The sequence below is a fragment of the Chelonoidis abingdonii genome, chromosome 2 (assembly GCF_003597395.2).
Source record: "Chelonoidis abingdonii isolate Lonesome George chromosome 2, CheloAbing_2.0, whole genome shotgun sequence".
NCBI lineage: Eukaryota > Metazoa > Chordata > Testudines > Testudinidae > Chelonoidis > Chelonoidis abingdonii.
Genome location: NC_133770.1, coordinates 156,570,918 through 156,684,549, shown reverse-complemented (window position 1 = coordinate 156,684,549; position 113,632 = coordinate 156,570,918). Strand labels below are relative to the sequence as shown.

The 113,632-nt window shown below is 44.9% G+C and overlaps 3 protein-coding genes across 4 annotated transcripts; 1 reads left to right on the top strand and 2 right to left on the bottom strand.

Moving 5' to 3' along the window:
• Nucleotides 1–31,862: 31,862 nt before the first annotated feature.
• On the bottom strand, nucleotides 31,863–39,163 carry TMEM230 (transmembrane protein 230). Of its 2 annotated transcripts, XM_032786734.2 has the most exons (5): nucleotides 39,019–39,162; nucleotides 36,969–37,054; nucleotides 35,673–35,800; nucleotides 34,733–34,855; nucleotides 31,863–33,262 (listed from the first exon to the last, which is right to left on the bottom strand). In XM_032786734.2, exons 3-5 carry the CDS (start codon nucleotides 35,769–35,771, stop codon nucleotides 33,122–33,124), a joined length of 363 nt encoding a protein of 120 aa, XP_032642625.1. In that variant the 5' UTR covers nucleotides 35,772–35,800; nucleotides 36,969–37,054; nucleotides 39,019–39,162; the 3' UTR covers nucleotides 31,863–33,121. The 2 variants fall into 2 exon arrangements, with proteins under 2 accessions (XP_032642625.1, XP_032642615.1); XM_032786724.2 differs by lacking the exon at nucleotides 36,969–37,054 and having other exon boundaries at nucleotides 39,019–39,163.
• Nucleotides 39,164–42,190: 3,027 nt separating this feature from the next.
• Nucleotides 42,191–47,465, bottom strand: PCNA (proliferating cell nuclear antigen). The gene is made up of 6 exons (XM_032786711.2): nucleotides 47,127–47,465; nucleotides 46,612–46,709; nucleotides 46,139–46,206; nucleotides 45,620–45,814; nucleotides 45,019–45,142; nucleotides 42,191–44,872 (listed from the first exon to the last, which is right to left on the bottom strand). The coding sequence occupies exons 1-6, from the start codon at nucleotides 47,345–47,347 to the stop codon at nucleotides 44,790–44,792; spliced, it is 789 nt and encodes a 262-aa protein (XP_032642602.1). The 5' UTR covers nucleotides 47,348–47,465; the 3' UTR covers nucleotides 42,191–44,789.
• A 2,671-nt stretch (nucleotides 47,466–50,136) lies between these two features.
• On the top strand, nucleotides 50,137–97,860 carry CDS2 (CDP-diacylglycerol synthase 2). The gene is made up of 13 exons (XM_032786680.2): nucleotides 50,137–50,325; nucleotides 77,955–78,097; nucleotides 80,047–80,143; nucleotides 81,305–81,402; nucleotides 82,368–82,507; nucleotides 84,457–84,515; nucleotides 85,306–85,388; nucleotides 86,308–86,395; nucleotides 88,082–88,150; nucleotides 89,528–89,680; nucleotides 90,634–90,753; nucleotides 91,337–91,440; nucleotides 92,047–97,860. Exons 1-13 carry the CDS (start codon nucleotides 50,263–50,265, stop codon nucleotides 92,174–92,176), a joined length of 1,347 nt encoding a protein of 448 aa, XP_032642571.1. The 5' UTR covers nucleotides 50,137–50,262; the 3' UTR covers nucleotides 92,177–97,860.
• Nucleotides 97,861–113,632: the final 15,772 nt, after the last annotated feature.

Below are 113,632 nucleotides of genomic sequence, written 5' to 3'. Positions count from 1 at the left end.
GTCCTTTGGGGCCATCTGCCTGTCCCAAGTCAGGATAAAGGAGGAGGGTTGGGCGTGGGGCTAGCAACTCCACCCCGTAAAAAATCAACTTGCTACAGAAACGCCAACAATAGAGACAACAGAGACTTTTACCCTGGAAAAAGAAGGGTCTTCAACTCAATACCTCAAGGAGGCAGCAACTTTTGGACACATCCTTTAACTCAGGTTGTTTTTTAAATAGACCTGAATTGAGTTTTCCTCTCCTTAAACAACTAAAACCAATATATTTTCCAGCCTAGTTCTTTTTCTCTTTATTTGACATTTCAAAGGATGTCACAATAGCCATTTCAAAGGCTCTGGCACAAACTAGAGAAGGGACAAGATTGAACACAGCAGATCCCAATGTGAGAGGACCCTCCAGGGTGAAGAGAAATTGCCTCAAACAATCTACTTGGATCTCTTAGTAAGCTTAGTATAAACTACCGCATTTTTTGTGCATCAGCATTTGCTTTTATTTTTTATGCTTGCACTACTCTAAGAAATATTTACTTCCCTTTGCTCAAACATTTTATTCACAGATACTGGTGTCAAACAAGGTTCCATTGCTTATCTCCTGTTTACTGTTGCCACTGACTTCATTACGAGCAAGCGTAGATGGAGTCAACACAGGCATCCATGGCTTAACAAAAGTACATAAAAACACCTAAGTTTTGCTGGTAAGCTTATAAGCATGTGATTGCTTGAAAGAGCTGTGGAGTAGCTTGTAGCTAAGGGTAATAACAATAGCCTCCGAAGGGAAAGCAAAGTGCAGAGTAGGCCTGGCTTGCTGGGGAAACTCAGTGTAGACAAGGAACTGTGCAGCCTGGAAAAACCCAAGTCAGGAAGGTCTATGTGCAAGAGAGGTGACAGTTAGGGATCTGGAAACCTACAGTGGCTGCCCTTCCTAAACCATGGAAGGGGTATACAGGCACAATTGCCTTCAACTGTGACATCTACTACCAGGAATTACAGGTAAAGACCAGGAACTGAAAAAATTCCAAGGAGGAAGCAATTCAGAAAGGTTTAACAGCCATCAGCAGTACTGAGGATAATAAAAGTTTCTATTTCAAAAGAGCTTAGATTTTAAGAGCGTATGGAAAGTCCAGTGAAATTAGTGGCATAAATTTTATTTCACTAATGCTATCCATTCAACACTCACTATTCTGTCTGCAAGGATGAGCATGCATTACAGAAGGCACCTGCCAGCAATCTACCAGAACAAACTGATATACTGGGCCTCTGACACAGAGCCGAGGCAAGTCTCACAGCTGCCCACAGGAACAATGAAGGTCTCAGACAGTTCTACCAGAATGCGTACTAACACCTGAAATGCCACATCTTTACTGACAACCTGTGACATATTAGGGATTAATTCATGTTTATTAAGGGCTTTGAAAATGGAAACCCTTTTTTCCAAGAGGTGGTGATACCAACCATAAATTGCACTGCCACGTTCTTCCAAATGATCACATAGGCCTGTTTTAAAAACGACGTCCAAGTGGAAACGAAGTTTGCCCTCCAGCACTGAACTATGGCTTTCAAAGAACCTAACAAACTGTTAGTCTGTTTGTGCATTTTACTCCAGTGATAGTTCTTATATGGAGTTTCTGAAAGCAAGATGAGAATCTGAAAGCAAATTAACATGCTAATTTCAAACTGCCTCAATTGCAGAAAAAGGAGGATGGTTATGTCAGAAGATGACTTTTTAATGCAAATGTTTGCAATAAATACATTGATAAATCTCTTTCCACAGGTTCACCACAGAAAAGCAGCTTGTGTTAGACAACAACAAGGAAAGTCTCCAGAAAACATTAAAAACAGAACAAGAAACAGGATTTATCCGAGTTATGTTAGTTTTACTATTGGTGACTAATCATGAGGACAAATCCAGTGCTTTACGGTCACTAACTGGACATGGAGTATCTTAACTAATTTTTTAGGGGCTAGATCATCAAAGCAGACTTAGATTGAGCATTTTAACACCTAACTTTTAAGGTGCCCTACTGCCTAGTGAGATTTACAACCCTAATTTAAGTGCCCAGGCTTCCTATACAATGCATAGGAGAAGTTAAGCATCTATGAATGGAGCCACAATAACCACTGAGCTGAGAAGCAAGTTTCCTGACGTATCCAGTAGGAAATGCCCTAAGACCTGCCCCTCAAAAGGTCATAGATGTCTAAGTTTGGGAGTCAGAGCCATGAACTCTCTCCTGAAGTTACATATCTAAGCCCTTTCTCACAAAAAAAGAGTTGGTAGTATCTTTACAACCTTTAGCCCAGTGTTTAGGGTACTCAACCAGGATGTGGAAGACCCATGTTCAGTTTCATTCTCTGCCTGATTGTGGAGCAAAGATGAACTTGGATCTCCGCACTCTCAAGAGAATGCTGTAACCACTGAGCTATGGGTGCATGCTGGGCAGATCGCTCAAGCTCTCCTGTTGAAATTGTTCCTCTGTGTATAAATAATTAAATATGCATTGGAGCACTTGGATCTCTCTTCTCCTAGGTGAGCGTGCTAACCACTGGACTAAAGGTTACTGGGAGTTGGGGGAATGCAACACCATTTTTTCCTTGTGTTGTTTTGTGCAGCACCCGTTCTGGTAGGCAGTTTCTGACACCACCTACTAGATGGTGGTGAGCCCCGCAGGTGAGATAGGCAAGGCAATGTCTTGTTTGAGGATCTTAGCTGTGAGCTAGGCACCTAGACAGAGGCAGCTGTGTGCATGCCCAGCTAGAGATTTATTTAAGCACTAAGGAGTTTAGGCACCTACAGAGATAGATGGCAGCTGACTGGGCGATTAAGGTGACTAAAATGGTAGTTAGGCATCTAAATCCCTTTATGGGTCTAGCCCCAGACAGTTTCTCACCCCAGAGCAAAACATTAACGCCTATCATTAATTCTTTTAAAATTATCTGAGCACTCCTCACTCTCTTGCCCATACAGTAAAAGATTTATGTAATATTGCACTTTATCTCCACATATTATGACAACTATCAAATAGTTTATCACTTTCACAACGGAACAAGTTTGAAAAGATTGTTTACACAGACTGGCATGTGTTCAACCAGTTCTGCTCATTATTCCCCTTGCTAGAGTTTGAGATATGTTTAGATAAAAGATATTATTCAATCATTCGGCTTCACCTCCTCACCATTCTCTGTTTGTGAAGCCAGTTTGCTGTTTTGGAAATTAATGCAACGTTATAAATTTAGCATTGCTACTTCACTGGAGAAACAAATATGAAAAGGAGATGGGCAGTAACAAGACCTTGCTTAAACACAACTGATTGTCTATGCAGCAATGTAAAATGATTAACATGGGTACAGCAAAGTGTGCTTTACCAAATAATAATAAAAATTAACCCACAATGGGTTTGAAATTTTTCCTCAGTATAGAAGTCTTTAAGTAAGAAAAGATTTAGAACACATTTAAGTCCAACATGGACTGAGAACTTATAAAGAATTTTTTTTTACCAATTAGCCAACCAATGTAAATGAGAAGATAATAGAAATGAAACATTTCCATTTCTATGTTGGTCTTCAAGGAATGTCACAAAGGAGAATTACAATAGGTCGACACTGGTTCAAACAGCTACAAAGACATTTTTACCATCTTGAGTAAAACCTTAAAACAAAGTTTATTCTTACAACAAGACTATCCTTTATAATCACCTTATTTCAAGCCATGTATTTAAATTGGTTAAATGAACAAATTTTCTGTCTTTTGTAACCTTTTGACAGGCTAACAATTTATTCTTTTACCATGTATTAAAGTTTTAAAAGGCTTTTATGATGTTTCTGTACATAATTTGGTTTGGCACATTTTAGTAACTCAAATTATATGCATAACACAATGAAGTGTTAACCTCACTTAATTGGCATTACTTAATGTCCATATGCCTTGAACCTTTTCTTAATAACAGGGAAAGAGTTACTGCATTTTACTATTTGGAGTAAAACCCCTTTCTTATATATTTTCCCTTCAACAAACAACTTCCTATTTGAATAATTAAGGCAAGACGAAATCAGTGTAGATATCCTCTTTTTCAAGATACCCACACACTGTGATGTCTCCACAACCAATCTATTACCTGCCATTCAACAAGGCACTGGTTGTCACAACAGCTTACAGAATAAAAATGGTAATTATCCTTTTATACTTAATATACCCGATGCATTGTTCTAAGGACAAAGACTGAGCATATTCAGAAAGTACTGAATGGACTATGAAAGCATTTGTTAAATGGTGTGCAGAAGCTGAGCCAACATATGTCCAAAAGATTAAAATAAAATAAAAAAAATCTTGCTAAAAATAGCGGAAGTCCAAGAGTTCAGACAATTGTATGGTCTTAGGCTCATTTAATGCTAGGAAACAAACCCACTGCTGACAATCATCAATAAGTTCCTCTGAAATTATGTTTAATATTGTTTAATTGCTCGTATTGCTTGGTTTAACTGAGTCCCAGGCCTGGTCAACACTTAAAATTTATACTGGCATTGCTACATCTGAGCTAATGGCTGGAAGCTGAAGCTAGACAAATTGACTGGAAATAAGGTGTCCATTTTGAACAGAGAGGGTAATTAACCATTGGAACAATTTACCAAGGTTGTGGTGGATTCTCCATCTCTGGCAATTTTTAAATCAAGATTGGATGTTTTTCTAAGAGATATACTCTAGGAATTATTTTGGGGAAATTCTCTCACCTGTGTTATGCTAGGTCAGACTACATGATCACAATGGTAGGCTCTGGCCTTGGAATCTAGGAATGTGGTTTGGAGAAGTGGTATTACTGTAACAGCAGAACTACTCCTTCTATCTGCCTATGTGGCATCTACATGAGGGGGCTACGCCAGTGTAGCTAGGCTGACAGAACCACACTGACATGGGCTTTGTAATGTAGATATGGCCTTAACGACGCTTTTGGTAATGGTGCTGAAAATTGTTTTGTCCTCCCATGCTTTGTCCTTTCCAACTAAACCATTGTCAGAATAGATTCAGAGGATATGACTACTCTGCAATTAAAAACCCACGGCTGGCCTGGGCCAGCAGATTCGGATTCACGGGGCTTAGGCCAAGGGACTGTTTAATTGTGGTGTAGATGTTTCGGCTGCAGCTGCAGTCTGGGCTCTAGGACCCTGCAAGGTGGGATGGTCCTAGAGCCCAGGCCCCAGCCCAAGCTCAAAGGTCTACACAGCAATTAAACAGTACCGTAGTCCGAGCCACCAACAGGAGTCTAATTCAATGCAGACATACCCAGAGGGATCCACTGCTGAAATCTGTTGCTAGTGAGTGTAGTGTTTCCTAGAGTAGAAGAGGACTCAGAGAAATATTCTCTGTCAAGAGTAGTATCAGCTACCAGCTATCATGCTGACTCTCCCCCATCTTCTCCTTTAGTGACCTATACAATCAAAACTGGGATGGATTTTACAAAAAAGATAATGGAAATATGCCAGTATGTTGGAAATACCATGACCCAGGTTTTGCAGAGGGAGACTAGTTTGTTGCTTCTATACTGCCTTTCATCCAACGATTTTCAAACATCCAAGTCAGCTGACACAGCTGTGAGAAGATTATTATTGAGCATCTAGGAGCTCTAATCATGAACTAGCACCCCATTTTGCTAGGTACTGGGCTATACCAAGTTAAGTTCTTCATTACTCTACAAGTTTTCCAGCTCTTGGTTTTAAAAAAATGCAAATTGAGCCACCTAGATTAAATAGTCAAATTACATTTGTGACTGGCTCTACAATAAAACACAAATCCCAAAATACCTGGAAAAAACAGAAGATGTCCCTCTAACTGCATCTGTTAAGTGTTTTAAATGTATAAAATTCCAAGAGTAAATTGGAGTAAGTAAACTAATAATATGAACATATTCAGAGTAAATATCGTGTTAGTAAAACCACAGTCTGGTAGCCTGAAATTTATAATACTACCAGCATGATCATATAGTACTTTATAAACAATTAATTATCTTCACACTAACACTATGCATTAGATAAACATTGTCCCCGTTTAAACATGTGGAAAGGGGGACAGAAGCTGTGACTAACTCACTGCCACACATCTTAAGAGTTTGATCCAACTGCCACTGAAGCTAATAGGAGTCTTTCAATGACTGTAGTGAGAGCTAGACCAAGCTGCTAGTCCACGCCACTAGCTGCTCATGGTTGATCCCACGTCTTTAAAAAAGGAACAATCCTGTCCAAACTCAGGGCAAAGCGGTGCTCTACATCACATCAGTTAAAACACTTCAAAAGATGATGCCTTTACCTAGTATGCACATGGCTTCAGAGATAGTATTAAGATTCATGAGCTCCCAGTCTTGCATTTACCCTACTAGATCATAATGTCTCTCTGGTTAAACTGTTGACCCGTACTTAATTCTGCATGTATTTCAACTGTCCAGAACATCTAACCTAAGTGAGAATGAAAAGTGACCTCCTGCTTCAGTTTCCTTGTAAATGTCACCAATGGAGTATTTGCCAGCCTGCGTCCTTATGAATTCCTCCTTCAGTTCCCCTTCATGCACTTCTCACAAAGAAACCTGCCTTTTCAGCCTCTCATCTGAAGTACTGGTTGCTTAAAGAATGACTAATCAGCTGGTCCTTGAATGAAGGACATGCAACTTGCCTACCAAAAATAACTCATTCTGGCTTCAGAATTTTTTGTTGCCACAACCCTATTGTCTCATTAAATAACTAGGACTCTCTTGGTCTAAAAGACATTACAAGAGACTAGTCATCAAATGGTCTGGGAACTGCAGACAGAGCTTGGGTACAGTATCAGAAAGTCTTTGTCCCATCCCATCATCTGAAATGGTCTGCACAGACAAGCATGTTGCCTTTGTTAAGCAGGACAGAAGCAGATACTGGAATCTCCATACGAAGGACCAGTTTCTCAATTTCGGCCTCATTTATCCTTTGTATAATAACACAGTAGGGATTCCAAGACTCAGATAACACAAAGCAGGCATCCCTTCCCACAAGAAAGGTAAAAGCCACAGCATGTTCAAATCGTATCACAATGCAGTCAGCTCTTAACTGCTATTTGACTTCATGGCATTTTAATTTTATGTAACATTTGCCAGAGAAACAAGAGAGAGTTGCTATTTTTGTAATGCAGCCTTTTTATTCCCAATTACAAGCTAGTAATAACTTCATAGAATGACAAGTGACAAAGCCATGACAAGCTATCAAGGTTGTAGGTTTGGGGCTTTTTTTGGAAAGCATTTATATGCTCAGGAATATTGTAAGATTATTTTTTAAAGCTTAAATTCAATCAGCACCACAAAACAGAAAAACTTTGAAATGTTTACTTAAAGGCACAGTATAATATTCTAACTGATAATGCTGAACTAGTGACACCAAAAAGACCACCAAAAATAATGATACTACAGTAGCCAAATAAGAGCCATGATCACAGATGAGTCTCAAAAGTGGGTTCAGTTTACATCTATAGTACTCTCCAAGTGTAACTTCAGGCTATACTTACTTGACCAAAAGCTGCTATTATTATTATTATTATTATATGGAGATATACCTATCTCATAGAACTGGAAGGAACCTTGAACGGTCATTGAATCTAGTCCCCTGCTTTTACAGCAGGACCAAGTACTGTCCCTGACAGATTTTTGCCCCAGATCCCTAAATGGCCCTCTCAAGGATTGAACTCACAACCCCAATGCTCAAACCACCGAGTTATCCCTCCCCTCTTCCAAAGATTTCTCATCATGGCTAATACCAGTTCAGCTCCACTGGCGTTAGCACCTTGATAGCCGTGGCGTAGACAGGCCACCAGCATATTAACGGCCGCATCATCTAACTCCGCTCTAGTGGCCATAGTGCTTCAAATACCAGCAGCAGCCTGTTTACGCTAGTGTGCACAAAGCCTGAAGTTCTGTCTCCCCACTCCAACCTACTTTTAAATTTTATAGCTGATCACAGCAACAAGCACCCCGATAAGAGTTGAACCCACACTGAAGACAATTACATGGGGGGAATGGGGAGGGGAGGGGAAATTGCCAACAAGTCTAATGAGATATCAGGGGATGACAAGCAAACCAGAGTAGCCACAACGAAAATGTTCTAGTGCATTTTAAAGTACTAATGAGGCTCAGACTTACTAAATGCATGTAGGCCTAATAATCTATTACATGTACTTAAGAATGCAAGTATACAGAATCAGAAATTAGATATGGAAGAGACCTGTTAAGTCAACTTGCTCATTCACCAGACACTACAGAATTGCTCTCTACTATACATTCTCAAAATGTTGTATCCAGTCCACTTAAAATGACTCACACATTAGGGAGCTGACTAACAAATACATACAGCTATTAAATTTCAGGGATGCCCAGAACATTCCAAAACCAGCCCTATGTGCAGTGTTAGATTTAAAACACCATCCAGGAAAAAAAAAAAAAAAAAAATCAACTAACTTTTTCTTCAGTATTTACACCCATCTGACTCTGTATACTTTGAGCCATTCTAATCTAAAAACAAACATATTGTTAATGTTAGCAGGAGGTTACTGAAATCAGACCTCAATCCCCTTAAGCACAAGGCAGATAACAAGCAAACATTCCTTAACATCTAAAATATTAGTAATTGCGCTCAAGAAACCCTATTTCAGCCATTATTTTTAACCAACACAGAGCCTAGAAGTCTAATACAAGAATACAATTAAATGTCATATTGCTGCTTAGACCATTTCAAAAGTAGTTCTAACAGAACTTCTCTTCCTGCACGCCCTTTTAAAAACCCTGGAATCATTCAGAGAGCTCATTTTCTCCAGCACTTGGACGTCACAAGCATTGGATCAAAACACCACTTGTATAGAACAGGAAGGATCCAATGTCCTCTACCACACAAAAGATCAGATGCAGATCATTATGGTTGTACCTAACATCACCTATATACTGAAGGGCATATAGTGCATGTCCCCAACACTAACAGAATTGCTTTGTGTTTAAAATGTCTCAAACTTAATACTAACATGATTTTGAGACTGGATATCCATGTGCCTTACTGCCTGAAGCAGGGATGTTAAGAACCTCTGGAATCTCCCCATTATTAAAGGGCTGGTTTGGACTTCACTCCCTACTGAGTCGATTAGCACAGCTTTCTTAGACACATGGATAGGAAGGCCCTGAAGTATGGCAGTAAAAGCACTTCAGTGGAGCCCAAGACACAGGAAAGGGTAGCTAGTTTAGCAGAGAAACAAGAAGCTGGGAGGATCTAGGGAGAAGCCTGAAGAGAAGTTGTGTTAAGCACAAACTGCAAGAAAGCAGCACAACGGGGCTTGGAGATATGAAGTAGCAAAGGAAAATAGCGGCCTGTCTAAAGGAGCAGACCTAGCTACTTTATACAGGGTCCCCAGGCACAGCAGAGAGTGGGCCTGGGTTCCCCTACCAGCCGCTGAGGCATGCAAGCCCAATGGAAGGAATATTGAGCCAAAAGGCAGGTTCAGGAATAGCCCAAGATGGGAGCAAAAGGCTCTCTTGTATTGGGGTGTTTTGTGAACTTTCAGTTGGACCCTTCTGCTACCACACCAGGGGACTGAACTTGGTAACTTGGCTGAAGGGCTGAGCCACAGAAGACCCATTGAGAGATGGACTGCCTGCAAAAGATGCCAGAGAGAAGGACCAACCACAGCATTGCACCCTGTTACGGTGCAATTATAGTACAAACCTAGAAGTTGGAGAAAAAGAGAAATTTCAAAAACCTGATCCTTTTTCCAAGGTGTGCTTTTTTTTTTTTTTTTTTTTAATTTTGTTTAAACTAAAGAAACATAGCTGAGAGTTGTCATTTGGATTCACTTCTTCACAGTAACCGGTGAATTTGTTTTTATATATTTGTTTTATATCTAGAGGTCAAGATAGGTGCTTAATAAATTAAAGTATTTGAAACAGTTGGTACGTAGAAGAAAACTTAAAAGTCTAAACTTCATTTTTTGCCTCCTATAATCTGAAAATAGCTGACCACTGCCAGACTTTTTTCCACCTTCCAGACCATCAGTACACTACTAATCACAAGAAAATACGGTTTCTAATGGAAACATGCTCCACAATAATGATAGCAGTATTACGGATTACAGGAGAAACGGATAAGTGAAAGATTACAAGCAAAACATTTTAATGCAACACAGCACAGCAAACAGATTTTGTTTTCAATTATTTAATTTATTCCTACCTTCCACTACAGCATGATGCACATCCCCTTACATAACCCGACTGTCAGTCTTCTCTTCCTGCAGATTCTAAGCAAAAATAAAACATTTTAATTATTGACATAGTGTTTCATAAGTGTTCGCTCTTGGTAAATATAGTTAGGTGAGTAGCGGATGGTTTTAACTGTTTCAGACATGTATGGAAATAAAACAGGGAAATTCTCCCAGCTAAGTACCAAAATTTCCCCAATCAGTTCCAACATATTTCTCAGTCAGATCACATTCTGGTTTGTGCTATACCCTCAATTTAATTTACGTGACAGGCCCTAGAATACCTAAGAATGTCTTGAACATTCTTCTCCATAGTGCCTCAAGCTTGAAAATGAAATGCATGAGAAAAATGTGTTTGAAAGAAAAATCATCCTTAAAAAATGGCTTCCCAGTCATAGTATCTCTTAAGGCCTTGGCTACAGAAAAGAGTAAGAAGAATCTTGTCTACATGAGAGAAATTGACCAGAATAGCTATTGCAGAATAAACTATTCCATAATATCTCCTTGAACAGACACTCCTGGAATAAAAGTCCAGAATAATAAAGTGACTTTTATTCTAAAACAGCATGTCCACACAGGGAGCTACTCTGGAACAGTAATTCAAGTCAATTTCCCCTGGGCAGATAAGGCCTAAAAAAAGTTAATACTGTCTGAAATTAGATCATTATGGCAGGTTATGCACCATTTGTCAAAGAATCTATACTACTGCAGAAAAAAAAATAAAAACCTTACCAATTTATTTAACCCCTTCCCAAGTGACAACTAAACCAAAGAAAGCTATTCTTAATACAGAGTAAGAGCCTCCACATGGAGGTTTCTACACTATGTCAATTATGGGGGGGGGGGGGGGCGGCAAAACCTTCCCATGTAGGCAAAGCCAAGAGAGAAAGTGAGGAGCTGACTTGTTCTAATTTATAACCCTTTTGACATGGAAAACAAGGCATTAACAAGTTGAAACCCTACAATCGGCAGCATCTCTAGCTATTTTCTTTTCTGCCCTATCTTTTGATCAAAGGGTTGGGATGGGTCCCCACATTTTTAGTAACTCATGAGACGCCTGATGGTCTCGGACACTATCCGGTGGTCTAGGAATTTACATCGAACACATCCGGCCACCGCCAATACCAGGAGTGAGCCGATGTGGCTCCACGCACCCACGGGGGGGAGGGGAAACCCTTACAACCCCCCTACCAAACCATATCCCCTGAGTCCTGAACTTACCAATCTGGATCCCACCACGTGAGGGTCACCTGTGTCCCATTACCCGGCCCCTTACTCATACCCATGACTGTGTGTAGCCCACTCTTATGAGCGATGTACCCTCACTGCCCCCCTACTATAACTTGAACCCAACCACCGTACACCCCGCATTGGGACATTACAGGTGTGTACTTATATGCTGAACCGTAACCAGTTGCCAGCGTCCCCCCATGCTCTGTATGTTTCCCCCGATGACCAACGACTGACACATCAAACTCTTTGTATCACCTTTCTTTAATATTTTCTAATAAACATTTAAATCTTTTCTCTTAGGGAAAAAAAATTCAACTGCTGCCACCCTTACTAAGCTACACATGATGAAAACATGTCTCCATCCACACAACACTAATACCAAAACTCTGACCTTTATTCTTCTCTTGGAATTCAATTGTGTGTTAACTTCAAAGCAGGAGTGGGGGTATTTCAGTGTTAATGCTATTAAGGCAGACAATAATAAAAACACTCAACAAGGCATATTTTTAAAATATCTATATCCTCCCACCCCATCTCAGAAAGACTCTTTTCTTGCTGCTCTATCACCATGTCCTACTACTTCCTAAAAAACTGTAGGGGTTGCTATTGCTTGGTATATTTCCTTTTGGCTTCCCAAACTCACCTTTGGACCAAAAGCAAATGCAAGATGAGGACATGGTTCTTTAGTACCAAAAAAAAAAAAAAAAAAAAAAGGCAGCAAGCAGCTGCCCAAGTCACTGCTGGAGAGAATGGTAGTCACAAACCCTGTGCCTTTCCCCTAGGGCTTAAACAATACTCTAGTAACTCCCATAAAAACTCACTAGGGGAAAAAAAAAAAAAGGTGTTCTCTTATCACTATAAGTTAACACATGGTAAAATCCTAATGAACACAGGGCAGTTTGTAGTTTTCCCCACACACCCACACTTCAGGGCTGAGCCTAAGGTTCATCTCACCTGGCTAATTCGTGTTAAGACCATGTGTGGCAAAACTGAAAAGGGAAGAAATGCATCAGATCATTCATTATCTTGTTTTACACTAATCTAGGGACTTCCCCTTTCTGGCAGAACCTGCTTGCAAAGTCTGTGATTCCCCTTCAGGCTATTAACTTCTGGTGCCTGAAGAACCACCCTCAAAAGCAGATCCAAGGCTGTGTTAAGAGTTTATCTTCTCCGACTAGACTACAACAATGGTTGTTTCAAAATGAAAGGATGGGAATAAAAGTGAATCCTTCTTTCTCTGTCTCTGTATTTTATCTTTTATAGAAAAATAATCATACACACATAGAAAGCTATGCTACTTGCACACCTATGCTGGGCATTAACTGCTCTACTTACCTTTCAGAAAGTGGAATGTAACTGCAAGCTAGGACCAAGCTTTGATGGTGGAATTTGATTATATCTGTGTCGTTCATTTCCAGTAAAAATATTTTAAGACAAAGAAAACGTGTACACAAGACACACATGAGAGGGAATGTGAGGAACATGGGGCTCACAGGTAAAAGCCACAGAACAAATGTATCCTTTTAGCTGTTCCAAATAAACCCGAAAGCATATCACGAGAGAGGGATCAGACAAGGGGGAGAGGAGGTGGAACCCAGCCCGCCCCTTCAGAGCCATGTGAGAATTAACCTGAATTCTTCACTGGTTTACAAGCTTACCCCCTGCCACCAACTTGGTTGCAAATAAAGACAGGGATACAAGTGGAGGGGGGGAAAACAAACACACCACATTAAAAAAAACAAACAAAAAAAAAAAACCTTTTTGGCCTTTTTTTCTTTTATTTCCTTTTGCAAGGTAAAGGGATCCTCATCCCATGTACCTAGTGCCATACCCGCACTCTAGACAGCCAGCATGACAGCCCAGACCATGCTATTCCTGACGCAATTAGCTCGCTCTGCCCTCCTGGTACTGGCTAGGGAAGGAAAACTGCAGCTAAATATGCCAAATGGGGACCCCGGCTCCCAGACAGAACATGGAGGAGTGATCACCTAGCAGGAGCATGGAAGAGAGATAACACTGAGCACCAGGAAGAAGAAGGGTGGGGGGGAGGCTTTATATCAGACCTGAGGAGCGGGTCATCTCCCAGACACACACAGCGAAGAGCAAGGCGGTGATGCTGAAAGCAGGGAGAGGGTGGCAATGAGGGGTGGGAGGGCAATGGGGCTCACTGGCTATGGAACGGGAGGATTATCCTCAGGCAGAGGATTAATACAAAGCGGGGGAGAGCGAAGGAGGAAGATGGGTCAATATCACACAAGATGGAGCAGGACGTTAGATGAGGAGGGGGCAGTGCCAGGCGGCACGGAGGAGGGGGGCAGAGCCAGGCAGCCGGAAGGCATTGCTAAGCGGGGGGGGGGCAGTGCCAGGCAGCCCGGGGGGCAGTGCCAGGCAGGCAGAAGATGCGAGCTGCCTAACCAGCCGAAGGGATGGGGATGATGGGGCCGCAGGGGAGCGGGGTTAGAGGCAGGGCTGGATACTGGGGGGTTACCCCCCGGGGGAGTGCTGGAGGGATACACCCACAAGGGGGGGCAAGGCAGGTAAGCCCTGCGGGGGGGGGCAGCCACTGGAGAATAAGGAGGGGGGGCTCGGCTCGTTCCCTCTCACCTGCCATGGCAGCCCCGGGGCGGCTGGAAATGGCGCTGAGGGGCTCCAGCTCCGCGCTCTCGGCGGCGGTGACTGCGGAGGCAGCAACAGCAGCGGCGGCGCCAGCCCTAGCACGCGGGAGGGGAGGGGCGGCCCTGCGCGGCTCCGCCCCCTCGGAAGATGGCGCCCGCCGAGGCTGGGCGCTCCCCACGGCCCGGGCTCTCCGCAAGGGGAGTCGTCGCCCTGTTCCCCTCTCCATTCTCCACGTCCCATGCGTGCGCCGCCCCCTTCACCCCAATCCTCCCCGTGCCCCCCATCGCTCCTCCTCCCGTCCCAGCCTATGAGCCCCTTCCCACCAGTTTGCTCCCCCCAAAGGGCTCTTCCCTCCCTCTCTGCTCCCCCACGCCTCTTCCCCCCCATTCTTCCCCCTTCCTCTTGGCCCCCTTCTGCTGCTCCACTGGCCCCTGCTCCCGCCTACTCTTCTCCATCCCTCATTCCTCTCCTCATCCCTGCTCCCCTTCCCTCTCTGTCCCATTCCTCCACCCTCCCCTGCTGTCCTTCCCCCTCATTCCTCTTCTGCTCCCCAGTCTGTTTCCCGCTACTCCTTCTGTCCCTTCCACTCCTCATTGTTACCCTGCTCCCACCCCTGCTTCCCCAGCCAGCCCTTGCCCCGTGTGTATTATAGCTTGCACTGTCCCTGTCCTGGTTTTGTTTCATCAGTCACATCCCCTGTGCAGAGGTCTGAGTGCTGGGAGAAAGGCACACACCCTTGGCCAGGGTGCTTGGTGAAACATTTCCCTGTATGCAACAAACAGAGTGATGTTTTGTGGGAAGTTCACATACACGCTTTTGGGGACATTGTGTGATGCATGTATGCACCTTTGGGGACATTTTGGAAGATAACATCCCAAAAGGAGTGAGAGTAAGGGTGATACTTGCACCTTTTGAGCCATTTTGTGGGGCACACCTATCCACACCCCTTAGGGAATGTTTTGTCTCATCATATTTTTATAACAGGTTTCTCAGGGTTGGTTTGCATGTACAAGGAACTCAGACCGTTTGCTTTTCCTCTACCTATGATATTTCTATTAAGATGCCTTCTGTCTCCCTGTCACTGGTAGAGTTGAGACCCATGATTCCTACCCTACTGTGGAACATAATCAACCCTTTTCACCCTTGGCATTTCAGCCTCCAGTCATTGTACAATAGCTTCCCTAAGTGCTGAAGAACACCCCACCTTCTAAGCATTCTGCACTGACAAGTACATAAACACTATTTAAAAAAAACCTTGGGCAAAGTATTTACTCAAAACATCAGCAACATTTAAATCCAAACTTCTCTGAGCTTCTGTTTCTCCTCTCACCCTTTGTTTTACTTGTCCATTGTAAGATCTTCAGAACAGGAACTAGCTCTTGCTGTACATATGTCTGGTGCCTAGCACCATAGGGCTCTGATTTCAGGTGAGGCCTGCGGCTACTGTATTGCTGTAATACAAATAGATTTTGTATTTCTAGTCTTTGAACATAAGTTTAAAAGAAAAACTGGTACCTTGATACTGTTGTAACTGGCACTGTATAAATATCTTATGTAGATGGCAGTAATTAGTTACAATACAATAGGCAAGGAGAAACTATCTTGTTAAAGCAGAAAAGAAGGAGTCAGAATCCTGGGTTCTGTTCCCAGCTCTGCCAATGACACTTAATTTGTCTATGCCTTAGTTTCCCCACCTGCAAAATATTACCTACCTTAAAGGGATATTGAGAGAATATATGTTCTTTGAGTCCTATGTTGCTGGCATCATTCACATGTTAAGCGTTTGCTGGATCAGAGACACACATGGTAGAAGGACACACAACTCTCGGTTGTCAATTCCTGTAATTTATTGCAGGCCACATGGTATTTGATGTTTATGATGAAGCCGCAGCTCCACAAGTTAATCACATAATTTTTGTGGGGCCTGAGTTGTCATTTTCAAACCCCTGGGTTGTCGATAGTAGGAGCTGCACTTTGTCAGCCCTACCATGCTTTGCCGATTGCTACATCCAGGTTGATTATATTTAAGTGTCCTAATTACACCTCTACCTATATATAACGCTGTCCTCGGGAGCCAAAAAATCTTATCGCGTTATAGGTGAAACCACATTATATTAAACTTCCTTTGATCCACTGGAGTGCGCAGCCTGCCCCCGCCTCCATGAGCACTGCTGTACCACATTATATCTGAATTCGTGTTATATTGGGTCGTGTTATATCGAGGTAGAGGTGTATTATATCTTTCTGATTAGGTTTGATGCTGTAGATTACTGTAATGATTTACTTTTTGTCCTTTAAAGTATATAGTCCTCATCTCAACTTGCTGAGATGCAGCTAGTTTTTGAAACCCTGGCTTATTCCACTGTCCTTATTGTATTGTGGGAAATCAGTAGCTTGTCCTCTTGCAATCAAACTGCGATGCAGTACAATCTGATAAGTTTACGGTGGGTGATCTACTGTCTCTAGTGATCTTCGACCCTGTCCTGACTGATTCTGGGCTCTCTCTTGAAGCTTCAGTCTTGCTTATTTGATTCAGATGCCTTGTTGCTATTACAGGAATCCAAGTCACTAGGATAGACTCTATGTTCCCTAGGCCAGAGGAACTAACTCCAAATCCATTACATCATTGTGCCCAGACCTGCAATTCTGTGTTGATCTTGCAGCCCTCTGCCTTAACACTTACTGTTGGTACAGAGGTCATACACTGAGCTGTTTACCAGGTCTAACTCCTACTGCCCCACATAAACAGGTTTTCACTGGATCCCATTAAAGCTCTGAGCTGATTTTAAAATCTTTGCTTTGACAAGGCCTCTTGAGGACTAGTGAATCATTTAGTTCCACATTCACTAGGTCACTCCCTTTGTTAAGCTCATGAATGGCTTTCAGTTGTACCAGATGGAGACACTGTATAGTAGGAGAACAGGAGTACTTGTGGCACCTTAGAGACTAACAAATTTATTTCAGCATAAGCTTTTGTGAGCTACAGCTCACTTCTTCGGATGCATAGAATGGAACACATAAGTCATGATGCATCTATGCATGTGTGTGTCCACACACTCATTATGCGCTCTGCTATAGAATGTGACTCTTCATGTCATAGAATGCCCAGCTTTAACTCAAGCCTATGTTACTTCTTTAGAAATGCAGCTTTTAAAAGGCTGAAGGCCTTTGCTTGTTACAGTAGATTAATGTGGAGCCCTGGTATAAGAGGCATTTTAGAAATGCAAGATTGATTGATTGAGAGTGAAGCAGTTTTGCAGGTGGCAGTTGCTTCTAAGGGAAAGATTGATTGTATGTATTTATTGATGCAGATTTTCAAGTTTCCCATATTGACTTCTTGTGCTTGGAAATTGCTGGCAAAGAAAGCACTCTTTTCCTTTAGTATTTGAATTTAGGGTGGGAAGGATAAAGATTTGGATTTATGAATAAAACATGTAGTTTTGCATCCTCACTTATGCAGGAAGGGGGCAGAATTGGATCCAAAGGGTCCTATTGAATTCATAGGTCAGGTTCATATTTGGCAAATAAGGAAAGCCAGGGATTAGGAGGATAGCCCCAAAAGCAAGGGGTTAGAGTGGATGTTTAGTGCTCTAAGCATTAGATGGACATAGCTAGACTCCCTGGAATTATATGTTTAAATCCCACCAGACTCATCTTTGTTCTTCCTAGATAGATTAGCTGCCTTCAAGTTGGTTTATTGTGTTGCAATTTTTTTTAGATAAGACCTTGAAAACTGAGGTCCTGTCTGAATATTAAAGACCCTCCGGCACTATCACAGGAAGTGGAGCCTAGATGGCCCCAATTTCCCTCTCTCACTGCTGTGTAATATAAATGCAAACTAATATGCTATGATTACTGGAAAATAGAAGTCCATATTATAAAACTAGAGCAAATGACAGTGAGCAATTCATGTGAGTGTAGTCAATTTTTGCCAAACTCAATCACCGGACCATAAACAGCTGGGAGGAGTTATAGATCTCCTCTACGTACCCCAATAATAGCAGCACATCTAAAGGCTATAGGTACAATTATTGCAATTAGTCAGCATGCAAACATTTGATATCGAGGGACACAACACCCCTTTGCAATTTTCTTCATGCATGCACATCTAATCTATTTCTCTTTGTGCATGTCCAATACATTCATTAGCATGCTATTTGGGTCAAATAGGCCCAGAGACTCTTAACTGTCATTTCAGTGGAAGTTAGCAACTTACATACCTTTGAAGATCTGGGCCTAGGTCCTTAGACCTCAGCCAAGGATGTAAGCTTGCTTGTAACTCTTCCCCATAGCACCTGAATGAAGAGAGGATGCTGAGCTTTAGGCCTTGTCCACGCTGCGATTGATTAATACCATGCTCCAATACATGTCCTAATCCAACACATGTCCTTATAACCTGGTGTGGTTTCTGCCTGGGTACTACACCAGACCAAGTTCAGGGACAAGGCTGTAACAAAATTACTTTAATATAGTTATAACAATGGATAGGACACTACGTGTTGTAACATCATGGCTTTAGCAGGAACCATGTGGGAATATTGCAGTAGTATGAGAAAAGCTCTTGTTCCTGGAGTCCCACTCTGACCAGCACAGGATACCAGACATCCAGCCTGGAAAATTACACCACAAGCAGCTCCCAGGATGCTGGACCTTCCACAGCTAGGACCTTCCACAGCTAGGAACTGAATCCCAGCATCCTGATTCCCACCTCTTTGTTCTAACCACTCAGTATGCTTCTCATATGCAGTATAAATACTATACGGACATCTAGTAATGATCAGAAAATGCATTTGAGCAATTCATATATATTTTTAGTCAATTTTTGCCAGAATGAATCACTGAATCCTAAACATGTAGGGCCCAGTTGTAATAATTGGGCCTACACATTTACACCCTTTGTAAGCCCAACAGTGGAAAAGTGGATAAGTTTATAAAGTGTCACAATAGCTAATAACAATTAATGTTGATGGGGGGAAAGTGCGAAAGGAATCAATAAGCTGAATTAGTCCAAACAAGAGGGCCTACCAATATAAGTCAAGGACTGTGTTAAAATTATGGCTGGTAAACAAGAGAACCATAGGACAAAAAATGAATGGACCAAAGTAAGAGTCTGCTTTCACTGGCCAAAACTGTACATTTTGCAATACTGCTGTAAGCCTTTGACCAGAAAAAGGCAGCTCAAAGCCATGTCATAAAAGCCCAAAGTTTGCCAGATCACAGAGTGGCTGATAAGACCATATGCTGTGCCTGTGGTTTTCCCAGCAGAGAGGTTGCCAGAGAGTCCACGCCGGAGACAGAAGCTGCACTTTCTATCTACACTATTCTTTGTCATTGCGTTAAAGTCTAACTCTGTTTTCTAGAACGGCAGCTCCAGCCCATCTCAACTAATTTATTTTTTCCGCAAAAAGCACAGCTCTTCGCATCTAAAAGACTGGCAAACAAGGGGATTTTTCCTTATAAAAACTTTGCAGCTAAAGGGGAAGTGGGATATGGTTCAAATGAAAAACCTTACTTAATATTTTACAAGTCAAATGCTTTAACCTGTTTTGTTCTACTTGGTCTCTATCTGTAATAGAAGGTTAAAAAGTTGTTAATTGTGTTTGCCAGAGCAGCAAGCAGGCTGAGGTCTCTGTATACCAAACCCTGAACTGTGTTTAAAAGTGTTTAATGATGGACTTACAGGGTGATGTTAACACCTTTGACTCTTTGGGCCCATGCATTAATTTTGATTGACAACCCCAATGTTGTAGTGAACTCTGTGTGGTCATACCCATACCCATACCCAGCCTGAACAGGTTCTTGAATGTGGTGGCTATAGTATGCACAAGGCCTTAGTCAGCCTGGTTTTGCCCATCTCTAGAACCAAGGAGTGCAATATTGCCATGATATTCTGAACTTAACATTTCGTAGTACATTCCCAGGCAAGTCAGTATATTACTTTGTTTGTTTCTCCATGCCACTTGATAAGGACACTGCTGTGTAAGGTCAGGGTTTTCTTGTGATGCAGCGAGTATCTTACCGGCATAAATTTAAAGGCTGAGATATTTTTGGCAGTCATCTCTATTGTTTATGCAGCATTTCCAGTTTAAACTCAAGTGTCACCTCGTTCTGGACAAACCTGTTTCTCCACATGGAAAAAAAAATAGAAGGAAATAATCCTAACCACACTATTAGAAAACACCCAATTACTGCAGGGCATGAAGGAGGTCAGGAAGAATCCTCAACAAGCAGGTTATTCTCTAAGGTAGGGTTTCTCAAACCTTTCTGTGAAGCGTCCATTTAAAAAAATCTGCATGACCAATTGTGTCATTTATGTGACACAACCATGAAATCTGCTTGGAAGTCACAAAGTCCTGGATAAGCGAGAAGAAACTGGATGCATTGTCCAAGGCCAGATTGTATTCCTGAGCATCTGCTTGGAAGCCAAACTGTTCAGCATGTATGTGTTGTACTTACTTTGGGAATAATCTCTGGTAAACACTGAATTGGGTGGAGAGTCTACAATTCTCTGTTCCTTTAAAATTAGATATAGGCTGAAAGGAAAATACCAGCTCTGCATACTTTCAATGTGTAGATAAGTCTGGATCTGGATTCTACAGAGGTTCAAAGCAAAAACCTCAGTTCCAAAAGTCTTTGGAGAAGTTTGTTCTGGATCCCAATTTTGTAGCTCAGGTTCAACTCGCCATGTTGAGTGATATGTTGTCAGAATAAACTTAAAAACCCAACTTGCACTAAGTAATCTCTGAAACTCACATTCACAAGATATTCCTGCGGCCAAGAGTTCAGCAGGATTAAAAGGATTGGATACATATATGGATAATGAGAACATCTATATTAATAGGTTTCAGAGTGGTAGCCATGTTAGTCTGTATCACCAAAAAGAATGAGGAGTACTTGTGGCACCTTAGAGGCTAAAATACACTTTTTAGTCTCTAAGGTGCCACAAGTACTCCTTGTTCTATATTAATACTAGACAGGGTAAAAAAACCAGCTCCCCGCTGAGAAGGTTACTTGATAACTTACCATCAATGGGTTTTTTGCTCCTTCCTCTAAAGTTTCTTGCACTGACTGCTGGTGAAGACCCAATACTGGACTAGATGGACTTGAGGTGTGATCCAGGAATATGGGAATTACCAGATTAAAGAGATAGATGAGGCCATAAGTGAATTGATTTGTAGCTAAAGAATGCTATATACCACCACCGAGTGGAAAACAGGTAGCATCATCTTTCAAATTCCCTAGCTACCAGAGGACACAGTAAATATATTGTTACCCTTTTGGGGCAAGTGTTAGGCTCTGTCTACACTAGCGAGTTTACAGCAGGGCAGCTGTACCGATGCTTGATAGTTCTCAAACATTTTAAAATGTGTTTGTGATGTTGTGATGTACTTCTTTTTTGGTAAATCAGGACTAAACCCTCAGTTTTCCTCATCTGTACAATGGGGATAATAGGACTCTTTTTTTCAGGGGTGTTGAGGAATAGAATCATAGACTTTAAGGTCAGAAGGGACCATTATGATTAACTAGTCTGACCTCCTGCACAACGCAGGCCACATAATCTCACCTACCCCACTCCTGTATCAAACCTGTATCTGAGCCATTGAAGTCCTCAAATCATGGTTTAAAGACTTCAAGATGCAGAGAATCTTCCAGCAAATGACCCATGCCCCATGCTGCAGAGGAAGGCGAAAAACCCCCAAGGGCCTCTGCAAATTTGCCCTGGAGGAAAATTCCTTCCCAACCCCAAATATGGCGATCAGCTAAACCCTGAGCATGTTGGCAAGACTCACCAGTGAGACACTCAGGAAAGAATTCTCTGTAGTAACTCAGATCCCACCTCGTCTAACATCCCATCACAAGCCATTGGGCATATTTACCACTAATAGTCAAAGACCAATTAATTGCCAAAATTAGTCTCCCTCATTACACCACCCCCTCCATAAACTTATCAAGCTTAGGGCTTGGCTACACTGGAGAGTTGCAGCGCTGGTGGTGGGTTTACAGCACTGCAACTTACTCACCATCCACACTTGCAAGGCACATACGGCGCTGTATCTCCCTGGCTGCAGTGCTGGTTGTACTCCTGCTCTGCCTGGGGTATAACGATTGCAGCGCTGGTGATGCAGCGCTGCTCCGCCAGTGTGGCCACCAAAAGCGCTGTAATTGGCCTCCAGAGGTATTCGCAGGTATCCCAGAATACCTGTTCAGCCGCTCCCAACAGCGCTGCAAATGCTGCAAATGTGGCCACACTGCAGCGCTGGTAGCTGTCAGTGTGGCCACACTGCAGCGCTTTCCCTACACAGCTGTACGAAGACAGCTGTAACTCCCAGCGCTGTACAGCTGTAAGTGTAGCCATGCCCTTAGTCATGAAGCCAGATATGTCTTTTGCCCCCACTACTCCCCTTGGAAGGCTGTTCCAGGACTTCACTCCTCTGATGGTTAGAAACCTTCATATAATTTCAAGTCAATAAAGTTTAAAATGCTACTACTTTTCAAAAATCATATAGAAAAAACTTTAAACATTAATTAATGAGGCTTCAGGTAGCAAGCCTAGATAGATAAGCCAAGTATTGCTGCTACTATTTTATAGAAAGGTAAACAAAGGCTTTTGTTAAATGACACACGCTCAAGGTTACACAGTGGCAGAGAGGTAAAAGAAGCAAATCAGGATTTCTGACTACTAGTCCCCACTGCTCTTGCCATGGTAGAGTTGGAGACTCAGGAGGATGTTGCTTCATCTTCGCATACACTATGTATCCTGCAAATGGAGACCATACTCGGACGCATTCAATGGTATTATTGAAAACGGAATCAGCCTCCCAAATTCCCTCAGTAGCTTTTTGGCCTTTTTATGATAAGGCTGCTCAGAATGCACTGGCAAAGCAATACAGATCCAAATATGGTCAGTAAGGGGGGGGAAGTAACAGCAGTAGAGGACATTTACAGTAACTAATTAGATGAGACAGCTCATTCTTTGGATGAGTAGCTGATTTTCTTGAGGCTGACGTATCATCTCCTGTATTTCAGTGCTGCAATCAGCATTTGGGATGTAGCTAGCTGAACAGGGAATGGGCCCATACTGGGGACCCTTTCTGCAGTTCTTGGGGTTCTTTCCATGGGGCCCTGCCATAACTCCAATGGAGGCTGCAGTCTACAGAAGCAAAGGATTGCTCTTTAAAGCCTTGCTCCTGCTCCCATTAATGTCAATGGAAGAGCTTTCCTGGATTTCACTGGACGAAGGGTCAAGCCCTAACATACTGTATAGATGATACATTCATTTTGAAGTAATTTTTCCATTTCTTTCTAATGCATGGAAAGAAGGAACCTTTTCCCAGTGCCTTCTGTTATGAGCATGGGAGCTCTCAACCTGAAAGTAGATAGTCTGGGTCAGTATTAACTTTAAGCATGGGCTTAAGTCCTACTTAAAGCCAAAGTTGAGCATGTACTTAAGTGCTATGCAGAACTGGGACCTGAATACTCATCAGCCTCAGACCCATAGTAAAATCATGTTTTTCACAGAACTTCCAAGTGGAACAACAACTGGGATGTTAACAGTCTCAGATTTGGATTCTACTCCCATCTAAACAGTTTCACTCTCTCTTAGGGCTGGTCTGCACTGGGGGGAGGGGGTGGGAATCGATCTAAGATACACAACTTCAGCTATGCGAAGTCGAAGTATCTTAGTTCGACTTACCTGGCCGTCCTTATGGCAGCAAGTTGACTGCCGTGGCTCCCCCGTCAACGCTGCTTATTTCTCCTGACGAGGTGGAGTACAGGCAACAATTCGCGGATCTATTTATCGCGTCTTGAGGAGACACAATAAATCAATCCCCGATAGATCGATTACTACCCGCTGATCCGGCAGGTAGTATAGAGGTACCCTTTGTTTGCTATATATGGATTTCACTGTTGTAATAGGAAAAGTATCAGAGACAACTCCATTCTCAAGTGCAGTCTTCACAAAAATAAAAATTCAGCCTTAAATTGCTTGTCTTATACTAGGATTTTTAGAGGCATCCAGTTATTATCAAAGTGAATCAAATATATTCCAACAAAATCTACAGGGAACTGATCTATTTTGACCAAAAGTTGCGGGCGGGGGGAAGAACAACATGAAAGAGGATGGTTTCTGCTCTCATTTACACCAGTAACTGCAATCTGTTGAGTTTCTTCAGCAAAAGGAATCACACTGGAGTAAATCCAGAATGAGCTGAATCTGGCATAGGGTTATCAATAACTCATAAGATCTCAACTCTGATGTCCTTCTGTTGAAAGATGTAAAGAAATCTAAGGCAGATAAAGAATTCATCGTTAAACCTATATATCCTCTGCATGAGAAGTCACGTGGTCTAGCGATTAGGCCAGTGGATTAGGTCTAGGCCTGGGGTCTATTCTTGGATCTGCCACTGACTTAATGAGTGACCTTGATCAAGTCACAGAGGGGAAAAAAATAAATCAAGATCAGGACCTCTAGTCCCCTAGTTTTACCACTAAGGCAACATTCCCTTTGGTAGTTTGTGGGTTCTATGGAATAGGAGTCTGTGCCTCTGTTTCCCCTCCCACCATTTGTCTTGTCTATTTAGACTATAAACTCTTCAGGGCAGAGATTGTCTCATGTATCTGTACAGCACCTAGCACAGAGGGGTCCCAGTCTTAGTTGGGGGCTGTAGGCACAATGGGAATGCAAATAAAATATTCATCTTCTAAAGAGGTCTCACTTTTGAGACAGTTTCCTTACTGCATCATCAATAATCAACAAAGACAAAAATATGGCAATCGGAAAAATGTTTTTTAAAGCTTGCATGTGTTGCTAATAAGATCGTTAAGATCTTTTTAAAAATTCTAGGATAGACTAGTGAGTTGATGGGGCTATTTTTATTTAAACTCAATATTACTTTAAATAAATAAATAAATAAATAATCACAAGCTGCTTGGGAAGCCTTTCACATAGCTATCACAGAACAGATTTTAAAGGGCCTGGGGCAGCAAAGCATTTAAACATGCCTGTGATTTTCTTTAGAACTTTAACATGTGCCTGAAGTTAAGTGCTTCGCAGAACAGGGACAGAGGTTAAGCATGTGGTTAAAAGCTTGGCAGAATCAGAGCCTAAACCCAGAAGAGCCCACTATGATGATAGAGCCTGACCTTGCACCTAGAATTTCACCCAGTGACTCCTACGTTCAACTCAATAATTCAGGTTCCCCGGACTGGTTCTGTCCACCCTGTGATATTACTGCCAAGGAGCAAGATTCCCATTTAGGAGAATGGCTCAGGTTTGAATGGCACTAATATTTGCACACAGGCATCTTTATATCCTTCCCTGGTGACTGATGGGGCTGGCGTCAATTGAAACTAGCAAATATAATAAGTCAGCATGGGAACATTAAAAAAAAAAAAGCAATATCTTGCCCTCCTTTGTATTATTGTATCTCGCCATTTAAAAAAAAAATGCTCAGTAGATGTTATTAGTTTGCTGCCCTCTGAGTGACAATTTAGGAAGACGACAGCAGTGCCGGAGCTGTGAAGCATAAATTGAAATCTAATCAGAAAGGACAGGCTTGTTGTGCCAAATCATCCCTGTGTGTCCTGCAGGTTTTTCTGTCCTTATTTATGCTAAGCTCAACTATGGCTATAAAAATAGCAGTACAGCGCTAAGCCTCTCAATGGTAAATATAGCTGAATTTGGCTAATTGCAGTCGACAGGAACGAAAGCAGAACTCCACCGCAGGGGCTAATCCAGGGGTCGGCAACCTTTCAGAAGTGAGTCTTCATTTATTCACTCTAATTTCAGGTTTAATGTGCCAATAATACATTTCAACATTTTTAAAAGGTCTCTTTCTATAAGTCTATAATATATAACTAAACTATTGTTGTATGTAAAGTAAATAAGGTTTTTTAAAATGTTTAAGAGGCTTCATGTAAAATTAAATTAAAATGCAGAGCCCCTCGGACCGGTGGCCAGGACCCGGCCAGTGTGAATGCCACTGAAAATCAGCTCGCCATAGGTGCCATAGGTTGCCCACCCCTGGGCTAATCTAAGCTTTCTTTCGTGCTAGATGCCAGAAAGATGCTGTAGATTGTACTAGGATTATGAAAATAAAGCCCTGCTAGAGAGTAATTTATATTTATAGGGCAGTCAAAGTGCTCCAGGTGAGTCACAATATTATTTCTCTTTCAATTCTATGGAGGTTTCACACAAGCTAAACTATAGTATTTAGTACAAAGATTAAAGGCAGTTACAAAGCTATAGGACAGCCAAGACCCCTGCCATCAACCCCTGGAGCCTCAGCCCATCCAGCCATATGTTAAGGGCCGTTTTTTCAAACGAGTTCAGCACTCACTTTTCAATCTGACCTTTGACAGGCTAGAACAGCACCCACTTACTGAGTGCCCCCCATCACCAGCCGTACTTCTGCAGGGCCTCCCCTCAGTTTTCTCCTTCATTGGGCACCTTAAACCACTACCACACAATCCAAAGGGAAACTCAGACATCCAGTTTATTCAGTCCTCAGGTACATGACAGCCGCTCCAGGCCCCAACTCAGCTCAGTGTCTCTCTGTCCTTGAGGGTGTTCCCAGAGCTGGATCACACTGTATTGTTTCTACAGAAGCCAGTCCTACTCCCTGCAGCTCCTTCTTCAACCCATCTACACTTCCTAGGTTTCTTTTTACTTGAGCAGCCCCAGATTCCTACCAAGCTTCCTCCCCCATCTCACACACTTTTTCCACCATCCCCTTCCTGGCAACCTGCTGCCTTATATATGGGGAATCACCTGATTCCTCTCAGGTGGGGCTCATCAGAGCTGGTTTAGCCTGGGCGCTCCTACCCATGGGTCAGCCACCCCATCAAAGAGAGTAACAGATTGAGTGTAATCTATTGCTCAAGCACTTTGAGAGTCTCACACAAAAGGGGCCAAGTCATGCAGGGACGGCTCCAGGCCCCAGCACGCCAAGTGCGTGCTTGGGGCGGCAAGCCGCGGGGGGCGCTCTGCCGGTCGCCGCGAGGGTGGCAGGCAGGCTGCCCTCAGTGGCTTGCCTGCGGAGGGTCCACTGGTCCCGTGGCTTTGGCCTGCAAGCCGCCAAAGGCAGGCTGCCTACCGTGCTTGGGGCGGCAAAATGCCTAGAGCCACCCCTGGAGTCATGCACCCATTTAAAGTGAAATCTTTCCTACTTTTGCTACTGATTTCCATGGGACCAAGCTTACGTCCCTACAGCTGGTCCAAAATCCCTCTTGGGGAACTGGTGTGATGCTCCGATAGCTTTGCCGCAAAACTAGAGTGCGTTCAAATACCGCTGAGGGTTTACATCCCTGTAACAGCTCCTGGGAACTTCTGCATCTGGCGCAAAGAGTTACCATTCACATTAGCACCTGCCACCAGTGATGCTGGAGTAGACGCTCAGCAGGGAAGCTGTCAGACAAGAGGATGAGGTAGCCACTCTGGGAAGCACCACAGCATTTACCACAAGGCTGTTCAGGGGGGCGGGAGGGCTAGCAAAGGTCCTGCAAAGAACATGGCATTTAAACTAGTTAAATACAACAATGAGGAAAATTTAGTGCCCATAGTTCCAACCACATTACTCTGGATATCGGGTAATAATTCCTGCTTCCCTCCCAACCTCTCAGTGCCTCCCAGAGGTGAGTTTTTAATGAATAATTCCTTGGAACAGCTCCAGGACCTGAGAGCTGGAACACCAAAACCAGCTCTGAGGAAACATAACCTCATGCTCTAAAGCAAAAGCATTATCCAAGAGTTATTATCAAGGAGATCATCCACACTCTTCTTAGGAGTCTGTTTCCCTTTCCCACTTTTGTATCCACTCTTCCCTCAGCACTAGAAAATGCACTGTCAGGAACATTTGCAGGGGGACAGATTGGACAATCTAGTACAATTTTACTAGATATACATTTCTATAATTGCCCTCAAGGCTCCTGCATAGCATCAACCAAAAAAGGGACACCCTTTGGGAACCCTCTGCACTCCCACTAGATGACAAGAAGGGAATCTGCAGGGTCCAGGGTGAACCAACTCATAAGAACATAAGAACTCTCCCCACGAGATATACCCTCCCATTTGACAGCAAACTATTCATAACTACCCTTTGAGGATGGCCTTCCAACCAGTTATGCATCTACTTTATAATAAATTCATCTAGACTGCATTTCCCTAGTTTGCTTATGAGAACGTCATGTGAGACTGCCAAAAGCCTTCCTTATTCAGCAGAGCATCAGGGCTTTCCTTATTCAATAGAATTGTGCAGTGCTAACTTAACTCTTTGGACACTCTATGGTTCTTTCCTAAAACCCAGGACCTCCTATTTGGCCTTTCCTATAGCTTCTCTCCATTAAACCATCTACTTCTGCCAGATTTTTTCCCTGGGATGCTGCCAAGTGCCTCTTATAAGTACTCCTCCTGACCCCTCTCTCTTTCATTGAGCAAGTTCTCTCTCATATGAAGCATTACTTCCAAACTTTCACATGACCCATCAGTGACTGGACTCCACCCAGCAGCCAGAATCTTGAAACACAGTGTTGGATCATGGGTCTGTTCCAAGACCCAGGCCCTGTGTCACAATCTCCCTCTTTGTTCTGGCCAACCCCACTCAAAGACACACAAAGAAGCTGAGTCAGCAGCCTCTGCCAGCCCAGGGAAACTCCCTGGCAGAGCACAGTTGCCAGGCTGGCTCATTATTTCTAAGCTTAAATGAAAGCATTTGGCTCAGCCCTGCTGTCTGAAAGGACTTCGCTTCTCCCTACCAAGTGTTAAAAGATTGATTTGAATTATCCTTGGCATTTCTGAGCCTGAAGCTGCTGGTGGCCACCTCTCTCTCAGCTGGTGTCAGCTGTGTCCCCGCCAGAAGGAAAAGGCCTTGGTGCAGTCTGGGAAGCAACTTCCTAGGGAGCAGGATACAGTGTCAGGGTAGAAATATGGCCGTTTTTATGGATTGTGGCAGGAGCAGCAGAGAGGGGAGATACCCAGAACCTGGGTCTGGATCTACCATTGACTGGAATCTGGCTGCGTTCAGGCCCTGTAGCTAGTACACGAGGTCAGCACTCCTTCATCAGCACCTGCCCCTACTGTTACCTTGTCCCTGTTCCTTCTGTTGGATTATTCCCATGCTGCACATTGTGTAAAATTAGATCTCCTTTTAATGGGGGAAACAGGCATCCGTATTACTACAGCATTGTATCGACACCAACGTTGCTATCCATGGGCATTCAAAAATTATGAGATTGGCTTAAAAATATTATAAATGTGGGGTATTTTTTCTTTGCCTCTTGATTTCTGAGCCTTCAGAGAGCACTTGGATCACACTGTCATGCAGGAAGGTCAGAAACTCACTTTTTATGTTACATTATACACAAGCCCCTTGTGTATAGTCCTCACTTTCGCTTTAAAGCCTCTTCTTCTCTCTCATCCTCCCTCCTAAAATGTAACTTTCACCTGCCATGTCAGATACGGGCATAACACTGACTCACTGCCTGGCGTCAGCTGTCACTTCCTCTCTGGATTTGGCTCTCACTTGATGGATTTCAGCTGCTCCCAGCTAGTATGTAGCAACTTCTTGGATGTGGCAATGACATCTGACCAGAGAGCGAACAAGGTCAGGAGCATGGGAAGGGTGAAGTGCTGATCCAGCATGACACAGCACAACAGAGAGGCACGTGTATATTTCATTTCCTTCCAAGGCTAGATTAAAGCAGCAGAAAGGGGGAAATGACATCCTGCATTCAATCAATCCATTCCCTTAGCCCTAACACTCTGGGCACATGCAAGTCACTCAATTAAGGACAGTGCAGCAACCCAGGGAACAGAATTTAAACCCTGCAAAAAGCGTGTGTGGGAAAAATCAGGACTTGGAGGTTAGTACAGAACACAAAAGTGTTTTGGGGGAAAAGAGAAAGCGAGGCAGAAAACCAGAAGGAACTTAAAAATGAGCATTGCTCTCTCAACTCAAAATGTTATATGGGAGACATTTGCCTGGAAAAATTCTCACCTGAGCCTCAACACGTGTGTAGTTTGCTCTGGAAGTGCTACTTTGCCTAGGAGGAGCCCCTTTCCTTTGAGACTCTCACATCCACCAAGTCTCAGCTCCCGCCACTGCTGGTTGATAACTACGTGCATTGCCTTCACCATGTTTTGGATCTAGGGAAACAGATTGAAAGGCCACAATCCCCTCTCCGACACATGGAACAACCTTGGGAGTTAGTGGCAGCTGTCTTTGCTTACCCCTCTCTTAAATAATCAGGTCATAAATGACCTGCCCACACCTACACACTGGGCCTGTTTAAGACGAGAACAGCTTCCCTATTGTAGCAACCAGAAGTTGTTCCCTCCTGTATCTTATGTAGGTGCAGTAAAGGCCACTTGGCTATTTGGGATACAATACCAAGTGACCAGAGATTTTTGAGTGCCTTAAATGCTGAGTTCCCAACTTGACACATTAAAGGGGCCCCATTTTCAGAAAGCACGTGGTACCCAAAGATGTAAACAAAAGGAGGGGCAGGGGAAGAGGCACCCAAAAAAAGCACTAGACAGTTTTGAAAATCATGAGCCAGGAACTCCCTCCTCTGTGTCTGTCTCTGTACCGGACCCTGGTCTGGGGACTGTGTTCTACTGGAACACAAACACATATTTGCCTTTGAAAAAAAAAACAAGCAGTACTCCAATTGCCTGGTTTAGAAGAACAGGTTAGACGAACACCCATCAGAGATGGGCTAGGTATACTTTAATCCTACCCTAGGATAGGGCGATGAACTGGATAGTCTCTTGATGTCCCCTCCAGTCCTACATTTCTATGGTTCTACAGTTCAGTCGCTTCCTATTTTATATATATTCAATCTATTGGTTGTCAAGCCATGTACCTTGTGGCAGCTTCAGGTAAAGTGGCTCTCTCTCAGAGCATGATTCGAGGGTATAGTGCTCCGTTCTATAAGGTAGGTAGAGACACGAGTCTCTCAGGAATAATATGTCCTGTTACATTTGGTTAAGCCTATCCTCCAATTACTGATTTTCGTATGTGTTTGATAACTGCTTGTGCAGCCCCTTGATACTAGTTACCATTCATGAGCTGGCATTGAGATGGATGGGAAGGTAGAGACCAACCTATTGATTCCAGCCATTCTACCCAAGACGGCCCACTTGTCCGAAAAGGCTTAGCCTCCACGTTTTACACTTCGATATATTTCCACAATTCATAACTCCTTATGGTAAATAAATCCCAATCCTGCTCCCTCTGGCTTCAGCAAACTCCCCGATTCAGGGTCTAGGCCCTGTCCCCCCCGACCTTGCTCACTATGGGAAGTTCAGGCTGCATTTACAAGCTGTAAACCTATCGTGTGGGAACGAGATGAGAAACAACAGGAGGGACTAGAGCCCCTCCTGACCCGTAAACCATACAAGGGTTGGCTTCTCAGTCTCTCACACAAGGACTCCAGGAACTGCTGCAATACATGGTGTATTAACTCTAGGCTCCCCCTCCTGCCGCCTTGATGATGAGCACTGGGACTCAGTGCACCCCCCGCCATTCAACTCGCTGCATATGAGCCCAGAACAAAGATGAAGCTGCTCAAAACCTTATCCTAGCAAGCTGCTGCCCACTGTCTCTGGCAGATGACAGCATGAATAATGGAAGAGGAGGCAGTAGGCCATGGCAGATCCCATTGAAAGCTCAGTCTAGGTACCAGACAGAGTTACTCCCAGCAAGTTTGGGAACCATTTTTATTGTATGTGAGCGTCTTTGGATTTAAAAGAGCCATGCCTATGAAACATACATGGACTATAGTGGAGTTTATTCATATGAAATGCATATGCTTGAATTTTACATTACAATTTCTTGTTCTATACTTGCTTCTTGGAACACCCAGTTCAATTACACCTAGGAAGCCACTTTGCTCTTATTGACATCAAGCGGGAATCTACCAGTTGTCCTCAGTTTCTTGTGAATCTCCAGAATAATGAACAACGTGCAGCTAATAGAGCAATACAAGCAGATAACATGTGCAGCACTGTCCTAGATTTTCTTTTTATATGTTTAGGGTATTGTGTACAGTACAGGGTTTAGATCTAGGGCCAAGTGACCTCAAATAAACATATAGACAGATGATTCCAGTCTGCAAAGTGGGGATCTGAACTTTCCTAATGTTCACCAATATTCAAAAACAGAATTTTAAGATAGGAAAATTCAGGTCCAGGGCCCAACTTTCAATTCTTCACCCTGCCTCTCACCAATTTGTTTAAAATCCTTCAGTAAGCAAAATCTTAAGCTGTCCTTATGAAAGGATGACCCATAAGCTTTAGCAAAATTAACCGTAGGATGGGAAGTAGCTGGCACTCAAGGAATGTGTTGGTCAGGTAAGTGGACTTATGAGACTGACAGGGGTTCTTGTATGGCAAATACACCGTAAATCACTGCGCGCACATCCAATTTCCTCTCCCATTTGCATCAGACTGGCAAATGGTCAGCATTCCAGATGCAAACCTATGATGATGAATGATGATGCTGGAATTATTTTGATGATTATGCAGCAGTACAAAATGAGATGTACTATATTCGTTTGCCACAAAGATCCTAGCTATAGCTTTGATCTATTTGAAAGACAATACATGTTCTACAATACATTATCCATTAGAAATATCAATCTCTTTAGACTAAAATTATAACTTCTTTTTTTTCCCTTAAATTATATTTGATTCATCTGACCTTTGGGCAACTGCTCAGCTTGGCTTGCCCAAGAACTTCCCATTAGAAACAACAAGAGCTCTTAGAACAGTAAATGCTGTGCTTCATCTAATGTTGCACTTATGTCTCACAAATTGATGTTAACACCAAAAAAAAAAATAAAATAAAATAAAAAAGCTGGCAGTTACCCAATAAAATATTTACAGAACTAGGAAATTGCATCCACTGATAAATCTACTTAGTTTAGGTTCATACATGTTCCATCTTTGATAGCCAGTGTCAAGTTAACTAACGTCCCTTAACACGAAACTCATTACAACTTGAGCCATGCTCCCTGCTTCCAGGGTGCATTTTAGTCATCAAAATCTGGAATGTCATCGTAGGAGTAACCCCTGTAGCCTTTGGAAGCATAGTATGCGATGCGCAAGTGATAAAAACCTGGTAAGAACACCAGGATTCCAATGATCAATACCGGGATAGCTCGGTCTGTTCCCTGGAAGAGAGAAGCAGAGAAACAAAAGAAAAAAATAAATACATACATACATACTCAAAGCAAAGGCTTTGTAACAGGAGCTTGCCTCAGCTGGTGTCACACCCTGATCCTGCCTCACTTTCCCTCCTTGCCCAGACAAGCAAACCACCATAAGCAGGGCTTTGACCAACTCGGCCCTTGTGGAGTCTGGTTTATTAACATACACTAATTCAAACCTAGAATCTCTCGGCCTTCTTCTCCTGGACTTTTAATTCCTTCTTAAGGATTTGCTTCTGCCCCTCACTATAGGTAACTCTAGTCAGACCTACCCCTCCAGATGGTAGGGGCAACTTCCTCCTCCTCCTCTCAACCAGTGTACACTGCCAGGCCCACTCCAGGTTCTGAGACTCTCCAGAGGACTCTCCAGAGGCCTCTCCTAGCTCCTGACCTTCCCCTGTCTGACCAAGCAGGTTACCATCATGTGATGTCTGATCACTGGCCCAAATCTGTCATCCTCTGGGCGGCAGATAACTAGGCCCAGGTGGAGTTGAGCCCAACTGTCCATAAAGGCCAGTTCACTCTGTGTCAGGCTTGATTTTAAATCCCTCTAGACCAGAGAAGCTCCGATTTCATTAATGTTTTACTTGACAAGGCACAGGGAAGGGAAAACTATTGTTAGTTCTCATTAGGTTTATATGGCTCCTTTTCCAGCTTGGAAACATTACAACTTGGTGATGCTTTAAAAACAAAACCAAACTGCCAGGCACAGGACAAGGCCTGCAAACTTAGCTAAGGTAAAACTCTCCTGGGAACTAGCGTTGCACCCGAACAAGGGTCAAATCCTGCAGTCCAATCTATTTAGTGATCAGTTCATCTACATCCAAAATGTAGCCAACTCTGGAGTAGTAAGCAGCAGCCATTATTGAAGCAACATAACATAACAGCTTAGGAATAGAAGGAGAAAAATACTGTATCCAAGTGGAGTGACAGGCACAAATGTAGGCACTAACTACCTTGAGTGCAGCTTAAATGCCTAGATGGGCAGCCAGAAAAGAAAACTTTTAGATAATGTTTTCACCTCGTAGCTACAACTGTATGTACTACAGTTTGGGCAGAACATTCCTACAGAAGGGGCCATGAGATCTTGAGTCATGAGCAGTGATCAGGACCATAAGCTTGATATCTCTGAAAGACAGCAAACCCAGCACTCCCAACACCACAATCGCGTCAGTACTGGTAGCCGGCAGGACATCTTTTTCCTTATGCAAGCACAGACCAGCTCCACTCATGCCTAGCTGGAGAATGCAGATGGGACTACAGCCAAGGGCAGCAGGGCCACAGGCAAACGTTATCCAGGGAGAAAAGCTCTCACTCTGCCTACAGGCCTTGGCAGTGAAGTTCCATATTTAAGACAAACAAAAGTTGGCAGGAGGTGATTTTTTTTGGCACTAAACACAAACCATATTTTAAAAAGATATTCAGCCCACTTACTCCTTTGCTAATGTATCCTGCGAGGAGAAGCGCTCCTATGACAATCAGAAGGGTGCCGATCATGAACAGCACAGTAGCCAGTGCAATGGCCTTGTAGGGGATTTTGGGTGGGCTCCTCTTGAACTGCAGGGAAGGCAGATATTAAATGGCATTAGAACATAGCACATCTTCATGTCTTTGGTGAGCGAGGAGGATGGCGCCATTCAGATGAACCAGAGAAACCGCTACAGGGGGATTGCGAGAGCAGCAACATCTCGGACCTACCAGGTAAGCTCCTCAGTGCCTATCAGCTGACAGGAGTTCTGCCCACATAATGCCCCGTTCTCTCAGGGCAAGGATTCATATGCCCTTGTTCCCAGATCCGGCTGTAGCTCAGATAGATTTTGAAGTGTCAGTGTCTGTTCCCTTCAGAGCTGTCATTCCACAATGAGGTCGTCTCATCCCTCAAAGGAACAGATATAGATCTAACCCTCTTAAAATAACCAGCTTCTTAAAATAACCCAGCTCCAGCCCTGTGTCCCATCCCCGGGGCTTTAAGACACCTTTGTCCCCTCCTGATTCTGGGCTGCACCAGGGGTGAAAGCAGGCCTCACGGCTGTGTGAAGTTATGATAGCCTCCCCAATGCATCCATCACAAGCCTGAATGGTCGTAGCTGTTTGCACTATGACTGCACCCCCTCTGCTGGCACTCGTGTGCACACGTGGAGCATAACACAATGGGACTCATGCACAACCCAGGGGGATTCTTCTTTGACTTGCTGCAGGCTGTTTAGGTCCCTTATACCTAACCAGAGCAGCACACAGGGGCCAGAGAGGAATCTCATCCCACCATATTTATGGAGGTCAACAAGGAACAAAGTTGAGAGCTGTGGGATATTTTTGTCACCCAAGGAAAAAAAGAGAAAAAAAAAAGAAAAGTTTTCCTGTTTTCCCCTTTTACCTGCAGATCAATATAACCATCGTCAGTACTGGAAAGCTTGGAGTACTTTACTTTGCTACTGGGGATCCCAGCAGTTAGATTAGTACGTGATGGCATCATAACAAGGAGGCCGTGTCATCAGCTATAACCTGAAACAGAAAAGGTATTGCTTATAGCAGCCTAAACAAGAGGCAGTGTGGTAAAATGCAACGCTTGAAGTTTATTAAAAGGTTAAATATCATTTCTAAAGAAACAAGTTTCCTGACCTGTGTTCCTAACAACACTTTAACTCATTATTAAAAAAACAAACAAACAAAAAAAAAAAACGCAACAACCACACCCCATACCTAGCATTTATACAGCATGTTTCCATCCACAGGTCTCAAAGTCCTTTACAAATGAGAAGAAGCACCATTATCCTCATTTTACAGAGGAGGAAACTGAGGGTACATCTATACTGCCCGCCGGATAGTGTTCGATAAATCGGGGAATCAATTTATCGCATCTCGTTTGGATGCGATAAAATCCATCCGCTAATCAACGCCCCTACTCCACCTTGGCAGGAGGAGTAAACAGAATCGATGGGGGAGCTGTGGCAGTCAACTTGCTGCCGTGAGGATGGCCAGGTAAGTCAAACTAAGATACTTCGACTTCAGCTACGAACCCCCAGCTAGTGTAGCTCAGGCCTTAGACACAGAATGGGGAAGCGACAATGACAGTGCAGGGAACATAAAGATGAGCTGCTGCCTAGTGAGTTGTATGGTGGGATATGCCAGCTCCCTTAGACATGTAGTTCTTTCCCCCTCATTTATGCTATTTGTCCACTCTTTATACCTCACTCAGCATAGGCTCTATTCAGTTTCACTAGCACAGCATGGCAAAGCCTCGGTAACAAATACTGCAAAGGAATACTGAATTCCATAAAAACCTGGAACTGTTTTCAGTGGAATTTAAACTACCACCTGCATTAGGGTTTTACAAAGTTTTGTTGTTTTAAGAAACAAAGCCTTGGAAGCTGTTGCAAAATGGAGTGGTCTGTTCCTCCAGACCGCTCTATCACAAGACAGGCCAAACACAGACAAGTGGATGGAACAGGACACTAGGGAGGAGGAGGAGGTTTCAGAACAGGAAAAGCAGAAAAACAGAAGTCACAGCTCCCTGTTTATCTACCTAGATTAGATCTGCGAAGGAGGTGATGTTCAATGCTTGAGCTTTATTTAGCCAAGCCACACTTGTACCCTGTAATTTCATCTTGCTGTGAATCCAAGCCCTGTGGTTTTCTTGCCTGCAGTGACACCCAGTCAAGATTGTACTCACCAGGCTGGGGTATCTGGCTTTGTTGTACAGTTGATGGCCTTGCTTTCTTGGAGCTGAAACCTGCGTTTATCCCGCCATTGATGCCTCTGTAGCAATACACAGGAGGCGATGTCTAAGCTGGCCTGTCAGTACCCAGCCCTCAATGCATCCTGCCACCAGTAAATCTCCTGGAAGTCTGAAACCCAGGATAGCTTAGCTGTTCCTTCCACAAGCACTGCTGCTAAGAACTCATATCCAGGTCTCAGGTATCTGTGGCTCCGAAGGAATGACTTCAAATCTGCACTGCAGTCTGCACTCTACAGCCAGTGGGCAGGCCCATATTTAAACAGCATTTATAGGATACCATGATGCTCCAATACCGTTTAGTTGATAGGGGAAGTTCAGTTCACTGCACAAAGGCTTTTACTGCCTCTTTTATTTACTAAAACCAGAAAAACTTGAACATATTTTTTCCCCACTAAGTGCATATCCTGATTCCCAAATTCCTTGGAGGAATTCTGCCCAGCTCTATAACCTATTTAACAATATACTTTTTCAAGCTCTCTCTCCCTCGAATTGAAGGAGGGTTCCCCTTTCTTGAATACAACACAACCCCACCAAACACTGTCAGCAGGCCTCTTCTTCCCTGCAAACTTCAAACCTTGCACAACTGGTAAGTCAGAGGTACTCTCTGCATGTAATGTGCATATGCTTTGATTTAAAACTTAAATCTGGAAACTCTAGCTGTATCCCAAAAGGCAGAAGAAGTGAATGGTTAGTTCGTAGTAGCAAATGGCCAGTAACATCTTAGCCATGGGCTCAGTTCAGTATTTTGGTTCCTTTACGGACAAAGCAGGCAGACAAAACATGTTTCTAATTTCTGCCACTACCGAGGATAAAGATAACTCACTCCTCAGACACTTCACCTTTGGGGCCTATGTCCTCATCTACTCTCAATGTTCAATGACAATTGCCAGGAAGTGCATGGTATTGGCAGATACTGCATAAGAAATACTTTGCGTTGCATTAGAGCCTTTTGAGTATGTCAAAGCACTTTTACATACAATAAGTAAGTCCCACATACATCCATGAGCTAGGTATTATCCCCACTTTACAGGTGAGGAAACTGAGTCACAGAAGTGATTTACACACCAGAAGTCTGGTCCAGACAGCTGGACAAAACCCCAGATTTCCTGACTCACAGTCCTGTGCCACGACTACTTATTTCCACTGAGAGCAAAGTGGACCCGATTCTGTGTTGACTTGCCCCAGTTTTACTTAAGGGCAACTCCACAGTCTTTTTTGTAATCACATCTGATTTACATCAGTATAAATGAGAGAAGAGTGGAGGCCTGTGTGTTAATGTTGATAACTGTCAATAAGTGGAGACTGAGAGCAAGTCATTGAAACTCTCAGAGCTAGAGTCTTATCTGCTCATTTATATCAATGTCAATCTGGAGTATCTCCACTGAAGACAACAGATAAACTCAAGATCTAGAATGGGTAGTGTCTAGCTCACTATCCGCCCTTCTTTATAGCTGAAATCTCTTTGCAATCCAAGTTTTCTATGATGTCTAGCCACCTTCTAAATACCATAAAAGTCAGTTGATTTTACTTCCAGAATAAAGCTCAGGATCTGACAGATCCCACTACCCCCCGCCCCCCCCGGACTGCTTGTACAAAGAGAGTCTATCCTGGCCTTATAAGAGCAACACACTCTTTCTCAATCATAACCCTGCTAAAGGAAGACCGCTTTAGAAGTTTTAAATTCTCACTAATGTCACAAACTCCATGGAGAGATCCAGAAAGCACAGTAACATAAACCTCTAGGAAGTTTATCCACTGCGGCTTTAAACAAACATGGATTAGGTGCTCTAATGAAATTATTCTCTCCGCTAACAGGAAGAATTCAAAAGGGGGCTGTTCATAAGCTTATCTGGAATAGCATGGCTCTGTCACTTGGGGGCAGATCAAATCAGCCAGTTCACTGTGTGTACCCTAGAGATGAAAAATATCAAGATCTTAGCACAAAGAAGCAACATTAAAATTTCACTGCAACAGTATTCTGTACCTGTTGCTCAAGCCCATCTCTCCCAGTATTGCTCTACTGCTTCTCTGCGGCACCTATCGAAAACCAACCCAGGAAGTTTATGCCCCGTGACAGTCATTTCCTTCCAGGTTAAAGCACTAAACCTCATTTTGATTTGACTCCGTTTCTTCTTTAAAAAAAAAAGAACAAAACAGCACTTGATTGGTAGCTGAAAAGTGGAAGCTGATTGGACAGCTTGTGCTGCGTGCCAGCTGCTAGGGCTCTGTGTAATATGTGTCACACGAATGGGACAAGCTGGGGCTTGTCTGCTGAATACAGAGCTGTCCTGTGTGGGTTGGTGGGTGAGGGGGATCTCAGAAGAGCTATTTCCAGACAGCTTTTTTTGTCAAGCATCTTGCTCTTACAATTAAGGATTCTGCAGTGTCTTTTCATGAGGCATTTATAAATATCTCATTTATTTTTTGAATGGAGAGCTTACTCACAATTTATGTCTCAAGATTGTAAAATCCCAGATATGCTGCCTGCAGAAGCTTTCAAAATTGGTCAATAAATTCAATGGGGCACTGTTAGTTATTTACAAAATGTATCAAATAACTTGCATTGATACAGCACTTTTCAACCCAAAGGCTCGTAGGTACATGATACAGATTTGTACAGCACATAGATCGCCACCAAAAAAAACTGAAGTGCTCAAAATCATGAGCTGCTTTTTATAAATAAGAAATGTGGGGACCTTTTTATTTGCCATCTAGCGTTTCAGTTTTTAGGGTTCACGCATTCCAACTTTTATCCCCAGCAAGAACAAGAAGCTTCCTTAAACAAACAGACAAACCAACCACGAGTAGGGCTTCTAGATGCTAGAGATGCAAACAACAATAATAAAAGGGCTAGATCCAGAGATTCTGTCAACCATACCAAATCACAGATATGTTTAGGATGAGGCACAATAGCTGTATAACTACACAGCATGACTTCACACCTTTAACACGGGAACTGCAGTGTCACCAGCACCTGTAACTTTATTGCAAGTTTTGTGTTTTTCTGAAGCATTGGGAGTTGTGCAATTGTGTGTGTGTGTGTGTGTGTGTCGGGGGGAGGGGGCGTTGTTTGTTTTTTTAAGTCAGCTAGCTCTTGGTGGGGAAAAAAGTTGGATTGGGGAGGGAGTAGGGGAGGTTTAGGTTAGATATTAGGAAAAACTTCACTAGGAGGGTGGTGAAGCAGTGGAATGGGTTACCTAGGAAGGTGGTGGAATCTCTTTCCTTAGAGGTTTTTAAGGTCAGGCTTGACAAAGCCCTGGCTGGGATAATTTAGTTGGGGTTGGTCCTGCTTTGAGCAGAGGGTTGGACTAGATCACCTCCTGAGGTCTCTTCTAACCCTGATATTCTTTGATTCTATGAATGCGTAACCCCGAAAAGCTGAAACGCCAGACAGCAAATAAAAAAAAATCCCAACATTTATTATGTATAAAAAGCAGCTCATGATTTTGAGCGCCTCATCATTTTGGGGGTCTGATTCATAACTTTTCAATGCTTAGCGGTGGCCATAAGGGAAGTGAACATACCCGACTGAAACAAGACAAAACATAATGACTCAGGTTGATATTTAGCTAGAATACTAAGGTTAACACTCTTGCTAAAAATAACAGTTGTGCGTGAGACAGAGTCACCTATTTTCTGCTCTATTAAACTACCAGGGGCTTTGACTAAAATGTTCCTATGATGCTCCTTTCATTAACTGGAAAGGGGAAAAATATCATGAAGTTCAACCAGCCTCAGCTGCATGGCTGGGGGTTGCGCCAGAAAGGGAAGCTCAAGGCTACGACCGCTAGCCCTGCTTCACATACACTGGTGAAACATGATTAAAGATTACCACCACGGAAGTGTAGACCCATTCCTGCACTTGACAGTCATCCAAAGCTGATCTCAGCTCCATAGTCCAACATCACATTTCTGAGTCTCCTTGCACCTCTGTACAGTGAGAGCAGCTGATTGGGCATTTAAAATAGACCCGAAAAGGTACTATAACAGGAGAAAAAGAGGGGCACTGACATTGGATTCTTTACTGACTCAGTACATAGAGCAGTTGCAGCTTTTGGCTCTGACAATGACAGGCATTCAGGCAGTACCACTTGACCCAAGGGCTCTAAACCACATCTAACAATCGACTGACAATATAACATGTGGAAGAGACTAGCAACTCTGCAGAGGGATGCCAGAAGCAGCCATGAGTCGCTCATGCAAGGTGGAGACATGCACCTTCAGATTAAAAGACTGCAAAGGGGTGTTTCTCTAGTGCAGTTTTTCAAACATGGCCACCGTGGCTGCACGCAGCCACCAGGGGCTTTTTGTCTGGCCACGACAGCCACTTGGGCGATGATGGGGAAGGGGGGCAAAGCATCAGCACCTTCCCTTCCCTCCCTGTCACTCACAGATGTGCCACCATCCTGCACCAGCTCTGGAGACTCGTGGGGCACAATGTTGCAGGAGCAAGGTGAATTCTTAACCCACCTGAGGGAGGGGAAAGGGGGGATGGGAAGGCTTGAGCGTCAGCCCTGGGGTGGTTGGGTGGCAGGCTCCAGCAGTGGGACTTCAGGAGCCTGGCTGTAGGGCTTCGGGTGCCAACCCCTGGCTCTGGCTGCGCAGTGGCAGGTGCTGAACTCCAGCTCTGGCCATGTGGCTCTGGCTCCCACCTCCAGCCGCTCAGTGGTGGGCACTGTTCCCCAGCTCTGGTCATGGGCTCAAGCAGCAGGAGCCGGCCCTAGATGCTGACGCCTGGCCGTGACAGGTGTTGACCCTAAGCTCCAGACACATGGCTCCAGGCCCCAGGGCTGACCCCCCACTCCCAGCTACATGGCAGTGGGCACTGATCCCTAGAAGTGGAAGCTGGCCCCACGTGCCGACCCCTGGCTCTAGCTGCGGAGCAGTGAGGTTAGCTCTGGCTGCATGGCAGCAGCACTGACCCATGGCCATGCAGCACCAGTCCCCAACTCTGGGCTCTAGCCACACAGTGGCATGTGGTGGGCCCTGGGTGCTGACCCCTGGCTCTGGCTGCATGGGAGTGGGGCTCACCCCCACTATCACCTCAGGTTCCCACTGTCTTCCCCATCCCCCGATCGCCCCTGCTGCCCCCTCATCCAGGCCTTATTTTGTCCTGAGGCTTACTGAGAAAAGTGGTATTAACAAACATGCAAGTATCTCTTTTCACAGCAATACTTGTATTATGGAGTCTGCCAAAAATAACCAAAAAACCCCCAACTAACCAACCAAAAACCCCCTACATAAATTACAATGGTTTGGATGTGTGTATGTGCATATTTCTTTTTCCCAGTTAGTACAGGAAAAAGTGTCAAGAGTTGGTGGTCACACTCTGAGACCACCAAAAAAAATTTCTTGCAAACCCCTCTGGGTGGAAGAATATGCAAGATGGTGACCAACTAGTAAGATTAGAATACCCTGTGTAACATGGAACTGTCATCCATCTCTGCCAGGTGGTTTGGTCGAGCACAGGAAGTAGTCTCAATGCTTGGAGAGGTATTGAATCAATTAAACAAGCAGGTTTACAGGTCTTGAAAAGTCCTCTTATGTTCCTACAGCAATATGGACTGACAGCAGCTCTGCATGGGAATTTCTGCAGAAATATCCTCAAACCAGTTGTACTTTGAGGTAGCAAAGTACAGTAGTGTTGATTTTAGCCTACTGCTGCCACCTTGTGACTCTTTCCTGCTTCATCATTCTTTCAAGAGAGAGCTAGTTCAGTCATTTTGTAACTAACACAACTGAAGATGTTTGGAGGTTTAACACAGCTTCCAGGTAGGTTTGACTACTGTACACAAACATGCTTTGAGCATATCATGGTAGCGGAATTATATTTAGAACAGTGGCTAACTCAGACCAAAATACACCTGTTCTAATGTTCATGAATATATGACCCCTTCCATACCCATTAAAAGGTCTTGCCAAATTTCTCTAGCCGTGGGCCTGGGGGGTAGTTTAACTCACAGTAATACTTAACTCTTTACCATCCTAGCTCCCAAAACAATTTACATTGTAAAGTGCTAACCCAGAGGCCTACGCATGCCAAAGGAGCTGATTTTCAGTGGCACTTGCACTGTCCAGGTTGTGGTGACTCTGCATTTTAAAGTAGGCTTCTTAAACGTTTTAAAAAAACCTTATTTACTTTACATATAATACTTTAGTTATATAGACTTATAGAGACCTTGTAAAAACATTAAAATGTATTACTGGCACAGGAAACCTTAAATTAGAGTGAATAAATTGAAGACTTTGCACACCCCTTCTGAAAGGTTGCTGACACCTGTGCTAACCTAATACTCTCCTGCAGCTGGGAAAACAGTAGATCACAGTAAGGGAATTAATTCCCCAACAGTTCCCTGTCAATGAAGGTTATGTAGCTAGTAATACACAAGACCTACTGAGAATTTAAGTAATACTTTTAATTTAAACAATGTCTGAAATAGGTTGATGCAGTTTATTGTAAATTATTAGAAAACAAAATGCATCACCTTTCTAAGAAGCTGCAAGAGAATGGAAAGTTATGGAATTCTAATGTCTAACTCAAAATGGCATTACTGCAACCATTTTGTTAAGTGACATTTTGAAATCAGTAGTAAAATTCAATTGCTATTTGTTTTGTATACAAGTTTCTACTAAACTACTTTTGAACTTGTCATTGGTCCTAACACCAATATTTCATGAACCTTTAGATAATTTACCAAAGCTGCAACTTGAAAATTTCAAGTTTGGGAACATGGACAAGTCTGGAAATTGGAAGTGCACTGGTTTAAATACACATTTAATTCCTTTACTGCCACTCAAGTAAACTTTAAGGAATCAATCAACATTGATGTAAACCATCTTAAATCAGCTGAGCATAACTATGCAAAGTCCCCTTAATTTACACAAACTGATTCTGCATCTGTGGTTACACTGTAATGTATGTGAATGAGATCATGGTACTCAGACCTCCCTCCTACATGAAGAAGCTGTTGCAAAACAAGTAGAGTTCACATACGCTGTAAGAGTGACATTGATCACACTCACTTATATCACTTGTCTTCCAGTTACAGCCAAAGGAGGACTGTTTAAGTGAAATTAGCCAAACTGTATTTATAGTTTGTGTCAGTCATGTAATTGCCAACAAAAAAGCTCATGGTCATATAAGAAGTTGGAAAGTTGCTGCTGTTTCCTATTTTATTACATGTGTTAGTGCTTCCTGCAGTCTACATTTCTTTGATTTTAAGAAATAGATGTTGGCAGTAGTATTCAGACTGTTAGTCTATTCATAGCTATGCAGGATAAAGAACATTATTCAAAAATTACCATTTTCACATTTCAATTATATTGCAGTTCCCCTTTTGACAAGGGGATTGTCAAAGTTGAATTATGTTTACATTAGTCACTTAGGAAGGCATTAGTAACCTCACTCCACTGAGGTTTCACAGGTAGAGTGCTAGAGAGATCCTTTTATTGTAAGTTACTGTTTCAATATTGCACCCTTTACCACTAGCAATTTCAACAGGAACTACAAGCTTGATCTAAAAAACAGCATCTAAAAAAGAATGTGTAAGTAGACAGTGTAGAATAGCAAAGATACAGATATGTTTTTCAAAGTAGGTACAAAACAAATTAAGTTGAAAAAAATATTTACAGAGAATATCTACAAACATGCATAACAGTATTTTTAACTTCTGACTAGACACTTTCTTCATCCGCAGAAAAGCAGTTTTCATCTCCCAAGACTCTCAGAAGCTCTTCCCTTGGTCCTACTGCATTTTAAGAACCATCCTGCTGATCCTCAATCTTTGGGGCAAGATAATATTTTAAATGTCCCATATCTGCAATCTTGTACTCCACAACTGAGGGAGAAAAAAAGCAAGTCAGTTACTCAGATCACTTCCAATGAACAGTGTCATTTATGCCTGTGTTGAGACTTTACAATGCAGCTTACAAATGGTGTAACTATACAACCTTGTTTTGAAGAACTGAAAGCAGCATTACTTACCTAATGGAACATCTGCAGACATACTAAGTGTAACTGTAGGTGACAGTGGTGTGGCTTTGGTAAAAAAATTCAAGTACCTCAAAGCAAAAGTTAGCTGGACTGGCTCATTCATCTCTATTGTAACCTAAGAGGAAGAAATCAAAAACAATCACGAATTAAGACTACAGTGCTCTTAAAAGCAAGATCAGAGCGCCATTAAGTATTTGCCATTTCTGCACTCGTATTTTCTTGAACAGAGATTTCATGTCCTAATAGCCCATAAATGTAGTACAGCACAAGCAGCAACTTCTGGGCACTTTATTTGTTACAGCCCCAGTGACAGCACTTGTCTACCACAAGAGAGCAGATGCCAGCTGAAACACTAGTAATGTTTCCCCACCCACCTCCCGTTTTCCTGATACCTATGTATTACTCAGTCCTATATTAGAGACAGGAAAGACCCCATATTTTGTAGCCTGTCAGTTTTCTAAGCCCAGTCAGGTAGACTGGACTTTTGAGTCAATATTCCACAAATGTTTCAGCAAGTTGCACCTGCTCCAACACTAGTGAGAGACTCAAGTCCCAATATTTTGGAAAATTTTCAGAGCACCATCAAACTTACAGCTTCTTCCTCCTTATCCACATTACTGGTCTGTGACAGCTTTATGTTCCCATTTCCCAGTTCTCCATTAGCAGAAAATTTTACACCATCTTTTGCACAAGAGATGACAACAGCATCTCCAATATGGCTTAGATCTCTGCAGATCCGTGCAAATTCACCAGAAGGCATTTTCACTACACAGCTGTATTCTTGTTCCTGTGAGGAGACAGCCTTAGGTAATTTAACAGTACCAGAACAAACTTTTGTACTCTGTCACTTACATATATTAGCCCATGTGTATCATACTGCAGATTTAAGCCAAAAATACCACTCACAGAAACAAGTCTAAGGCTTATACAGAAATTTAATGAGAGCTTTGTTGGGAAACAGTCTGCCTCAAAATAAAGTTCACATTTATTACATTTCCTAACAGGAAGCTAGTTACAAAACATTTTTTGACAGCTAAACATTCAAGTTATTGGCTTATTTGTAAAACCCAATAATGTAACTTAGATCAGCAGTGGAGATAAAATTACTTACAGGAATTCCAAGTTGTTCCACATCTAAATCCATTAACTTCATCTCATAATCAGAGACCTTCTCCTGATCTAAAAACAAAGATATTTGACTAGACCTGTTCCAACACATTAAAGCTAGGGCTGCTAAGTTCTGTTTCATAACATTTCCTCAGCATAGTCTTAATTCAATAAAAAAAAATCACAAAAAACTTGTTAGGTTTCTTCTTGGTGTCAACTTTGTGAGTATCCCAATGCCACAGTTATTCTTTAACTAAATATCCACTGAAGTCTACTCAAAGTATAAAGCTTAATGAAGTTAAATAGTGACTGATGGTTCAAAGATATGCACATCTTTTTCTGAACAGCAAAGAAAGCCAACCCACTGATCAGCTGTTCTGAAATGCAGAATTACAACATTTCACTCCCAATTCTGCTTCATAACTGAATTAAATAATTTTGTATCTTATTAAAATAATTTGGAATCAAGATATTTACTTGGTGCCTCAAATACTAGAGCCAATGTATCTGCATTATCCTCTGCTCTGAGAGTGATTATGTCTTCATTGCCAGCACACTTCAGTATTTTGGACATACTAGAAAAAACAAGAGCATTGATTACTAGGTCAGTTATACTGCACCAACATCCGCCCCTGCGACAGTGACTGAAACAATCACAGGGCCGAGGGACAGCTCTGAGTGTTGCTCAACTTGCCTTCCCACCTCCCGGGCCAATACAGAGCGCAACGTAGTGATGGGAGCTGGGCGGACGCCTCCGCTCCAGCGCGCCCTGGCCAGGCCATGGTACTCGGGGCCCATAGGCCCCCCGCCCCACGTGCAGCTTTCCCGCCAGCGCGCCGGGGCATTGTGCGACTGGCGCCGAAATGACGTCAGCTCCACCAGAGACCAGCGCGCGCTCTCCCCCGCCTTCCCAGAGAACTTCGCTCTCGCGCGCCAGCCAGTCACCCCCCCACCGCGGCTGAGGGAACTGAGCCTCCCCCCGGCCCCGCTACCTGGCCAGGTTGACCCCCATGGCGATGTTGCGGTCGCAGCGGTAGGTGTCGAAGCCCTCGGAACGCAGCGTGAGCTGCACCAGCGAGACGTGTGAGGAGTCCATGCTCTGCAGGCTGATGCCGCCCGAGCCCAGATCCCAGCAGGCCTCCGTGATCAAGTCTTTGAGCGCCTCCAGCACCCGCTTCAGCACCGAGCCCTGCACCAGCCGCGCCTCGAACATCCTGTCAGCGGGGGAGAAGCCACAAAACCCAGCGCCGCACTGCTCCGCACACAAAGACCCCCAACTGCCTCCACTGCGCGCCAAACGACGGCTCTTATAACGTCCCTGGCCTGGTCCCGCCCACTCGTCGTGCTATTCCAATCATACACAGGTCGGAGCCGGAAGCTTCGCCTACAAGTCACCAATTAGCGCCCCCGTAATACCGGTAGACCCGCCCCTTTGTCAGCACAGCCGCTAATCGTGGAAGCGTCATAAATCACGCCCACATGACTGTGATCGACCAATCACTAGGTAGATAACATCGTGCCCAGCTTGCCTATCACCTGACGCGTAACAATAGGAGCCACACCCACCAGTTAATGTACGACGACCAATCAACACATGGCTCTCCTTGTCTATACGTAGCTGCAAATCGCTGTTCTCTCCAATTCTGGACACCGCCGTAGTGTCGGCAGCTTTCCTTAGCTTCTCTTCTGCTGACCCATCCCGATCTGGCTTCCTCTGTCTGATAGAGCCATGGGGCCCCAGTGGTCGAGGGGAGTTGAGAAGAGGATGGGGGCTGTTCGATGGAATGCGGAGGCCCCGAAGATTCCGTGGCAGTTGTTTGATGGAATATTGGGGCCCCCAAAAAATTCCTTGGGAGGAGCTAGATGGAATGTTGGGGCCCCATAAAGTTCCATGGGAGGAGCTAGATGGAATGTTGGGGCCCCGTAAGTTACATGGGAGGGGCTAGAAGGAATGTTGGGGTCCCAAATGTTCCACAGCAGTAGCTGCGTGGAATGTGGGGGCCTTGAATTTCTCATGGCATTTGTGGAGTTGCTTCTGGTTGGAACGTTTAGGGGCCTGTAGGCCTTGGAGCTGCTGAGGGAGTGGAGCAGGGGGTGATGCTGGGTGGAACATCAGGACTGTAGGGTCTGCTGCAAATGTGGGGGGCTGCTGAAGGGAATGTTGGGGCCCCGATGGTTCTGGAGCAGTTGTGCACCCATGCACTCCTCTTTGGATAGGGGCTGATAAGTGGAAGCTTGGGCCCCCGGGTGGTTTGGTGGAAATGAATGGGAAAGCAGGGTTTGCAATAGCAGGATGGTATGTTGGAGCTGGAATGCAGAGTGGAATGCTGGAGTCCTGAAGGTTGTGTGGCAGTGCAGAGTTGTGATGGGCTGAAGGCCCCATGGCAGTTCTGGGTTGCTAGATGGGATGGGTTGGTCAAGCTGTTGAGTATGTCAACTTGCATTGATTGTGGTGGTCTTTGTGGTGATGTACTCAATTTGTAGCCTTCCAGGAACTTTCTGGTTTTTATGATGCGTTCTGTGGTCACGCAAAGTATCACAGAGCTCAGAGCCACTTCCTACAAAAGCGTAAGCCCCCCTGAGTTAAACATTATTCCTTTCTTGCAACCAGTTAAAGGCATGTAACATACAGCCTAGCCGCACCAATAGAGATCCTTGATACACAGGTTAGTAACTGCATTACAATGTCAGTATCAGCGACAGCTCCAATGCACCATCACCCGCCACTTGTCTTCGAAATTGCAAAACCTTTTAACATTTTCCAAGTTCTAAAACTTCGAAGTCCTCATTCCCCACCAATCTGTTGTTCATTGGTTGCTGAACAGCTCAGGTTATTTTACTGCTATTTGGCACTGGTGCAACTATTGCTGGAATACTGTGTCCAGTTCTGGTGTCCACAGTTCAAGAAGGGTGTTGAAAAACTGGAAAGCGTTCAGAGAAGAGCCGTGGGAATGATTACAGGATTAGAAAACATGCCTTATAGAGTTTGACTCAAAGAGCTTAATCTATTTAACAGTAAAGGGGTGACTTGATTACAATCTATAGATCCTTACATGAAGAACAAATATTTGATAATGGGCTCTTAGTTCTTGTAGAGAAATGTCTAATAAGATCCAACAGCTGGAAGTTCAAGCTGGACAAATTCAGACTGGAAATAAGGCATACATTTTCAACAGTGAACATAATTAACCATTGGAAACATTTACCAAGGGTAGTGGTGATTCTCCATCACTGACAATTTTTAAATTACAGTTGGAAGTTTTTCTGAAAGATCTGCTTTAGGAATTATTGTGGAGGTTTCTGGCCTGTGCTATACAGGAAGCTAGACTTGATGCTCACACTGGTCCCTTCTGGCCTGGGACTCTGTTTGTCCTCACACCCCAAACACTGGCCTTTGTGTCTCTGTGAAGCCCTGCCTGAGCAAATACAGTCAAGGCCATGTGGTTTATGTAGGCTAGGATGCACCTGTAACCCCAGCCCCCGTGCTTGTTCTGCATGGAATTAGTGACTGTAGGCGGAGGGGGAATTTTTGGGGGGTGATGCCATCCCTTTCCTGGTGAGGGGGCCAAGGATGCAGCACACTGCAGCAGTAGCACTGGAACAATTTTTATATTGGGGAGCATGAGATGCAAATTTTAAACCGTTACATGATGGAAACCACTTCAAGCCAAGGGGGTGCAGCAGCACCCCTATTCCAGCAGCTCTATACCACATCACCGCCTGCCCTCCCCCTGGCCCCCCATGCATCCATTGGTCTCCTCTGGTGTGGGCATCCCATGGGTTATTGCACTAGATACGCCACTGCGTACACCAATCACGGCGGCCTCGGCAGGAGAGCTGCCCACATCTGGGTACACATGGGCGGGGAGCGCGCGAGCGAGGGCTTCCGCATTGAGAATGAGGCTGGCGGAGAAAGACGGTGGCCACGCCCACCTTTCCGCTCCTGCGCCTACTATTGGCTCGGCCCCTTTACCCCCTTTCTCCCCGCCCCATGGAAGCCCCGGGGCGCTTGCGCTTGCGCTTGCGCTGCTGCCGCCTGGTCTCGCGCTGCAGCGTTCGGAGCTGTTGCCTCGGGAGCGTCTGCGGGCGCGGACAGCGGAGCGCCAGGCGCGGCGGCCTCTGGCCAAGATGAGTGAGCTGAGGCAGAGGCTCGGCCGGGAGCCCGGCGGGGCCCAGGAACCCGAGGAGAAGGTAACGGGGCGGGGCCAGAAGTGCACAGAGGCAAGGCACCCAGTGCTTTGGGCTGGTGCTTGCAAAGGGGCCGGGGTGGGGGGTTGCAGCGGCGGTGGAGTGCGGAAGATGGTCAGGGGGAGCTGCAGTTGGGGTGCTCATGGGATGCAAAGGAGACGTTGCTCACGGGTGGGCTGCAGAAGATTGTAATGAGCTGCGCAGGGGTGGGTCGTACAGAGAGGGGTGCAAAGGTTGGGGTGGTATGAGGAATTAGGAGTGCAGTGTAGTGATGTATGCTTCATCGGCTTGAGGGGCCGTGCGAGGCTGGGGTGTAGGATGTGCGTGGGTTGCACTGTTGATGGGATAATCAGCATGAACCAGAGCAAAGATATTTCCAGCCCTTCCTGAGGAATTGGGGTTACAGCGGATGATTGGCCTGATGGCAGTTCCATCCCCTTGCAAGAGCTGTTTTGGTAAACAGAAGCTTTTTGGTTCTGGTCTCCCACCAGAGCTGTAGGCTTATTTGTCACCTTTCTAAAAGGTGCTAGGAGCCATGTGTACCTTGCAGGCAGACAAAATCTCTCAAAACAAGAAGTTGGAGTACACTAGGCTATATGGTGTCTATAATCTGTTACAGCACTTCTCAGTACCAAGAGAACTTGGCATTTATTTGTAACCCAAAGCTGGGCTTTGAGGGCAAGTCCTGAGTAAACAAGACCTATCTGTGGTTGTTTTTTCTATACATTTATAGACATATCTACTGTTCCTGATAGGCATATTGGTCCTTTTTTGGAGTGCAACTGGTTTCTGTTGCAGAAAGTCTGATTATTACAGTAATGTGGATATTATATTCTTTATATACTGCCCCAAGTGTACACAGCATTTTACAGACCTACCCAAAACAACCAAGTCCCTGGGTGGAGGAGCTCACAATGCAGCTATAATATGCCACCCCCCAGGAAAAAAAAGTATGGTCTGTTGGATTACACAGAATTTATAATTTCAGCAACCTAATGAGAACATTTAAAGGGGTAAGAAATGTAATACACTGTTTTTGTTATTTCTCAAACAAGAACACATCTAGATGTTTTAAGGGGGAAAACTCACCATCAAGTTGTCTTGTAAAGTAACTCTGAAAAGGGTTGTGCTGTCAAGATAAAAATCATATTTAAAAATACATCTGTGTCCTTGCATTTAATCATGTTAGGGACATTGAAAATGAGAACTGAAAAACTGTATTTACTCTTTACTTGCTCATTAGGTTAATTTTTGCATCTTGCCCAGCCTGGAGGTCAGTTTTCTTTTGGCTCCTGTTCCTTAGGGCAGTGTTACTGTGCTTGTCCTTCCTACACTGCAGTGGAATGTTTGAACTACTTAAAAGAAAGAAGCTAAAATTATGACATTTCTATGTTTAAGTAATCCTAGAGGAATATGTAAAATCCTATCTTCTTTTGACAGCTTGCATTTCTACAATTGCAGCAATGTTCCTCTAATACCTCACATGAGTTTTAATATATATCTTTGGTTCTAATTACCTATACCATTCTTGCATAATTATAGAGCTGAAACTTAAAGGAGAAAATGACCCTTTATTGAATGGGATTGCTAAAAACTTGCCTTAATTTAGGTCCAAGGTGCTGACTGTCTCGTAGCTTATATGAAGTTGTATCCTCTCAACAATTACTGACTTCCATTTGTTCAGTGCTAATAACATTTTAATTTTTTATATTAAACAAAAGAGGATTAACTCCTCATCAGCTAGGTAATTGCATTTGTATCCGTTGCAATTTATTTTGTGGCAGGGGAATTTATAGAACTCTCATACAAAGGCTTAGAAGGATTAGATTTGTATTGGTAAATGTTGATAAACATCAATTTCAACATGCGCACAAACTGATTTGAAAAATATTGTAATCAATCTTTATCAAAATGTACAGCTAGGCCAAGTAAGAATGCTGCTTGAGAACTTATTACAGTTTGATTTAAGGATATTTGCTGTGTATTTATTGACATGTGATGACTGTTTGTGATTTAACTGTTACAGAGCTTTAATGAATCCAAGTATGTATTCTTGTTAAATAAGTGTCTGATTTCCCCCCAGCTATTGCCTGACTCCCCTACAATTTTCCCAAACTGTGAAAATTTCAATAGGTAAAAATACAAAAGCCTTAAACCCCATAATTTTGCACAACTGTAAAAATGTAAATCAGTAAAAACAGAAAAAAGCTTAAAATAAACTGATTCTCCACTGAAATCATTAAAGAATTCTGCTAAGGTCACTTATCCTGCAATACTTTCGTAGGAGTTGGAATGCTTTCTTGGAAGCTTGGAGACATTCGTATTGCTTAACTGTGATGAAAACATTCGCTGTCAGCCAAACAAGCTGAGCTTGTCTTAGCTATGGGATATGTTCTTCTTTAAGAATGTCAGAGGGCTGTTATAGTGTAATCTCTCTTGTTATCTACAGCTAACAAAGCTGTTTTTTCATACAATGAGTTTTCCAAAAGGGCTTCTCCAGTTATATGTGAGCGGATGCCTTGAGATGCAATCCTCCCAATAGAAGTCTGGGAATTATGAGGCATCGCTCATCCCAAAATAACCCAAACCAGCAAACAAAATGTGAAAGACAAAGAATTACTGCAGCCACCTCTGATGTTAAAGGTGGCAGCTGTGCAACAATACACAGCAATTTAGGGTGGGAAGCAAATAATATTTTGAAACTTAACAGGGAGAGGATGAGGTTGTCAGAATGTGATGACCTAAATTGGGTGCTTGGCAAGATTATCTCTAATGTATTTTCCAAGGCCTTGCTTATGCAATGAGGTCCGTGTGAGCAGACCTGTGCAGCAAGCTGCCTGAAAGACCCCGTGAGGTCTGACCTGGTAAAGCTGATTAAGACCAGGGTTGTCTTCCTCATTGTTTTGGAAAGTGCCTGGTACACTTGACGCATGATAGCAATAGAAATAATAGTAACTGAGTGTAGCTTGTGTGGATGCTGTAATATATGTGCAGGTCTTTTAGTTGAACCCTGCATATCATGTTTGAGCATCGTTATATGGAAGAGACTGTTACCCATTTTCTGTTATATTTGTAGCCTTGCCAAGAATAATAATTCATCAGAGTTTGCTCTGTTTCACAGAAAAAAATTAGCTTTGAAAAGAAGAGAAGCTCTGTATAATTCTTAAATGTTTTCTTTTTGCTAATTTTTTTAAGTTAAAATTGTACATTATTAAAATTTAGCATTTCAGCATTTTTTCCCTGCCTACATGGTGCTTTACACTTCTGTCTGCATTGATAATGGAAACAAGTTAGTTTCACTTTCTGCTCCTGGTTCGCTGGCACAACACTAGCTGTTATGTTTCTCTTTCTGTTGGTACAAGGGAATGTTTAAATGTGGAAGTTTTCTCTGAAATGAAAACACATACACAGGGAAATGTTTTCACAGAATTAGATTTTGTAAGACTTTAGATTCTGGGTCTCAAAGATAGGGGATAGGATCCGTTTGTTTCCCTCCAGATCATAGTGAAATGCAACAATTAGAGAAATGTACACAGATGTTAATTTTTCTGTACCTGCTGTGTGGATAAATAGGAGCTCAGTCCTGTTGACCATCTATTACCAACAAAGGATTTGATTAAAAAATAACTGTCAGTGGGTGTTTGTTATTAGATGAATATGATGAAAGTTCTCAGCCCGTACAATACAGTTCAAGGCTCTTGTTCGCCCTTGCTGTTTATAAACTCATTCTTTTATTTGCTATAAAATTGGATGTGGATGTCTTCTTAGTTGAAGTGAGGAAAGACTTTAAAGTGAGTGAGAGATCAAAGCCTAGTGCCTGTTTTACAAGCATCCTGTTGAATCACATTTTCCTTCAACTGCAATTTTACATAAGTGCACCAAACAAATCTAACATTTTTTTTTCTTTTGTACATGAGATCCAGGGATTTTTCAAGAGTCTCAGGGGCCAGTGATACATACAGCTAGCATGTGTGAGAAGGGAGGAGGGCAAGAGTGTGCTATTTAGAGGCATAGTCTTTAGGGCTGCACATCTTACTGATGCATGATTTACGGCTTTCTTTGTGGTTCACATCCTACATCTTAGTGGAAAATACCATCCCCTTTTAACTATAGTGGCAACTATGGGAGTGAATGGTAGAAGCACATTTCATAGAATAGAATATCAGGGTTGGAAGGGACCTCAGGAGATCATCTAGTCCAACCCTCTGCTCAAAGCAGGATCAATCCCCAGACTGATTTTTTTGCCCCAGATCCCTAAATAGTCCCCTCAAGGATTGAACTTACAACCCTGGGTTTAGCAGGCCAATGCTCAAACCACTGAGCTATCCCTTCCCCCCTTTAGCAGCTCTGCTGCGAGACATACTTGCACAGTGGGCCATACAGATGAAATTTTCCATTGCAGTGTTCAGATACTTCTGCTGAGCATGCACAAACCAATAAACTTTATTTCTAAAAGGGATGGGGGAGGAGGTATTAAAAATTAAATGCAGGAAATAGAGGGAGAAATGCATAGTGGATGGAGGAGCACCAGAACGGGATGGGGCAGGGGGCCATGGTGCCATCACTTTTAAAAGTGGAAGAGCATAGGTCACATTTTACCGGCTGTAAGGGTGAGGGAGTGGGGGGCTCAGGAGGAAGGGGGTGTGGCCTCTGGAAGAAGGGACAGGGCCATGGTTCAGGCACTGGTGTCTCCTCCCACTTTTAGGAAACTTCTGCTGCTCTTGGTCAGGATTCCTGGGTTCTATTCTTGGTGGGAGTGTGGTGACTTTTGGTGTTTAAGTGGGGTTTAAGTGTTGAATTCTTCATCACTGACCTTGTTGTTTAGCTATCTGTATGCTTTATAAAACACCTATCAGAGTAGCATGTAGCTAGCCAACTCTAACTTGACTTTGTGCCTCTAGTATCCAGCTGTATAATGGGTATATATGTGTCTGCCTCACAAGGGTTTTGAGAATCCTCACTAATGAATGTGAAGTGATTTGAAAGTATCAGGAGCTATGTTGGTGCCACATGTTGTAACACTAAAGCAAAAGAAGGATAAAATTCCTGTAGCTCAGCTTTTGCATTGTGCTCTGCTTGGGTGCATATGCACCCCCTCAGTTGGACAGGTGGGGGCATATGGCGAACAGAATAGAGAAGCTGAGACTGGCTGTGAGGGTAAGGGAGGAAAAATGTAACCTGAGACGCACACTCGAACACTTAAGCAATTCTGAACCCCCAGATTGTTCATTGAGGAACCCCTGACTTTTATATAGATCACTAAAGGCTCACAAGTCTGAAGTAGAGAGCTGCAATTGCATCTAAAGGATCTGGTGATACCACAACTCGATACACTGCAAAATTGGTGCTTTTTTTGATACAGTCGAAAGCCCTGAAGGACTAGGGTTACTCCCCCTTATTCGGATTGTCCCTGTGTCTTCCCTTTTAAAATTCTTAAAGAGATTTAGAACTGAGGAAAAGTGCTGGTTTATTTCGTCTCCGTAAGAGACTGACAGGCCCAGTTTACTTTCAAGATAGACGGCAGCAGCCGTGTCTCGGCCCTGACCGGAAAGGTCATTTTGGTCTCTATTGCTCACTTAACACTTGGCTTCTCTGAAACTGCCAACAGAGGTGCCAGTTAGTCTTTTACAAAGGTGCGGTTTATTGTGATGACATTCTGCAACTAGGAATTGGTCTGAGACCACTCTAATATAGTTCATGATGGTTGGCCATCAGATGGTAGCAACTTTTACCACTGCTAATCTGGCCTCGAGCTGGGGAAAGTGTCACTAACTGATCCTGGTTTCCGTCAGTCGCTACGTACCAAGAAGGATTTGTTCTTGCAAGGTGCTGAGTACATCGCAGTCAATGGGAGTTGAGGACATTCAGCACCTTGGCAAGTTGAAAATATATATGAAACTCTCCTCTTCACTGCCTGCTTCTTTCCAGGTTCATATCGATGCTGGAGTGGCTTTGATCACTGGTAACTTAAGGATCTGGTCCTTTCAGTGACAATATTTTGTGTGAGTGAAATGCATAGTGAGGTGCTTGACTTCTGCTAACCCATTAGTTGTTATAGACATAAAACTGCACTGAGCTTTCCCACATAACAAAGGCATGACACAGCAAGAATTCAAATGCCGAATCCACTATTTTCTGTTGGTAGAAAATCTCAGATAGGGACAGTGATGGGGAGACAGACACGCTGGTTTGTTCACAGAATCTTCTTGAAGGGGCTGTTGCCAGTGCTACCTTCATGCTAATAAGTGGCAACTTATTTCTTTCTGTCTGGCTCAGTGTTTCATTTTCTAAGCCTGCAGCACTAGATCAGCTGTATTCTCCAGGCAGATGACTGACCTGCTGAACTCTTGCTGTCTAAAACTCTGCAGAGCTTATGTTTATTCCCTATGTATAATTAGGCCATTCTAGCCCATTGTGATAGAGATTGTGGCAGTTCAGCTTGCCAAGGTACCGAATGCCCTCAACTCTCATTGACTGCAGTGTTCTCAGCCCCTTGCAAGAATAAACCCTTAGTATGATGTCCCTTGTTCTATTTTTCTGAAGCGTATGGTTATGACAAGACAAATGAAGCTGAGGTGGAGGGGAGGTTCTTTCGTGGTAGCAGAAGATTAGCAACCAGAGCTCTGCATTTCTATTTCCTACTCTGCCACCTTCTGTACCCTTCTTAAATCTACATATTAATTACCTGGTCTGTAAACAGCATATACCCACCTCAGGCATATTGTAAGGCTTAACGGACTTGCATAAGGGATGAACTTGGCTTTGGGAAGAGAGTCGAGCTTCTTGGATGAAAGGTGCGAGACACAGTGAGTGCTGGTGATAACAGGAGATCAAGGAAACCAGTCCATGTACATACACTGTGATTTGCCCACCAGTTGCATCTCCTGGTTCAAGGATGCAAGGAAGGGATTGGCTGCTTAATTCTTTAACATGACACAGTTACCAGACTTTTGAGTGGAAACTTCAGTGCTTGTTGTCGTTTGCCCCAAAAATCCAGTCTAGTGTAATAAGTGTCCATCTCACTCTGTCAGCTGCCTCACTTGTAATATTCTCTTCAACTTTTCTTTAGCTGTATTAAAATTTCTCAAGTGTATGAAAGATGGTGAAGATCAATGGATTTTTCTTTAGAGATGAGTTATACATCAGTGACTAGGTCTATAAAGGTAGCCATGACTTCTTGAAACTGACAACACAAGATCAATAGGTTTTGCACAATGTTCTTATTATCAATTTAACTAGATCAGCTAGAACTTTCTTATATTAGGCCTTGAAAAATATTTGCCCCTGGGAAATAAAGGGTGGTGGTTTCTGTATTTTATGATGACAAAAAGAACTTTCCAGACGTGAACAGCGTATAGATTGAGGACCAAAAACAACAACCCATAATTCAACAAAGGGCTCCAGAGCCACCCTGCTGCTTATAACTTCCCCAGTCAGCAACAGATTTAAATGGCTATGCAGAAACTTATAGGAAGCAAGGATGGTGTCAGCATTGCTATTCTACTTTGCTGCTGTTGGAGACTCTGCAGCACTGCAACTGTTGCCTTTGGACTCTGCGGGTAGCTCCTCATACACTCTTTGACATCTGCCTTGAGCTGGTCACCTTAGCTTTTTAGTTAGGAGAGATCTGACTCCTTCCTCCCCCCCTGCACCCCCAGCTGTGCTTACATTCTCCAGTCCTATCTAGCTCTTATGTCTGGAGATTTGAGGCCAAGCTCCACACTTCCTTCTCCTTAATCTCTCGTGAATTGCATGAAAGGAAAGGTGGCAAAGGAGGGCAGGGAGAGAACAAGGCTGTTCCTAATGGAAGACCAAGCTCTAGGCCTGGCAGTGGTGTGAGATGATCTGGAGGGGTACATGGTTGTCTGATGCTAGATGATCCTGGGGAGCAAAGACAAGAAAGAAGACCTAGAATGAGACAGTTGCTTTAAGTGAGAACCACTTCAGTGAAGGGACTGGCATTGTACCATTGGTGGCTCTGATGTGAATTTAACGGCTTGCCCCTTGGTAAGGGCACTGGATGGGAAGATGCCATAGCTTCAGGAGTAGCTTCAGGAGTAGAAGTATCAGGGTTTGTTCCTTGGGTGGCTGCTGGAAGTTATTTGCAATGACCGGTAGAGTTTTGGGTGGGGGGTTAGTTACAAAGCTTTGGACACGCTGGAAACAATAGTCAAAGGTCTTTAAGATAGCAGGTAGCTCAGAGGTTATTGCACACATGTTACTGATAAGATAGTAAGAGCAAGATTTAAAAAAAATCTCCCCTGTAGTTTGGCTTAGCTGGTGTTTGGCTAAATTTAATGTTTCAACTGTATTCCGTCCTGGAAATGACCACTCTTAAGGTTTTTAGGGATCTCTTGAAACAAGAGAATAATTTAATCTTATAACAGGGATTCCTTACATGCAGATGCACATATCATTATTGGCTCGTGGACAAGACTTTTTCCCCATAACACAGCTGATTATATATCATCCTTTAAGATTTGTCCTCTCCTAGAACTCTGCAAAAAGACTCCCCATCCCTTCTGTGATGCTGCACCCCTATATTCTTCATAGTGATATTATTACATAGTATAATTAAGATGTATTTTATGCAAGATGGGTCGTGTAAGGTGTCATTGGAAAAGGTATGATTTGCTGAATATGATTCTTATTTATATGCATGTATCATTTTTGTATCTGAAGTTCTGAATATTGACTGTGTCTATTTCACATGTAGTCACACCTGGGCGACGCCCACTGGGGAAGATGCTGCCAGTCCAAGTAGCTGGCTGGGAGGGACCCATTCATGGTAATGGACCATTAGAAAGAACAATAGGCCTTAGAAGAAACTTATCCCACACTGGATGAACCTTCCTGAGAACACGCCAGACAGCCTATAAGCAATGGCTGCTATGACAATACAAGAACATGTGGTCAGGCCACATGAATCTGGACTCTGTCTTGGGTTGTCAGTATTTTTCCACAAACCAGTCTGAAAGCCAAGTTTTAAAACAAAGGGGTCCCGCCATAGGCTAAAGCTATATAAGGCAGGGAATGACATTGTCTGTTGTATGAAGACCTGAGAAACCCAAGATGTAAAGCTAATGCAGCTTGTACCTTAAGAATCTGGAAGTCTGCCTGTACCATCAGTAAGGGTGAGAATCTGCTAATTCATATCCAATCTATCTAGTATATTATGCTCAGTTTGCATTTTTTGTTTATTTGCTAGGTAATCTGCTTTGATCTGTTTTCTATCCCTTACAATCACTTAAAATCTATGTTTTGTAGTTAATAAACTTGTAGTTTTTGCTTTATCTAAACCGGTGCGTGTGAGTGAAATGGATGGGAAATCGTAGCTGAAGGAGCAAAGGCTGTTGCATATTCCTCTTCGCATTGAGGGGGAGACGAACTGGACAATAAATTCATACTGGTTGGGGTTTGGACCAGGGCAGGACGGTACCCCTCTGGGATTCCAGGCTGGGAAGCTGGTGGTAGTTTTGGCTGTAGCTCCTCTATTGTTAATTCACATGCAGTGGTTGGGCAGAGAGCCTGCATGTAACTGCAGCTGGGCATATCCCTACCTGTGTGTATGCTGGTGAAACTGTAAAACAGGGAGTGTGTCTGCAGCTTGTCACAGCAGCACAGTGTGTGTGGGAGGCCAGGCTGATGGGTCAGTGGTATCCCAGTTCCAGGTGGCACCCTTGGGGGAACCCATCACACCCTTCCCACCACACACCTGAAACTTTACCCAAGAATTCCTAAAGTATATGGGGAGCACAAATCCACCTTTGTGTGACATTTTGTGCTTATAAAATTATGAGCTGAAGTGAGAGAGAGTGGCCATTTTTAAAATCTGAGTTTGTGCATGTACACAGAGATGTGACGGTAGGAGCTGAGATTTAGTACTGAGCAAACTGCACGTGCAGTAAAAATCAGAACAATGTTCAGAATTCATGCATTGTGTAACCACCTGATTCTTGGTCAGACTGTCATAAGTAGATAGGTAAGGTAAGGGTTAAGTTTCTTTTACCTGGAAAGGGTAACCAAACACCTGACCAGAGGACCAGTCAGAGAACTGGATTGTTTAAAGTCAGGGGCGGGAATTTGGATACTCGGGGTCTTTGTTGTTTTCTCGGCTATGGGTAAACAAGGTTTCCTCCTATCTTCCTCTTATCTTAAATATTCTACTAAAAGTCTGTCAGTACAAAGGAAAGCAAAGTAATTCGGCTATGAAGAGCTTTGTGTTGATGTACAGATGTGGATTGCTGTGTCTTGGTTGTTTCCTTGGCTGTGAGGACAAGCTTTCTCCAACTCCATCTTATCTCAAAGTCTCCTAAACATCTGTGAGTACAAAGGAAAGCAACGTAATTCGGCTATGATGAGCTTTGTGTTGTATTGACATGTATGTTGATTTTTGGACTGGTTTAATCGGGCTATCTTTAAATCAGACTGTTTATTCATCTTTTCTTATAAGCAAGAGCCTGTATTGAGTTTCTTAATGCAAGATTGTTGTTTTATATTTTCTCTTTCTTTTTTATAAAGTTTTCTTTTTAAACCTGTGGAAGTTTCTTTCCTAGTGAGGCAGAGGGGGAGAAAAGCCCAAACTCTGTGTCTCACCTTCCTATTGTCCCAGGGCGGGAGAGGCTGCAGGACAAAGGGAGGGGAACTTTGTGTGAGCTGACTAGGTGAATGCCTAGCCTCGGGAGCTAGATTGCCTCTCCGGTTGTATTCAAGGAGTGAAGTTATAGATTGCACCGGCTAACCCAGGAAGGGGGGGAAGCTGGAGAGGAGAGAGAGAGAGACCCAGGGGTCTGGGTCTTGGGGTCCCCAAAAGGAAGGGTTGGGGACACCAGAGAGAGGAAAGGGGGGTCAGGCCCTATAATTCCTGATCTGGTGGCAGCGAGAATATCCAAGCTGGTAGTGAGCTTGGGGGAGTTTCAGGTAAGCACCCAGGTCTTGGACGATAAAGTCCAGATCTGGGACAGGAGGCTATTACCAAACAGACACAGCAGAGTGTCCCAATAAAGCCTTCCTTCACATTTCGTGAAGCTTTTTATACCCACAGCAGTCAAGGTGAAAGAAGAAATCGCCCTCTTGCTCTGTTTATTGACCCTACACGTGAGTGGTTTTCAACCTGTGGTCCACAGATCTGCAGACTAAGATTTCCAAAGGGGTCTGCGCCTCCATTTGAAATTTTTTAGGGGTTTGCAAATGAAAAAAAGTTGAAAACCACTGCTATACGTACAAGCCCCTTCGTTTTCAGTTTAAACCTATTTTTACCAAAAAATGCCAGTTTTACAAAATATTCTTTTTTTTCTGATTTTTCACCCTACTTTTGTATCATTCAAATATATAAAAATAACTTGTTTTATTAGGAAAATACAACATATTGCATACGATATATGTATTACAATAATAGATTAGTCTGTGTATATATGCAAAGAGGCCTGTGGAACTAAGACTATGTGTTAGGCTACAAGATACACACAATAAACAAACAGACACGTATGCAAGCTCTGAAGTGCCTGCGCATCTGAATGTACTGATGAATCTCATGCCCACCATGTGCCCATTCAAGCTGTTAGCAGATAATGGTTTAAAGATTTGACCCACTAAAATGGGAAGAAAACAAAAATCTGTATCCAAATGCATTTCAGAATACAAGAAAGTATTTGAAAATTTTAAGAAACAAGAACAGGAGAAAAGGATGAAGTTGAGTGTATGTGCTGCAAATGGTGTGGCCCAATTATTAAATAGAACTATTACTCTATAAATATTTACAAGTCTACGACAGCAAACTGTTTATTCAGATGAAAAGTTTTATTGGGGGATTAGAGGATGTATTGTTTTCTTAAACTCAGAGGGGCTATTGTGTTTTGAGTTCTGTTTTAGTTCTGCAGCAAATCACATTGATGGATGGAATTCAGAACATTAATCTACTGAATACTCCCCTCCCCCCCCATCTTTCCATCCACCAAAGTAAACCCCCGATATTTACCCAGAAAAAAAATACATATATTTTTTTTGCACTGATTTTCACCTGTTTTTGTTGTTCTGGTAATAAACACTGATAAATTTCTGGGAAAAATTAAAAACAAAAAAAATGGAAAACAAAGGGCCCTATACACGTAGAACCTACTTTACCCAGCTCTTCCTCAGCCTTTTCTATTCTGGGACAGACAAGAGCTCAGTTTAAAGCACGTTAATTTCAAGGGAAATGCATCCAAAAGGGGGACAAAAACAAGTAGCTTCATTTTAAATGTCATATATAGAAGAGCACAATATATACACCTACATTCCACCCACTTACTTCCTTTCATTGGAAAATGGCTTTCTTTACTTTCTGTCCCACGCTGCTGTACAGCGTTGGTGTGTGCTTATAGAGCAGTTAGCACCTAGGCATGGCATTGCCCACTGCTGATATCGGCGAAGCATTGTGGGAATCTTTGGGATGAATGTCACTACAGAAGTGACAGGTATTGTCTCATTACTCAAGAGAGAAAATTTCTCTGCTGTTGAAGGTGCTTCATTCCTGGGCTCAGACGGTTGAATTTCAGCAAGTTGAAGAGAGACCTAGAAGTGATGAACAATTAAAATGCAATGAAAAGAAAGCTACAGGATCTGGCCTGTCAGAGGTTGAGGTAGTCATCACCAATTCTCAAGCTGGCTGGAAGAAAAGCCAGGCATCTGAAGTCACTCAAGAAGCAATTAGATATAGGCCATACAACTAACTGTCTACCCACCCCACAGAGCCAGACTGAGTTGACAGGCAGTTAGTTTCCCCATGCAGGCATCCCCACCAATCTGGTACTTAATGAAGCCTGTAAGGTTCTTTTATTTAAAAATAAAGTAAAATGGGAGAATTGTCAGACATTTATTCACGCAGGCATTTCCCGTGTGTTCCAGTTCAGTAAGCATCTAGGAATTAGGACATGCGTATAAACAGAGAGCAACTGTATATAACATCACAAAAACACATGCTGACTGAAGTATTACTGTCCCCTCGCTACCTTTGTGTCAAACACAATCAAATTTCGCAAGTCAGTAGGATCTGATCAGAGATGTGTGCAGTCTGCATTCAGCCCAGCAACAGCCAGATAAAAACTTGATATTGGTGTCAGCAAGTGTGATTCACTGAGAACAACATATCCTGGTGACTCACTCACTCAGCACAGCATGATGTTTAGCTGTGAGGATAGATGTGCTCCCGTCCTCCCCCCCCACTCAGAAAAAAGTCCTATTTGGAGTTGGTTTATTCCAAGAGGGTAAATGTACTGGGCTCAGAGTCCTTTGCAAAAGCCTTATTGCATTGTGTATTACAACATACAGTGGTTGAAAGATTCTGTCATCTTAGCACTAGCCTAATATTTAGACTTGTTTGAAAAAAACATTTACTAGACCGTATTGTAAAGAGTCCTTTTGGGACCCATTTTTCAGTTTGCTTCTCTTTGCTAGAGCACCATTTAGCACTGACACCTATCTGGCGTGCTTTGTCATTGTTGCATCGATCCATGGAGATACACGTACACAGAGGAAATTGAGTATCCTAAATAGCTATATGCATTAGTGGTGATAGAGGGGTGGGCTTAGTGTATGCGCAGCATTCCTCGGATGGCACGTGACCAGGATTCATCACGGAATTTGTTCCGCTGGTCGGATCATTCGCGTCCCTGACTTGGGCCAGGTACTGATGGGGAATGCGACATGAACGCTGATCCATGCCCCCCGTCAGAGGGGTAATCGCGCTTTATATTCCTAGTACTCAAATATAAATTTTTTATTAAAGCTAATGTTACAATAATTATATAATACATAGGTTGAGAAAAGAGTCTCTGCACATCTGGGTATAGTGCTTAGATTATCCACAAATAGAAAGTTTTTTTTTGTTTTTAAAATCCCGTGATGCATAGAGTACATAATCAGCAATAACCCAAATTGAGGTGAATAGATTTAACAATACAGTTTAGGTATTAGAATCCGAATACTCCGGTACATCACTCATGAAAAGTTGTACAGAGATTTGGTTGTGGAAAGCAATATATTTCAGTGGAGAGTGTCCTTCAGTAATTAAGAACTGGGTAGGTTGTCCATTTAGAAAATACCTTCCTCATGGATTGTATTTCAGTTACTTTCCTGACTGCGCACAGTGATGGGTTCTCCAGGAATATTGATGAGATAGACAGTGCTTCAGAGCACATGCTGATCAACACTGTGGTCAGGATGGAATTCCTCTCCTAGGTCCCAAAGCATGCAGCACTGCACACCTAGTGAGTAGCATTATCGGGTGGCAATTTGACATTCCTGGACCACCTAGTTATTGACTACAGCCAGAGGCAGAAAGCTGGGGTTGATGGAGTAGTATTGATCAAGTCACATTTTCCTGAGGGGCAAATCTCCATCTGAAACCAGAAGGAAATGGGAGCAAGTGTGTAAGGGTTTGTCTACACTACCCGTGGCTGTCCCATGCCAGTTGACTTGGGCTAAGGGGCTATTTAATTACAGAGTAGACATTCAGGCTCAGGCTGGAGCCTGGGCTTGAGGACCAAGTAGGAAATCATAATCATTATCGGACTACCTGAAAGTAATTAGAGCTCTGTTTTTGCAAGCACTTTAGCATCTGGTGTGACATTACCTCAAGAACATGATTGTGGGCTTACATCTGTACTGTTGGTTTTTTTTTTTGTTTGTTTTTTATTTTTTGCTGGAAGTCCAATTTGCTGAAATTAGGGGAATGAGCCTCCCTAATCTGTCCCAAACCCAGAGCTAAACAAGCACCTCCTCCCACATTTCACTGGTCCCACATACACTGAGCTGTTTAATGTCCATGGAGTTGGGCTGCATTTTTCTCTCTCATGAACGCAGAAGTCAGTGGAGAAATGCTTCTAGGCTCAGGTTCCCAACACACACAGCCAAGAAGGAGTACAGTAGAAGAGTGCTATTCTGTTCTCCATGAAGCAGATCGTGGTCCCAGAAGTACCTAGAGCAGTTTGATTCCCTCCCCCCCACGCCTCCCAAAGAACATTGCTACATTGTTGACTCTTCCCCATCCTCTACATTTAGTCTCATTGTCAGACCTTCAGCAGGGTAGATTTTTCACCCTTCACTTAATTAGTTGCCTCAGTTTCTGGAAGATATTGCACACAAGCAGATCAAGCAGCTGGGAAGAAGCAATTTCTGAACATAGATCCAGCAGAGCAACTAAGGATCTGGTACTGTATCTGATTTGCCAGTTTTGTTCCATTTCTCCCTACATTTAAATCCTTCCCAAGACCCATTTCATCTGCAAGACTAACAAAGAGGAGCAGAGCTCTTGTAGTAGCTATAAATTGGTTCCCTAAAAGAAAGGGAGTGTAAGTAGGTGGAGTGTAGGTACCTGAGTTGACAGTTGGCTAGGGCACAGTGGCTAACGCTGTTTAAGAAAAGTGCTTTGGGATAATTAATGACCGCAATTGATCAAGATCCAAGTTTTGCATTTCATTTGACTGATTACTTAGGCCTTGATTCTGCAAGTCCTTCCACATGCGAGTTGCTTCCTGCACACCAGTAGTGTAAGTTGGGGCCTTACTGAATTGTTCCCAGTTCTTTAGTTGTCAGTTCTATTGACCCAAAGCCCAATTCTTTTTTTAGCAATAGTTAGTATTTTCTGTCTCTGCTTCTTGCTTGATTCTTGCAAAAAGAATAAATCTGTCTTTCCATTTAGATGAGGTGAGTGCACAGATAAAAGGATTTCTTGAACTAATACAAATCTAACGCTGTTAATTGCTTGGGTCGGTTTCCCCATTTGGTGGTGAAGTTTTTGCATAGCAATACTGCCACTTGTTTCCATGACAACTGGGATCATGTCACAGATACTCAGGCAAATAGCTGATGCTCAGTGTCCATGTGGGAAAAGGCTGGGCTAAACGTGCATGAGTATTTTTAATGATGCTCACTTATGTGAGGAGTCCAAAAAGCCACAATAAAAGAAGATTGTATTTGTTTTACCCTTACTAATTGGTTTCACTTATTCCAGAACCCGTGTCCAATATCCTGGTTTATAACATGTACTGGTACAAACTGTGCTCTCAGAAAGGCCGGCAAGAACTAATAATTTAACCTGGAAAACAGAGGAGCAGGGCTCTTCAACCAAGAGATGATGCTAATAAGAGGGGAGGGGATAGGAAGATGTAATATATCATGAGATCAGGAAAGATGGTTTGGGTGCTGCTGTGTACCGTTTTTGCTAATGCAATACTAAGGGATGAGGCAGAGGCAGCCCGTGAAATTGAAAAACACATTCCAAAAGAGATTGTAAACACTCTGTGGCGAGGATAGTCTTCATGTTCTGTTTGTACAGTGCCTAGCACTGCAAGGCCCTGATCCATGACGGGCTCCTAGGTGTTACCCCAATAAAAAGTAATTGGTAATTTTACACAACCTACTTAACCTGTGGGTTGTCTATTGACTATCTTTCACCACCCAAGGATTTGCTTGAAAAATAGCTATCAGTAGATGTTTGTTACACCTCTACCCTGCTATAACGCGGTCGTGGGGAGCCAAAAATCCCTACCACTTTATAGCTGAAACCCCATTATATCGGGGTAGGGGCGGCAGGGCTCCAGCGGGATTTAAAGGGGCCTCGGGCTCCTCACAGCAGCCAGAGCCCCAGACCCTTTAAAGCGCCAGCAAGCCCCACTGCTACCATGATGTACGCGAACCCATGTTGTATCAAGTCATGTTATAGTGGGGTAGAGGTGTATTAGATGAATACAACAGATGTTTAGTTCTCAGCCGCTACAGTACAGTTCAAGGCTCTTGTTCTCCCTTGCTGTTTATAAACTCGTGCTTTTTACTTGCTATAGTAGTATTGAGGTTATGAGTTTAGTAAAGTTCAGACGGGTTAGGGATGTTTATATGGCAAGCAACATCCACAGTTGGATGTAATAAGATTAATAGATTCCAAGGCTAGAAGGGACCATTATGATTGTCTAGTCTGACCTCCTGTATGACACAGGTCATAGAACTACCCCAAAATAATTCCTAGAGATAAAAATATAAGTGGTATAACCCCGTATCCTTCATGGGTTAGGAAGAAACTTCCTCTGTGTGTAAGGTTATCTCGGAAGCTTGTAAGTATTACACAGGTCCATCTAATCCAACTGTGTCTATCTGTGATTCGACTGAATTACTTCCAAGAGAACTGATTAGTACCTGACTTGTATTCTGAGAAGGGATCGCTCAGACTGATGGCCTTGTATAAAAGAAAACAGGTCGTTACACAACAGACTCAGCTGGTGGCACTTGTTGCTGGAGGAGGTCATGTGCCTGAAATTTTTCAAAGTCCGCATAACTTTATAATCCCTATTTGTGATTCCCCAAGAGAAAGTAAGAATGTCCGATTGCTGCATTGGACTGCCGGCTCTCCCCACCCTCCACAACGCTTCCTGGAGGCTAGTAGGGATGGTGGGGAATTAATTGCCAAAATGTTTTTCCACTGGAAGATACTAATTTGTTGACACACACTTTTTGCAGAAACGTATCTATTTTGACAGATTTCACTGGGCAGGATTCTCTGATCCAGGATGGAATTTCTGCTGAGAGAGACGCTCAACCTCTAGGCTATTGGTTATTCTGGGATAAGGCACTCACCTGGGATGTCCAAAGCCCTGCTCTGAATCAGGTTAAGTAGGCACTTGTACAAGGGTTTTCTGCATCCCAGGTGAGTACCCTAACCTATGGACTACTGACTCGTCTGGAGCAGGTCTCATGCTTTTTTCATGAAAAATTTGGAACGAAAACCTTTTGAACGTGGAAGGAAAACAAATGATGAAACCGCTTGTTTTGTTTTTTTGTGAAACAGAATTCTTGTTTTCTGGCCAGCCCTCGTGGCTGGGTGCCTCTTTGCCTTTCCCTAAAGAACTTGGAATTGGGCTCTGCTGGTGGCAGGAGACCAGGCTCTTTTTTTTTTTTAGATCAGTGATCTAATCCGTCATGATAAATCATGTGTTGCTATACAAACATAACACTGCATACATACTTTCCTCTAGTAGTCTTGCTAGAATGTTGAATGAAGTTAAAGGGAGGCTTTTTTTTTCTCCCCAGACCCAGTGAATGGCCTGATGGTCCATATACTCTAATACCACTTTTTCTCCACTCTGGTAATGAAAAGGAACCTTAAATATGGGTAGATATAATTTACCCCCATTGCCACTTATGTAAAATGGCTGTAATTGGACTGTGAGTGGTTTAAAAAAAAATCTAAGTGTGGTTCTTTCAGACCTTTGTCTGACAAGTGTATTTCCCCATCCCCTTCTGTACCCTCAAAAATATTTTTTAAACTTGCAGAGCTTGACTTGTTTCAAACAAGGAGTCCTATTTTTGTGGGCACAATTACATCCTTGCACTTTATTGTCATCAAATTTGTTCATCCTTTATCTTCCATCTGCAAGGAATTGGGGGCTATTTTTGTTACAGAGGCTTGAAATTATGCCTATAAAGAGCAGTAAAGGTTTTTTGGAGGTGTGTAAATTTCAAACAAAGCCAGAACTGTTGCACTTTTTAATGACTAGCTTTTCTGTTAAAGATAAAAGAGAATTGGTTACAGTGCAGATTATATTCTTAAATAGAGAGTTGACAAACAAAGGGTTAAGGGTAAAAAGTTGGCTGTGTGTGTGTGTGTGTGTTTGAAGAGTGTTTGCAGTGCAGGGACTAGAAACAAGTTTCCTGGTATCTGATGCAGTACATGCAACTTTTTTGTATAACTGAGCCTTTTCATATAGAAACCCAGTGTTATGTGAGGCAATATCATGTGTGCAACATGGTTCAAGATCTACGGCTAACGCATCACTGATGGAATAAAATCTAGACTTAAGAGCAGTTAGAGGGAACCTTGCAGCTCCGCTGGACTGATGTATTGATACTGTCTGCTCATGGTCCTTATTACCCCAGAATGACCTGACTTTCAGGCTTGGTTTCAGATTTAGGGTGGGCTATTTGAATTCTTACCTAGCTCCTATAGCACCCGTATCTGTCTTTTATGTGAGAGGTGGAATAGAGCAGTCTCTGTAAATGCCTGACAGGTGTCTGCTTAGCAGCAGGGGGATGCCATGGCTGGGAGAAGATCAGACACAGTTTTTTCTGGTGCTAGCCTGAGATCAGAGGATCATAGTACGGGCTGCAAAGGCTCTGTCTGGCTTTTCTCCTGGAAGAGCTCTCTGCACGGCTCCAATTTTAGTAATGTTTTCTTTGTGTGACCTCCCTCCCTCCCCACCCCCACATACTTTGTTTTACTTTTCAAAAAGGGCTTTGTGAAGGAACTCAAAATATGAAAATGAAGGAGGAGACTTATTTTTGGGTGGCTTCCCTGGAAGATGGCTTAACCTGCTACAAGCTCTTTGTTTTTTGGGTCTCCACGATCAGCTGTTTGAAGTGCAGGGAAGAGGCTCGATGTAGGCTCTCATTCAGGAAGGAATACAGTCAGTTGCTGGAAAAGGGGATGAGGAGTCTGGGGTACTGGGTATAGTTCCTGACTTTGACTCACTATATGACATGAGGGCAAATCTTTTAGCTTCTCTGGGCTTCAGTATCTGCAACCACAAAAAGGAGATAAGACGCCCACAGGGGATGTTTTAGAATCAAAAACATCTTTGCGGAAGAGCAAAGTGTTATCACCCCCATTTTGTTGATCTTCCACAGGTGAAGAAACGTTTTCACAGAGGCGATCGTGTCAGTTACAGGCCAATGAGCTTAACTGGGCAAACCGGTTGAAACTTTAGTAAAAAACTAAGACAACACACGATAGAGACCTATAAAATCATGAATGGTGTGGAAAAAGTAAATGGGGAAGTGTTATTTCCCACGATATAAAAGCCAGGGGTCACCAGGTGAAATAAATAAGCACACTTTTAATACAAACAAGAGGAAATACTTTTTCATACAATGCAAAGTTAATCTGTGGAACTCTTTGCCATGGCATGTTGTGAAGGCCAAAAGCTTAAATAGGTTCAAGGAAGAACTGGATAAGTTCACGGCGGATAGGTCCATCAGTGGCTATTTGCCAAGATGGTCAGACGCAACCCCATGCTCGGCACAAACCCTAAACCTCTAGTGACCGGAAGCTTTGAGGGGAAGAAAAGGAGGGATCACTCCAACTGCCCTGTTATGTACACTGCCCATGAAGCCTGGGTACTGGCCAGTGTTGGGGACAGGAAACTGGGCTAGAAGGACCGCTGCTCTGACCCCATTTTGCAGTTCTTATGTAAAGGAACCGGTGAATGCAGAGAGAGTGATTTTGCTCTAGTGGAGTTGAATAGAAGGCTACTTGGAGCATCAGTAGCCCAGAGCGATTCTCAGGGGAGCAGCTGGGGAACGAGGGATCTGACAGATGCAGAGAATGTAAACTGAGTGGGGAGGTTGAAATAGTATTTTGAGGCCTCAGACTTAGCATATAGGCCAAATCCTTCAAGCCTCACTCTCCCAAGTAGTTACAGTGAAGCCAGTGAGGCATTAAATGTTAAAGTCCCTAGCTAAGTTCATTACACTAGCTTGTGTACCTCCCACTCTAAAGGGACAAGACCAAGGGCAGGAGAGGAGGAGAAGAATCACAGAAACATAGGGCTGGAAGGGACCTCAAGAGGTGTATTGTCCCTGCTTTACAGATAGGGAACAAGCTCAGTGAGATTAAGTGACTTGCACAAAGATTCAGGAAGGTTGGTTCATCTAGGAATTGAAAACCCAGGTCTTCCGAATCCCAGTCCAGTGCCTCAAGCGCAAGAGCAGCACACTTCTAGAAAGAAGAGCAAGGAGCATCTGGCCCATGACCTTTTAAAACATGAATACGTGATAGGAAACAAAAGATCTCAAGACAAGAGTGTCAGGTGATGTGTTCTCACATCTTGAATCGCTTCCGTGAGCCTGTTGGATGATAGTCTGTCTTGCAAGCATAACCAAAGGGTATTAGTCTCCCTTGAATCTCTTGTGATTCCAAGCTGTAACAGATAACTTTCTTTAGTAATAAACACAGGTAAAGCCAACACTTTTACAGAATGCCTTCTGAGGGTGCCCAAATTGAAATGCTTTTTGGGATCCCCTCCCCCCCCAACAGCTGATGCTGACATCAATAGGAATTGCACTTATTACGTGAGACATAGGTGGCCGAATTTTTTATTTTATTCAGTCACCTAAAAATCAAACCCTTACAATCACAGGCCAGTATCGATGGGCATATCTTTCTACCTGCCATTCCTCTGTCTGTATGGCCTGGTCTACACTACGCGTTTAAATCGATTTAAAGATCATTAAATCGATTTAACGCTGTACTCGTCCACACTACAATACCCTTTATATCGATATAAAGGGCTCTTTAAATCGATTTCTGTACTCCACCCCGACGAGAGGAGTAGCGCTAAATTCGATATTAACATATCGGATTACGGTTAGTGTGGACGGAAATCGACGTTATTGGCCTCCGGGTGCACAGTGCACCACTGACCGCTCTGGACGCAATCTGAACTCGGATGCAGCGGGCAGGTAAACAGGAAAAGCCCCGCGAACTTTGAATTGAACATTCCTGTTTTTGCCCAGCGTGGAGCTCTGATCAGCACGGGTGGCGATGCAGTCTCAAATCCAATAAGAGCTCCAGCATGGACCGTACGGGAGATACTAGATTCTGATCGCTGTAGTGGGTGACAAAATCTGTTGTATCAGAGCTCCGTTACAGAGAACACGAAATGCCAAAGCGTTTGAAAAAAATTCTCCAGGATACACGCAGCACTGCGTGACAAGCGTAACGGGAAGACCAAGACTCAAATGGATGTTCATGATGGAGGGGATACTGAAGACTCCAGCTATCCACAGTCCACAGCAAGTCTCTGAAAAGTATTTTGCATTCTTGGCTGAGCTCCAATTGTCTGTAGGTTCAAACACAGTGTCTGGCATGTTCAGGAATAGCTCCTCAGCCCCCCCTCCCCACCACGTAAAGAAAAGGGAAAAGAAATCATTTCTTGACTTCTTTCAGTGTCACCCGCTATGTGTACTGAATGCTGCTGGTAGAACGCGGATGCTGCAAGCATGAAGAGCAGTATCCACTCCTCTCCCTCTCCCCCTCCCCGGTGGTTAGACGGTGCAATATGACTGATATCCGTCGTCGCCATCAGCCCGAGTGCTCCTGGCTGGCTCAGTGAGGCTGGCCGTTGGCGCCTGGGTAAAATGGGAATGACTGCCAGTTTCTCCCAGTGATGTACAGAACGGCTGTAACCGTCTTCATCATAGCAACTGGGGCTGAGCTTCATGAGCCCCTCCCTTTCCTGTGTAAAAAAGATTCTGTACTGCCTGACTGTCATAGCCCGGGAGGCTGCCTCCGCTCATTTTATCTCACTAACAAGTCTCTTGTTTCTATTCCTGCATTCTTTATAATCTCCATGACACAAATGGGCGGACATCTGCCACGGTAGCCCAGGAAGGTTGGGGAAGGAGGGAAGCAATGGGTGGGGTTTGTTGCATGGGCACCCCCTGTGAATACTGACACGGAGCAGCTGTGCTCTGATACACTGGTCCTCTAATACACTTGCCCCTTATTCTAGGCAGGACTGACTCTATTTTTAGAAACCATAGGAGGGATGACTCAGTCCCAAGTGATCAATCCCAATTTTGCTTTTGCGTTGCGCCCCCAGCTGATTTCAGCCAGGGGCACTCATGATAGCAGCGGACAGTACAGAGGGGAGAGATAACCGTCATCTCATTGCCAGTTTTCTCCGGCAGTAGACGGTGCAGAACACCGGTAACCATCTCTGCTATCATGCAAAAGCAAGTGAATGCTGCTGTGTAGCACTGGAGTATCGCTCTCTGTCCGCAGCATCCAGTACACATCGGTTTGCCGGAAAAAAAAAAAAAAGCTGAACGGGCTCCATGAGTTGCCGTGCTATGGCGTCTGCCAGGCAATCCAGGGAAAATGGTGCGAAAGGTAAGTGTCAGCTGATGTTTATCCGGGAGAAGGAATGACTGACGACATTTACCAGAACCACCGCGACAATAATATTCAACCAGAATTCCAGGGGCGGGGGAACTGCGGGAACTATGGATAGCTACGGAAGAGCTACCCACAATGCAACGCTTCAGAATCGATGTTAGCCTCGGACCATGGAGACACAACGCCGAATTACTGTGCCTAGTGTGGCCGCATGAAATCAAATTTATAATATCAGTTTTATAAAACCGATTTTAGCTAATTCGATATTATCCCGTAGTGTAGACGTGGCCTATCATTTGTCATCATCTGTGCTACATGTAGGTTGTTTTCCTGTTGTGACCAACCAGTTTTATGCAAGATGTATTAATACCTGATGATCATCCTTTACCAAACTGTCTAAGGATCTGTCTGCTTTGTTTGTTGCATGTCAAGAAAGTAATTGCAACACACAAGGTTGTTACTATGGAAATTCCACAGCTGGATTAAGCAGACCAGATCACAGCACATCATTCACCTGCTAAACAGCAAGTTATTTAGCACCCTGGTCAGCTGCTTTAAACCAATGTTTTGCTGAGGGATGGTTGCAATTTATATAAGGTATAAAAATAGTGGAAAATTACTGAGTCTTTTTCCAGCCTAACCCATGTTATTAAGCACTAAATGTCCTATATAATCCCAGCTCAGTTTCAGAGAGGAATTAGCATAGGAGCAGTGCTGCTCTGACACTGTGGCTTTAAAAAGAAAACCTAATTTATGTTGTCTGTCAGCTTGACTGGTGACTTTCCCAGCAGGGAAAATTCTTTTCTTCCAGTGCCTGTCAGGATCGAATGGAACAGTCAACACACACTGCAGAAATTATTCCTAATTTAGCAGTGTACCTTCAGTGTCCCTTTCAGTTCAGGGTTCTGTTGGTTGCCTTTTTTTGTACTCTTCTGGAAAGATCTTAGAACCAGGGGTGATCGACATCTTCAAAAGTCAGGCCTGGGTGTGCGTATAATAAATTATTGCTCCTGAAAGGTGCTCCAGACTAAGTGCTTTGTCCACAGGCAGAATACCTTTCCATTCCCACAGATTACTTTGCCCTCCCATGTCCTAATCCTGATTCGGAGGGAACACTCTGATTTATTGGTGTCAGCCAGAGATGGTTATATGGGGGAATAGATGGCAAGATCCAGATGGAGAATTCTATGGAGATCTCCCATGCTGAGAACAGGAAAATGCAGAATGACCACAATCTCATATCCTGTTTTAAATAACCATCTGCCAGTCTGGGTGGGAGTTGAACCTATATTCGCGAGACTGAAGATGACATTGCCTGAGCCATCCAGACTGCCCCATCTCTCTCTCCCTCCCAACCTAGACCCAGAAAATAAAGCATAAAAGTGTTACTTTGCATGTCTGTGGTGCCTTGTCTCTTAGTCTCTGAGCACTTTGCAAACATTAAACCTCACCACCCTCTCCGAAGCACTTAAGAATTATTTCACCCACTTTGCAAATGGGTGAAAACTGAAGCTTCTCGGGGCCACGTCTCCTGCTTAACCACAAAACGTTCAGTCCTTCAGTGCCCAGCCTGCAAACACAGGCTCCGTGTTAGAGGTGGCTGTGCAGAATGCACAATAAATAAAATACTGTAGGTTTTTACAAGTTAATATGTTTGACCTCTCTAGATTGGTGCTATTCATCTCAACCTGATGCGCTTAGGTAGAGTAGCGGGTGCAGTGTGGGAAGATCACATACCACCTCGAGTGAAGTAGGCAAAGTGCCATCCTAAGTTTCAGGACTCATGAGTATCCGTGCGGAAAAGACCATTCTTCTGGTTTAGTGCATCTGTGCGCTTCCATCACTGGCACAAGACCAAAGCCGTCTATTGCTGTAAGGGGCACAGATGAGTTATCTTGTGATTCCCCAAATATCGCCATATAGAGTTATAAAACAGCACTTTCCCAGAGGCTACACGGGCACTATACTTGAGCTACAGTGAAACGATTTTTTGGAGGGGGGGGGGCGGGGGGAGGGCTGTGATCTCTTTCCAGAGCCTTCTCTCAAATCAGTATAACTTGGTCAGCCTAATTAGTGGGGGAAGGATTCAACGCAAGTCCAGGTTTAGCATCCTTTCCCTGCGTGTCCAAAGCATGCTCAGTCCACCTGCTTTTTAGCTAGTGACATCATAGCATGTGATGTCCTATAATGATTTGGATGCAGTAGAACTTCAGAGGTTGTTCCTAATTCTGAACAAAACGTTCTGGTGGTTCTTTCAAAAGTTTATAACTGAACTTTGACTTAATACAGCGTTGAAACTTTACTGTGCAGAAGAAAAATGCTGGTTTTAACCATGTTAATTTAAATGAAACAAGCACAGTTTCCTTACCGCGTCAAATCCTTTTTTAAACTTCCCCTTTTTTTGGTAGTTTACATTTAACAGAGTACTGTACTTGTTTGCTTCTTTTTTTCTTTGCTGCTGCCTGATTGCATAATTCTGGTTGAAAATGAGGGGTGTGATTGACTGCTCAGTTCATAACTCTGAAGTTCTATTGTACTTGAAGACTCAAAGAATTATTGGGTGCGTGGAGGCATGTATCTGATACAGGATTATTGATTGTAGTACAGTCACTCTTGGAAGCCTAGAGGAGCCAGCGGACTTTACATAGGATATATAAAAACAAATGTTTAACTTTTTTTTTTTTTTCACTGAATGCAACCCAAAACCTGGCCTGTAGGGTGTTCAGCACATAAATCCAGACTTATTTCAAGTTCCTATTTGCTTTTGCTATTCATTTTGGAATAAAGTCCAGAAGCAAGAACAACAAATCCTCCCTCCCCCCAAGACTGGCTTTGAGCAAATTCGGTGTGGTATATAGTACAACAGGGAGGTTTGGGGGTGTGGCTTTGTTCTGATTCCATAGGTCACTCACCCCAGGAAATGATGTCGGTATGCCACCCCCCCCCCCCCCCCGTGGCAACGGATGGAAGTGGCTAAAAATACTGCTCTGACAGCTTGGTTGTCCTTGTCTGTAGGAATCTGGCTTGTGGCCATTGCTACCTGATGTTTTAGGGCCAATATCCTCCCCTGCTTTCAGGGAGAGTAAACAAGGATCTTGCTTTTGTTCCTGCGGGATTTTATTAAACCAGATACACTGAAATGTATGTTTACTCTAGTTTACTGGGGAGTTTCTCCCGCACCAGCTCTAGATGCTGTCTCCTCTAGCAGAGCACTGGAACGTTGCAGGAGCCCAGGGAGATTAAGTTTGACAAAGCTGAAAGCATTTGCTGACTTAGTTCCCTCTCTGCACTTCCTGAAAACACGCTCCTGTTTGGGAGGTTTAAAATTAGCACATCAGCCCCCAGAGCCCAACGTGAGACTTGGGCATGACTCACCACTCGACATGAAAGTGTGGATGTTATAGGTAAGGTAAGATTTTGTCATGTGTGATGGATTTTGGTTTTTCAAGTAGAGGTCAGGGACAGGTCACAGGCAATAAACAAAACTTCCCAGAAGCCGTGACCTGTCTCTGACTTTTACTAAAAATAACTGACCAAATAAGGAAGTTGGGTCCAGCACCCACCACTGCTGTTTCTCTGGGGTCCCCCCTATTGCCCACGGCAGCCACGAGTCCCCTGCTGAAGTGGAAAATGTCATGATCTCTCGTAGTCATGATTCTGTGACCTCCGTAACATAATCTTAGCCATAATTATAGGCACACGCCGCACCGTAGGGAATGTAGAGTACTAAACTGAGCTGCTAACGGTCACTTGCAGAAGGCAAAAATCTTTCTCTTTGCTGCTGTTTGATGTATAAAGGACTGAAGAGAAGCAGTGTGCTGGACTGGGAGTCAGAATGCCCACCAGAATTCTGTTCCTGGTTCTGCTGTTTGTGCAAATCCCCTTTAATCTTTGTTTCCTCTCCCACCCGGTCCATCTTGCCTGTTTTGTTGGTAAGCTCTTTGGGATGTGGACTGTTTTTCTTACTGTGTGTTTGTACAGCACCTCGCTTAGTGGGGCTCTGCTCTTAGTTGGGTGTTGCATTAATACAGATTGGGTGGTGCCTTGGGTACATGTCCTAGGTATTGGGTTGCTGCGGTGGCTTAAAGGGACAGTCAGGTTTAAATGATGAGAAATTCTTCCTTATGGACATTGTGTTTTTCCTGCTTGGTGTTTGGGGGGTTTCTTTGACATTAATTTTAGTGCACATGAGTTAAGCCATTGTTCTCTGTACATTTCTATGCAATCTCCAAAAGCATAAGTTTTCCCCATCTTTCTGGAGATCTTTCACTCTAATTCTGTGAGTTACTGCTTACTCAGAGAGCCCCCTGGGGTTCCCAGACACGTCTTGACAAACCCATGTACCCGTGACCTCTGGTGCATTGTTCAGGCTTTAGAACAACTACAAAGCACCTTTAGTGATACAAAAAAGGACCCCTTCTCTTTGAAGTCTATAGTAAAACGTCCATTGGCTTCAGTTGCAGGTGGTTCAGCCCCATAGGTTCTATCACTTAAGTGTTTGGCTCACAAACAAGAATAGGGTCAATGAAGTAAGCCAGTTTGTGCCCAGAATATCTTGCCGTCTTTTCCTTTTAGCTACAGGCTGTGCTGAGAGGAGATAAAGAGTGGAATAAGGTGGACTGACTTGATCTAGTGCATTTTAAAATTAAGATCAAAAGAATGATCACCGGTATCTGATACAACTGTTTGCCTGTGTTTTGTCCTGCAGGAGCCTGAGTCAGAAAACAAGCTGGATGGAGAGACCGCATCGGACAGTGAAAGCAAATCAGAGTTCGGAGGGGCCCCTCCTGCACCTACATCAGATGACACTCCCGAGGTCTTAAACAGGGCCCTCTCCAACCTATCTTCAAGGTAGCACTAAATAAAACTTCTCTATTGCTCCTGAGGCTCCTAGCGAATTGGTGCACTTTCCCTTTTTACTAATGAAGGTGAATTTGCTTTAAATCACTAGTCAGGAAGACTCAATTTAATCACAGATTTCTACATAAAAGTGCATTGTTGTTGGTTGTTATAACCTTAATACATATTCTTCACAACTCCGGGATAGATGTAGGGGGTTTTTTTGTTTAAAGGTACACACAAAACATTTTTAAACAGTGGTTTATTTTGAAAACTTTTCAGATTAGTTTTACAGCTATATGAGAAAATGATTGTTTGGTTATTTCATTTACTAAAGGTAATTGAAGCAGATATTCATGAAGTCACTGGGAGGTGAACTATCTCTAATTCAATGGTTAATCATTAATATTTGGAGGATTTTCTTGCCATGCTATATTAGGAGGAGAACATCACCAGACAGATATTTTAACTGTTTTATTTAACTAAAACAACCACATTAAAGGTTCTGGATTTTTTTTCTTCAACAGCAAACGTGATATTTTAACAAAAAAGCATATGTCCCTCGCTTCTCACATTTATCTCCAGACTTCTTCTCCTTGTCCAGATCTATTCCGCCCCCAACAATCTTCTATTCATTGAACTATTTGAAACTTTGCACTTTTAGAGAGAGGTAAGGGATCAACTCTGTACATAAATGTGCAGAGTGACAATAGAGTTGAGGTCTATTGTTTCTCACTTCTATCTATCTATCTATTTATTTATTTAAAACTTTTTTGCTGTTAACAAGTATGTTACCTCTGGAGACATATGCACAGTTTGAGAACTGCAAAACTAAGCATCTCTGATGGTATCTTCTAGACCGAGCACTGAGCCCCATTAGGTAAGATAGAAAGATGAACCCTAAGTAATCTAGACAGAAATCTGTGGAACCCCATAAGATTGGGTCATTAATCCATGAACTACTGTAACTCATTTATAAAAATTTTCTTAAACATTTAATGAATATATTGTCTCATACGATAGAATTAGAATTTATAATCCCTATTCCATGATGAGATATATCTTGGAGCTATAATATATCTTATCTAAAACTAACTTTAGATAAGTTTTTTTTCTCAAAAATCATTTTATCAAAAAATCTGATTTAAATAAATTTTATTTTTTATTTTTTTTTTATTTTTACTAACCACTATTTACTAACCACCAACTTAGGCAGGATGTTCTGTTCTATCAGTAGATGATGATAGGAGCAACACAGCTCATAGGTAACTGATCCCTCTGTAGGAACTGGCTTGGCTTAAATTGCTGTATTCTGTTCCTGCTCTCAACCTGTGGAGAGAGCTTTGGGGCTGGCTGAGCGAGTTTGGTGTTGAGTTTGCTTTTCTTTGGCAGAATTGTGGTATGGTCCTTTTTATTTCAGCAGATTTAGAGAGTGATCATTGAGAGGTTTATTTGCAGCATGGCCTAGTGGACTGAGGGGGTACTGGATGTTGGGGCTACTGAGTTTGAACCTCAGTTCTGCCATTGCTGTGTGATCTGGGGCAACTTTATCTCCATTTCTATATCTGTAAAATGGGCATAGTACTCCTACAAAACTAATTCAGACTAGGCAAGGCCCTGTAACTGTCTATTCCTGTTTACTCCCTGCCACCTTCATCTGTCACTTTGTCACCCAAACGAATCTTCAGCGCCTTCTGTGCTGTCCCCCAGCATGGAACTCCCTTCTTGAGCTTACCCACACGACCGTGGTGTGACCCTTTCTGCATTTCTCTCTGTAGCAGAGCTGGATTAATGGAATGGCATGATATTCTCACCACCCCTGAGCTAAGGATACACCGCTGTTTCCTGCCTCCGCCTTTCACCAGGAGACTGTGCAGAAGAGATAATAAGTACATCTCTTGCTGCTTTCCTGCTAGATAGGCCCTTTGCCTAACGTTCACTTTTCTCTTCCTGTGATCTAGATGGAAGAACTGGTGGGTCAGAGGGATCCTCACTCTTGCAATGATTGCGTTCTTCTTCATCATCATCTACCTGGGACCCATGGTTTTAATGATGATTGTAAGTGCTGTTTCAAAACCCTTCGTTAAATGGACCGTTATGGGAGAATGGTTCTCAGGGATGTAGATGGCTGAGAAAGTTAATGGATACACAGAGCCTTTTGCCTCAAGGTTCCCAGCACTAACCTGGTCCTGTTTGGTCATGACTGAAAGCTGCCTAATTGTTGTTCTGCAGGGAATAAGGTTCCTTGTCACAATTACTATTTAATTGGTGCCACTTTGGTGGAATCCTTCTGTTTCCTTTATTGCTATCACAGCCCAGGTGCGTGGGTGGAGAGCTGAATCTGGTTGAGTTTTTGTCTGCCATTGAGCACTCTGTGTGTATAATATGTACTTGAAGTGGGGCTTTATTTTGGGATTGAGTCTGTTTAGAGCAGATCCAGATCCAGGATTTTCAGCTCATGCTGTAGAGGTGCATGCTTTTTAGATCCAGAGATTCCAGGTCCAATCCCTGCTGTGGCAAACCCATCCGGCAGCCTCGTTGAATTTGTTAAGACTGTACCAACTACAATCTGGCTGTGTATGTTCCCTTATCATAGAATATCAGGGTTGGAAGGGACCTCAGGAGGTCACCTAGTCCAACCCCCTGCTCAGAGCAGGACCAATCCCCAAATCACTCCCTCAGGGATTGAGCTCATAACCCTGGGTTTAGCAGGCCAGTGCTCAAACCACTGAGCTATTCCTCCCCTCATGGTGGTCTTGAAGTGCCAGTCCTCTTGAGTGCATAGGATGAACAGTGATTTTTGTTAAAGTGCCAGTGAAGGAGGGATTGTCTCCCAGAACTGACCTGAACTCATGATAGAAAAACCAATGTTAGAAGTGCTGACATAACTTAAAATGAGGCTGTGAGCTCTTGGAGTGGGCCAGCCCACAGCTTCAGAGGGAGTAGGGCTAGGAATGTATTTTGCCTGGCAGGGAAAGCTGCTAGTTCTAGGTGTAAGCAGGTTGAGCAAGTGAACAATTTCTCAGCCTACGAGAAGTCCCCTTATGTCAGCTTTAAGGGTGTGGCGGTGGGCGGGTAGAGGAGGTCACTTGCAAGAGAATAGAAGAATTCTTTTTGTGGCTCCCACTTTTTACATGCGCTTAGCATCCCATTGCAGATTATCTGGTCCTGATTTAGTTTATCTGTGAATGATGGTGCTTCTTAATGTTTGTTTTTCAGGTGATGTGTGTCCAGATCAAGTGTTTCCATGAGATTATCACGATTGGCTACAATGTGTATCGCTCATATGAGCTGCCCTGGTTCAGGACCCTCAGTTGGTAAGCAGCGCGGCTGCTGCGGTCTTCATTAGAGTCAAGGAGCACAATATGATCCTTCTCAATGTGCATAATGCCTTTCATCTAGAGTGCTTCTGACTCACTTGACGCCTCATTGATGTGCAGCCAGTGTAATATTTATACACTTTGTTCCATTGCTTGTCTGATGAGAGCGAGGTCTGAAGCTCCCGATCTGTGCCAGGCGGTGGTGTTGAATGCTGTTCCTGAGCGAAGCGATGAGTAAACATTTGACTTGTGGTTCCAGTTGCATTGCTCAGGTCTAAGGGTGTAGGGAGCCATCTGGGATATTTACCCACTGAAATGTATTTGTGTGATTGGGATGAAACTGTATTGGCTGCGCCCAGCATGTGATGGCATGCCATAGTGAAGGAAGGGGGCACTGCCTCTAGTAGCTAGGAACCTGCAGAAGACTGTTAAGCAGCGCCACCTAAAGGAAAAAGCTTCCTAAATACCATAACACTAAACAAAAATTGAACAGGGCTGTTGACATGTTCCCATAACGTAGGGGTTGGGTGACAGCCAAATATTGGCATTTAATGAAGCCATAGCTTCTACATGAAGATGTAATGTTTTGATTAGAAGACATGTGGGGCTTGATTTTTTTATTTTTTTTTTTAATTTTTTTTTTTTTTTATTTCCCCTCCCACACACTTGCAGTAAGGTTCCTTCACACTGCCCGGGGCACCTTAATGCAAGTGAGAATCAGGCCTGACCCTCTACTCCTGTCCACCCCCACAGGGTGAGTGAATTTTCTGCAGACTTTCAAATAAAAATCACCATTATTCTGCTGTCCAGTATGTGAACCTTCAGGCATCTCCTCCCCTGCACGCAGTGTAGATAGTGCAAGCTGATTAACCTTTTAAGTGTACTAGTCCAATGATATACTGGTTAACCATGTCCCATTCCCCTGTAGGTTCCTATTAAAGGGAATGCTGCTCTGTCCACAGGTACTTTCTGCTGTGTGTAAACTACTTTTTCTACGGCGAGACGGTAACGGATTACTTTTTCACCCTGGTCCAGCGAGAGGAGCCCTTGAGAATTCTTAGCAAATACCATCGCTTCATTTCCTTTGCCCTCTACTTAACAGGTAATTTTATTTGTTTCCGCCAGTTAAATTTTTCTCGTTGCCATTTCTGAGCAGAGGTTACGTCATCAGCCTCTTGAAATGCAACTTTTTTTTTTTTTTCTGTAAGCAGGTAGGGCTCCAGTGTCCCCAGTGGATTTGCTCTGCCTTACGTACAAAATACAAGTGCGGGGAAGGATGGTCCAGTGGTTAGAGTTCCAACCCAGGGCTTCTGTGATCCATGTTCAGTTCCCTGCTTGACCTTGGGCAAATCACGTAGCCACCCCGTGCCTCCGTTCCCTGCCAATAGAACGGGGATAATAGCGATTGCCTACCTAACAGCTTGTGAGGTGCTCAGTTATTGTGTATCTAAGATGGCCTTGTCGTGAAAGACAACCTACAAAATAGGAAGTAATTAGGTTTGTGAGCAGCAGTGTTGTCGCTTCCTCAGTTTTTTTTCTTGCCTGATTTGCTGGGGGAAAGATACGTCCTCCTTTCCTTGCTGAGGATTGTCCTTCCATCCCAGCAAACAGTGTCTGGTTTAGGTAGGATGTTGGTGTAAGTAACTGACTCTCTCCAGAGACTCAGTTTAAATGAACTTGATACTCGCTTTTTATCTTTCCTTTCCTCCTTTCATTTTGCCTCCCCTAGTCTCCAGTCCTGGCGTGCGCACACTTCGTGAATGCAGCGCTAGTAGGGAAAGGTGCCTGACTCAGCCCTGGAGCAATATTCCTCCTTCTGTAGACCTGTGATGTGCAGCCTTATTCCAGGCTTCCTTCACATCTCTAGGCCAAATGTGACTCACCCCTGCCCTGAAATGAGCCAGAAGTGAAGCATCTGTGGCAGGTGGAGCGATCCTTGGCTTTGAGTTATGTCTCAGTGGCAGTTGTAATGATTTCTTTTGGGATTCAGACACGTCTGTTATGAACTGGATCCAAGCCTGCCTAAACCAAAACGCCCTCTGCATCAGATGGGAAGCTACAGTCCTCTTTGATGCTACTTTCTTTGGGCAGTGACTAGGCAGAGTAATGGTAATTTCCTCCTTTCTTTTTCCTGTGCTAGCCTTGCAAAGTTTTACTTGTCATGGTCATTAATATTTTGATGTGTGAGTAAACGATCCTTTTCTTCTTCATTCTGGATAAAAAGAGGGCGAGTGCACTTCTTGCCTTTGCTGGTGGATTGCCATGAAAATTCAGCAACCCTGCTCCAAGCCTAGAGTAACTCCCCTGTCAGTGTAAACTGCAGAGGCAGACTCAGGATAAACCAAAGAGCTATTTTTAGCTCCTCCTTTCTGGTGATTAAGTGGAGGTGTTTTCTTTCAGCTAGCAAGCTCACTGTGAGCCATGAATCCCTAGGATGGGCTTCAAACTAGAAATGGGGTGGCACTTGCTGTTGAGAGCTGTGCTCAGATTTCCAGTAGCGCTAGCAACATGAGATCGCCAGTGGATATTATTTGTGAGGTGTGGGGGGGCTGGTAAAAACTGGGAGAGGGAGGTTAGGAGCTCAAGAGGGTTATCCCGAGACCCTAAAGCACATAACTTTACTGTCAAACAAACTGTATTTAAAGAATATCACTGTGTAAGTGCAGCCACCTCTGGGTGGATGCAGCAGCTAATTAAGAATACCGTGCCATTAAACAAGTGAGTGAAGAATACTCTGTATTTGATATTACGCGGAAAGATCAGAGGTAGAATAAATAATTGGCTGTTGGCAGAAAACAGTCTAATCTGCATAGGGGTGATCATGGTTAATTGGCTATATGTCTTTTTTTAAAAAAAAAAAAAAAATCCATTCTTTAATTAACTGTTTTGCATCCACAGTGCACATCATCTTCATGTTGCTGATTCTGTTCTGTAGCCGAAACAATCAAGACATGCTACAGTGATACGGCAGATGTAATGGAAAATTGAGAGGCATTTCCTACTACTGCACTATCTGATCTTACTCTTCTCTTTCTTTTCTCTTCCCACAAGGCTTCTGCATGTTTGTCCTGAGTCTGGTGAAGAAGCATTACCGTCTTCAGTTCTACATGGTAAGATGAAATAAATGGCTTAGTTGCTCCAGAGCTAGTAGCTTTGGGAGACGGAGGCTGTTTGCATATATGGTTTAGAAGAACAGAAGCCTGTGAATGCTTCTGTGTCCCCTGGGTGTTGTGATACTGCTTAATGGAAAAGCTGTTCCTGGCAGCTTGAAGTATTTGGCATTTGGCTCTCGAACGGACTGCCTTCCTTAGAAATGTGAATTCCATTGTCTGCATTTGCAGTGCATTTCTTAGTAACCCTTTCAGCTGTGCAAGCTAAGGTGATTGTAGAAGGTTATTCAAACCTCTTGCCTGGAGGGTGTTGGTGGAATCACCTGCAGGAGTTAGATTGGCCCCACCACAGTATAGTGTTGCACGGATTGGCTACCTGTGTCCTTCATTGGGATGCTTTTGTTTCCTTCTGGATGGATGCAGGATGTCAGACTAGATGGACCATCCTCAATTTGGGGATTCTTATGTTCCAGGACTCGAGTCAAAGTAGACTAAGATGTGTGGGATAGGTGTGGGCTCAAGAACACTTGGTCCAGGAATGTCAAACATCCTCCCACTCAGGTTCTGAACGGTAATGGAGATGTTGCTTTGCTCAACTCCGAAGCAGGGATGGATACTATCTGCCATCTCTGTGTTTACATCATGCTCTTTCTGCCTGGGATCAGAGTGCCTGAGATGCACACAGCCGTGACCCACTCCAAACAGTATTCATTGGCGTCTGGTTTCTGCCGCAGGCTGTTACGAGAAATGTCTCTAGGCAAGTTGGGCTGCATGCTGTTTTCTCTTCCAGTTTGGTTGGACCCATGTGACTTTGCTAATTGTTGTTACCCAGTCGCACCTCATCATTCACAACCTGTTTGAAGGAATGATTTGGTGAGTTGATGCCTGTTACATGTTACTTCACTTTGTGTTCCATAGTATATGCTCCTGATTTCTTCTTGCTATTTACTAAAACTTTTAACCAACAAGCATAGGCTAGGATGTGCCTTCTATAAGGGACTACAACATGCTTTGCATAAGAAAGCCTGGCCCATTATTTGGCTCTTTTTAGATTGCTTTGCATTACTCAGTCAGTACAGCCAGAAAGCCATTCTAAAGGGGCAGCTGCGTATTCCTCTGGCATTGAGAAGGCTCCCAGATGGCATAAAGCTAGTGTAGCTGCCTTTGTCACCCTAACTTGCATAGGGAGTGGGTGCAGAGGGCATGCACTCCAGCCAGTCGTGCCTGTGTAACTTAAAGCAGCCGCCAGGTCCAAGCGTTAGTAAGGGGGAGTGGTTGGAAGAGGGTAGAAAAGTTGCTTTATAACCAGTCCCCTTTGGCAGTTTGTTGCCGCTGCTGCCCAGCAAGTGAGGTTAGTGGAATGGAGGATTCAGCCCAATATCTTTAACCGCCTTCTTCCTTGTATTAGCAATAATACTGTGCTTATAGCATGCTGTGCAGTGTGCAGTCTGAACCGTTCTCGAGTGCTTTACAAACGGCAGAGCACCTGGCTCACCCCTGAAATGCAGCTACTTCTGGGGTTAGTCGCGGTGACAGCTTAACAGCCCACTGCACGTTAGAGCAAGCGCAGAATACAGCAAGAGGGAATTCATAGAACTGATCTGATAGCTGGCAAGGGCCTTGGGACTAATGACTCCTGGGCTTTTGCAGTTGTCAGTCTGACATGGTGTAGCCATATCAGACTTGCCCATGTTCAGGTAGTGCCCACTTGGGTAACATATTGCGGTTAAGCTTCAAATGACTCCTGTAGTTATGCCCTTGTTATGAATGGCTTCTCTCTCCTTCCTTCTAGGTTCATTGTCCCAATTTCATGTGTGATCTGCAATGACATCATGGCCTATATGTTTGGGTTTTTCTTTGGCCGCACTCCGCTCATCAAGGTTTGTCTGCTGTGCAAAGCCCTGTCTTCAGGCTCTGTGTTGCTGTGGAGCCTTTGACCTAAGATTGGAGAATCGTTCAGGGTGGTGAACATCACCTTTGCATTTGGATCCCAGCCTAAAAACTTTGCACCCGTCAGTCACTCTGAAAGAATATGAAGGAAGACTTGCCAGGGCTTGTGTATCATTTGTGCTGTATTGCACCTCTTTAGATCCTGATCCAGTGTCTACTGATCAGGCCCTTACTTAAGTTCTGTCCCCATCCCAAGCTCTGCATGCTAATGGTTAAAACACTCTGTTTCCTACAAAGGTTTAGTTTAGTTACCTGGTGAAGTTCTTTGGGAGCATGGACTCTTCCTTGCATTGTACAGCGCAGTGTGCGCTTGCCGACTACATATCAGAGGAAGTAGTTAAGAAATACTTCTTCTTCTTTATTGCAGTGTATGCAGGGTGGAGTTATTGAATATTTGACTTGAAAAAGCCAGTGAGAACAATTCTAGACTAAATGATGTCAAACTAACGGTACCAAATAGTGTATTGTAATGAAAAACTTCCTCTATATTAGTTTTTTTTCCTTATGGGCTAAACCAGGGATCGGCAACCTTTCAGAAGTAGTGTGCCGAGCCTTCATTTATTCACTCTTAATTTAAGGTTTTGCATGCCAGTAATACATGTTAACGTTTTTAGAAGGTCTCTTTCTATTAGTCTATAATATATAACTAAACTGTTGTTGTATGTAAAGTAAATAAGGTTTTAAAATGTTTAAGAAGCTTCATTTAAAATTAAATTAAACTGCAGAGCCCCCCCGACCGGTGGCCAGGACCTGGGCAGTGTGAGTGTCACTGAAAATCAGCTCACGTGCTACCTTCGGCACGCGTGCCATAGGTTGCCTACCCCTGGGCTAAACCATAAAACGCTTAAGCCAGGGGTCCCCAACGCGGTGCCAGTGGGTACTATGGCACCCGCCGGGGTGTCTAAGTGTACCTGCATACTGGCCGGTGGACGAGCATCTGCCAAAATGCCACCGACAAGCAGCATCGGCGGCGGCGCCTCTGGATGACGCTGTTTGTCGGTGGTATTTTGGCGGTGACGCCTACTGATGTTGCCGCTTGTCGGCGGCATTTCAGCGGATGCTCGTCCGCCGCCATGGTCCTCCGTGGCATGCCAGATGAAAAAGGTTGGGGACCACTGAAAGCTAACCTTTTTCAGGGATGCTGTTAATGAAGTGGATTGAGTATCCCAGCAACCAATAAACACTCCCTTTATGGGCCTTTTATTTATTTAATAGCTGAAATGAAGGTGTGTTTCTGTGTTTGACCAATAACCCGAAGTTGTAACGTTTCAGATAGATACCTTGCTAAGATTATATTAAATGCTTTAAAATAGTCAGATTGAGTGTATTCTGGCCACTGTTCTGGGGGCTGCAAGGCAGGGTGCTGTGCCTGCTTCCCCTTCCTCTGGGAATGTGGCCTTGTCAGGGGTATCCCCCAATGGGCGAGTTAGGGTCAGACCCAGTGAGAGGATCTGTCCCACTATCAGCATGTATTGACCTTTACCCAGTTAGAACTCATAAGCTGGGGTTATTGATTGCTATTTAACTTCTTTGGGAGGTGGATATTGGCTTTGCAGAGCTATTTGGGGAGTGCCTTGAGGGTATTTTTTAATATGTTCTCTTTCTTGTATCTGCAGCTTTCCCCAAAGAAGACCTGGGAGGGTTTTATTGGTGGGTTCTTTGCCACTGTTCTGTTTGGACTGCTGGTAGGTAGCCCACCATGGCATTTAATTGGCTTTCTCTCCATAGTAAGACATGCCAGTGCAGTCTGTCTGCCACGGCTAAGGAAGACACGAAAGCTTTGTGCTCTCTTCCACCCAAGTTGTCGTCTGAAGTTTTACAGCAGGCTTAAAACTGGCTTGCTGTGCCTTCCAGTGAGGATGACTCAAACCCACTGCTGAGAAATGGCTTCCTTTCAAGTGACCCTTGATATTCTCAGACCTATAGCATCCAGACTCCTTGGGATTTCCCAGTGCCACATGAGCTGTACAGATAGAGGCCAGGGTGGCAGAGGACGCAGTCAGCTCTGCTTGGACACTAGTGATTTGCCATGGTGCTCTTTGTAACAACAGTGTTTTGGCCCTCGTGTCCCAGGCTTAGACTTTTCCTCTTGCCTACTACCACCGTGCATGCTGGGAGGTTGCAACATTTCAGTGGGTGCTGTCATGTTGGCAAAGCATTTTGAGATCCTCTGAAGTGATTGCTCGGCTACACTTCTGTAGTATCTGCCTCAAGGTTGTGTGGGGAGCTCAGCGCTCTGCTGTCAGAACGTTATTCCCCGGGGAACTTTTTGGGGGTGGGGAGAGGGCATAAAGCCACATTTAATATATCTGTGCAGTTGTCTGAAGTCCAGAGAGAGCTGGGTAATTCAGATGAAGACAGAAAAGTTCAAGGACTGTCCTAATTTGTCAGGCTGTTGTGATCTGTTAAGGAAGGATTTCATTAATGCAAGTTGGCTGGATGGAGCTGCCTTGTCTTGGTCATGCAGTTACTCTGATTGCTGCCTTCTGAGCTGATATATATGAAAAGAAGTCGCTTACCATGCCTCTAGACAACTTAATGGCTTTGCAAGAGAGTAAGCTTAATGAACTAAGGATGTGGCTGACTCACAGCCCTGAATCTCAGCTCTCTCTTAGAGGGTGTCATTCCTCCTTCCAGTGTTCAGGAGAATGGGTAAAGCTTGTATCAGAGCCATCTGATGAGGGGGATGCATGCCCAGATCTGTATTTTCTACTATTGGTGCATTGCAGTATTAATATGTTGCAACATAAAAACAGATTGAAGGACATTTAGGGGGGAAAAATAACATTCAGAAGTGGAGGGGAAGGAGAAAAACAAGGATCCTTAGGAATGGAGCAATCAAGGATGAGAAGGAGGGACGGCAATAAATATGGTGCCAAGAGAAGCCATAGGAAAAACCGTTTCAGTAGCTGAGTGTGTAGGGAGAAATGACCAGAGCTGGGGAGGGAGTTCCACAGCCTAACCGCCACCCTCCCAATAACCAACCAAGCCAAGGTGTGAATTTTATGTTGCCTGTATCCTTAGTTTCTCTTGACTTGCCTTTTCTGCTTCCCACAACCAAGCTGTCGTACTTGATGTCTGGATACCGGTGCTTCACGTGTCCTGTGGAATTCAATAACGACTCCAACAGCTTCACTGTGGATTGTGAGCCATCTGAGCTGTTCCAGCTACAAGAGTATAACATCCCTCTGGTGATTCAGTCTGTCATTCACTGGGTAGGACTCTGCATGTGCATTCTCAATGATGGATAGCTTGGCAATAGTCTTTAAAACAGGATACACTAACTGGGCTGGAAATGCCCAGGAAGGACGGGATTAGTTTAAGGTTCTACAAACTAATGCAGCAAGGGGTAACTGCATGAAACTGACCCAGGCAAACTTTATATTCGGAGATGTTTTCCTAATAGTGAGACTGGTTAAACCATGGAATAATCTCCCACGGGAAGTGGTGGAAGCCAGATCTCTTAAGTTATTTAAGACTAAATTGGACAGAGCCCAGGAGCACATGCTGTAGGGAACAATCTTACCCTGATAGAGATGGTGAGGTGGGCAAGAAAGGTCTCTTCCAGCTCAGCTTTCTATGAAGCAAGAAAGGGTCTGCATGCAAATGAAGTGATCTAGCAAAATAGACGATTACAGGAGTACCTAGGCACTGCAATCGTAGAACAGGACCCCACAGTGCTAGGCACTGTATATCCACAGAACAAATGCAATCCATGCCCAGGCTGCTTACAACCTAAGTGTGAGACAAGAGACAACAGATGGATACAGATAGACGGGGCAATGCAAGGAAACAGTGACAAAATGGGCCAGATATATCCCTGGCTTGGCTCTGATGTCAAGCAGGGGTGAATTGTGATACAGTCTGCGTATGAAATTTGTCTTTGCAGATTTGGGTTTAAATAGAGATGATCAACACCTTGGTCAAGATATCTAAAAGCAACTACAGACTTCAAGTGCCCAACTTTAAGTGCCTTGAAGGGGCCTGAGTTTGAGGGCAGATGAACAGCATTTTCTGAAAACTTGGCACCTCAGGTTGGCTTTCCAAAGTCACTAGTTGCTTGAAAAACTTGACCTTGGACTCCAGTAAGGCAGGGTTAGGATAGATTTCAATGGAGCACAATGGCTTTCTCTGATCCTTCTCCCACTTTGACCCTCCTTGCTTGCAGAAAACAGTCCGGATGTATCCTTTCCAGATCCACAGCATCGCCCTCTCCACCTTTGCTTCCCTCATCGGGCCCTTTGGAGGATTCTTTGCTAGTGGGTTTAAGAGAGCCTTCAAAATCAAGGTAGTGTATGGGTAGCTCCCTTCTGCCAAAGTCAGCTATCAGACAGCCAGTGCATCTGAAGGTAGCACGTTTGTTTGTCACCACCGTAAACAATGCCCCAGGTCAGAGGATGGTGGTCTTGGAGGAGGCTTCTGTCAGTGAAATGCTGAAATTAGCATTGATGCAGCATTGAGGCTGAGAAACTGAGTACCTGCAGATCAGGAAATTCCACAAGCTGAAGCTTTCTCCAACACATTGCACATGTATAGGGTCCTTTATATAAATAAAACCCTTTTTATACGATAAAATACAGGTTGCTCAATGGGGCAAGGTTTTAGATGATAAAACTTTAACCCCTCTTTGGAATTCCCTGCTCCTCAGTCCTGATGTTGCATTGATGCTTGTTTGGAAGAAATGTTACTGGGTGAAAAAGTAATTTTGGGGAGGGGAGATGAATAGCGTCCTTAGTCTGGCTGCATTTAGTGCTATCGGCAGATGTTCTGCGAGAATGCAGTGTCACACAGTGCGTTCACGCTACATGTATGCAGTAAATGTGGATAACAGGTTTTAGGCATAGCTCAGTGAAACTTTTGTGATTGCACAGGACTTCGCCAACACAATCCCAGGGCATGGCGGGATCATGGATCGCTTTGACTGTCAATACCTGATGGCTACCTTTGTCAACGTGTACATTGCAAGTTTCATCAGGTATTATTTATTGCTTCATGGCTGCACTTAGTGGCCACAACTGAGCGGCTCTGAAGACCTTAAAATCTAAATACACAAGACACGGGACAGGAGGGGAAAAAGACTGGGAGATTGTCTCGCCCAAGGTCACACGGCAGGCAGGAATAGCATCCGTGTTTCCTAAACTCCAGTCCTGTCTCCTGTCCACTGATTCCTGCTTCCCTTCTCCTTTTGGGCTCACCAGAGCATATACTAAGGAATAACTCTTTCCCATTAGTTTGGGCCTTGGCAGATAGCTTTATAACTGAATGGAAAGGAAAACCACTGGTCTGGAGGGACATTTTGTTGTTTTATTTGAATTTATGTAGATTTTTGGATTTATGGGGACCTTCTAATGGAGGAGGAGAATAATTTCTTCCATTGATTAGAAATTAAAGACTATTTTACATTTCACTTCCTTGTCTCTCTCTTTCCTCACCTGTAAAATGGAGGCGGGGGAATGAGGCTTGGGGATGCTGTTTAAGGATGCTTGAAGTTAGGCACGTGCTTTGCTGCATCTGAGCCCCAGATGACCATTTCCTGGCGTTAGGATTCATTGCAAACAGTTCTTTCTTTGGTTTGTTGCAGGGGTCCTAACCCAAGCAAACTGATCCAGCAGCTTTTAGCTCTACGGCCAGACCAGCAGGTCCACATCTTCAACACGTTAAAGGCGCACCTTGTTGATAAGGGTATGTTGGCCAGTTCTGAGGACGCATAGACATCCAGGCAGTTGGAACAAGACTGAAAAAGAGGGCAAGTCCCCCAAGGAAATCCCAGCTCACCTGACTTAAGACAATAACAAGGCCTTGTTTCACCGTTGTTTTTTCCTTTCCTTGTAAATGTTTGCATCTGTGGGGCTCTGGGTTTTTTTATAATATGTATTTATATGGCTTTGGTTAAAATAAGCAAAGTGGAGCTTCTAGATGGAAAGGAATCAAGAACTGAAGGGACTGTAGGGCGAAGATGTCCTCTCGGATCTGCGTGGCAACTCTTTGTCTTCAGTGTGTATGGGAAGAGCTTGACTTCACTACTCCTAGGGGATGTATCGACACTGGGATATGTGCATGCGTTTTTCTGCCCAGGTGCAGCTCCAGGAGTGTAAGCTTTAGTGAAGATGAGACACAGGCACTTTTACGTCAGTATCCTCTAACCCTGCCAGACTGTGTCTATACTAAGAAAATGGGAAGTCATGCAACTGGCAGTGGAATAGAGAGGACACTGGTGGTTCTTTTTTGCAACCTTGTGTATCCCTATGTATAGGCTAGGGAAATCGGGGACCTGTAATTATCCACTGCTGGTAGCTGCACTGATGAATTTGAGTCTTCATTTCCCTGGTATAACCATAGCCTGGGTGTGCATAGAACTTATTGCAGGTAGAGAACAGAAAGCTCAACAAATCTGAAAGAAATGTTTGCCATAATCTGTTACATAAGATCCACACAAGAAGACCCATGCATATACTTCGACTTGCCGTCTTTGTAGTACCTCCCACGTTTTCCCCACTCCAGCAAATATTTAACAAAGTCGATTTTTAAACTCACATTTTTACTGTGCCATTTAAACAAAAATAGACCCAATTAACCTTTACAGCAGGGACATGAATACAGAAGGGAATGTGAGAGGTTCAAGTTACATCAAAGTTGCATCAAATAACTTATTTTAAAAAGCATTCCAGTTTTATTTAAGAAGTCGTACTGACTAAGAACAAGCTTTTAAAAAAATATTCGTTCACCTTTTCATGGCTTTTTTTCCACCCAGAGCATAACATATATAATATATTTTTTTAAACATTGAAGCATGAAAACTTCTCTCGAGAGTAGTAAACATCACACGCTGATATTTTAGCTGTTTGGAGAGCTGTCACTCACAGAACTTGATTTTCCCATTTGGAAGTTCAGAGGGCATAGTACCCAGCTGGTTCTGCTGTTGGGGTTTTTTATTTTCTGGTGTAGGGAGGGTCGTTTGGGTTTTTGTTTTTTTCCTTTCAGGGATCATGTCTGCCAATGATGTATTACTTGAGTTCTAGACATCATGCTGCTGAGTTTACCATAGTCTGGTTTGCGTTTCAGTCTGGGTTTGGTCAGCTTTCCGGGCGTCTCTCCTTTCTCCGTCACTGACTGTCTTGTTTTATGTATGTTGCACTTAACGTTTGGAAACATGTAATTGTTTTCAAGGTATTTCCCTCTGTTTCTTGACTTCAAACATACCATCCTTTTTTTAAAATAAAAACAAATAAATGGAAATGCCATCAAACTGACTTCAGAGGTTTCCAGGATTCAGAATGATATCTTGTGATCTAACTGCACAAAAGTTCATTTTAGTTGTGGGTTGTGCTAACGTTGTCATGGATCAGGGAACTCTATTTTACTGTGACTTCTCTCCATAGTTTGTTTGTGAGCCAGGGTGTGATGAGAAAAACGTTTTACATATTTGTTGAACCTGAGGAACAATTGACAGGGAAAGATAATACGGATATGCCGTTGTTGGTGTCTTGAAATCAAGTCACTGTCCTAAGTCTTCAATGCAGATCTGTATTTGAAGCTAGTTAACCTAGCAACTGAAAATAAAGTACCTGAGATCATTCTGTATGCTTTACTCCATAGGCTAATGCCACCACTGCTTCCACATACCTCTGGTGTATTTTTATCTTCATAGCAGCCACTTCCTCTTCTCCCTGTATTGCAGTTCCGGAGGGCAGAGATTCACATCTGCGGTGCTACACAAACAAATATTCGATCAAAAGCAAAATGGTGCTGAGAGGATATTAAGGCAGAGCCCAGATGAGATGCAATAAAAGGGTCTGATTCTGCACCATGCAAGACACCCTCAGCTCCTACTGAGAGTGCTCAGCAAATTGCAGGACTTGGCTCTGTTTCTGTGGTCTCAATTCAAGGTAGCTTTGAAGCATTTTTTGCTTAATTTTTAAGCATGTGATTTCCTGAACTGTAGGCTTAGAGCCAGCGTTGTGTCTACTGAAATCCATCAGAGTCATGACTTTGACTTAAAGGCATTAAATTCAGGCCCTTAATTTTGGTTTCAAAGGCAATTTAGGAGATTATTTTTAAACCTTTTCTCCCTTAGGTCTCTTTGGGGGGTTTTATCACCTGGCAAAACAAAAGTTGCTGCTATTTTGGATACTTCTTGTCTGATACCAATATCTGCCAGAATTCCAGCATACTAAACTGTGTTTGAGCAGATGTTCATGAACAAGTTATCAAGTGGACCTACAGTACTGTCTAATAAATGTGATTACAGTGTATTGATCTACAGAAATAGAACACTGTCACCTGTTTTGATGTGAGAATTTGGTCCTCCCCCTTCATACTTTTTTTTTACAATTAGGCGTACTTTTTTTTTTTTTTTTTTGAGGAAGCTTATGATTTTAAACTATAGGATTTGGGTTTTCTTCATGTTGGGCTTTTTTAATGCTGATTGTGAACACTGGAGGGCATCGTGGGTTCTTGAGTGTCTGCATACTCGTAGGAGATAGGAATAGCCATCCACATATCTAATTAAAAGCTTTTTGAACTAGGTTGAGTACAGTTTTTCAAACTTGGGTTCATACGTTTCCTCTGCTTCTGCCCCTTCCTCAACCTTGAAGTGAGGTAAAACGAACCTTCAAACCTGTCAGGAATCCTGATAAATTAAGTCTATATGTAAAGGCACTCATGAGTGCTGTTACTTGTTAGTTTCCTGTGTTTGGCTGCTCTTACTCAGTTGCATGGCTTCTTGGACGCGTACAATAATTACACTGGTTTCCCATCCAAGGGACTATAGGATAACACCTTGAGTATGCTGTACAGAAAGTTACATACCAGAAGGATAGAATCCTCCTCTCTTTTGCATAGCTCTGTGGTGCAGCCTGTCTTCATTGCATGTATCCATTGGTTTATTAAAAGCCCTATTAGGTCCTTCCCTGAAATATTTTTTAAACTTGGTCCTAGCATAGCTCTTGTGAGGCCTTAGATTTAGTGACTTTGTGTAGCTAGCGCTCACGAAACGCACTGCTAACAACAGAGCTGCCTTGGTAAGGTTTCCATAAAGGTGCTCACCAGAACTTTTCCATATAGCTGAAATGCACGAAACCAAGAGCCCCTGCGGGTTATCTGCATGTTGTGGTAGCTGCTTTGTGAGCACTGTTAGGTTAAAGGGAAGGCTCTCTGGGCTTGCTCTACGAGGAGACAAACTGCAAAAGCAAAGTCCCTGGTGTGTCGGAACAAGTGGTTGAGGAACAAAGTCAACAGCTCTGTGGTTGTCTGAGCTAAGAGGAAAGTAATGTTTCTCATTCTGGGTCTCGGATTTAACCCAAAGCTGTTAAAGGGTAGAGCTTCCTTGCTGTCTTGTTTAGAGCTCTACAAATTGGCTGGTTCTGAGACTACCTGCTAGCAAGGTCAATGAAATGGCCGAAAGCCATTTAAAAGGATTTTTAGAATGCTCTAATAAGTGAGAGGGAATGTCTGAGACAGGTCCTGATCCTGCAACTGGTTGAACAGGGAGACCCATTGCACCCACATGCAGAGCCAGGGGCCTAAAATCCTGTGCTTGGAGAGAGGTGTCTCCATAGATGACAGTAGGTAGGTAACACAGCTGAGTACAAGCCGCTAGGAGACCCGAAGGTTAGAGGATGCTATGTGGTCAGTGATGGTGAGTGGAGGTGACAATGAAGGCAGTTGCTGGGGAGTACTAGCTGAAATGGGCTGGTAACAAGGGATGACTAGTTCTTCTGAATGCATATTGATGAGTTGGCCAAGTTCAATTGCACATCCTTTTAAAAATTCCTTTATTTTTTGAGCTAAATGAAAATATAAGCAAGCCGTGAATGAGCACAGCAGCTAGAATCAAATGTCTTCAGGTATTAGTTTTGATGAGCATAGTAGCCAGTTGTCACTTTTTTGCTTAAATCCATTAAATCCCCAATAAATGCCCTGTGTGCCCAGCTCCTTTTTGCCATGGGTAGTGCCTATGGCAAGGATACTTAGTTTGGTTATGCTGTCTTTTGTTAGTACTATCTATCTTTCCATTCAGAGACTTCATAATTAGCAAACCTCACTCCTTGAATAGTGGGATAGAATTCTATTACTGCCTGTATGCATTGGGTTCTCCTCTAATCTGAAATGTGAGCAGATATTGCTCTTTTATGTTAAAGCCCTAGCTCTCAAGTGAGGGAATAGTTGATTATGGCATGTGTTGGCTTATCAGAATAGAGCCAGGGAGCTGGAATTTCAGTTTGTAGTCAGGAGATTTGATTGGCTGAACGCTGAACTTCAATGCCATACAGATGGTGGTTTCTCCCCTTGCCTAGGAAGTGCAGAATAGTATAGGAAAGCAGTAGGGAGCTGTTGAAGGTTCTTCATGTACCGAGGGTAGAGCGTAATAGCTTTCCCGTTAAAGGCCTGAAATAAAATAGAGCAAGTTTGGTAAATATTAGCAGTGTTTAAAATGCCTGAACACTGACTGGGGCAAATGCCTACAGGTAGGCTGACTTTGGTTCTAAGCAGTCACACGCTGGTTGCCAATCACTTTGGAAGCTTGGAGCAGTTTAGCTGGCGTTTCCAACTGGAAACTGGCTTCTCCAACCCCAGTTGTAGCCCAAGTTACACTGTGGATTAGACACAGCTTGAATAGAAGACCAGGAGTGGCCCAGAATGCACAGCATAGAGCCTCATTACCACCCAAGTTCTGCTAGGCTTACTCCACAGTCATATCTTTCCAGTGTGCACTCCCCTGGACTTAATTAGCATTACTCAGAGTGAGTATCAGCTGCAGAATCTAGCTCCCCTTTGATTGAAAGCAGGATTTTTGCCATTGACTTCAGTGGGGAATCCTGCAGCACCACAGAAACCTGAAGCACCCGTAAGTACATTGCAGAGGCCTTTTGGGAATTGTTGATTTCACATGGACCAGGGCAGGTCTCCTAGTTTGCTGCATGCATTGGACTCCCACGAGCACGAATGCCAAGGCAGTCACTGTCTGCAAAGAGGGGAGAACTCTCCATCTTCCTGCAAAAATCTTTTTCCTGCTAGTTCTGTACACTTGGAAAATAGATGTAACCATCCAAAAACCATCCATGGTGATCGTCAAGACTTGGTGGGGGAGACAACCATTTTAAAATTGGAGGCAGCATGTCATCTGTCGTCATGTGTCATCCGACACCTGTAGCCAACCCCAGAGTTACATTTTTGTACCAAGGTAATTTCCCCCTGAGTTACTGTTCCCCAGCTCTGCTGTATCCTCTTCCATCTGCTTACTTCTCTGTGCATTGTTTTTGATCAATGTTTTAAGCAATACCTGTAGACTTGCCTTTATTTGATTGGATGTCAGAATGTGATATATTGTATATTTTAGTATTTACCCTATTTATATACTGTATGTTACTGTTAAATAAATACGTAAGTTCCATTAGCTGTGGCAAAGTTATTAACACTGGCAGAGGAGGGAACTCTCTTTAATGGTGTCTTAAATGGCACTGGTGTATTGTAGCAGTCAAGGAAAAAAATAATAGCTAATGCTTGGAGGGGCGGGGTAACCTCTGCTTTGTGCTGGTAACTAAGATCCTATCCCTTTCAAACCGTTTCCTGTGATTTTTATTTATGAGAGGGATCCAAGCTTCTCGTCCCCAGTGATCAGAGACTTAAGTGGATAAAAACATCCAGCATTTGAACTCATTTTTGGAAGAAATATTAAGCCTCGTACATCAGGATCTCCCAACTATTAGAGATCAATATGAGACCTAATGTGGGGGCAGATTATATCTCATCTGCCCGCCATGGTGGTCTTGCCACCTGCCTCTGAAGCATCTTGTATTGGCAGCTGCCAGAGCCACAAATGCTGCACTAGATGGACCATGGGTTTCATCCAGTGTGGTGGTTTGTTTGTGCCCCAAACTCCTAACATTGATTTTCTTTTCCAGAAGCACTGAGCAGTCACAGCTGCCATTGACTTCAGTCAGAAGCTGGGAGTGGGCGACAGGGAATGGATCACTTGATGATTCCCTGTTCTGTTCATTCCTTCTGGAGCACCTGGCATTGGCCACTATTGGAAGACAGGCCCCTGAGCTAGATGGACCTTTGGTCTGACCCTGTATGGCTGTTCTTACGTTGCAGAGAATTTGGTTATCATTAACGTCCCTGCCAGGGCTTGTATTTTCCCACTCGCTGTGGCTTTCATTGGTGACTAGATTGACTCATTGTTTAACTCGAGACCTTTGCAGGGATTCCATGCAACCCCCTCCAAACTCACTCCAAAAAGCACCCTGAAGTAGCAGGAGCTGCAAAAGGAGAGAAGGCAGTGTCACGAATGCTGTCATAGGGAGAGAACCAGCACTTTCCACTGGGGATGTTGGCTTTCCTCAAGCACATTATTAGAGGGGCCTAAATCCTTTTCTTGCCTTTTATCCATCTGTGCCAACCATGGGTAGCCAGACTTGGCACTGGAGGGCACCTGTAGGGACTGGGATTAAATTCTGTGTTGTATGCCAGAGGCACTGACTAAAATCAGAGGGACCAACAGACAGTCCCTGCCCAGAGATCTTAGGCTCAGATTTTCAAAGTTGCTTAACTCTCATCGAAATCTGTGGAAGTTAGGAGCCTAAATACCTTTCAGGATCAGGGCCTTACACTGTATCTAGAGTAGACAGCTAAACAGAAATAATCTCCCCCCACCCCCCAAACACACAGACTTTATACAGGAGGAACTAAAGCACAGATATTGTCACAGAGCTGGAAACAACTCCGATCTCCTGAGAGCCAGCATCTTAATCACACAACCAGCCATCCTCCCTGAAAGCAAACCCATTCCGCCCCTTCCCTCCCCCCGACCTTTTCCTGTAGTTCTGATGGTGCAGCAGCTCTGCTCCATAACAGGCAGTAGCTGGTGAATCTGTGTAACAGCCTGTCCACAGGCTGTTGCATGACGCACCTCTTGCTGAGTGTGGAGTAGACTCCCTGGACCCAGGATGTGGCAGACAGGGTTTGCGGACTCCTGCACTGTGCAGGAAGCATAAGGCTTTTTATTGTCCATTTTTACCAAAAAAATTCCCAGGTTTTTTACAAAAAAATTTTTTTTTAAACCAGTTTTCACCTGACTTTTTTGCACCATTCATGTACACGAAAATAGTGATTATGGTGGGAAAAGAAATACAATTACTTAGATGTTTATGGAGAAGTATGTGTAAATATCTGGTAAAGTAACACACTATACTGGAACAGGAGTCCTCAACCTTTTTCTTCTGGAGGCCTCCAGAACATGCTATAAAAATTCCATGGCCAGCCTGTGCTGCCACAACTGTTTTGCTGCATATCCAGTGGATTAAAAGCCGCTGGCATTAGAGCGGTAGCATACAATGCAGTTGTCCTGGACCCCAGGTCATAGGGGCCGCCCGAAGCTAAGTTGCTTGGGCTTCAGCTTCACGTCTGGATGGGGGGGCTTAGCCTTTGGCTTTCTGGCCTGAGCCCTAGCAAGTCTAAGGCCGGGCCCCTCTCTGGTTTATTTTGGCTGACCTCCCTGAAACCTGTTCATGGGCCCCCCAGACCACTGGTTGTCTGTCTTCCACAACAGTGGTTCTCAGACACACATGTATACATATTGTTAATGTACATTCATGAAATAAACCACAGCATTAAACAGCTTTTATTTTCTGTATGTACTTTTCTCTTGTTTTTTTTCATCCTCCCATCCTTCAATATTAATCCTGCTATTTATTCAGAAAACTGTGGAATTTTTGTGCGCCAATTTTCTTCATTTGTAATAAACTGAGATGCTTGGGAAATTTTAAAATAAAACCAAAAATGAAGCGCCTTGAGTAAGCTGCAGCTGTTGCGTCTTAGGTGGGGACTGTAAACATCTGCACTTCTAGTATATTATCTACATAAATATGCATAGTCTGAGTTGTGATCTTGTTTAATTTCACAAGACAGCATCACTTCCCATTTTGTTGCGGCTGAGAGAAGTTAGTGCTAACCCACCTACCAGTTAACACATTTAAGAAATCCTTTGCGTATTAAAGAGAGGCTCTGTACAAGTCCTGCCACATCTCAGAAGCTGACAGTTTAGCTACAGGGGAAAGCGGCCAGAACAGCTGTACCATGTGAGTGGCTGGACTATGTTCACATAGGGAGCTAGGCTAGAATAGCTAGAGTTCTTCAAATGCACAGCCTACAGGACCTTTATTCCAGAATAATTTCTGTAAACAAGCCCTACTGGTTTGTCAGTATAGCGAGGCCAGTTGTGCTCACTTGCAACTGGTGTAAGTGTGGCAAGTCAGAATTTTTTTGACCATGAGACGCCATTTAAACTTTTTAAACCCCAGAGCTCACAATGGCCCAGAGACAGTTTTGGTGCCGGGGATACAGGGCTGGGCTAAGACACTTGGGTTCAAGGCCTCTCTCTGCCACTGGCCTGTTGTGTGCCCTGGACAAGTGACTTCCCTCCCTGTGCCTCAGTTTCCCCCATCTGTAACATGGAGATAACCTACCTTCATAAAGTACCTCAGGCTGTGTGGAAGAGCACAGCTAAGCTACTATGGTAATGCTGTGTTTTAGGCTGGCCAGCTAGACCTAGAGGGTGGTTGTATAAATCCTAACTTGTGTTACTTTGAGAAATGCAATTTGCTTCCCTCCTCCCCCACCCCCCATTTATGCTGTTCACATGCCATTCCACTTGCCCCATTAAACTAGACTGGCCTGTTTCAGGATTCTGTGCTGCTGCCTGTCCCCATAGTCTCTAAGCACCTTCCTAATGTGCTAACATTTGGGTTGTGTGTTCAAATCACAACAGATTCCCCTCCCTTTGCACAGTGACATAAGTGACTATTTCTTCTGCTTTCACAAGGGCGATGGTGCAAGATGTATGAGAAACAAAAATTGGACTCGAGCTTCTGTTGCAGCTGTTCCACTAGTAAGAGACATTGGCTCCTGCTAAAAATGGCTGCATTGTGCAATACAGTATTCATCAGTTCTCTGAAGTGATTGCATTTCATTAACGCTGAAATTTAAATTAAAAACCCGCTACATTTCTGAATGATGATGTTTGGCTGCACATGGCATAAGGAACTGTATCGCTCGCACAGTGCAGCTATGCAATTATGCTGACTTACTAGAGGAGAGGCTAATTCACCACCAAGCTAACTTATACATGGGCCTTCATTTACAATGGCTGAAGTCATTCTATGTAAAATACCTTTAGAACCCAGGTCATGTATTTAACCTCACCCTGGGAGATGAACTACAACTCCTGGGAGGTAGGGCAGTGCTGTGATCCCTTTTCTACCAATGTGGAAATAGACACTGAGAGACTTAAGGGCTGTGCCCAGGGTGACACAGGAAATTTGTAGCAGAGTAGGGAATTGAACCTAGGTCTATTGAATCCTCGTTTAATTCTCCCCACCCCCAATTGAATCATAACACTGTCTAAGGGACTTTTTCCCTTCCTCTAAATACATCTTTAGAGAACAGCAGCACTTCCTTTATTAGCTTGCTTCCCAATCCCTCCAGGGCAAGTTAATGTCTGTGTACTGGTCTAGTTACCCTAATTTGTACAGGGAGCTTTTCATCTTCAAGGGGTAGTGCTAATGAAGCCTTCTACCAGCCAGGAAGTGGGTACACGGGTGCCCCACTATGAGTCAGTGATGGTGGACATGTTATCGGAAAGGCCAGCTCTCAGCCGGTATAAATCAGCAGAGCTTCCTAGTGTTCAATGCCACCCTGTTGAGTTGCACCAGGTGAGGCTCTGGCATGTTTGAGGGCAGGTGGTATTAGGAGCATAGGTGTGGTATGACTTCTATATTTGGGGAGGGGAGGAGGGGTGGCTCCAAACAGGCCAACGGGCCCGTGCATGGGGGGCAAATTCCATGCCTGCCTGAGTTTGGGAGGGGAAACCCTCCCCCACCCATTCTTCTCCCAAAATACGTCCACAGTTTGGCGTTGGGATTACAACCTAGACCTCTGGCGCTTGTTTCATGGTTGAAGGAAAAGAACACTAGAAAAGAATTCTAATGGAGACACAGCACTGTCATTTTCACCACAATATAGTTAGGGGAGGTTAAACCCCATGTAGGGGCTCGATGGTGGACGCAGCTATCTACAAACTAACTATTGTGTTTTCACTATGTTTTTATAGACTGTCTATGGTCCTGATATGGCTCCCACCATTAGCTCTATTTTACAGATGGGGGCCTGAAGTACAGCGAGGCTAACTGACTTCCCTGGAATCACACAGGCAGGCTACAGTCAGGTCTGGGCTACACTACAAATGCTGCACCACTTTGATGAAGACGCCTTAAGCCGACAGGGGAGAACACTCCTATCAGCTTAGTTACTCCACCTCCGCGAGACATGGTAGCTGTGCCGGCAGGAGACGTGCTCTTGCCACCGTAGCTCTGTCTACATGGGGGGTTAAGATTGCTATAACTAGGGCTCTTGGTGGGTGGATTTTTCACACCCTTGAGCGACGGAGTTATACCAAAGTAAGTATGCAGTGTAGACCTGGCCTATGTTAGAGCAGGGAATTGAACTCAAGTGTCTTAGATTAGCGCCCTAACCACTGCCCCATTCATCCTATTGAGTTTGCTAGTTCAGTGTGAGAAACCCCTTATTTTTTGCAGCAATGACACAGAGTTTGTGCTTTCCAGCCCTGTGCTCTAGTTGAATAAGTCACCAACCAGCTGTTGGCGCATTCTCAGTGGCCCCTCTACCACCTATCTAGTCCTACACTTAGCTCTTATAAGCATCTTGTAAATGAGACACATTGCTCAAGATGACTTCAATTTTTAGCCTTGTGAAAACAATGTCCTCTAATGCATGCCCGTCACCTCAGGGCCACATCACCATTCTTCTGCGGCAATGAGCTGAAACCAAGATGGCTACGGGTATGTTTAGTGGAGAATTTTCTGCAGCTCAGGTGTCTCAAATGTTCATCTGTTGGCCTGGTAGCCATCAAGGAAGCAGACCCTAGCCCACAGTTGTGTTACAGCTTCAGAATAAACCTTGTTGGATAACCTGCTTGACAAACTCAGTGACATGTTTTAGTGGACTATACAATCCACTATGGTCAGTGCTGTTGGACACACAGGGACTAGAATGCTGGACCTTCTCCTTGGAAAAATACAGGCCTCTACCCTTGAACTAAATAACAATCATTTGTGTAGTCTCTCTCATAGATGGGATTACATCCCAAGGGGCTTGACTCAGGGGGAGGGATAGCTCAGTGATTTGAGCATTGGCCTGCTAAATCCAGGGTTGTGAGCTCAATCCTTGAGGAGGCCATTTAGGGAACTGGGGTAAAAATCTGGCTAGAGCTTAGTCCCGCTTTGAGCCACAGGTTGGAGTAGATGACCCCCTGAAGTCCCTTCCAACCCTGATAGTCTATGACTATTACCTCATCAGTGAGCTTGATTCTCTTTCAGAGAAACACACCCCTGCTGCATGCTTTTTGTAAAACAGCCCTCTAAAATGCCATACAGAATGAGGTCTACTCTTCAATGTTCAAACCAGTCTATAGAATTCCATAGTCAAGATAGAAGTCATTATTGATTGCCATGGGGTGGGTTAAATAGTTCTATAGAAAGGAACTCATTTCTTACTAAACTCTGTAAAATCTCAAACAAATCCTCAGGAGTATTTCATACATACTGCCCAACAAGCAGTAATATCATAAGGCCTTAAACGCCCTATGAGTTGATATTTTCACATTTTCCTCAGTGAAATGTTCGTTTGCAATTGTAGTGCTGAATCATATTAAGCTGTAACAAGCACTTAGAATCTGCAAAAAACCCTGGGCTAGTTTTCTTGTTTGAATTTTCTTTCAATTTCCTTTCTTTTAATGAAAGAAATGTTCACTGTGACATCCTGTTCACACAACCAGATGACGCAAAAGCCCAAATGCTGCCTTGTGAAACAAAATGCATTTTTCATGATGAAAGAAACTCTTGAAAATAAAAAGCTATTAAAATGGTGTCTGAAATGAAATCCAGAGAGCCTTTCCTTTCCATTGAGATTTATATAAATGTCCAAAAAGGATAGTAGATTCTATTGCCCTGGTAGCCACAAAAGAAGCAGACCCTAGCCCACAGTTGTGTCAGATCTTCAGAATAAAACTTGTTGGATAACCTGCTGTTCTAGTCCCTGTGTGTGCAATGGCACTGATGTGGCTTAACTATTCCTGATTAACTCCATGTGTGGACCAACTTATCCTGAGTTAATTCAGACTAGTCCCCTTTCTCCCAACATGCTTTGCAAACTGAAATCAAAGCGCCAAACTACAGCAAGGGCTTACTTCACTCCCCACTGACATGCGGTTGCCTCTGGAATGGGCCGTGGGAAGTGAGAACAGTGCAAAGCAGGACAGGACGTTATCATATCCATTTGCAACCCGAGGGGGAAATTACGTAGCCTGCATGCAAAGCTGGCGTTTGACCAAGACTCCAGGGTTAATGAAGTTCAGGCTCAGAAATGGGGGCGAAGCTAATGTGGTGACTGTACTTTCCATAATTGTCTCATGTCATGTATTAGTGTTTTTCACAATGGAATATTTGAGACTGGGGAATACTTGACTTGTCTCTCTGGCTACAGGATCCTGGGCCATATATGGCTTGGCCATCGAAAAGTGCTTGGCCTGTATAGAAATACGTTTATTTTTTAATTTAACCTTAACTATACATGCAGCGTGCATTTAAATGACAGGAAACATAGTCTTAAGAATAAAAACACTGCAGTAGCCTATGTTTATCTGGCTTTGTTATTTTGGTGAACAATAAAGATCCCTTAGAGGGGAAGTGGCGGCTGGACGGGTTGCTCATGAGTAATAAGCTATGGAGCTTTCACCTCTACATTATCAGTTACATCCCCACACAGAGTTCAGATGGAGCCACCTGTGAGCCTTAGAGGGTTGCCTGTAAGGTTTATAGGGAGTTGTTATTCTACAATTGCTATTCCTGACTGAGTGATTAACTCCATATATGGATGCTCTTAATCCAGATTATCTTAATCCACTTTCTATTCTGAATTATCTTAATCTGCTTTCAGAGTTATCCTAATCCATTTCCAAACAGTGTGTCCACACATGGCATTAATCAGAAATAGTTAATCCACTTTAAATTCACATTTTACCTTATTCCCGATAGTCTTTCACGTGTAACAAGCCCTTAGTGGTTTCAATTCAAGGAGCACAATCTGTACATCACAAAACCTACCACAATGTGGCATCTTCCTTGCATTGCCTCAAGGATTGCGCATAATTGTCTCGTCACCCAGAGCCCTGCCATGTCCACTGTCTCACTATGTACTGTGACAAAGTTCCTCCTCTACCTTGGTGGGTTCTGCGCTTATTGTCAGATTTGCTCACCTCAGTGATCTTCCTCACAGTCTGGGTCAGCTCCTCCTGTGTCTGATCAGGAGTTGGGAGGTTTGGGGGGAACCCGGGCCCGCCCTCTACTCTGGGTTCCAGCCCAGGGCCCTGCGATGCACGCTGTCCGTATAGTGCTCCGTAACGCTACATTGATCTGCTACAGTCCTCTTGGCGTAACTTCCCCATCGGCGGGACCTATCTCCCCCCCAAACATCCTTCTGTAGCCACACACGAGGATTCCTCCTGGTGATCTGCGAATAAATGCTTGTTCACTCCTGCATCCTCCAGGCAGTACGCCTCTCGTCACTCTCAGCTCTTAGTACCTCTTGCTCCCCAGCTCCTCAACGACGCACTCTTCTCTCCTCTGGCTGCCCCCCACCCCGGCCTCGACTGGAGTGAGCTCCTTTTTAAACCCAGGTGCCCTGATTAGCCTGCCTTGATTGGCTACAGGTGGTCTAATCAGCCTGTCTGCCTTAACTGGTTCTAGCAGGTTCCTGATAACTCTAGTGCTGCCCCTGCTCTGGGGTGCACCCGGCCTCCCCCCCGCGCCCTGGATTGGCCCCTTTCCTTTGCCTTATTTGTCTGCCCCACCCATTTCCCCTCTGCCGCCCTGATTGTCCTGCCCCAGCCCTGCAGCTAACCCCGTGGTCCCTCCACCCCATTCCCAGCTTGCCCTTTTTTCCCGCCCCCCCCCACCCTGTGATCCCCCAGCCTTGATTGGCCCCTCCCCTTGTGCACCCACACCCCCTCCCATGCGCTTGTGCCCTTCCCCTGTTTGAGTTTGCCCTTGTTCACTGCACCCCCCATGCCATTGTCCCCCCTGAGCCCCTAGTGCAGCTAGAGGAGCCGGAACTCCCCTCTGCGTCGGTGACCTGACACCCTCCCACCCCTACGTCCTTGGTTGCTCCCCACGCCCCTTTAGCCTTCCCTTTCTGGCGCGCTCCTCCCCTGCCTGCAGCCTAGGGGAGAGGGGTGGTCGCCTCCCCTCGTTCCCCTCCCCTCGCTGTTTGTCCCCTTCCCCTTTCTCGTTATGGCGGGGGACGCGGTGGCGGGGGACCCCTCGTGATGCTCCCACCGCCCCTCCTCCACCTGCCGATCCACCCTCCATCGCCCCTGCTGGGCCACCGGCAAGCACCGGGGAGACCTCCACTGCTGCCATGTCCCTCGTCCCTTCCAATTCGGGGGGAGCCCCCCCCCCAGCTGGTGGGAAAGTTTGGGGTGGGAAGAAGGGTAAGGGCCCCGCTAAAAAGGCCAGGCCCTCCATGGCAGAGACTGCCCCCACTGCCGCAGCCCCGCTACCGGCCGTGGCGACCCTTCCCGCTGTTCCTTCCACCAGCTCCGCAGGTGTCCCTCCCCTGGCTCCCAGGGCATATGCCCAGGTGGCGGCACCCCCCCCGCGTGCCGCCGCTCCTCCGACCGCCGCTTCCGCAACCAGCTATAGCGGCCAGGGCCACTTCCTCACCTTGACTAGGAAGCACGGCATCCGTTGCCTCCTGGTGCCCACCTTGCCCCACGTAGAGACATACATGCGGGCGCTGGCGAGGGTGGTGGGGCCCACGGCCATCGTGGCGGCCTCCAAAATGTACGGCAGGGTGGTCTTCTTTTTGGCATAGAAGGCCGTTGCCCAGGAGGCAGTAGAGATGGGCCTGGTGGTGGGGAGTGTGTTCGTCCCCCTGGAGCCGTTGGAAGACCTGGGAGTCCACTTGATCCTGACCTCCGTCCCTCTCTTCCTGCCCAATGCTGCCCTGCTGCCCACCCTTTCTGCCCTGGGGCGCCCTATCTCCGTCATCAGCCCTCTCCCCTTGGGCTGCAAGGACCCCGCCCTCCGTCACGTCCTCTCGTTCCGCCGGCAAGTGCAGCTTCAACTGCTGCCGGCGGTGCGTGGCGGAGAGGCGCTCGAGGGGTCCTTTCTGGTCCACTACCAGGGAGCCCACTACCAGGTGCCCTATTCAACGGGGGAGGCCCGGTGCTACCTCTGCCGAGTGATGGGGCATGTCCAGAGGGACTGCACCTTGGCCCAGCATGAAGGAGCGTCCGGGACCCCCGAGCCCCGGCACGGCGCTGGCCCTGTCATCGCCGATACCCCTGGCTGCCTGGCCCCCAAAGCTGCCCCTCCTCCTCCTTCTCGGTCCACTGCTGTGGAGGAGGGGGTGGCGGAGATACTGCTGGGCGTGGGAGAAGGCTCGCCCCAGGGGGAATCCTTCCTTGTTTCTGCTGCCCACCACTGCCTCCCCGAGTCCCTGAGCTATTGCCCTTGCCCCCCGACCCGACCCCTGTTAGCCAGCCCCTGGCTGCTGCCATGGAGGGCTGGTCCTTAGTGCAGGGTAAAGCAGGGCAAGTTCGGGCCCCATTACATCCTTTACATTTGGAGACCTCCCGGAAGAGCAGGAAGGGGGGCACAGATGATGAGCTTCCTGCCTTGCCCCCTGATGCTGGGTGGGGACACGGTGGCAGCACCGGAAGGTGACACCGCCCCTCCTCCAGGGTCCCTTCCCGTGGAAGCCCCCGCTGGAGCCTCTCTCGCCCCCTTCCCACCCGAAGCACCTGCGAGCGCTGAGGTGGGCGTCGCCTCGGGTGCTGGCAGGGAAGGCCCTGGGGTGGTGGACGGTGATCTCCCTTCCATCTACGAAGGGATCGAGGCCCTGGGTCTGACCCAGGTCACGCAGGGGGAGGACGACCCTCTGTCAGCTGGCCTCGATCTGGGCGACCTCACGGCGGCCCGGAGGATCTGATGGAAATCCCCCCACTGCTGGTTCTGTCCCTGAGTTCCCCTCCCCTAACCGCTGCTTCTGCTCCTGCTTCTGAGGGTCCCCTGGAATCTTCCATCACCCGGCTGCAGGTGGCATCCTGCTGACGGCCGCCGAGCCCACTGAGGCGATCGCCGGTGCCCCGCTGCCGGGACCCGATTCCCAGGGGGTGTCCCTCTTGGGTGTGGAGCACCCGGCCTCCTTCCCGGGCAGGGATGCCATTGATGACCATCTGTCTCCCGATGCTGGGGCTACCGCCCAAACCATAGTGCCTGAGCCCAGCATTGTTGGGGGTCTCCTTCCCACTCCCCAGATCTCTGAGCCTAACCAGAAGGGGCCACCTTCTAGTGGCCCGACTACTGAGGCATAGGATCCTACTTCTGCCCCCCTCTCCGGTTCCCTTCCTGATCCCCGCCCTACTCCTGTCCCCTACCCTATTCCTGATGTCAGCCCTGTCCTTGTCCCCTCCACCTCCCGTGCTGCCAGCGCTGTCTCTGAGGATACTCCCCAGGGAGTAGTTTTAGTTGTTTTTCCCCCGTCCCTACCCATTGGGGGCTGCTGTTTTCCTTACACTGCCCCCTGTTGAACTGGGAAGTGGGGCGGGTCGCATGGTTTCAGCCCATCGTACGCCATGTTTGAGGTCTGCCTCCTGCCTGCCCGCCTCGGTGGGCCCCAGGGCTGTGACAGGGGCCCCACTGGTACCAGTCATAGATCAGTGACCCCAGCCCCCCATGCGCTGAGGGAGGAGCTGCGGGAGTTCCTTGAGGACGTCCGTGGCTCCCATAACAAAGTCCAGCTTGCGCTCCAGCGGTGGGGGGATTTCCATCAGATCCTCTAGGCCAGGAGGGCCCTCATGGGGGAGGGTAAGAGAACCGGGAAGCAGGCCACCGTGGCCTACCAGCAGGTCCGCCTCTTCCATGACTCTTTACTCACCTATGGGGTAGGTCATGAATTGCTGCGCGGCTCGACAGAGGCCAGGGGCGTGCCTGCCGGCGAGGATTCCCCCCAGCCCTCCTCATGACACCAATCATCTTTGCCACATTAAACACGCGGGGCTGTAGGATGGGTCTCTGCTGGAGCCAGGTGCTCTCCTTCCTTCGGGAGGAGGGGGACTCTGTGGTTTTTCTGCAGGAGACCCATACGGATCCAGCCGCTGAAGCTAGCTGGTGGCTGGAGTGGGGGGACGGGGTCTACTTTAGCCACCTCTCGGTTCGCATGGCTGGAGTGGTGACCCTGTTCTCCCCCAACCTACAGCCCGAGGTGCTGGGGGTCGCCGAGGCTGTGCCGGGCCGCCTGCTGCACCTCCGGGTCCATATGGAGGGGCTTGTGGTTAGTCTTGTCAACGTTTACACCCCGACATCGGGCCTGGAGAAGTTGCATTTTTATCAGCAGACGTCCGCCTTCCTTGCCTCCCTGGATCCTCGTGAGTGCCTGGTCCTGGGCGGGGACTTTAACACCACCCTGGAGGAATGAGATAGCTCGGGAACTGAGCAGTGCCCAGCCGCCGCGGACGTCCTTCTGGAGATCGTCGATCGCCACTCCCTGGTGGACGTCTGGCGCGACCACCACCTGGACGATGTCTCGACGTTCACCTTCGTCCGGGTGGAGGCCCATGGGTCATGCCACTCCCGACTGGACCATATTTACCTGTCACATTTACACCTTTCATGTGCCCACTCCTCCAGCATTCGGCCAGCCCCCTTTTCAGATCATCACCTTGCCACCGTGACGGCCTCTCTCTGCATGGAGAGGCCAGGGCCGGCCTATTGGCACTTTAATAATAGTTTGCTGGAGGATGCGGGCTTCGTGGAGTTCTGGCTGGCCTAGCGAGGGCAGAGGTGCACCTTTCCCTCGGCGCGGCGGTGGTGGGACCCGGGGAAGCTGCACGCTTGGCTCTTCTCCCGTGATTACACCCGGGGCGCAAGCCGACGGAGGGATGCGGCGATAGGGCAGTTGGAACTGGAGGTCTTGGAGCTGGAGAGGCGTCTGGCCGCCAGGCCCAAGGATCCATCCTTCTACGGAGTGTGCCGGAAGAAGCAGGAGGAGCTCCAGGCCCTCGAAGACCATCGGGCCCGGGGCGCCTTTGTTCGATCCCGCATCCGCCTCCTTCGGGAGATGGATAGTGGCTCCCGCTTCTTCTATGCCCTGGAGAAAAGGAGGGGGGCCAAGAAGCACGTCACCTGCCTCTTGGCGGAGGACGGCACCCCCCTCACGGATCCGGCGGAGATGTGTGAGAGGGCCAGGGCCTTCTATGCAACTCTTTTCTCCTTGGATCCGACCGATCCTAACGCTTGCAGAGTGCTCTGGGACGGACTCCCGATGGTCAGCATGGGCGACCGGGACTGGCTAGAGCTGCCTCTCACTCTGGCCGAGTTCTTGGAAGCCCTCTGTCGCATGCCCATCAATAAATCTCCCCGAGCATGGACGGGGCTGACCGTTGGAGTGTCTACCGCGTGTTCTGGCGACGTCTCTCAGCCCAGACCTGGTCACTGTCTGGGCCGAGTCTTGCAGGGTGGGGTCCTCCTCTGTCGTGCAGGCGAGCCGTGCTCACCTTATTGCCAAAGAGGCAGGACCTCCGTGACTTACGGAAATTGGCGTCCCGTCTCGCTCCTCAGCACAGACTACAAAATCGTTTGCAAAGATCATTTCAATGCGGCTAGGTCTGTGCTGGCAGACGTGATCCAACCAGACCAGACCTACACCGTCCCAGGCTCGTAGCACGATCTTTCGATAACCTGTATCTGGTCCAGGACCTTCTGGAATTAGAATGTAGGGATGGTCTGTCATTCGCCCTCTTGTCTCTGATCAGGAGAAGGCGTTCGACAGGGTGGGACCATGGGTATCTCCTGAGCACTCTGCGAGCGTTTGGCTTCGGACCCAGTTTGTGGGTTTTTCTCGCAGGTGCTGTACCCGCTTCTGTGAGTGTCTGGTCAGGCTCAACTGGACCCTGGACCAAGCCGGTCAGCTTCGGACGGAGGAGTGCGGCAGGGGTGCTCCTTGTCGTCTCGGGTCAGCTGTACGCTCTGGTGATCGAGCCCTTCCTCTGTCTCCTTCGTCGGAGCCTGACGGGTTGGTGCTTTCAAGAGCTGGGGCTGCGGCTCGGTCCTGTCAGCGTATGCCGATGAATGTTGCTTCCTCATGAATCCAGGACCCGGGCGACTTGGTGCGGGTGAGAGGCTTGCCAGGCCGTCTACTCAGCAGCCTCCTCTGCTCGGTGTCAACTGGGTCAAGAGCTCTCGCCTGGTGGTCAGGACGGCGTGGCAGGCGAGCTCCTTCCCACCTGTTGGCTTCACGAACATCGGTGGCAGCATGGTCCACTGCTCTATCTCGGTTGTTTACCTTTCTGCCACGCAATCCGTCTCCGCCAGAGAACTGGCTACGGTTTAAGAGGGCAGGGTGATGGAGCGGCTCTGGAAATGGACAGGACTACTCCGATGCCTCTCCCTTCCGAGGGAGGCGCTGGTGCTCAATCAACTGGTCCTGTCCATGCTCTGGTACCAGCTCAACACCCTGGTCCCGCCCCTATGTTTCCTGGCCAACACTCGGACGAGACGATTCTGGAGTTCTTTTGGCCAGGGATGCACTGGATCTCTGCAGGGGTCCTCCACCTGCCCCTGGAGGAGGGGGAGGAGGGGGGGCAGGGCCTGAAGGGCCTACACACTCAGGTCCATGTCTTCCGCCTTCAGGCCCTGCCGAGGCTCCTGTATGGTGCAGGTAGTCCGACGTGGAGCGTATTGGCGCACGCTTTCCTCCGCCACTTCAGAGGGCTCTGATACAACTGGAAGCTCTTTTACCTCCATCCTAGAGGTCTTCCGCGAGACCTCTCCGGGCTGCCGGTCTTCTACCAAGACCTCCTCCGGACCTGGAAGCTCTTTTCAACCACCAGGTCCGTGGCGGCCACCGTGGCGGCCGATCTCCTCGCAGAGCCCCTGCTACACAACCTCCAGATTTGTGTGCAGGTGGCGGATCCCCTGTGGTGTGCCAGAGGCTGGTCTTGGCGAGAGTCGCCAGGGTCGGAGACCTCCTGGACTACGACCGAGGAGACTGGCTGGATCCCCTGAGGCTCACTCAGTGCATGGGGCTCTCCAGCCCTCGTACTCCCCGGTGCGTGCTTCAGGAGGTTAAGGCCGCTTTACTGCCCACTGCTTGGGCATATCTCGACCGGGTCCTGCGAGAGGACACGCCCCACCCACCCTCCACCGCAGGCCCCATGGACCTTTTTATCAGGCCCCCGCCCCGTGGACCCAATCGGCCCCCTCACCCTTTCACTGCGAGCTGGCTGCACGATCTGCAGCCGGTTCTGTTCCAGGCCACACCAAGGAAACATCTGTACACGCTCATGCTCCACACTCTCCACTACCTCACCCTAGTGTCCCGTCCCAATACCAAATGGCGGGACCTCCTGTCACCTCTCGAGGGTGAGAGGCCCCAGTGGGCCAGCTTATACTCTGCCCTGGTCCCGAGGCCCACCGGGGATGTCAGTTGGCGGCTCCTTCATGGGGCCGTGAGCACGGGCATGTAATTGGCGCGGTTTACCCGTCCCCAACACCTGCCCTTTTTGTGGCATGAAAGAAACCCTGGCGCATTTATTTAGAGTGCGCCAGATTGCAGCCCCTGTTCCAGCTCCTCTTGAATCTTATGTTGCATTTTTGATTGCACTTTTCCCCTCACCTGTTTATCTACGCACTCCCCATCCATGACTCCACCAAGTCGCGGAATCTCCTTATCAACCTCCTCTTGGCCCTGGCCAAACTAGCCATCTAAAAACCAGGGAGAGGAGGTTGGCCGAAGGGATTTCCTGCGACTGTGGGGCCTATTTCTGCTCCTCCGTCCATTCACGCATCCAGGCAGAGTTCCTGTGGGCGGCATCCGCTGGCTCCCTTGACGCCTTCGAGGAGCAGTGGGTGTTGTCCGGGGTTCTCTGCTTGGTGTCCCCATAAGGTTCTCTGCGTTTAGCCCTGTGACCTCAGTTCTGATCCTGTTTTTTCATTAGTTGTCCCACGGAATTGGCTGGTGTCACAGACCTGTGGATCCTCCCCTTAGACTCAGGGGAGGTCCTTTAGAAGTGGGCGGGCTTTGCCTGCCCA

What these genes read in the sequence shown, in the direction of transcription:
- TMEM230 (XM_032786724.2), bottom strand. Translation starts at nt 35,771, where the DNA reads ATGATGCCATCACGTACTAATCTAACTGCTGGGATCCCCAGTAGCAAA. An exon ending in ATGGTTATATTGATCTGCAG is followed by an intron (nt 34,856 to 35,672) that starts GTAAAAGGGGAA and finishes CCTTCCCTGCAG; the next exon opens with TTCAAGAGGAGCCCACCCAA. An exon ending in CAGGATACATTAGCAAAGGA is followed by an intron (nt 33,263 to 34,732) that starts GTAAGTGGGCTG and finishes TCTCTCTTCCAG; the next exon opens with GGAACAGACCGAGCTATCCC.
- PCNA (XM_032786711.2), bottom strand. Translation starts at nt 47,347, where the DNA reads ATGTTCGAGGCGCGGCTGGTGCAGGGCTCGGTGCTGAAGCGGGTGCTG. An exon ending in TCTAGTATTTGAGGCACCAA is followed by an intron (nt 46,207 to 46,611) that starts GTAAATATCTTG and finishes CTTTGTTTTTAG; the next exon opens with ATCAGGAGAAGGTCTCTGAT. An exon ending in TGGATAAGGAGGAAGAAGCT is followed by an intron (nt 45,143 to 45,619) that starts GTAAGTTTGATG and finishes TCTTCCTCTTAG; the next exon opens with GTTACAATAGAGATGAATGA.
- CDS2 (XM_032786680.2), top strand. Translation starts at nt 50,263, where the DNA reads ATGAGTGAGCTGAGGCAGAGGCTCGGCCGGGAGCCCGGCGGGGCCCAG. An exon ending in CTCTCCAACCTATCTTCAAG is followed by an intron (nt 78,098 to 80,046) that starts GTAGCACTAAAT and finishes CCTGTGATCTAG; the next exon opens with ATGGAAGAACTGGTGGGTCA. An exon ending in TTCAGTCTGTCATTCACTGG is followed by an intron (nt 89,681 to 90,633) that starts GTAGGACTCTGC and finishes CCTTGCTTGCAG; the next exon opens with AAAACAGTCCGGATGTATCC.